Here is a 138416-nt window from a genome sequence, read left to right as displayed (position 1 = left end):
GATATACAAGTGTGGGAACTAGAAAACATGGTAAATCCCAACACAACGCCTAAAGAACGTGTACCATTGATCTTCTCTCAAAATGCTACTATGCAAGAAGTAGTCGCCGTGGTCGACAAGCTGGTCGATCAAATCATACAACTAGAAAGTGACATCATAAGAATGAGAGAACTAGCTGCAATCAACGGGGTTTGGGCCGATGATGATGAGGACGAGTACCTCATTGAAAACTCCGTAGTCAAGGAGATAGTCCAAAATGGCAAAGACCAAGATGTGGATCACCTAACTCGTTCGGGTCGTCCATACCAAAGCACCACTCAAAACGGTCCAACCAATTTCATCACACCAAATGACAACGAAGACGACCCCACTGATCATTTGCTCAAGCAATTACAGAAAACCAAGGCTGATCTTTCGGTCACCGGCAACTAGTGGCAAGCTCATTTCCGCATCGCCAAGCTTTACTGCAAGCTTTGGCCAAACTAAATGTAGCACATAACTCTACTCCCGAAGATGTAGTCAACTTGGTCTTCCAAGAATCACCGAAGCTAAGTAATCCTATTACTTTCTCAGATGAAGACTTGCCACCTTTTGGCGCTAGTCACAATCTTGCTCTATACATCACTGTCATTTGTTTAAAGAAGAATGTGCCAATGACCTTGGTAGATGATGGCTCCGCGGTCAACGTCATACCCCTCAAAACGGCATACAAACTAGGCATGAAAGAGTCGGATTGGACTCCCACCAATCAAGGTGTACGCGCATATGACGGTACACGACGAAAAGTGGTTGGACTTGCTAGCCTAACCATAGCCACGGGACCTATCGAACGAAAAGTCAACTTCCAAATAGTGGACATCGAAGCTTCATTCAACATACTTCTGGGAAGGCCTTGGATTCACGCTTCCAAAGCGGTAACGTCCACCCTTCACCAAAAGATCAAGATCCCACTCAATGGCAAAGTTGTGACGATCACTTCGTCGCCTATCAAGGCAATAATCGAGAAACAATCGAACAATCAAGTCCTTGCGGATCCCATATACGAACTTGGGGGCTTCCAAAGTGTGAACGTCATAGAAAGTGAGTTGGCACCCTTGTACTATAATCCCTACTCCAACTTGGTGGTCAACCACATACTCAAGAACCAAGGATACTTCCCTGGAATGCCTTTAAACCCAGTTCGGAAGAACACCTTTGCACCATACAAGAAAGGCAACTCATCGAGAATACCACTTGGGTTAGGATACAAACCCACAGCTGAAGAAGTTCTCGAAATGCTCGCTCAAGTCCAAAATCGCAAGTATGTAGGAGTCCAAATGAGGCCATATCTCCCCACCTTAAATGGATACTTCGTTCAAGAAGGAAGTTCAGAACTCTTTCACGGGTTTCCCGAACCTTGGCATTATCTTGAGAGGAAGTTAGCCGGAATCGAGATCTTTCACGATTGCTATTTCATCCCTCCAGAAACGGTTCCTACCGTCAAAACCCGTCAAGCACCTTGCTTAGACGAGCAAGCCGTTAGCCTATTATTTGGAGAGGACCGATTCATTAGGGCCGCGCAGGACGAGATCATTACTATGATACTTCAGGACGATCGCTTCAACCCCACCGCTTTGATCACAGAAATCGACAAAGCAAAGCGGCGAGAAAGGATGGAGGAAATCTATCAAATGGACCAACAACCAAGGAAGACTCTTCAAGCTCACTCCTGGAGAAGGAGAGATGTTCAAAGGAGAACCAGAAGACGACGAATTCGAGTCGGAGTCGAGTCGAGTCGAGTCGAGTCTAGAAAAGTCATTAGAGAGTCTACTCCCGTTGTCATCCCCACTCCCTTCGTTTCTCCTAGCCTAGCATCGAGTAGTCACGATAGTTCGGAAATGCCCCAATTCTTGTCCCTTTACCACCACGACCATGGATCGGTTGGCCTCTTTGTTTCAACTTTACTCGAATCTTAATATGAATAAATCGGGTTACGCTTACTCTTTGCGTTATCTTGAGTGCAATTCTGTTTATGATGATACTGAGGATGACCAAGACCCGGACTTGACCGAAATACCTCCCTACGTAGCCAAAGAAATACTACGGGAAGGGGAAGGGGGACCGATGAATGAGGACACCGAACCCATCAACGTAGGAACTGAATTAGAACCCAAAGAACTTAAGATAGGGACTGCCTTGAGCTCTACCGAAAGGACCGATTTCATAGACCTCCTAAATGAATTCAAAGACGTCTTCGCTTGGTCCTACAAAGACATGCCAGGGATCGACAGGGATATCGCCGAACATAGGATTCCGATCAAGCGGGTTTCAAGCACTGTGAAACGAAGCTTGACGAATGAGAACAGAATGGGCTCTAAAGATTAAAGAGGAAGTTGACAAACAATTCAAAGCCGGGTTCATCAAAGTTTCCGAGTATTCTGACTGGGTAGCTAACATAGTACCCGTACCCAAAAAGGATGGGAGAATCCGAGTTTGTGTTGACTTTAGGGATTTGAACAAAGCGAGTCCAAAAGATGACTTCCCTCCGCCTCACATCGACATATTAGTGGACAATCTTTGCGGACCACGCATTACTATCCTTCATGGATGGATATGCGGGTTATAACCAAATCAAAATGGCCATGGAAGACATGCATAAGACCGCGTTCGTTACCCAATGGGGAACCTATTGCTATACAGTAATGCCGTTCGGATTGATCAACGCCGGAGCTACATACCAACGCACCGCAACTACACTCTTACATGACATGATGCACAAAGAAGTTGAGGTATATGTAGATGACATGATCGTCAAATCCAAGGAGAGAGAAGGACATATTGCGAACCTTCGCAAGTTCTTCGCAAGGCTACGGAAGTACAACATGAGACTCAATCCTCAGAAATGCACATTTGGGGTAACATCCGGCAAACTCCTAGGATACGTCGTTAGCCAACGAGGTATAGAAATAGATCCTTCCAAAATCAAAGCTCTGATTGAAATGCCACAACCTCAAACAGAAAAAGAAGTCAGAGGATTCCTGGGAAAAGTACAATACATAAGTCGATTCATATCGAAACTTACGATGATTTGCGAGCCTATCTTCAAGAAACTCAAGAAAACAGACCACACCATGTGGGATGATGATTGTCAAAAGGCGTTCGACCGAATCAAGGAGATATTGGCTAAACCACCAGTGCTCATGCCACCACAACAACAACCTCTTGGTTTGTATCTCACGGTAACCGAAACCGCCATGGGTGCCATGCTAGCTCAAACCGTAGGAAGTGAAAAAAGAGCTATTTACTATCTAAGTAAGAAGTTCTTGGAATACGAGTGCAAATACTCACAACTCGAAAGGACATGCCTCGCTCTTGTGTGGGCAACAAAGAAGCTACGTCACTACATGCTTAGCTACTCCGTCAAGATATTCTCCAAAATGGATCCAGTCAAATACCTCTTCGAGAAACCTGTCCTCAACGGACGCCTGGCAAGATGGACCATGATGCTCTCGGAATTTGACCTCAAATACGTGTCACTGAAAGTAATAAAGGGTCGCGCCGTCGCCGAATTCTTCGCAGAAAATCCCATCAACGACGCACAAACCATAGATACTTGGTCATTTCCCGACGAAGATATACTTCAAACAGATGTAGACTCCTGGGACCTATACTTTGATGGAGCATCAAACCTAAGAGGATTTGGGATAGGAGTGTTGCTCATTTCTCCCGAAGGTGAGCATACACCGATTCTTTGTCAAACTCGACTTCGAGGTGACAAACAACGCTGCAGAGTACGAGGCTTGTCTAATTGGACTACAAGCGGCAGTAAGCTTAGGCATCAAAAACCTCCGAGTGCATGGAGATTCGTCACTAATCATCAACCAAGTTACGGGATCCTGGAAAATCCGAAGTGAAAGCCTAGCGCCCTATCAGGCTAGGATAGACCAAGTCGCTCAATTCTTTGATCACGTAACCTACTTACACCTACCTCGAGAGGAAAATCAATTTGCAGACGCTCTTGCGAAACTTGCATCTTTGATAAACATGCCAGATCATATGATAGAAATGCCTTTGTGTATTGAACGACGGTCGGAGCCGGCTTACGTCCATCAAATTACCGATGAAGAAGAAATCGCACAGGAACCCTGGTTCCAAGCAATCCTGAACTTCAAGCTTAATGGTACCTATCCACCAGGTATGGACAAGAGGGGACAACGAGCCATACGCCTATTATCTTCACAATACGTTCTCATGCAAGGAGAGTTATACAAAAGAACACCTCTTGGTGTAATCCTACGTTGCCTTGATCATTCACAGGCACGAAAGGTGATGGAAGAAGTCCACGACGGAGAATGCGGTCCTCACATGAGTGGACCTATGATGACAAAGAAAATCACACGTCTGGGATACTATTGGACCACAATGGAATCCGATTGCATCAAATATGTGAGACATTGCCACAATTGCCAAATCTTCGGGAATGTACAACATGTCCCTCCTTCGTTGCTCTACACGATGACATCTCCTTGGCCATTCTCCGCATGGGGAATTGACATAATTGGGAAAATAACCCCAGCCGGAACAGGAGGCCACTGTTTCATCCTAGTAGCAATTGACTACTTCACCAAATGGGTAGAGGCGGCTTCCTACACCGCTCTTACGGCCAAAAATGTAGCCAAATTCATACAAAATAACATAATCTGTCGATATGGTTGCCCACATGAAATCATCAGCGATAATGGGTCCCACTTCCAAGCCGAAACCGAACAATTGCTAGCCAAGTACAAGACCAAGCATCACCACTCTTCGCCCTATAGACCACAGACTAACGGCGCGGTAGAGGCGGCTAACAAGAATGTCGTCACAATCCTCAAGAAAATGACTGACAATTATAGAGATTGGCCAAGCAAAATACCCTTCGCTTTGTGGGGGTATCGAACATCCGTCAGGACGCCCACTGGGGCTACTCCTTTCTATTTGACCTACGGCATGGAAGTCGTGCAACCAGTCGAGCTAGAAATACCATCCTTGCGTATTCTACTAGAGAGTCAAATCCCGGAGGCCGATTGGAAGAAGGATAGATACGAAGAACTCATCCTCCTGGATGAACGTAGGCTTCGCGCCTTGCATAATGTCCAAACATATCAAGCACGTATCAAACGAGCTTTCAACAAAAGGGTTAGACCAAGAAACATCAAAGAAGGAGACTTAGTACTCAAATCGGTCAGAGCTCTTTTACCTGTTGACCCAAGGGGAAAATTCAAACCTAATTGGGCCGGACCATATCTAGTCAAATCAATACTCCCAGGGGGTGCGGTTAGAATCACAGACCTAGACGGGAATGAGTTCTCAAACCCCACAAATCTCGACCAACTGAAACGATATTATGCCTAGAACAGGAACAAAAAAAACGCGCCTCGCGTAAACCTACGTGTCGCTCTTGTGGCACTAAATAAACGGCCCTGGCCCATTTGAATGTCACTATGCTCTTGCATCTTGGCAAACTTGTCATCCTCATATCATCAAACAAACTAAATTCGCACCTCCAGAGTAAGCAAAGGCTCATGCTTATTTTCTATGTTCATTACAAGCTCTTGCTTCGAACAATTATTCTTTTACATTTACTCGAACTACGCGCAAGGGTTTGATTTCGCTTTTTTAAGTGAATACGTAGGCAATCCTTCACGGGATTCAACCCACCATTATATTTAAAATGTAAATAGAAGGACACTTGCATTGCATTTGAAATTCGACAAGAATAATTAAAGAAAATCACAACGGTTTCATAACCACTTAACCTTTTTATTTCATTCAATTTCTAATAACAATAATACGGCAAATAATAAAAATAGACTAGGCTAGGATTCTAAAAATCCCTCCTTTCTTATTACAATAATAATAATAATAATCAAATAATAAATAAGACTTGGGCTATTCCTCCATCTTTCCCTTGCCCTTGTCGTTCTTGTCATATTTCTTGTCACGACCTCGAGCCGGGCGCTCTTGCACCACTTCAGACCTAGTCACCAAAGGTCTTTCTCGAGGCCTGACTCTTCCGTTCTTGCCAACCACCATCTCTGCGACAGGAGTAGTTTTCGATTTCTTCGAAGGATGAATGACTTGGAACCCGGCTTCTTCTTCTCCTTCAGTCAGATGCTTCTCCTTCTCTTTCTCTCCCTCGCGCACCTTGTAGTCAACGGCTCGCGCTTCCTCGATCTTTCGCTCTTAAAGTTGCGGCCTTCCTCCACCTCAGATAAGAGTCCGACACCCACAAAGCATTGGCGGAGAAGCTCAAGAACCACATGTTTCTTTGGGCCCACTTCATAGCCCACTCTCTTCGGCTCTCTGTAGTAAGCGCCATAGCAGTCTGCGGAACGGTGTCAAGCCTAGGGATCATCTGCTTCAACCCGACTTGCCTCATCAATCTCTCAGGAAAGATGCAAACCATAAACTCCAATCCAGGAATGCGCACGGACCTAGTAGGATCCAAAGAAGACACTCCGGTGACAGGACTTGAGGTGCCACCACGGAACGACCCACCCGATCGGCGGGCCATCATCATTCTTGACTTGTTCTTCCAATAATCGCAGACCGGGTGAAGTCCACCATGTACAGTAGTGTCCTCATCGAAATCATACGGGCATGATAGGAAAGTGCATGAACTGGGGGCTCGAGCAATCGGAGCCGTTCCATAAGCCAAACCTACCAAAAAACAGGTATTAGACACCCGCAAAAAAAAAAAAAAAAAAAAAAAAAGAAAAGAAAGAAGGTGTCTTTTACCTGTAGGATAACGGGACTCCCCAAAAATGGAAGATCGCGGTTGGATTTCCTGTTGTCCAAACCCAAGATAATCTCCCCTAAGCATAGACAAGCTGGGCTCCTGCGCAGCTCCATTTGCTCAATAAAACCCAATAGACTGGGGTCACCTCTTAAATCTTCATCAACATGTCCCTGAAAGACATAAACATGAAGCAAACAGAAGCCAAATGCTCTCCTCCTAGCAACATAAGAGACAGTAGGGTCGGCCCTGTTGATGAATCGGTCTATAAAATCTAGCATCCTCACGCCCTTCGGAGTAACGAGACGATCTACCTCAAGTCTAGTAAGTCCAAGCAAATCTCTAAACTTGCTCTTATACCCTTGGGCAGTGGAAGGGATGGCAGGTAAATGTTCGGGGTCCCACCCGCCAATAGCAGCAATTTCCTCCGGAAAAGGACAAATATCACCTCCTGGGAACGCAAAAACATGATAATTTGGGTCCCAATAATCAAGGCAAGCATCCAAGAACGGTTTTACAACCTTAATGAGTTTCAAACTCAACAAAGACCCAAGGTTATAAGCACCCATGTCATGTTTCTCAATGTTCGAAAACTCATTAGTCCATTCCTTCAAGCGAATCTCTAAGGTATTCATGATGATAATTTTCTCTTGAAAATTTATTAGGAGTTTTTATGTGTGAATCGACGAAGAAGAGACGGAAGAATTATATGATTTAAAGCTTCGCCGACGCTTCTATTTATACTAATTCTTTGTTTCAAAAATCCGTCGGCAGGCACCTTGGGAACAGTAGCGGCACTGCTGCGCCTCTTCAAAGGGACGCGACTCATGCTGCGCCTCTTCCCCCTCACTTCGTGATTTCCGCGTTTGGATCTTTCCTAATTCTATGAACGAGTAATTTCCTATTCCTACGGGATTTTATTTTGGTAAATCCGAGAAATTTACCATGCTTCAGGTTTCCTTAATCCGCAAACGCGCATTTCGAGGCGACATCGACATTTTCCGCCATTTTTTCTCACACTTTTATATTTAGTTTTCATTTTAATTCCTTTTTAATTTCAACATTTACTTAGTCATTTCATTTTCTTAATTTCTATTTTTTCCATTTTCTAACTTATAGATTTCTCTTTTTCTTTTTTTTTTCGGGGTAACCCTCCCTACCGTCCGGTCATTTCCGACAAAATTTTTGCATTTTCACGTCCTTTCGAGTCTCATTTTGCACTAATTAAAGGCCTTATGTATATAAAAATGTATGTGTTACGTGTTTTTTCTATGTAAATTTCGGCAGCATGACGGTGTAAACCGTTGTCTACCAAACCTGTTCAAAAGCTAACCTGCAGGTACAAATAACACAACCCAGCAGCAAAAAGCACTCAGGCCGTCGTATATACAACAAAGAAGCAAATATACAAGCAAACTGGGGGCTTCGCCCCAAATAAGTCCAAATGTGCAACTGGGGGCTTCGCCCCAAACAAGTCCGAATGTAAACTGGGGGCTTGCGCCCCAAACAAATCCAAAAATGTTCAAAATCGAGTCTACAAAACCACGCAGACTACTGCTGGGCACTCTCCAGCTCGGCAACCCTCGCCATAAGAGCGGCAATCTCGGCGTCCCGAAACTCGAGCTCCCTCGACAAACGAGCCGTCTCCTCCCGAGACTGGGTCAACTCTCGCGCCAGCTCACGATCGGCCTGTGGACAACAAGAAATTGGCTCATGTCAATCAATTCAAACAAAACTGAAAAAACCAAGGATCGAGGAAAAACAAATGAGGTTCATACCTGACGACCTCGACCGCCGACGAGTGCCTCGATGGCCGTAGCTCGTAGCCGGTTGGCCACCCTCCATAGTGTCACAAACCGAGATGGCGCGACCTGCGTTTCAAAAGAGTCCTCGATGGCGAACAAGTTCAATCAAATGTGTTCTTACACGAAAACTATGCAAAATAAGAACTCACCCTCCGAATCAGATGCTGCCAGTCATCTAGGCCAGCATCCGTCACAGCCACGTCAAAGTCACGCAGCTCGGAGATCGTCGTCCTCCCGGTCGCGTCAGTGTACTCGAGGGTCTCGGGGTACGCTGGGGGCTCGATGCCCGCCGCCTCGACCTCCTGCAAAGACAAATAAGCTCTCATTAATCGATGATCTTTCATCATAACCTTCGAAATCAAAACAAGAAACAAAAGATACTCACCACTACCGGCCAATACGCCAACCTCCCGTAAAGGAACGCCGAGTAATCCTCGTCAGGGAGAAGAAGGTCGTCGCCACTGGCACCAGCCAAGTCCGCCTCCCTCTCAGCCTCAGAAGGCTCCCTAAACATCGTCCTAAGAGGATCGACGGGAACCGTCAACGCGCCCCGAAAACACTGACGAGCTAACCGCTCACCCAGATACCACACAGGACCCATCGACGTCCACAACAAAGCGGCCAGGCTCGAGCTCCTAGGTCGAAGAACCTCGGCGACAAAAGGAGGCGCTCCGGCGACTCTCCGCCCAAGGTCCGGCACCCACTGCGCGACAAAGATATAAAGCGGAGATCATTCCTATGATCAATTTAAAACAAAGTATGAGAAGAATAAATGCATACAAATAGGATACTCACGCTGCTCAGCTGAAGAGCGTTCACATCCCGCCGGTAGACATTGTGAGAAGAACGCTTGCTCTTCGTCCGACACATGACCCAATCCCTCACCACGGGGTAGGCCCTCTCCAGCGGCTCCGTCCTCTTGGGCGCGAGGCCCGGAAAGTAAGAGTACACCCACGCCTGCAAAGCATAATAATCAATGACGATCTGTCGGTCGTCGACAAAGAAAGAAATTGACTCTGGGGAAGGTTCATACCTCCAACAAAGAGCCCAGTGTCCGACAGGCGCCGGGAGAAGTCCCCTTCTCCATCAACTCCGGACGAACCATGGCCCTCATAAAGCGGATGAGGACCGCAAAGCCGTGATGACCCGGTCCCAACGCCCTAGGAGCTCGGTCGAAAAGAAAGGGGAGAAGCTTAGTCGACGACCTCTCACCCTTGTCTCCGAGGTAAATCGAAGACAAGAACCACCAAAGCCACGAGACGAGCCCTCTCGCTCACCAGTACAAGGAGGGGGAGCCGTCTCCCTCCCATCGATCACCACCGATCCGGGGTCTTCCCCGCAAAGTAATCTCGAACGTGGTCTTGGGTACCAAACCCGGCACCGCAACAGCCTTCGGCGACAGGTTCCAGCCGATCAACCTCCTCGCCTCGGCCAAATCCGCCCTCATGCCAGTCTCCGGCCACACCATCTCCTCAGTCCCACGCGGCAGACCAGAAATCATGCCGTAGTCCTCCAGAGTGACTCCCACCTCACCAAAAGGCAGGTGAAACGTGGAAGTCGTATCCCAAAATCGATCCAAGAAAGCGCGGACCAGGCTAAGGTTGGCCCGCAACTTCCTCTTCACGATATCCCTCCAGACCTGAACCAGAGGACCAAACGCTCCGCGCTCGATCATGGCTCTCTCCTCCGCCGACAACCGCTCGTAATGCTCCATCGCCGTCGTGTACCCCGAGAACGACCTGATGTTCCCAGCCTCCTATTATGATTTGAAATAAAGCTATCTTTAGTTTTGAGTAAATTTGAAAGGAAATTTGAACAAAAGAATGAAAGGAATAGGTAATGAGTTAGGGAATTCCTATTTACCAAGCTCTTCACCGTCCTGTAGGACAAGTGACCCTCTGCAGCCCACACAAGGTGCCTACTCTCCCAGGTCTCAGCCCACGCGGGAGCTCCTCTCAGCTGACGACCCCCTCGTCCGAGGTGGGCCCGTCTCGGAATCTCCTCCTCATCAGCGGCCTCCTCCTCGGGAACCTCGTCTGCAGCAGCCATCATCGCAGCGGTGAAGGCCTGCTCCAAAGCCTCCTCAACCACACTGGCGTCTACCTCCATGGGAGTCCTCCCAGAAGTAGAAGCATCGTCGCCTGCAACATTGAAGTAAATTTAGGCCGCGTCACATGACGGCGAGCCTTTGTTAAGAAGTTTTCGAGCCTCCGGAGCCCTGAAAACTGTCCTTTCTGGCCATCCTTGGCCATGTTCTCACCAATTCAATCACTCATGTGACAAATTGGATCAAGTCGAGTCCGAGTCAAAGCCTAGTTCCGGGTTCAAGTCGAAAATTCAGCAGCATTTCGCTATAATGGCGGTTATGCCCTAGAAGAGTGTCCTGAAAAAGTTGTCACAAACCGAACTTCCGAGATGACGGGAAGTTTACCCATCATCCAAGGATTCCAAATATCAAATTTCATCGCAAATGGGTAATCCTAAGGCTATTTTCGAAGCAATTTGGGGTTTAGCCGTGAAAAACTTAGTCTCAAAATTCGCTCAAGGGCTCCAAACTCGATGAAAATTCAAAGTAAATACATGGTTATGTTCCTAACATTACCTATTATCCATGCCTAGCATCAATTCGGCAAAGCAAATCCATTTGGGGGAAAAGCCCCAAATTTTCGATCAAATGGGTTGAAAACCCTAGTTCTTGCGGCTCGAAATTCGACAAATACGGATGATTAATGCAAGATTAAGACACATACCTCGATTAGTCATATTTAAAGCAAGCTTTTGAATCCAACCTCAACGGAAATGGTGAAGATTTGAGAGAGAAATTGAAGAAATGTGTTTCGAAAATAATGAAATAAACCTTTTGATTTCGCGTTTTTACGCAGGAATTGCCAAATTGGGGAAAAGACGCAGCAGGCGCTGCGCCTCTTCCAAGAGACGCAGCTCTTGCTGCGCCTCTTCCTGTTGTTTCCCTCCACACGAATTTTCAAAATTCGTTATGAGTTCGTTATTCGTGGGCCCATCTTTGGTGCGCCTCTTCTTCAACGCTATTATATCATTTTGGTCCGTTTCGGCGATTTTCTTCGTTCCGCCCACATTTTATCCAGTAGCGACAATATTTTGCGATGATCGTCCAAACCCATTTTATCCTTGCGCAGCATATTTTTGCGATATTGCTCGATTTGTTTTGCCCAAATAGAGAGTATTTTGCAAGATCTTTCACTCAAGATTTCTCCCATGACGATCAAGATGTTCCTAGTCGTCAATATATTCCCCAACAAGAGTTCGCTTGAGACCAACGCAAGCGATTCAACCTCGAGTTTTGCCGAGTTCGTTTGAGACCGACGCAAGCGGATTCCCACAGCGAGCTTCTACCGACGTCCTGCTTTGCTTTCAATATTTCTTGTTTCCCACGGAGTTCGACGGTGTCGTTCTCCGGTTTCCTATACCCAAACCTTAGTTACCTTTAAGTTGAACTCATATTTGGCCTCCTTCCCGTCAATGCTTTCCTTTAGGGTCCCACACCCTAGCACATTCATATATAACTTTTAGGTCTTAACCTTAGCTCCTATGCACCTCCGAAAAGCATCTCGAAGAAGTCTCGGTATGGTCTCTTCTTATGGTGGCGAGCTTCCTTACGTAGTCTAATGGACTTTAAACGACCCTCCCCGATAGTCGACAGACTCTAAAATGTTCCCGACGACAGGTCCTTGGTTCGGACCCCTTGAGCGCCTCGCGTCGCCATAGTCGTCGAGTTGTAATCCTCGATTGACTGATGGCTATACTTTGACTTTCGCCTTGTCCAAGCCTCGGTCAAAGTGGGGGCTCAGAGACACCTCGTTTCCGCACCCCTCGCAAACCACCCGGTGATGATTGGGCCGCATGTTTGATTCGCGGAACGATTTGTGACAGTTCGTAAGATTATCGTCAAGTGATTGCTCAAATATTAATGTCAACCTCTTAGTTGTCATCTACGTCCCGATACGGTCGTTTTGGCGATAATTAGAGTAAATTCGAGTCCGGTCAAAAACCGTCTCCATTTTCGATAATCTTTGTTAAATCCCGAGTCAGAATGTTCTGGAATGTTCCGGATATTTCTATTCCATATTTCTTAAATTTTATCTTTTGGCAAACAATATCCCGTAATATTCAAAAGATAATCGAATTAATTCCGTCCTACCATAACTTAAACACAGAAATCTTTCTTAAGTAGGAGGAAACCTCCCGGGAAAGACGCCAGTCTTTGCGCCTCTTTCCAAGAGACGCAGCGGCACTGCGCCTCTTCCCAGGCCCTTCTTTGCATGATTTACGTATCTTTTTTATATCTTTCCGAGATTCACTTCCAAAGAGTCTCCGAAACCCTATTCCTCCGTGTGATTAGTATAAATAGGAGCCTCCGTTCCTCATATTTCTCACGCGAGTGTCCGCCCTTCTCTTCTCCCTTTGCATTCTAGACTTTGTTCTTACTAATTGGCGCCTACGTGCTTGAACATTCGACCACGTAAGCTCGGATCCTTCCGGGTACCAGCCTCTCCGTTGCATGACCGACCAATTTGACCACTACACTCAATCAATCTAATTAATCAACTTGTTAAATCGTTTTCCTCTTACGAGGGCACTCTTTCCTTACGTTCGCGTCGAGCATCACTAATCGATCTTCTTAGTTCATCTCGTTCCGTCAACATGTAAGTCTGAGGGTGTATTAATCTCTCTTTTATTTATTGTATTTTATTTATTGAATCATCGTTGTAAGGTTTATGTCGAAAGTACCTCATTAAAACCGATTTCAAAAACCGTCTTTAAAACCTTTTTTGCGGATTTCCGAAATGACGTCGAGAAAAGACGCAGCAACTGCTGCGCCTCTTCGAAGGAGCGCAGCACCTGCTGCGCCTCTTCGTGAGGCTGCCGCAGTTCCTGCTTCTTTTCTTCTTCCTCGTCCTCTGTAATTCGTGTGTTTTCTTATTTGTTTTAATATATTTGTTCCTTAATTCGTTCACATGATAATTCACATGTATATTTAACCGTCATCATTAACATGTTTTAATCGTCATAAATCCGACTTAAATCCCTTATAATTCATATTTGCGGGTTTTCGTCATTAATATTCAATCCGAGTTTTAGAAATTCAATTCGTTCATATTGAGTTTCTGGGATTCATTGTTGATATATTTGCATCCATATTCATTGTTAATCCGTCGTCAATTCATCATGTTTAGTCTAATTAATTCGGTTAGTTTAATTCATTAATCATTTATTAACATCGGCCCTTCACATAATTAATCCGTTTATTTCCGCCTCATCCATGTTTTATTGTTTTTATGACTTTAATCATATGTAATTAATATGCTAATCACTTTCATCCGAGTCAATTAATTTAAACCAATCCATTAATTTACCGATTAACATTAACGGTTTGCGATTCAGCTTCACGCCCGAAACTCACCCTTGAACAGACGCAAAGAATCGCTGCGCCTCTTCCAAAGGGCGCAGTGCCTGCTGCGCCTGTTCCAGGATGACTTCTGTCTCTGAACTCCTTTTCTGCTTTGACCTAGTTTAATTAGTTTACGTATTAACTAACTAATATTCGTATTATCACCTTCTGACCTGTCGTGTTTTATTCTTTTATTCTTTTTTATCAAATTATCCGTTTTAAAGGTATTTTCGACATAAATCGCCTAATCCGTTGTAATTATTGTAATTTTCATTATTGTAATTTATATTTATTGTATTCATTGTATTTCCTATTTCTTGTATGTTTTCACATGTAATTTGACTAAAATCCAACTTCGACCTAATTGTATGCTAACTAATTGTTAACCGACTTAGCCTAATTCTCACATGCTAGGATTAAAACTTGGATGTTGCATTGCATGCATATAGCCGACGATATATCAAGTATAAACAACTTCCCTAATCATTAGTAGAGGCCGCTATCGAGGCGGGCGGGATTAGGTGTTCGATCAAAAGAGCTTCCTAATACGTACCCTCACCCCTTACTCCAGATCTCCGTGAGCACCCGTGTTCATTGGCATCCACGAGAGTCATTCTAGACATAGAATGCTAAGGGTAACGATTGCTTAGTGTTCATGTCACTACTTTATGTCTTGACATGACATGAGGTATTCGAACGGTTCCAATTTCCCATAAAAATTGGTGGCGACTCCATACAAAATGCAAACGCTTGTTTTCGAGCCCCTTCACCAAGCGCCCCCGTGGGCGGCCCGCTGTCCACAAGGTGTTGGAATGCGCGCTGCTGACCTATTAGGACTCATACACACGGATGTATGTGGACCTATGTCAATCACCGCACGAGAAGGCTATAGGTATTTCATCACTTTCACGGACGATTTAAGTAGATATGGCTATGTCTACTTAATGAAGCAAAAAAGTGAATCTTTTGAGAAATTCAAAGAATACCAGAATAGGGTACAGAACCTATCGGGTAGAAAGATTAAAGCACTACGTTCAGATCGTGGTGGCGAGTATCTTTCTCACGAGTTTGATCAACACCTCAAAAACTGTGGGATTGCCTTACAGTTAACTCCACCTGGAACACCTCCGTTGAATGGTGTGTCCGAACGGAGAAATCGAACACTACTTGATATGGTTCGATCCATGATGAGTCACACGGTATTAATTACCTGATTCATTATGGGGTTATGCTCTTTTGTCAGCCGCTCTAATACTCAACCGAAGTCCGTCTAAAGCTGTTGACAAGACTCCATATGAACTATGGAAGGGAACGGTCCCTAACTTGTCCTTTATACGGGTTTGGGGCTGCGAGGCTTATGTCAAGTGGAGACACGAGGATAAGCTCGGCCCGCGATCGGTCAAGACATACTTTATAGGTTATCCTAAAGGAACGCTTGGTCATTACTTTTATTCGCCAACCGAACAACGTGTTTTTGTTGCGGCTAGTGCGACATTCTTAGAGAAGGAATTTCTCGAGAATGCAAAGAATGATAGAACCTTCGAACTGTCGTAGATTCCAGAACCAAGTACCGAGCAACCATTGGAGGAACCAGTTCCTTCAATCCCTACTGCGTTAATATTCTGAGGAACCTAGAAGGTCGGGAAGAGTCTCTATTCCTCCAGACAGATACATTGGTATGGTCGAGGAACATGACATAGATGACATTCTACTCTTAACGAGTAGTGAACCCGCAACCTATAAAGGTGCCATGACTAGTTCTGACTCAAAGCTATGGCTTGAGGCCATGCAATCCGAGATGGACTCCATGTATGAGAACAACGTATGGGATCTTGTTGACTTACCTGCTAAGGTTCGTCCCCTTCAATGCAAATGGCTTTACAAGATAAAGCATTCTGTGGAAGGTCAACAAGATATCTATAAAGCACGACTAGTTGCTAAAGGTTTCACCCAAGTGCCAGGTTTGCACTATGATGAGATCTTTGCACCCGTAGTCATGCTGCGTTCCATTCGGATTATCTTAGCGATTGCCGCTTTTCATGACAATGAAATATGGCAAATGGACGTGAAAACCGCCTTCTTAAACGGCTTTTTGGAGGAAGAGTTGTACATGGTACAACCTGAAGGTTTCATCGATCCAGCACATCCTAAGAAAGTGTGCAAGCTTAAGCGTTCCATTTATGGACTTAAGCAAGCATCAAGGAGTTGGAATCATCGCTTCGACCAAGTGATAAAATAAAATGGATTCATTCGATCAGTCGAGGAACCATGTCTTTATATCAAGTCGAGTGGGAGCAAGATTGTCTTCCTAATATTGTATGTTGACGACATACTCCTGATTGGGAATGACATACCTCTCTTAACCGGTGAAAGTATGGTTGAAGAACCATTTCAGGATGAAAGATCTGGGTGAGGCACAAAGAATTTTGGGCATCCGTATCTATCGAGATAGATCACGTCGGATGTTATCTCTCAGTCAGGAGTCTTACATAGACAAAGTCCTAGAGAGATTCAGCATGACTAACTCCAAGAAGGGGTTTCTTCCTATGGCTCCAGGGGTGCATTTGAGCAAGTCTCAGGCACCATAGACACCGGAAGAGAAAGAGCGCATGGCACGGATCCCTTATGCCTCGGCTATAGGATCAATCATATATGCCATGATATGCACACGTCCGGACGTGGCATATGCATTGAGTATGACAAGTCGATTCCAACAGCATCCAGGTGAATCACATTGGTTGGCTGTCAAGAACATTCTTAAGTACCTACGGAGGACTAAAGATTGGGCATTGACTTATGGAGGCCCTCAAAAGCTATGCGCAACCGGTTACGCAGATGCTAGCTTCCAAACGGATCGAGATGACTCGAAATCTCGATGCGGATTCGTTTTTACTCTCAATGGCGCTGCGATCAGCTGGAAAGAGTTCCAAACAAATCTGTTACAGAGATTCTACGACTGAGTCCGAGTACTATGCCGCGTCTGAAGCTGCAAAGGAAGCGATATGAATGCGTCAATTCTTACAAGGACTATCTGTAGTGCCTAGTTCGAATGACCCTATCACCATCTATTGTGACAATAGTGGTGCCATCTTCCAAGCTAAGGAGCCTAGGTCTAGCAACAAATCTAGACATGTACAACGGAAAGCTCATCTAATCCGAGATTACGTGGAGCAAAAGGAAGTAGTGATAGAAAAGATTGTTACCGATGATAACATAGCAGATCCTCTCACTAAACCATTACGACAAGATAAACATGAAGGGCATGTTAATTCCATGGGAATTAAACATGTTCCTGAGTTGTAGTACTTTTTATGGATTAGATTCATTCTCGTTTGTACTCTATACGACATCATCGTTTTGATATTTATATATTTTGTTTTTCATGTGGAATTGTACGACAATTTTGAACACCACAAAGTGAACTGAACAAACATTATATTTTTAGTCCTTAATTGCCCACATGAGCTGATAACTCTGGCAATTATTTTGTGACGTTGGTTGATGGTGGGTTCAACGAGCCATAAGTCAACCGGTTGACTGGACCAATCACGAGGCGAGTTATACGGATATCTCGTAGGACACCATTGTGACATCGACGTGGAGTCCTAAATGTTTTATAACATTCCGTGCCCGGTCGTGGATAGGACCTCCATGGTGATCCTAAGAGTCGATTTTTTTGACTATCGACTGTCTCTTGAGACTAAGGCATTTTGGGTGACTTTGGTTTCTTTCTCACGGTCATCCGTAATAACGGGGGCCAAGTAGTTTTTTTCTCGGGTCATTTCATGCCGTGCTTAGATCGGAAGGAGTCGAGTTGAAGGAAATATTCAGCCTTTATCGTGTACTCGATATTTCTCGGGGCCACTCGAGGAGTCAGAATCGAAATGCATGGCCATGCTCGGATACGGATTCGTTTTATCAGTTAAGTTACTCTCTAGTCGGGGAAACCACTCTTGATACAGATCGATTGTAAAATACGACCTTTGCGGATCCGGATCTGCAAATTGTTTTACATTGAGTGGGAGAAATTTTAAATGAATATGAGAATCGGTTATCGCACATACACTTGTACGGACAAGTGGGAGTTTGTTGGAGCTGTGTCCTCCAGTTAGTGCGGATAACGTCATTGCACATACACTTGTACGGACAAGTGGGAGCTTGTTGGGGCTGGTGTCCTTAACAATTAGTGCAAGGACTTATAAATCTCTAAAAGGATCAAAGGGCATACTTTTGGTATTATTATCAGTTGATCCACGTTTATCAATAACGGTTGGCTTGCTAGATAAGTTTGACGTTATTGTCATACAGATGACGGTGATCAACTGGTCCCTAAAAGTCACACCTATAGGATACGTTTGAGAGATGTGACAAAATGAAAATACAAATCATGTTGATGCCAAATTTGACTAACCGGTTAGTCCGAGTTATTTGACTAGTAATTAGTCAAAATGTGATGTTGAGATATTATATTTAATACGGATTAAATAAAATGGGCTAAGGCGAATTAAACAGTTAATTCGTAAATTAAATATAAACGATTATATTTAATTAATGTATATTGAATAAATTATACAATATCGTCTTTGTCGGACATGCATTAATACTTCAACTAACCCGTGTTATTAGTTGATGTTTTAATAGCCGATAACCGATGACGATTTATAATAAAAACCGCGTCATATACATTTTAGCGAGTGGAGTCGGATCAGTCGGATCACGAGTTAAATGAGGAGAAAGTGGAAAGCCCACTCCCTCCTCTCATGACCCGCGGACCGAGGCAACAAAAGGAGAGGCTCCCTCTCCTTTTGACTGAGTGATTTTCATTTACAGAAAAACTAGGGTTTTGGAGATCATTTCTCTCTGAAACCTAGATCTCACATCGGAAAAACCTCACAATAGCTCTCTCGATATTGCAAGTCAATTAGAGAGCATTTCTAGCACAAGGGCATAGTCTCAGACAGTCTTGGGTGCAACGATTAGGAGGAAATCTCTGTTGATTTCTGTTCTTTACGCCGCACTACAAAGGACCCGAGGTTGATTCTTTATCTTTGTCGTTTCTATATTGTATTTATGTTTTATGACGATAATCGCATGTTAAATTTACGTTATAATCCTTAAATTTAAAGGGTCTTATACGGATATTACCCCACAAACTCTTCTTCTTCTATTATGTTTTCAAGCAATTTCTTCCTACCCTTTCTCAGATCTACTTTCTTTCCTTTCTTCTTTAGATCTGCTTTCTTCCCCTTCCCAAGATCTACTTCTTTCTTCTGGCCCTTTCTCACAACTATCTTCTTCTCCTCCTTTCTCACAGTTTCTATCTTCTTACCTTTACCTTCCTTTCTCACTTCTATGCCTTCATTCACTTTAGCTTTCCATTTTCTGTCCCTTTTTTTTATGTCTTCCTAGCTCAATAAACCCAGTTACTACACCATTCAAACAACCACTCTCCTACTCAGACTCCACATATGAATCCCTTATAACAATCCCAGGCTGAGCACCAAAGTTTACCCTCCTCCTGAAGGGTAACTTCTCCCTAGCAGTGGCCTCATTTACAATAACAAGGTCAGTTTTTGTGATCTTTTTTGGTGAAGCTTCTGTGGTATTTTTGTGTTGTCGAGGGCTTCTTCTTAAAGTTGGGGTAGGTATTTGTTGGGTGGGTGCTTTGAATTGGATTGGGATGGGACAAAGAAGGCTATTTATGGCCTTTGTTTTTTGTTCTGTAGTGCATAAAGAAGTAGAGGTACTTCCCACCAAAGCATCTTTCCTTAGTGGGACCACTGTTGCACTTTTGGTCTTTTCTGTTTGTACTATAGTTGAAGTAGAAGCAAAAGATTCTACTGTTAAGGGTTCAGTTATCCACACAGTCAATGTATTGGTAGTCTTGCATAGAGTCTTTACTAAATTGATTAAATCAAAACAGGAAACCAATAACCCTTTTCCATTCGCATCCCTAATACTCCTCATTGGTCTTCTATACCAAATTTCTGAGTCATCTCTTCTAGTTAATCTAAGAGCCAATTTCTTAAACATCTCTGCAGTTACATCATCAAACAGAACACCAGTTTGAAGATGCACAAAGACTTCACATAGTCAAACTTCCCTTCGTGAACCTTATATTTACCACCATGATTGACACGCAAAGTCACCCTAGTAGGAGTACTTTTTGAAGCCATTTCCTATAACAAAGGACAAAATCAAAGATTGGAAAACCTAAACTAACAAATACTAAAATTAGAATCATAAACCCAGAAATACAAAACCCCAACACCCTAAACCCAGAAATAGATAACCCAGAAATTAGGATGCTCAAAATTAAGCTTATACAGTTATCGGATTACAAACCCAGAAAATAAAGCTTCTACAATCAACATTATTGAAGACAAAGGTTACAGAAATCAAACAATAACAAACAAAGAAATTCGAAATAAGAGATAGAATGAAAACTTACATAAATCAATCCTGATGAATGAACAATCCCTCGAAAATTAGCGTTTTAAGCGGAAATTTGGGGAAAATTTAGGGGAAATTTTAAACTGGGATTTGGGAAGATTTTTGGGGGAATTTTAACAAGTGTTATGTTGTTCAACAGGTGAAATAAGGGAGGGAAATGAAGAGTCATGGCTTTTTAAACACGCGGGGGCATTTTCGTCATTTCACATGCCTTTTCACCTGAAAACGGTTATGGGTGCAAGTTATAAACGGAGACATTAAAATGGGTGTAAAAAAATAAAAAAATTTGAGGTGGGAGTTATTTTAAAAAAAGTGTATTTGAGGAGGGTGTATTTGATAAATTACTCGATTTTTCAAATTACGCTCACTAGGCTAAAGATAAACAATAAAACAATAATTTATAGTATAGGACTGACCCACTAAAAAATAGGTTAATGGTAAATACAATTTAGTGGGTTGTATTTAAGAAACTAAAAGAGGAAATAAATTCTTGATATATGCATTAATTATATTGGTTAATGTGTAATTTAGTTCTTAATCCCCCCTACTACTAAGAGAATAAAAACTCTTAGTAGTTTTCCCGCCTAAAAAAATAACTCTCAAAACTATATATGGAAACAATATTACATTTATATTTACCTCTTTTACAAAAAACAATTATTATCCCTAATTTATTAGTATACAATCATTTCATCAGTTACACTCTAAAATTACGCAAATCTCTTTTTTATTGAATTATCTTCATCGGTTAGACTCAAAATATGGTTTTCTAAATGTGGTAACAATTTTTTATGTATTTTCTTTATTAAAAATAAAAAATAAAAATAAAAAATATTAGTTAATTATTTGTAAATTGTCTTTTTAAATGCGTAATATACTGTTTTTACCTGTTTTCGTTATAAGGTAATATGTATTTTAATTAGATCTTACATCACTTAATTTTATTTTAGGTCATATCATATAACGATATAACATTATAATGTTATTTTTAACAGTAAAGTAAAAACAGTTTGAAACAAAAATAACTTATAAAGTGTCTTTTGATGGTAGTAAACTTTCGTTTTCTACCTCTTACTAAGATTATATTTTGTATTCCGTAAATTATAACATTAAACTCCAAATATAGTTAATTTATACAATTAATTTAATAAGAAAATTTCTTTATAAAACAAATCTAAAAAATACCGTGCTGTAGCACGGGAACTATACTAGTTCTTAAATTAACAACCCAAATTAGCATTACCCAAAAAAATAACCCACACGGGCATTCACAATAGATGAACCTCTAATGAGGTTTGTTACATGACACATCACCAAATTAACAAACTTCTTCAATAACAAACTCATACATAACAATAGTCAAACCTTTTCAAGGTTCATGTTATAGGATCCACTTCAAAATTATTCATTTTTTTTTATCTCTCATATGGTGAGTACATTTTAGGGACCACCACTTGTCATGTCATCCCACAAACCTGTATACAAATATGCAACCATTCTCGATTTCTCGTCTATGAACATCAACCCTCATTTTCAACAATAAAAAGGTTTGTTGACAAACCTCTAAAAAGTACACAAGTTAACAAACCTTTATTGTGGATGCCCTTAATAATTAACTAGTTTAGATCCCGCGCAATTAATGCGCGTGATTTTTAGAGTGTATATTTTTGTATTGCTTAATCACTAGTGTAGATCCCGCGCAAATACGCGGTATATATAGAGCTTTTAATTTTAACTATAATACTTATAGATTTTAGATTTATATGTCATGAATTTTAAAAACAAAAATTAATCTTAAAATTAATCAAGAGAATTGAGTAATTCATGAAGTGTGTTTTTTATGAAAATATTTTACCTACCGCATATTATTTTAATAAATTCTTTTTTCGTCACGAAATTAATAATAGGGGTAACAATTTATGTATAGATTATAGTTTTATACCAATTTTGTTTTATTTTTATTAAAAGATTATTTTTAAGTTTAATGATGACAGTGTTTTCTCATCGTGTTGAGGTTTCTGCCAAGTGTTGGGTTAGTGTTTGTGTTGCTGATGGATCCATTCTTGGATATAATCATCATATCATATATTATATTAAAGCTCTAACCCGGTTCCTCTTTGATTGCCACGTGTCATGTGCCACATGTCATTTGCAGAAAATAAGTCACACATTTAGTAAGATTCTAACCAAGAGTCACCATAATATAAATTTAAATTTAATTGTGACTCATATTCTATTCTCAATATATTAACTCCTAAAATCTCGGCTATAATATCTGTTTTTTATTATTATTTTTCCAACTCGGTGATCAAAACGGAAATCATTCTCCATAAAATCTCCATCAATAAATGGAAATGATTTTCATTGACCATTTATATAATAATGTCATATATTTAGCAGATTCCATTTATTATTATTTTTTTTCAATTTTGAGGATTTGAACTTTTTTTTTTACGCAATTGCTAAATCCCGCACACCCTTTTACTAAATCCTACACACTTTATCCTACTATTCCATAACTACCCTTTATCATAGAAAAAACCTAAAAAGAGTTATCCCCTTCTGTGTCCCACAAACTTAACCAATTCATTAACAACTCGACATTTATAATTGTAATTCGCAAATCACACATGTAATTTTTCCGTTTTATCAACAATTTTGTTAATATTGTCTTTAATTGATTTAATTAATGTTTTTTTTAAACAAAAAAATGGTTTTTTAACGATTAGGGACTAAATTGATGGATTAATTTGATAGTCAATAGGTGGATTCAAATGAAACGGCAAACCTTTTTGACAATTAAACATGATGCGAATTGCAAGGCTGCAAATATAAACTCATTTGATTAATTTTATTGATGATGGATCAATTAAAGAAGCATTTTCCAGATTTGATTGCTGCAAATATTCATCATTGCCGCCATCGCCGGAGTACGATGTCTTTATTGACGTGGAATTCACCTGTTCGGCCGGTGTAACGGGAGCTCGGCGTTGGGAAGGGTGGCCGGTATATGTAGGGGGCGAGGGAGGGTGGCCGGTGCACGGGGGTGATAGGGGAGGGGGTCGGGTGATTGGAAGGGGACGGGTGAGATGATGTCTATTTTTTGGGGTTTTTTTAGTTTTTTCATTTGGGAGGTCTAAGAAATGGGAGGGTACATTCGGAATAATAAGAGAAAATGTGTGGGATTTAGTAAAATGGTGTGCGGGATTTATTACGTCCCTTTTTTTTATTGTGACACTAATTTTATTTGGTTTAATTTTATTCACATAATCTATCTTTCGTTACTTCTACATATTGGTATCTTTTGCTAAACATAGGTTTCTTAACAAAATTAGACCTTTTACCATGATAAGTTTGATGTATGGTTTGCCTACCAAATTCCAATCCCAATTATCTTTTCTTTTATCTCATTATAAAATGTAGGTTTGAAATTTGTACGTTTAGAATGTAGAATGTGTAACGGCTAAGTCCATGAGCTTGATTATCCCCAAAATCGAGGTAAATCGTGAAGTATTTTTTTTCTTGTATTAGGGTTGGTTTGAAAATTATACAGTTGGGTTTTGGAGTGTAGACGTAGGGAGGTAATTCTTATTTTCTTAATATTTAAAATGGTAAATAATAAAAATGGTCTACATACATACTCTACAAGACTGCAATAATAATTTGATTACTAACATCATTATTTCTGAAGTTACATATACTACGGAGTAATAAGCACCAAAGTCAATATATCGCATGAAACGGTTTCCTTATAAAATTATGATGGGATTACTCATATATACTGTCAAATATTTATTTCATGATAGTCCAGAAATTAAATTTGATTAAATCTTGACGTTTCAAGTTATAAAAACAATAATTATGTGACATCGAGTTGTGAGAGTAATTTTCAAAGAAAAAATACAAGTGCACAAAAAATTGGGAGATTCCACTCATGTTAATTGGAGTTTCCATGTGTTTAATTTAGTTTAGTTTAGAGGTAAGTTGTATATGATTTATTGTTTTTGAATTGTTTACGTATGGGTCTATTCATGGTTATTTTGGGTTTCTATTTTAAGGGTAGTATGCATTATGTCATTCGAAGCATTTCTCGATCAAGACTATTAAGGCTGTTTAAATCTACAAATATACGAGTATCAAAACTTTTAATACAATTTTAAAAATCTTATATGGTATTGAACACAAATGGTATTAGAAATGGTGATAATACATGTGTATACTTTGTAGTTAGACTTAGTTTGGCATGAAGATGAATGGATCAAGTAAAATGGTGGAAACATAATAGCGGAAAATGTTATAGAACTTTTTGGTTGCATGACAAAAATGATGAACAATGTTGAGAGAAAAGTGTCATTTGTTAATATGTCACATAAACAAAGAAAAGAAACAAAACTATTAGTATTTAGCATTTAAAAGCCAAATGAAAGGGTCATGTTGCTAATGGGAGGTCATTGACAAGGAATTGAAGGCGTCGCGATTGGGTGGGGGGGGGGGGGGGGAGTTACGTGTGTGGTGAGATCGGGGGACAACGGTCATGTTGGAGGTACGACATGGGACATAAGAGGTTGTACAAAGGTATGATCAGGGTTGGGAGTCACGTGTGTGGTGGGATCGGGGGATGGGGGTCGTGTTGGAGGTACGACGGGAGACATAAGAGATGGTGGAGGTAAGAGGGGGTAAAGGTGGTTGAAGGAGGTGATACATGGATTGGAGGGTGGTGGTTGGTTGTGGGTGCTGTTGAGATATGGGCTGAGAGGGAGGTCGTGGTCCACTGGTAAATGAGGTGCTTGGTGCAGTGGAGAGTCTGGTGGTGGGCCTCGAGGTAGTCAGTCAGTGGTGGCAAAGGATTCCAAGCTTTCAGGAGATGATGGATGGGGGATGAAATGAGAGAGAAAGTAGAGAATTGAGAAGACGGTAATATGGTTAAAAAACGTAATGTAATGAGTAAAATAATGTGCATTGCGTAAATAAACACGTTGTGATATCTACAATAATCTAAAATCTAATTTTCAGATTTCTGTTGAAATAAAAAAATGGCAGAAGTAGTACTTCAAATTAAATTAAGAAATATAAACTTTTCAAAAAGTATATGAGTAGACGAAATTAAATTTTCCAAAATTTAGTAATTTAATAATTAAAAAAATGTATATTTTACTTTTAATAATACTTTCTATTATCTCCTGCGTAGTACTTGACGAAAAGAAAACAAATCACAAAGTATTTAACTAGATGAAAAAAATATGTATATTTACTAATACTCACATAATTTAAGTATTTAACTAGACGAAAAGAAAACAAATCACAAAGTACTATGAATAAAATTACAAGATATAACTTTACAAATATATGCATAAATAAAAAACTCTCAAAAATTCCATCTAAAACCTACGAATATATTTAAGATCTACTTCGATTAACACTTTACATTACCACCCGTGTAGGGCACGGGTTCAAAAACTAGTTGTTGATCACTTTGATTGATCCCGTCTTGTATCGCATTTTTGGCAAGACCCTATTCCGATCAAAGCTTCTTCTTTGTGAATTCGATTGATTAGTCATTTTTTTCGAAATCACGGTCATAAGATCATTACCAAGTGTAAAAAAAGTTTGGGAAATGTTTGTTCTGTCGATGTATGATGTAATTTAGAACTATGCCATTATCTTACGAAGCGTGGCATTAATCATGATGCAAACTAGAATGTGTTTTTATCAGTTGTAATCTTATTATTCTCTTGGTGAATCAGTGTAAGGGTAGCATGTGGTATTTGTGCTGTGTTTATGGTGAACCCGATCATTCTAAGAGGGGTCCTGTTTGGGAAAATTTTACTCATCATCTTAGTTACCTTGACAAACCCTTCTTGCTTATAGGTGATTTCAACCAAGTTGAGTTCGCTTCTGATAAGTTAGGTGGCAGTGATAAATTGATTAGAGGAGCAAACTTATTCTCATATTGGAAGAATTCTCATTGTCTGATGGATATTCCCTTTAAGGGACCTAGATTCACTTGGTGCAATAATAGGGATGGTCCACATCGAATATACGAAAGAATTGATAAGGGGCTTGCTTCCAGTGATTGGCTTTCTCTTTTCCCAAATACTTTTATCAAACACTTACCTATTCAAATTTCGGATCACGCGCCTTTAATCCTTGATACAAATATGGTTCTGAATACCAAGAAGAAAGTGTATAGGTTAGAGTCTTTGTGCTTTGATCATGCTGAATGCAGTTGTCTGGTTAAAGAAAGTTGGGATATAAAAGCTATGGGTGATGCTTCTCATGTTCTTTTGGCAAAACTTCGTCTTATTAATAATGCTTTCAGAGTTTGGGCCTGTAACAAAAAGGACGAATGGGGACTAAAGTGGAGCGAATTTGATCAGGATCTTGAGTCCTATCTTTTGGATATTGAGAATGGTGGTGATTCTGTTAACTACGAATCATGCCACAAAAAGCTTATGGAATTCTCCCTTGCTGCTGGCACCGTACCTATTGGCGTCAACGTACCAAATTGAAATGGAATTGTGAGGGTGACACGTGCACGAAGTATTTTTTCAATTGGGTTAAAGGACGATCTGGTGCTAATCTTATCTTAGGCATTAAGAAGGAGTCTAATGAATGGACTTTTGATATGAAGGAGATTGGTGGTTTGTTTCATAAACATTTCTCCACTATCTTTAATTCTGACTCGGAACCTGAGTGCTTTGAAGATTAATTAAATAAGTTTGGTTACTTATTTAATAATCTTAAGCACAAAGTGGGTATGGAGGAGAGAGCCAAATTGGGTCGTGTTTTTTCGAAAAATGAAGTCCGTGCGGCTGTGTTCCAATTGGGACCTCTAAAATCTCCGGGTCCTGACGGTATCCCGACAGCTTTTTACCAGAAGTACTGGGCCATTGTGAAGAATGATGTTATTAAAGGAGCTCTCAATATCCTAAATTTTGGTACCGTGCTTAAGGATTTCAATAAAACCTTTATTGTTCTTATTCCGAAAAATGATTGCCCGGAGAGAGTTGGGGATTTTCGGCCGATTAGCCTCTGCAATGTTATTATGAAAGTTGTCACAAAGTGTATTGCTAATAGATTAAAAGGGGTTATGGATGATCTTGTTAGTCCTTTTCAAAGCGCTTTTGTCCCTAATAGAAGTATTGCAGATAATATTGTCATTGCCCAAGAAATTCTTCACGCCATAAATCGTGGGAGATATGGTAAGATGGGTATGATGGCTTTTAAGGCTGATATGAGTAAAGCCTATGATAAATTAAACTGGAATTTCATAAGAGGGGTGCTCTCTTACTTAAATTTGCCAGGCTCTATGGTTCAGCTTATTATGAGTACTATTGAATCTGTTTCTTACGAAATTCTGATAAATGGTGCTCCTATGGAAACAGTTAATCCCGGTTGTGGGATTAGGCAAGGTGATCCTTTATCCCCTTATATTTTCGCGCTTTGCACGGAAGTCCTATCTCAAATGATTCTCTATGCCCAGGATAGCCACCTTATAAAAGGTATCAAAATTTGCAAGACCGGGCCGGAAATCTCCCATTTATTGTTTGCGGATGATTCACTCTTCTTTATCCGTGGTGACTTTGGGAATTTGGATTTTCTTATGAACATTATCGATGAATACTGTGCTGCCTCTGGGCAATGCCTTAATAAAGATAAGTCCTCTATTCTTTTCAGTCCAAATTGCTCACTTATGACGGTCAAGAAGTGCTTGACTGAGTTTAAATTTTCTCCTAAACATGACCTTGGCAACTATCTTGGCCTTCCTACGAGTATTGGGTCTTCTAAAAGGGACTTATTTAAATTCCTTATTGACAAGACTAAACGAAGACTTTCCTCCTGGAATAACATTCTTCTCTCTTCGGCTGGTAAATTGACTCTTATTCGTTCTGTTCTATCTTCACTATCTCTTTTCTCTCTATCGGTATTTCGTATACCGGTAAGTGTAACATCAAAACTTCAGTCCTTGATGGTGCATTTTTGGTGTAGTGGAACCAGAAATAATAAGTCTATTCATTGGTGTAGTAAAGACTTCCTTAGTAGGCCCGTGGGTGAAGGGGGTCTTGGACTTCGAAATATTGGTTGCTTTAACCAAGCTCTTCTCGCCAAATCTGCTTGGAGAATCCTATGTGTTCCAGGAAGTCTTATTAGTAAAGTTATTGGTCATAAGCTTGGTGTTCAAGATGATATTTTATTCCAGAATCGTTGGAAGGCTCCCCAAGCGTCGTCTTGGGCTCTCAAAAGCCTTGTATGGGGATCCGATCTTATCTACAATAATATTGCTTGGACTATTGGATCTTCTTCTCGTCTTAATGCTTGGAAAAGCAAATGGATAGAAGGTTATAGTCTTCTTGATCTTTGTGGAGATTTTATTGATGCTCCTATTGATTCCTCGTTACTGGTTGGTGACCTTCATGATAGTTATAGGAGATGAGACCTCTCTTCTCTTGGTTTCGATCCGGGTGAGGACGTTACAAAGAAAATCTTCGCAACTTATATCCCGTGTCAACCCTCGAATGACTCCTTCTATTGGAAATTCTCTAAACATGGTGCATTCACTGTCAAGTCGGGATACTATGTTGCTGCTATGGCCTTATCTAATGGATCTACCTCGACTGCTGATCTTTCTAGAATTTCTGCAACTATTGTGGCCTTTTGCAGATCTAAACTCTGGAAGTTACCCATCTCTAACAAACTTAAGGTGTTTTTATGGAAATTTATGGCTAATGCCCTACCAGTGGCCAGTGGGCTCTAAATTCCTCAAACGAAAAATGATTTGGCGTTCCTTCTGTACTCTTTGTGATGGCTCATCTCCTTGTGTGGAATCTCTTTCTCATCTTTTCAGAGATTGTAGCTTTGCAAAGGCTCTATGGTTTGGCTGTCCTTTAGGACTTAGAATCACGGGAGGGGTGGACATTGATGTTAGGGTTTGGGTCATTAACTGGGTTAATTATTTCCTAATTATTGGCCCAGATCCTAACTCCCTTCTTTTCCCCCTTATCGCTACCCTCTGGCGAATTTGGTGTTGCAGGAACGAGATGGTCTTCAAAAATCGTCGCCCTTGGCCTATGAATGCTTTACATTCTATTCTTGGTGACATTCAGTGTATGAAGGAGGTTGTGTGCAATAAGGATGCTAGCCTTCTTCGAGCGCCTTTGCTGGACTCTTCCCCAGGTTTTGGCTTAGCTAAGAGGATTAGAAACTCCTTCCCCTTTTGGATCGTTGGTGGACCTGGATGCGGAAATGTTTGTACTGTCAAGTGTGATGCTGCTTGGAGGGCTGATAGAAGCGCTGACATGGGGTGGTGCTTTTTGGATGATAATGGGACCCTAAGGAATTCTGCTTACGCTCGCTCGTTTGCCTCTTCTGGACTGCATGCCGAAGGTCTTGCAGTTTTCATGGCGCTAAAATGGGCCTCGGACGAAGGGTTCCTTCATGTTAGACTTGTTACAGATTGTCTTAACTTGGTTTTGCAGTCATGCGGGAGCGGAGAAGCCGATTGCATCTATCAACTGCATTATCCAAGATATTAAGTCTATTGCGTCTAATTTTCATTGTTGCTCTCTTAGTTTCTGTCCTAGGGGAGTGAATAGGATAGCTCATAACCTTGCTCAGAGAGCTCTTGTATAAGCTATGCTATTTGTTGCCGTCAAAAAAAATCAAAAAAAAAAAAAAAAAAAAAAAAAAAAAAAATCATGATGTATTCAATGTGTGTTACGGAAGAAATTGGAGTCTAGTATTTCGGATCCAATTGGTAAAGATGTTTTTCCAGAGAATTGAGAGAGCAAAATACGGCGATCATACAACTTACAGGTAAAAATTAAAAACATAGCGTTTCATTTCTCGTGTTATAGATAAAGCCTCAAGTCAATTGCTCAAATCGAAATTGATCCTGAGATTTGAACGATTAAAGTTAGTCATTGGAATTATCGTGTACAGTCAGTTACTCGGGTGAGTTCAGGAGACATTGAGCCTAAAAAGGTTCACAGAAACAGCAAATTGTAGATACACAAACATTAAGCGTTCTACATGAGCATTCCGATTTCAGAACACCAACCACTGGATAAAGAAAGTCTGACCTTAGTAACCTGATTACTTCAAGTATACTTTATTGGGCAGAACACAAACTAAGAAAACGCGACAATGATAGGATAGAGATAACACTAGTCCGACAAAGCCGACTCAACAAGCTGATAGGCTCCCAGACGTGGTGAAATCCAGACGTGGTGAAATCCAAACTGACGAAAACAATTTGACAAATAAATGGTGACCCTATTATTACCCCATGGCCCATTCATTCATGCATATGTACCGAATGTATGGACATGTATGTACTTATGGCCATCACTCGGCCCCACTATCCCGACATCTCATCAAGACGACGATCCATGATCTGGGACACGGTTTCCATCAACGTCTCTTCACTCGTGCCTGGGAGGACATCATTCCTTGCCTCTTGAACAATCTCCTCTATTACGGATTCCTTCCTCACAGTCTCACGACACATGATGTTTCCAATTGCATATGGTGTCAGTCCTCTTTCCACCCCTTTCTTAAGCAACATGGTGGAGATACGCAGAGTGCGTGCACTATCAACAGACATGTCCCACCCATAAAACTTGAGAAGTTCTATGTCTGCCTCAGCATCCAGTGATTTGATGTAGTTAACGGTCTCTGGAGAGTATGGTTGCTTAGCTTGCGGCCAGTAGAGCCAGTCAAAAGTGCAATCTTCAAACTATATTTACAAGAGATAACTTGGTTGGATTAATCAATGAATTACACGTGAAACAAGAACATGAAGCTTTTTCTAAGAACATAAAAGAAAATTCAACATCCAAATAAAAAGGGGACTGGATCAGGATTTGAATGGCAAACCATGAGTCCAGGCAATGTTCTTGTCAAGGTGAGTTGAAAAAGACGAGGGTACAGCAAAGAGATTGTAATTCAGCAAGTCTTTTGATAATTCCAGTCACTTTCTAAAGACTGACAAAACTAATGGTAATTCGGCGTGAAGTCAAGAAATACTTATCAAAGATCCGAATCAAGCACAGAGAGACGGACTCAGTAATTTACACACTGTTATGACATAGAAATAAAAACATTGAAGTCATAGCATAATAAGCTCCGAGGCACAAATCACACAATCAGGCAGAAATTTACCAACGATGACACCATGTTACTCGTATATTAATAATAGGGCAAACATTAAGTAAGCTATTCAAGAGAATGGAAACAATCTGAAAGCGGTGACATAGATATATACAATTATACCTAATAGACATACAAAAAACCATTACATATGTCCAAGATCCAAGCAATCGCAGAAACAGAAGTCAATCATTTAGTGGATTATTAGTTTAGTACCTTTATATGTGATTATTCATGTGTACAACTAATACAAGAAAACCCAACAAACAATTAATATATCTATCAGAGCGGAGTACAGAATACAGACCAGTAAACCGAAATAGAATGATTTATTGAATAATTGACAAGGTCCATAACAGTTGGCAAACAGGACTCCCATAGAATCACAGCATTGACTTGTAAACAGGACCAAAAAGACGCTAAATAAAAAGCAGGAAAGGGTACTTACACTCTCCGGCAAGCAGTACCCATGATCAATAGGTATAAGGGTAATTCGCCCAGTTTCACCATCTTTGCTAAACAATATATTTCCAGAGTGCCTATCAGCATTAGCCAACCTCATGTCCAGAACAGAGATTTTGTGTACCTCCTCAACCGGGAAAGCACCAGGACCAATATCCTCACAGCTGCCATTGTTCTTCATGAACTTCTGCAGAGATCCAATCTTGTCCTTTATACCATTAGGATGGTTGAATCCATTATGTAAGCACTTGACCATGCCAGTAGGTGGCACCCCAGAAAACCCAATTGCATCTCTAGAAATGCCACGCCTCCCGCTAATTGGATGATCCAAGAGGTAAGCCGCGACTTCCCTAAATGCTCCTCCCCCGACTCTTGTACCCCTCTTCAACCCCTCGCCACTTGGAGTTGAAGGTAGTCCATGAGGGTTGTTCGTTGCTTTGGGCTCCTCATCGATTGGCTTAAAAACAGAAACATACTCAGATCCAGTCGAGTCACGCATAAGGTAGGCCCCACCTGACCCTTCGGCCGACATGATAGGCGAATGCCCATTAGCTAGCCCATTTTTAGTCATCTCTATTACATCCAATATGGGTTTTGGCAGACCGCTCTTTGGATTCCCAACAACTGGCACCAAAATGTCCTTCTCCAGCCCCTCATGATTTCCATCACATTCATATTCATAATTCTTCTTACCAATCACATCAGATGCATCAATTGACAACTCGAATCCCTTAGACGACTTCCTAACAATCAAAAGAATGACACCATTGTCATTATGCTTGACAATATCATTAAACAATACTTGGTCATCAAGCTCCTCCCCGTCATAAATAAGCTCATGATCCTCCTCATACCCTAACCCCTTAACCTTCTTTGCTATCTCTTTCTTAACAGATGCAACATCCTGAAACCGACTCACATTGAAGCTAAGCTTCTTCCCACACACAGTCCTAATCTCAATCGCCTGTAAATCAGAAACCTTAACCATAATATGAAAAACATCCCCATTCGCAATATCATAATCCCTAACCAGCGAATCACTACGCGACAATTCCCTCCCACCATACACTAATTTCTGGTTCTTGAACACAACCCCAGTGCGATTCTGAATCTTTAGTTTAACCGCCAGAATTGTTTCGTCTTTGAATACCCGTAATGGGGCCGTAGGCATATTCCCCAACCCATTTACTACTATCATAAACGATTCATCCAATCTCAAATCAAGCAAACTACGGTAAATCCGCCACAAATCTACGGGATCCTCCGACCTACTAGGAACAACTAATGCAGCCGACGACATTTTGCTACTAAAGAATCGAACTTTCAATCAAGATCTATATATATTCATTATCACTAACCCTACGAAAAATAACTACAAATTCGACATTATAATTTCTGTACTATTATCTACGATGAACAACAAGGAAACAGTAAATTGAATAAAAATCGGAATTACTCGTATGTTAGTGAAACCCTAAGGCTTCAAAACATCAATGATATCAAAGTAATCGCATACCTCCAATCAAATCCACCCTAAATTGATAGAATTGGCGAATCAATTCGGGGTTGGAATGAACACGAGAAATTTCGCCCAAATTGAGACAATTGAAGGTTCGGAAACCTTAGATTATGAAGTTGATCGAAGAAATTAGGAACAGAATCACTCAATTACTTACTTTAATGGAATTCCGAATTGCTTTTTTTGGTATTTTTTTTTCTAGGGTTTGGAATTAGGGAAGAACAACGAAGGCACAAATATAATCGAGAAGATAGACGACAGAATGAGTTGAAGAGTAGTTCGTTTTATACGGATTTTAGAAAGTGAAGTGTAACAGTGACGCTTTTTGTTAATTATTTATTCCTATTAGTCCTATTAATTATTATTATTATTATTTTTTTTAATGATGTGGAAATCTGCAACGGTTATTATAGTGCGTATTAGATAATTCTGGGCATACGTAATACCTGCAAATCACGTAACAGGTAAAACAAATATTTTTATTGGTCGAAAAATGTCGAGCTATGTGATTTTTGGTGCATTAATTAATTAAGTTGATACGGAGTATGTTACATTTTGCCTTGGGCATAAAGAAAACGATATAATCAAATCAGAATATTTGATTTGATTGTACAGTAATAATTAAGGAAATAAATAGGAGAATAGAAGAAAATTTTCATTGGTTGAAAAATGTGGATTTACGGTTTTTTTGGTGCATTAATTAAGTTGGTGATTACATTTTGCCTTGGGCATTAAGAAAATCGTTAAATAAGAATATTTTGATTTTAATGCTTCTAGAATTTGTACTTTCTTTTAGGATGTTAATCGATGGGAAAAATTTATGCCTTGTTCAATCCGTTATACAAAGGCATATAATCATTTATCATAAAAATATTTTAAAAAAAATGATTTGATGGAACTTAAATTTCTTGGATATATTTTTCCTTATTCCATTGTTTTTTATCCTTTCGATACCATCACCTACATATTTCAGTATACCATTTATTTGCCTTTTAATTATGATAATGTTAATAAGTACTTCGTTGATACTACTGTAATATGTAAGTTCGTTGGTTCATCGACATGGATAATTGACGCAAGATGATCAACCTGTCATCTAATGGCAACAGACACTATTACCATCTTTTTCCTCATTTGCATTGTGCAAAATTGTAAAAATAATGTCATGTAAATGTTCGACAAGCCGATGTACTTTTTAGGTATTTAGGTATTTGGTAATTATCAAAACAAGTATATAGGTATTTGGTAATTATCGAGTAATTGAATATTGAGTTTAGGTTTGTCTCTTAGATTATATTGTATGTTTGTTTTTTTGCTTTAATTATGTTAAAAAAGTTGAATTAATATGTTTTAAATCTATAGGGATTATAATTCTTTGAAAACTACCTTCAACCCGAGTGAGCTATAAACATTTACAAGTAGTAATGTATTGTGGAGAGCCTCTAACTTCCAAAGTCATTTTAAGCTTTTACTTTTCAATCAAGAAATGTTCAATGTATTCATTGTAACATACTTAACCCACCACTCTCTTTGGGGACGTATTTGTTACTATACCCCTTTGAAAGGAACAAGTAATGAACATAATCACTTATGTTGATTTAATCAAATGCTAATAAATTAATAGAAAAAAAAAATGAGACGATGTAATAATATTTGAGATCAACCATACTGTTATATGCGAAAAAAATACGAGACTGTGTAATAATAAATTGTTCTATTCTATTTACAACGACTTTTTATTTAACTTTAGACAGTTTAAGACGACTCTTTTATTGTGTACAAAATTGCAGTCCTCTAAGTCATTGTCTTTCTTTTGGAGTGAATGTAGTCATCGAGCCTTAGATCTCTTAAGAGTTAAAAAATTAAGATATGTTAGCATTTGAAGTATTAAACTATTAGCTCTATTGTTTTGAGGTTTTAGTCAACCTATATACGGAGCATATACTATATTGTTGCCAATTATTATAATTGGGCTCTTTTAGTTCAAAAGTATATCGTTATTTAACACTTACATCGCCTATAGAGAATGGCGTATTGGCTAATCTGTCATATTACATTCGACATTTATAATTCAAGATTAATTTTCTCATATATAAGAAATGAACATATGAAATTTCATTGTGATTAGTACTTTTAGGTCAATATAACTCTACCAACAACTTAACCATGTAACAAGAGCAAGTAGGGCCGGGCACCGGTCCAAAACCGGACCGGACCGGACCGGAACCGGAATCGGCAAAATTCACGGAGCGGGACCGGACCGGACCGATTGGACCGGAATTACCCACTTTTTCAAATTCCGGTCCAAAAATTCCGGTCCATTGGACCGGATCGGACCGGAATAAAAATACAATTTTAAGAAAAAAATGAAAATAACAATAATTCCGGGCATTCCGGTCCAAACCGGTCCGGACCGGAAAATACCGGTCCCGGACCGGACCGGACCGGAAACCGGAATCTTGAAAATTGGTGGACTAGAGACCGGACCGGAATTTTTAATTTCGGTTCCGGTCCACTCGATTCCGGTCCGGACCGGTCCATTTTTCCGGTCCGGACCGAATTATGCCCACCCCTAAAAGCAAGAGGCCGGGTTACATTCGGTATAGTATACATAAAATAAATAATAATGAAGAAGCCATTTTAAACTATGAGAGACGGTCACTAGGACAGTTCAAACCGGACACAATGTCACGCACGTCGTAGATTGACGCAGACCGAAGTTATACATACGGTGACAATCAAAATCAACCGTAAATGGCCGGCTTGAAATATACTTGCATGTCATTTTCTTAATTTATGACTCCGATCCCTCTTAGGCCTTCTAATTATGTACTCCTCCAAAACATTAGGAAAACAGTGATGTAGTGATTTTAAAATTATTTAGAAAAAGGGGCATTTTAAAGAATTTTATATTATGAAAGAATTAAGGGTTTCATTGCCACAAATTCGATATAATTTCACCGAAGATATCTTAGGCCCTGTTCTTTTGGACTTAAAGTCACTTAATTTAAGTTCCCTTCAGATCCTATAAGTTTAGTTTAGTTCAGATCAGATCCTATAAGTTCAGTTCAGATCTTATCCTATAAGTTCAGTTCAGTTCAGATCCTATAAGTTCAGTTCAGATCCTATAAGTTCAGTTCAGTTCAGATTCTATAAGTTCAGTTCAGTTTAAATCCTATAAGTTAAGTTCAAATCCTATAAGTTCAGATCCTATAAATTCAGTTTAGAAAAGTTATATACAGAGTATTATTTTTAAAAACCGACGCAAAAACATTTGACATTATTAATTATTCGTTACATATATATACAATTATTTTTAAAACAAAATTATCACTCTTCTCATTATTTTTTATCGTAAGGTAGCCGTAGTATAATGTATATAAAGCGGAAAAATGTTACTCCCTCCTTTTCTATATTTTATTCCCCTTTCCTTTTTGCATAAAAAATAAGAAGTGAATTTAGACCACACCAAACACACTAACCCACATACCATTGAATTTGGACCACATACATCATCCTAAAAAAGGAAATAGGGAAGAATCCCAAATAACCGAATACAGAAATAAGGAATAAAATATAGAATAGGAGAGAGTATTATCTTACCTTGCGTTTTAGACTATATTTTCTTACCAGTGTTCTCTCTTGGTTGCCCACTAATTTCTTGTAAATTTTTTGTTTAATCTCAATAAAAGTTTGCATTTTAATAATAATAATAATAATAAGTTGTAATTTTATAATAAAATAATAATAATAATAATAATAATAATAATAACATGAACAAGAACAATAATAATAATAATAATAATAATAATAATAATAATAATATTTAAGTTAAATTTATTTAAGTTAATTTAAATTCGGATCGTGTAAGTTCAGTTCAGATCCTATAAGTTTAGTTCAGATCCTATAAGTTCAGTTCAATTCAGATCCTATAAGTTCAGTTCAGTTCAGATGCTATAAGTTCAGTTCAGATCCTATAAGTTCGATTGATTCGATTGACCCTATAAGTTGATTCGAATCCTATAAGTTCGATTCGATTCGATCCTATAAGTTCAGTTCAGTTCAGATCAGGTCCGTTTCAGTCCAAAAGAACAGAGCCTTAGTCTAGTGGTTAAGACGGGGACATTGTGGACAATAGGTCCTAGGTTCAAATCCTCCCAATCCCCTCCCCTCTATTGTTATGCGACTAAGTGCATGCTTTATTAAACCCAAAAAAAAAAAAAATCGATTCGACATAATTCTTACGTGCGGGTGTTTTCATTTTTCAAGCAAAGGGTAAGCTAAATTAAATTTCAATTACTATGGATGCAAATCTTTTGTCCCATTTTATGTCTCATCTCGTATCTCATTACTTCTTCTGAGTCCTGACGACATATAATCATCACTTTTCTTGTCAGAACTCAGAAGTGCCATTAGAAAGCGACTGAACTACGTCGTACATAAATGCCATTGGAATCAATGTGATCATCGAAAATACATTATGATATCAAAATAATCAAAGCGATCAATGGTGCAATCACTATGTTAATAATTCCATAACATATCAGTAAATAATGGCAGACCTTAATGAATACGGAATACATGTTTTGCTTATAGCAGACCTTAATGAATACGGATCAACCTCGCTTTGTGCTCTTATTCCCGGTTATTGTTGTTGCGAAGTAAGCCCTCGCTCATAAGGGCGACAACTGTTTGCGTATAACTGTATAAGATCATTAATTGAGATGGTTTTCTCACATGGTATCAGAGCCGGAGCCAGTGTACAATGATTTGCTGCACTAGACTGACTTGAGCGTGGTAAGAGATTCGACATATTTTGAAATCCGAAGAGACCCCCAAATACCACAATATGTTGAGTCTATCATTCCATAGACACCATGTTTTTCAACACAATGATCGTCATCAATTCTCGCCGATATGAGTTCTCCATTCCAATCATAAAAAAAAGCCCACTCATCACAAGGGATCCCAATAGAAATACAACCAATACCCTCTCGGACTGTGAAAAATTTAGCCCAAGAATTCGCGACACCGTATTCCATCATCATCCATACCTCAGCCTCGTCAATAGAAGGATACTCAGAGTAATAAGTAACAATCCCTGCAATATTGCCTTTGAGTTCCGACACACTCCAGTAAAGTCGCTCATCAGGGAGAAGAGGGCCGTTGATTAGATGACAAACCTGAATTTTTTGGCAAATTGGTGTTTATTAGCAAAATAATTAGGGAGTTGGGGTTGGTTTGAAACTATTTAGACTTATGGTGTCCACGTCATCAATTTTATTTTTTTTCCAATTTTTAGGCAACTTTGTCTCTTTGTCATTTTTTTGATAATAAATGTCATAAGCTTATGAAAAATAGAGAAATAAGGAAGCCGCTAACTTTCTTAGCGGCTTTGGTGGTTATTCATTTCTAAAATAGGCTGTCATCAGTGTTAGAAGGTGACGGTTTTTGAAAAAAAAAAATGAATAGTAAAGCCGCTAGGTTTCTTAGCGGCTTTACTATTCACTTAGCGGCTTACCATAAAAACTGGAAAAAAAATAAAAACTGATGACATGGACACCATAAATCTAAATAGTTTCAAACCAACCCCAACTCCCTAATTATTTTGCTAATAAACACCAATTTGCCAAAAAATTCGACAAACCTCGGTACTCATGTCGAATGTGAGGATGTTATATCCTTCTTCATAATATGTCCTGTTGCAAGCCCAATGAAAAACACCATTAAGCAGGCAATGAGAAATAGCCGGGTCTGAACCGAGTAACGGAAAATGACGATCTAAATGCTTAAATTCCGGATGTGGATCGTCAACACAGTTAAGAGAATAAACAGTTCTCCATGTATCAGAGGCATGATTATAAACCGTGAGTTGCCAATGTTGATTCAGACCGGAATTAGAATCACACCAGTGGTAGATAACCACCACCTTATAAGCATTACTGGTATGATCAAATCCAAACCCGATGTTCAAACTTTCGGGGGTTTGCTGGTGATCGTCGTTAGAAACCAATAAATGGATTGAAAACGGAAAGAACACTTGAGGGCGAATATGTTTGTATTCTCGAGTAGTCGGGTTCCATAGAGTCAGGGTACCCACCCACTTATCGATCAAACTTCTGAATATGCAATAGATTCCGTTTACTGGTCCAAATATTTCGATCTTTCTAAGAAAAGTTGTTTCATCAGGAGGCCAATCTACGTTTTCAACGCCTTCTTCGTCTAAAAACGGAGGCCATTCTAGATCGTCGAGTTTTTTAAGGGTGTGACGATCAAGGATGGAAATGACATGAGTTTTTGTAGTTGGGTCTTTGCGGTAACATAGGAGCTTACTGTTGTTGTTCTCCCTGGTTTCGGAAAGACGACCGTGTTGTTCCACGAACTCACGGCTTTGAATAACGGAAAGCCAATGTTTGCAGACACATTTGAAACGCGAAAGGGATTTTATGGGTAACAGTACCAAAATTAGGATCAACAATTCATCTGGCAAATCCATCTTCTGGAATGTTAAAAATGTAAAAATTAGGATCAACAATTCAAAAGTTTTTTATTTTTTTGGATTCGAGTTAGGATCGTCATTAGGGCGGTAAAATTATGTCTTATGAGTTTTAACACATTTGTATTACAGGGCTAGAATTCAAAATTTCTGGTTAAGCGAAAACAACTCGTACCATTAATCTAAATGCTCATGAATATAATATTCCTACGGTTTCAATCGTATAAGATCATAAAATGAAGCAATATCGAAATACATTATCAATTAATAACATACCAATATGACAAGATATTAGATATTCACTCTTTAAATGTTATCATGATCACCAACGTCGCGGTAGAGATAGCCGTAAATTCAACCTTTTTTCTCTAATCATATCTTCATTTCTCTTTTATTTTTGTTGTTATGATTGCTATCATACTTAGTATTGGAAACAATTTGACGTGTTAAAGTAATTTTCTAAATATAAAGTCATTTTTTTTTTCATTTTTACAAATTCACCAATCATTAACTAGACTAAAAAAAACTCTAGAGTATAGATTTATAGCCACAACTTCTTAAGTGTGAATAAATTTACTTAGTTTGAACCTATTTTTTTTTTTTTGGAAAATGAGTTAGCGTCATGGCGCCGTCATCCGATGGCGCCCAATTTCGGCGTCATCCTCTCACATGCAATAAATGGGGACCACAAAATAATGGATATATATCCCATAAAATAAGTAGGGACCCCAATAATAAGGGATGGATGTGAGAGGGTGGCGCCGAAATTGGGCGCCACCCAGTGGCGCCATATCATTATTCTTTTTTTTTTATATATACTACATACGAAGTATATTTTATTTTTATTTTCATTTTTAGGCTTAATCGTTTACTCAGAAGAATAGGAAGAATATATTTCGTATGAAGTATAATAATATTGTTTTGAGTATAATTTTTGATGAATGATCGAATAAGAAGAAGCTATGTTTAGAATCGTATATGCATAAATCTATATTTATTGCGTGATTCCGAGAAATGTGTAATTAGTTTTGCTCATCTTATATTACTAATAATAATTATAAGAGTTCACCTATAAAGTTTTGATCCTTACTTTACTCTCTTATTTTTTGTCCCAAATCTAATCTTATATATACTACGGAGTATATTATTACAACACATAATGTGATATTTTAAATATATGTTACCTTTCCTTGAAATTATTCGGAGTAGTTGTTAAAGTTGTTCACATAAAAGTTCACAGTCGGTTCTTTGCAAGATAAACATAGGGCCAAGTACTTTAAAATGCACCAAAACGACAATAAAAACAATATCTCCATTCAAGCAATAAAGAGACAAGTTGTAATGTTTGTTGGTGAAGAAAACCATTCATATTCTATAATCTTTAAGCCGGTCAAAGCAATGGTTAAATAATAAAGAGACAATTGAAGAATCACTAATTAAAGAGCAAATTGAAAAACCATTAATTAAACAGGTAATTGAAAAATCATTAGCAACTCAAACGAGAAAATTGAGAGTCATTGATTTTCTTTCTATAAAATCTCATCAAAATACCAATTCATATTGTCTTATTTGATACCAGGTTGTCCAAACCAACATTACTCGTCCTTACAAAAGTCAGTTTTTTTGTTCTCTTTGTAATTTAGAGTATTTTATTTGAATTTTGTGTCTCCTTTTCCCTTTTCTTATTGTTCATGTATTTATATTTAATAGTCTTAATTGGAGGTATCAATTCAATTAATTAACTTGATAATTTAATTAATGATGTTATTGTAGGAGGTATGTATATGTTAATGCGATCCTAAAATGGATGTGCTTTAAACTTCGCGTAATTCTTTTGCATACCCAATAAGAAATATTTTTACGAGACTAGCATAATTATCCATATTGTACGAGTTTTAGGATTTTGACGGGAATATTTATTTAAATTCTATATCTATATGTGTACTTACTATAAGTGAAGTAATAAGAAGGTTATATTTTTGTAGAGAAAGAAAAGATAATGAATGAAAAGTAATCACGCTATATATTTCGAAGTTATGAAGTTTTTAACTGCATATGTAGTAGAAAATAAATTTCAATGCAATTTGTTCATGTATGGAAGGGTGATTTATTTTAATGTTTTGTTTTATTGGTAGAAACTTGTACTCATATTTTTAAATCCTTTTAAAACAAGAGACGACAATGCAATGGAGCGCAAATTCATGTTCCAATACTTCTATAGCGTCAAGGTTGTCCATAAGACCAGAAGTACCCGAAAATTTAGTTTGACGGATTGCGTCCTCGCTTCAAAACAACCAAGTTATTCACATTTTGGTTTGCATATCATCCCAAATCCAAAATTTGGAGTGTATTAAACTTTTGTTTTAAAATACCGCTCCCTCAGTCATGTTCATTTATTTACCTTTTTTTTTTTTAAATTATTTGTGAGTGGTTTTTTAATTAAAACAAAACAAATGATTGAGAGAGGGGGACTACTCCATATAAGTTATTCACAAATTAAACACTTAAACATAATCAATTATTAACGATCCCGTGATTTTCACGGGCTCCAAAACTAGTTACTCTATAGTAGACCAAACTGCACAATTTAGCTCATATTAGATTGAACTGCACAATTTAGTTCGTATTAGATCCATTCATTATTTATTTGGCTCGGTCCACATTTTATCGGTTATGTTGTTTTGATCTTGAATCAAGCCAGATGGATTGTGGACCATGGATCGGAAGAAGAACTAAACTACTTTCTAAAATCTACTGTAATACTCCGTATTTAACTATAATAATAAATACATGTTTTTCTAAATATTTTTACAAAATTGGCTAATTAACTGGGATTTACAATTTAGATGAACTATCTTCGATATCCCATGCACTTATCATAATTATTTAACTAATACTATAACTAGTGTGTATCCTATGTGAATGCACGGTATTTTAGATTGTCATCTATACAGAACTTATAACAATTTGAGCTAATAATATTTAAATACACTTTAAATTAAAATTTTAAAATCTACAATTGTTCGTTTGTAATATTAAGAGTTAAAATACAAAAATTTTGACATATTTACTCTGAATAAACTAACTATGTAAATGAAACTATTTTTATCAAATAAGTTATTTATAAAAAAAAATTCTACTTTTAGTTTAATAACTTATGATTATTTACACTCGTTTAAAGCCTCCGATGTAGCATATGACTATTTTTGTAATTTTGTTATAATATACTCCGTACAAAGTAACAAAGATAAAGGAAAATGTGAAAATACACACTAATTCAATAATATGAGCAAAATTTTTAAAGAAAATTGTGGTTTTTAAATATAATATTTAAAATACATGTATTGGAAAAATGAGATAATAACGAATCAAAAACGTAAGGCCCAATTATGAAAATTTTCGATATTTTATAAGATATTGTGATGGATATTGATTATATACTATATATTTATTATATATTAGGCCTAATATATGTTTAGAATATCCACCAAAAAGTGGACCCAATTTCTAATTAAGGGTGTTTAGGCTGAAAAATTTCTAGTTTTTCTATTCGTTTAGTAGATAGGAGATTCTCACAAAAATAAAAATAAAGCTACACAAAAATGTCAGGGATGGAGGTAGTATTTATCTTCGAATAATAAATTTATAATATCACGTAATTTATCGTTTATTGAAGATGAACATGGCCAATGTAATTACGGTATAGTCTTTGATCAACATAAAAGAAAAGGTTAAAAAAGTAAAGATTGGACACAAATACTTATCTAAGACCCTTTTTACACAATTTATCGTAAAAAGACATTTTTTAGTATCACTTTTCACACAACAATGTAAAATCGTGTTATACAAGACTAGCTTAAGAACCAAATTAAAACAAAGTATTAAGTATTTTTTAAGACAACAATGAATACCAGTTTTGGATCAAGTGGTATTGTGGAACATGGACCTGGGCTAATCATCGATGCGTTGTAGTTATCCCATCCATAAACTGTGAATTGTAAAATTATACCGGATTATCAGACTTGAACATCGGCTAACGGGGTACAATAGGTAGGAGGCCAAGACTGGGCTAAAACCATGTAGCTAAAGGGTTTGGGTTGCGGTTGTGGTTCGGCCTTAACAAACACTTTGCACAGGGACAACATGATAAATAAATTAACAATAATGAGTATTAGTAATGGCTTTATATTGACAATTTTTTTTGTTATCTGTTTAGTTCTCGGAAATCAGAATATGTGTTTATATAAGGTTGTTTGGGTATGAATTATGATGATATAGTTGAATGTGATATTTAACTTCTTTGTATATTTGTGATTATATTATAAAATCACTATCTTTCATCTTATTAGTCGGACGAAAACTTTGGAGTGAATGTTGAAGCTTGATTTTTAGGAGAAGATAAGAGAAGAGAAGCATGGGGTGAATTAGAAGTGTGTATGACTATATGTATATTACAGATGAATCAGGGGAATTAGAAGAGTAACACGTCAGAACACGTGTCAGTAAAAAAAGCATGCAGATTACTTCCTTACTACTATGACGGAGGGGCAAAATAGTCAAACGAGAATAAAGCAAAGCCCTTTTGAGAAGGGCAAATTTGGGATATCCTTAAATTACGCAGTAGACATATTACCTCTTTTTAGGTATTAGGAAATGTAGCTTTTTAAACTTTGTTAATTTCAAAAAGCAACTTTCAACTACATTTGTGGTTATTGCTTTTACATGTAAGAAATTCATTCATGCAAAAGGAAAAGAGATGCATATGTTATTCATCTCGTTAGTCGTAGTGACTAGTGAGCTAGATTCCTCACAATCTTTCATCTCGTTAGTCGTAGTGAACTAGTTTTCCTCACAATCCTTCATTTCTCTTTTATTTTTGTTGTTATGATTGCTATTATACTTATTACTCAGTTAATTTATTATACAACTGATTGTATATACAACTTATTCAATGTAGTTGAGTTCTGTTATAAAATTATCGAACTTTACCAACAAAATTATCGAGCTATGTCGCTATGATACAAAGTTATTGAGCTTAACAGAATAATTATTAAGCTCAATAACTTCGTAAAATAGCTCAATAACTTGTAAAATAGTTCAACAACTTTGTATAAGAGTTCAACAACTTTCAGACGGTTATACAATACTATTATACAACTTGTTGTAGCCTGTAGGAATTAGGATAGTATTTGTGCTTACTATTAGGTTTGGTGCCCGACTACGCTCGGAATACCTTTATTTACCATTTAAATTTTATTTTGTATGAAATCTGTTCGCTAAATTTGATTAACACATACATTTACAATTTATATCTTTAAATTATGATGAGATGTAAAATTAATCAACAAATTATGTGACACGTTCACCACTCCCGCTGTCAATATTATCACTTTCTCTACACCCTTGTTAATACTATTATCTTCACTACTTTTTCGGTTACTGTTGTTTGTTTAACTACTCCTGCTATTTTTACGGTTAACCCGATAGCTTTGTCAAACTCGTATATTTAAATACATTGATATTTTCTTAAAATCGAATTGTTAGTTAATTCTTCATACTCTCTCCATTGTTTCTACTATTATTTTCGTTACATGTTTATGACTACTATAGTACTATTACTTTCACTTCTCCCGCCGTCATAATTTTTTCTTTCACTACTCCCGCATTTATTATTGTTAATTTCATTACTCTCATTGCTGCTAGTATGACTTTCACTACTCCGGTTGTTATTATTGTTGCTTTTACTACTCAGATGAGTGATTACTATCATATCATAGTAGTTGATTATCTAGTTGAATTAGAGTTATATATTTAAATAAATCTGAAATATTAGATTATTAAAATACTTAATATTATTTAAGAAATCATTATTATTACTAATTAAATTACAAATCTAACGAATTATGGAATATTATATTTTTTAAAAATCTAATTAATTTATTTACCTTTTAATAGTTTCAAAAATATAAAATATTTATATTATATTATATTGTATTGTATTGTATTGTATTATATTATATTATATTATATTATATTATATTATATTATATTATATTATATTATATTATATTATATTATATTATATTATATTATATTATATTATATTATATTATATTATATTATATTATATTATATTATATTATATTATATTATATTATATTATATTATATTATATTATATTATATTATATTATATTATATTATATTATATTATATTATATTCGTGTATGTTAAAAACATCTTTATACTAGTTAATATTATAAGTGGCGCATGTTATTTTAAGGAAAATCATCATATTATAGTGTTCTCTAAATTTATACTTTAACAAAAACTATATAATATTTACATTGAAGTCCTTTGGTCGGGTCCATCACACAGTGCCATGATTAAAACTATAGTATAATTAATGTGTATAGATTTATTTAATTACATTGAAATGCCTTATTTTCTGGATTTAATATATAGTATTAATTGATTGATTGGAAACAATTCGACGTGTTAAAATAATTTACTAAATATAGTATTAGTGATTTTTTTTTTCATTTTTACAAAATCAGCAATTGTTATTTTTTTCGTCTTTATGGTAAACTTCATCAACTAGACTAAAAAAAACTAGATTATAAATTTATAGCCCAAGCAAAGTCACCAACAGACCGTGTATAGTAAAATTATCCCAGATTATTGGGCTTGAACATTGGATAACGTGGGTACAAAATGCCGGAGGCCAAGATTGGGCTAAAACCATGTAGCCAAAGGGTTGTGGAGGTGGTTGCGGTTGTGGTGGCGGTGGCGATGGCGGTTGCGGATGGGCCTTAACAAACATTGTGCATAGGAACAAGTCAGATTTGGCTAATTAAATATAAAGAACACACGAGAAACAATTCTGAATTTTTAATAGACAAATAATTATAAAGATGTCGACCAATATGAAGGCGTTAGTGACACTCTTTTCCATGATATTGTTCTTCCCCTTGAACCTAATAGTCGAGGCACAGCCAAAGGCCTTTAACTATATGATTTTTTCCCAAACATGGCCTCCAGCCTTTTGTAACTTTGCTAAATGTTCAAGCCCGATCATACACGACAATTTTACTATACACGGTCTGTGGGATAGTTACATCCCATGGATTTCGAGTCCAGGGCCGTGCTCAAATACACCATTTGACCCAAAGCTGGTATCTTCTGGTTTCTACGGAGTACTTTATCACTGTCATGTTTAATGTTTCATTAAATCTGTTCTAACTTCTAATATGACTTACGTTGCATTAGGTTGCTCCAATAAAGTCCCAGCTGGACAAAAGCTGGCCGAACTTGAAGAATCAAAACCATAATACCATAATTTGGGTGCATGAGTGGACAAAACGTGTGTGACAATCTTAGTGTAGTGGTTAGCGTGTTTATGGGTTAGTCTTGTTTAAGAGAATTTTACACTAAAAAATGTATACATTTGTAAATCAATTCAAAAGAAACTCATTTAAGGTGTGTTTTTATCGTGTGTTGGTATAGATTTGGAATAAAATATTATATCTAGACGGTAGAGGGTTAGAACTTAGAACTTAACTACATTCTTTGTATTTGGTCCAATTTTGGGTACAAGTACAACGCTCTCAAAGTTAAGAATATTTAAAATAATACTACTACTAGGATAGGGAGTAACTTTATCTATAAGTAGATTATACAGTATATCCGATATACTATAACCTAGTTTTTGAAAATTATAATAAAAAAATTAAACTTTAGTTTTAAAAGTTGAGTTTTACTAAAAACTAGTTTTAAACCCGTGCAAAAAATGCACGGGTTGTAACAGGAGGTTTTATCATTGAATATATGAGTAAATTGTACCAAATAGTTCCATATATTTACATCTAATTATTTTACTTTCAATACAAATGTCATATTAGTATATTTATTTTGTTAAATTTGTGATGTTGGAGTATAATAGTCATGCTGATTTTTTTTGTTTGATTTACACAATGAATTTGACTACTAATTCCGGATGATTAATCAATATGCATTGTTCACATTTTATTTGTCCGACTTAGAGATAGGGGACGATTATTTGAAAGTTTTATTACGTTTTTAAATTTTAATTTATTAATGTGTAATCCCCCTTAAACTAAAAGAATAAGAGATCTCTAAGTTTTCCCGCCTAAATGAATTAGGTTATAAATGGAATTCATAACATCATATATACAACTGGGCCAGCCTGATTAATTTTGATCTATGCTATAAATGGGCTTCATAATAGCATATCTACAAGTGCACCATACTGATTAATTTCATACATAAATAATTCTATACCATTTTAAAAAAGGGATAATTTTTTTTAAAATTTGTATAGATATATTAATATGATATTCTTATTTTATTACATACATGAAATTGCACTAATTATACGTACAATGTGGTAGAAATATTTTTACTATTATTATTTTTAAAACTAAACATTACGGCCAAGAACATGTTTTTAAGAAACATTTTTTAATTAATTCTATTTTTCTATCTTTTGATACAAACGTACAGGTTGAGAGTATCAATAAATTGTTATGCCTTCTAAAAAGAAAAACTATTTTTTTTCTTACCCTTTTACTTAATATATATCTTTGCTCCATACTATATGAAAACTTAAATTTTGGTTAATTTTTTTTAATTGTTTATATAATGGTTTTAGTAGATATAATGATATAATTAAAAACAATATTTTTTAAAACAAAGTTAATAAAATAATTTCGATTTCAACAATCTTATACGAAGTAAAAGTGTTGAATAATTTTTTTTCTAGCTCTTAATACAAAATATTATTAATAGTAAATTTTATAATTAAATTTCAAATGCAGTTAAATACCAATAGTATAATTGTTAAATTCTCTAATATTCTTATCTAAAAACCCGCGCATTTGCGCGGGATCTCTACTAGTTGTATAATATATGGTTTTATATTGTTTTGTAAATGTGTAATCTTAATTAAATATGATTAAGAGAGTAATAGGAGTAGTGTAATTAATTGTATAGAGATAATGGGGGGTCCCACTAAAAAAAGAAAAAAAAATGAAGAAAAATTCAGCCAATAGAAATCCTTTAAAAACCCATCTTTTATACTATGTAGATATTTTGAGTTCATCCACTTAAACATTAAGCAAGAAAAAAGCGCAATTGCTAAATCCCGCACACCTCTTTACTTAAATCCCACACATTTTGCCCTAATATTCCATAACTACCCTTCACCATAAAAAAAAAATCTAAAAGGAGTTATTTCCCTTCTCTCTCAAAAAACTAACCAATTCATTAACCAGTCGAGAATTATGAATCGTAATTTGCACATACACAAGTAAATTCTCCATTTTATCAACAATTTTATTAATATGGTCTTTAAATTGATTTAGTTAGTGTATTTTTTTTAAAGGGTTTTTTTTTACAATTAGGGTTTGGATTGATATCCGATTAATTTGATTAAACAGTGTACCACAATTAGTTGGATAGTAATTAGGTAGATTAAATTGAAATGCAAACTCTTTTTGACAAATGATATCACCTGCAATTCTGCAAATATAAGATGTTGCACTTATTCATCGCCATATAAACTCTTTCGTTTTCGTTTTAATTGGTGCTAATCGAAGATGGTGTGTTCTCTTGATTACTTTGCATATTGAAGCATTTGCCAAATTTGGTGGCTGCAAATATTCATGCCGTCAACCATCATCGTCGGAGTACATCGTTAATGAGAGGGGGTGGGTGACTGGGTGACGATGGGGAGGATGAGATGAGTTAATTTTCTGGGTTTTTCTTTTCTTTTGTTTCTCTTTGGTGGGGGTGAGAAATGAGAGGGGTATATACGGAATAATAGGAAAAATGTGCGGGATTTAGTAAAATATTGTGCGGGATTTAGCACGTCCCTAAAAAAGTTATCATAAAACTCAAAAACATTACATATAAACTTAGTTAAATTTATATTTTGACGGAAAAAAATAAAATCTAACTTATAAATTTTAATAAGCTCAGAAAAATATACATATATTCGAAAACAAATAAAGTCGAAGGTAATAAGCTCAGAAAAATACACATATGTTCAAAAACAAATAAAGTCGAAGGTAATAAGCTCAGAAAAATACACATATGTTCAAAAACAAATAAAATCGAAGGTAATAAGCTCAAAAAGAATATACATATACTTTAATGCCAAATCGCTAAAGGGAACTGATGGGGCATATTCTGCACCGCTGACCAAGTCAACGTACTGAGCAAGGTCAAAGATATCCACAGCAAGTCAACGACTTAGACAGCCTAGCCGATGCAGCCCATCGGCTTTGTCGGCCGGTCTCGGCATGGCAACTTGCCACGGGGGGCACATACCCGCGTACTCACATCCAAGACCCCTCGGTGAGTCAACGGGGCCGCCCGACCGCCATAGAAACCTCGGCCGAGGGGTAGATCAGTCTTTCCACCTGCTAGCCACTTGGCCACTTGGCCACTACGTGACAAAAGGTGAAAGCCTATAAATACTCCTCAACCTTCATTGAGGAAAGGATCCCAAAGATACACAACTAAACCTAAATACACTATTCATCTGGTAATATCTTCCTTATCTCTCTACAATACACATTGAGCCAAGTAACAACTTATCCTTTAAGTTTACTGACTTGAGCGTCGGAGTGAGTACGCTTGGCACAAAGCCAAGCCCTCAGTTCGTTCATTGTTGCAGGAGAGGCCGAGAGGAACGATTAAGACCAAAGGAGAATCCAACTCAAGACATCATTCAACAAGCCACGGGTGGTAACTATACTTGCTCTGGAATTACACCCGGAACAATTGGCGCCGTCTGTGGGGAAAGACACTAGAAGCTAGTCACATTCATTCCCAAACAACAAAAAAAAAAAAAACAACAAAAACCCACCCAAAAAGCTAAGATGTCAAAACAACAAGACGCAGTCGTGACCGACGAAACCGCGTTCTACCACGACGATACTTTCAACAATTCTGGAGTCGTGCAGCCCTCCATCGGCGGAGTAATCCAACCAGAGTTCGGGATGCCAATAATGCCGGACACGCCGCTGCCAGCCAACCAGGTCACCATCATGGGACACGTGGTTGACATAGCAAAACTGAAAATGGTCCTGGACCTAATTAGTAATACGCCCGCTCTCACACCGTCACGCCCGACAAGAGCGGCGGAAAACGCCCGAGAGACCGGGGCCCAAAACGTGACTCAGAAATTTGAACGAGCACTGGGAGAAGCTGACCCAGCCAAGTCGCCGGGGGAGCCCAAAGTGGGCGTGGTAGACCTAAGTCCTTCCCGCACTCATGGGAGGACAGCGTCCCCGCAACACGAACGAGGCTTACCCCAAAGGAACCAGAGGAGTCCGACTCAGCAGAGTTGGAGAAGAAGTCCGAGTCGAAGAAGTCCTTCCCGCTACGAGGAGAGGAGCCGGATTAGGAATGCGAGGAGCCGATCGCCGCGTGTCGTTCGACACGTGGTCAGACAGCCCCTCAACGCCTACGTCCTAGAAGTCCAGGTGCCAACTAAGCTCAAGTTGCCACCCCTATCATACAAAGGAGATAGTGATCCAGCCGACCACGCTGAGGCTTTCGAGTCTTACATGTCGGTATGGGAGCAGCCCGATGAGGTCTGGTGCCGAGTTTTCCCAACAACTTTGCATGGGATGGCTCAAAGTTGGTACAAAGGGCTTCCCGACGGCTCGATATACTATTACGCCGACCTAAGGGACGCCTTTCTAGCCCAGTACTCTTGCAACAAGAGAAGGGCCGTGGAGACGTCGGACCTCCTAACTATCAAACAGGAGGGGGGCGAGTCTCTACGAAGTTATGTGAAGAGGTTCGACGGAAAGGTCCAGCAGATTCGGGAAATTAATCCCGAATTGGCGGCCTTCGCGCTGATGAAAGGCCTCCCAAGGGGAGACTTGAAAAATGAGCTCATCAAGTGCGGAGGCCTGAACTTGGATGCCGCCAGGAGGATGGCCGACCAGGCCATCAAGGTAGAGGACTACCACAAGACCTGGGTAGGCCCCAGCGAGGCCGAGCACTCAGAAAAGAAGAGTCACCGGGAGGACAACCCGGATGAGAGACGCCGCGACAACAACGGGTCACGGACCGATGAAAGACGCCGTGAGAATAATAGGTCGCGGTCGGACAAACCTGCCAGGAGACAGGACTCGACAGGCGCCGGGTGGAGTTCGGGAACGTACCACCAGAGGCGGTATAGTGATAAAACCCCTCTCGTCGTATCAGCCGCCGAGGTCTTTGCCCTGAGCAAAATCGAGGGCCAGAAGTGGGAGAGACCCCCCAAGCCAAAAAGTGACGGTGACACGAGCCAGTACTGTGAGTACCACGGCCACACCGGCCACTTAACCAACGACTGCCGGCATCTAAGGAATGCCATTGAAGAGCTGATCCGGAAGGGGAGCCTCGGCAAGTACGTTGCCAAAGGCCAAAAGACTGACGCCGACGGTTCAGGTAAGAAATCCGTCTTCGAACGGATAGGAGTGATCCACGTTGTCATCGGGGGCAACGAGAACGGAGGGTCCACTCACGGGTACAAACGGCACCTGAACGAGCTATATCAGGCCATCAACTTTGTGCCCAACACAGCGATCCCCGCTTCCGATATCCCCGATATAACCATCGGAAGGAAGGACTACGAAGGAGTCATCGCTCCTCACAGCGACCCACTTGTAGTCAATTTGGACATATCCAACCACCTGGTCAAGAGGTGCCTAATTGACACAGGCGCATACACGAACATCATGTTCAGGGAGTGCTTCCTCGGCCTCGGCCGAAAGTCGAGGACTTGAGCCCCGCACCAACCCACTATACGGCTTCTCCGGGGCCGGCCTGGTACCACTGGGGTCGATCAGACTCCCGGTGACGTTCGGCGAAAAGAATGCGGCTAAGAATGTCCTGGCTGAGTTCGTGGTCATCGACGGCTCGTCCGCCTACAACGTTCTCATAGGCCGAGTCACCCTGAGCGAGGCTGACGCAGTGATGTCCATCCGAGCCCTAACACTGATGTACGTCTCGGACCGGGGGGAAGCGCATAAGCTCGTCTCCAGAGACGAGAATGACGAGGTGGTCAACGTCCAGATAGCCGCCAGAGGATGCAACATGCAATCCCTCAAAGTGGCAAAGAAATCAGAGAAAGGGAAAAGTCTATCCTTACAACAGGAGGGCGACCTCATGGATGTAACTAGCGGCTGACTAGGACGTTGTGCCTTTGATAGGCCATTAGGACGCTGGTAATCTCGGGAATACTCTATGTAGCGGCGGAGGTGTCCAAAACAAATGGGCACCCCGACGCGTGTTTTTACCTAAATGAAAAATCATCCAAGTCTTCCATCAAAATGTTCATTCTTCCCATAGTAACTAGGAAGCAGCAGACGCCGACTCACACTTTCGTCATACCGACAAGAGCGGCGGTCTTTATCGATAAGAGATGTCGGCTCACACTGTCATACCGACAAGAGCGGCGATCTCATGAAGAAATAGGCGTCGTCGCAGTCACCCCAAGTAGTAGACGCCACGGCGATCCACCCCAAGAGGTTGGACGCCGTCGCAGTCACTCCAAGTGGTAGACGCCACGGCGAGCTCATGAAGAAATAGGCGCCGTCGCAGTCACCCCAAGTAGTAGACGCCACGGCGATCACCCCAAGAGGGTTGGACGCCGTCGCGATCCTCCAAGTGGTAGACGCCACGGCAGCCTCATGAAGAAATAGGCGCCGTCGCAGTCACCCCAAGTAGTAGACGCCACGGCGATCCACCCCAAGAGGTTGGACGCCGTCGCAGTCACTCCAAGTGGTAGACGCCACGGCAGTCTCATGAAGAAATAGGCGCCGTCGCAGTCACCCCAAGTAGTAGACGCCACGGCAGTCACCCCAAGAGGTTGGACGCCGTCGCAGTCACTCCAAGTGGTAGACGCCACGGCAGTCTCATAAAGAAATAGGCGCCGTCGCAGTCACCCCAAGTAGTAGACGCCACGGCAGTCACCCCAAGAGTTTGGACGCCGTCGCAGTCACTCCAAGTGATAGACGCCACGGCAGTCTCATGAAGAAATATGCGTCGTCGCAGTCACCCCAAGTAGTAGACGCCACGGCAGTCACCCCAAGAGGTTGGACGCCGTCGCAGTCACTCCAAGTGGTAGACGCCACGGCAGACTCATGAAGAAGCGAATCTTTCTCACACTGTCACACCGACAAGAGCGGCAATCACGACCATCGCAGTTGATACTCGCAAAGCAATCAAAATGCCTTAGAAGCGTTAACACGATTGAGATACGCGCTCTAGACTGCCTCGGCCAAGCCGAGGCGGAAACAAAAGAGACACTCAATTAATAACGTAAGGAGACAACCCAGACGAAGACAGAGACGCTAAAAGTACAGTTGAGGCTCAAATACTAGCGCAAGAAAAAGAAGTAAGATAAAAACCTCGGCCAGGCCGGAGGCAGAGGAAACGAGCTCTTATTAAAAAATGTTCAACGAATTACAAGAAATTACAAGGACAAACCAAAAGACAAAAGGCTACGGATATCATCTCCCTATGTCTGCCGTTGCTCGCCATCAGCAGCGGTAGCAGCACTTTCTTCGAGGGGCAACCCAGTAGCTCCCTCAGCAGCCTCAGCTTCAGCAGCCCCAGCCTTAGCCTCGGCAGCCTCAACTGCCCTTGCCCAATCGGCTTCCTTCTTGGCCGCTTTAGCCTTCTCAGCGATAGCTGCCGCCTTCTCGGCCGCTTTTTGCTCTATCTTCACTCTCGCCGCCTCCTTGACCCTCTCCTCCACGGCTTTCTCCTTAGCTTCGAGCTTATCGTCAAACAGCTCGTCATATTTGTCCCACGGAAAGGAACCTTCAAGAGGAAAAAGCTCCTCAATTACTTCCCCGGCAAATGCCTTCGGCGGATCCGGAATCGGAACACAGGTCAGGGAGCATTTTGGTTTGGAGCATCTCAATGTCGTCCTCCTTTTGCCTGATGATGGCCTCCTTGCTCCGGATCACCTTCCCCTGGATCTGAAATTTGCCCCTAAATTCATTCCTCTGCTGGAGATAAAGGTCGGCATGCCTCTGAACAAGGTCACACTTCTCCAAAGAACTTTGCAACTTCGGCCGCAGCAGCCTCGACCTTGGCTCTCTCAGCAAAGACCTCCTTTTCAGCGTCCTCCCTAAGCTTTCTCTCAGCCAAGAGCGCTTTCTCGACATCTCCCCTAAGCCTTTGCTCATTGAGGAGATCCAGCCTCGCCTTCGCGGCCACCTTCTTAGTGACATCAAGCTCAAGAGCGGACTGAGCCACGGCCTTCTCTTGCTCTATAATGCGAGCACCGGCCAGCTCGTTCCACCTCGCCAGCTCCTCGACCAACCTCGCACCTCCCGCCACGAGCCGGAGGGGAAACCTTCTGGGATGAAGGGTCAACAGTGACATTTCGATCACTAGTCTGCGGTCGGGAAAGGGAAACCTTCTGGGATGAAGACCCAATGGCGACGTCATGATCATCAGCCTGCGCGGGTTTCTCTTCCACTTGCTGCTCAATAGGAGCGGCGACTGACAGCGGCTGATCTACAAAATTTAAAGAAAGCATCAGTATCAACATACATCGACATGCCGAAGAGCCTGTCATCGGCAGCGCCTGATGAACCGGCTAAATCTGAGCCACCGGATAGATCAGTACCGTGCTTGGCCTTCTTGGCCGAAGGGCGCATCTCCTCGTCAGCAGCAGAAGCAACGGCAGCGGTAAAGGTTGTCTGCTTTCTCTTACGGACAAGGGGAGACCCCTCCTCCTCGTCAGAATCATCCCCATTAGAGATGTAAACGATCTCCACCGTCTCCTTCTGAACAGGGGGGATGGAAGGTGGAGCCGATGTCGACGCCATCACCGCCGAAGGCTTTGTTTTTCGAGTATGGCGCGGCATGTTACTAACAACCTTCGCCTGAGCCTCCACCGCATTCAAGCTTTTCAGCCGCTGGTCCATAAGATCATTCGGCGACGTCCTACGGTCATGGGCCAGAGCCTTGGGGTGCAGGTTAGCAACGGTTTTGTCTTTGTGCAGCCCCATTCTCCGGAGGATATCCTCAGACAAGTCCCGTCCAAAGTGGTCTGCGAAAAAAAAAAAGCAAGAATTAAGTAGAAGAAATAAATCGAAGTTCGAAAAACAGAACATTAAGAGCGGTGATGGGCCTCACACCGACCCCCTACTCACTCCCCGTGCTAGGGCGGTATGAGGCCGACATGGCAAAGCGGCTCATCTCGAAGAATGATCTCGTTGGGGGAATCCATTTTTTCGACACCCCACCCTTGTCCGCCTCAAAAAGCCTCATCGCGCTTCTCATCCTCGAAAGAAGGACCTTGCGGCATCCATCTTGAGCTTCTTCCGGTGACCCATCCGTCATGCTCCGCCTTAGTCTCACACCGCAAATTCACTTGGTGTTGAAAGGAGAGGGCGGGGATAGTCATCCGGCACCTTAACATACACCCACCGATCTCTCCAGTCTTTACAAGAAGTAAGTTTGTCAACAGAAACATAACCTTTCTCCGTGTGCACACTGTACCAACCGACGCGGCCAGCGATTGACGGCTGGAGATAATGAAGCCGGCGGAATAAATTCACCGTCGGGGCCTCCCCCTTGAAGAGACAAAGCCACACAAAGCCGACTATCGTCCTCATGGCCAACGGATGCAGTTGGGCCACGGCGACGTTCATAGCCTTAATGATGGCCATCACGTACTCATTCAGCCGGAAACCGAGCCCGAACTCCAAGTGTCGCATGTATACGCCGGTATGGCCCGGCGGAGGGCAACAGACGGCTGACCCTCCTCGGGGATAACAATCTTGTACCCCCTGCCAAAAAAGAAATGGCCCTCGAAAAATTCCTCACCAGAACAACTGGCCAACTTATGGGTCCAAGTTCGGTCAACGCGCACCTTGCAGACATCACCGTGATCCATAACGTACCCCCTCACCTCTTTGGGACGAGCCTCTTCAGCATCATCACCAAAATCGTCTGCGTCATCATCGACATCAGAGTCATCCTCCCATTCCTCCAAAATTCGAGGATCGACTTCAGGAGAAGGAGACCTGGGGGCCCCAGGCCTTATCAGAAGGGCGTCCAACTTCTCCCCCTCATCAAGACGCGACGGGGAACCCCCCGGCGCCGGCCTACTAGGACCGGCATCAGCAGAAGACATGTTTACCATAAAGACTTACAAAATTAAGAAATTGAAAGTTTGTTTGTTTACCTTGAAGAAAAACAATCGCCGGAGTAACAATTCTGAAAAATCGAAGACAAAGAAAACCCTTGAAAATTTAGAGAGAAGAAAATTTTGGAGAATGAAATTGGTGGCCAATTTCACGGGATAACTGCCCTATTTATAGGGAAAAGCCCATGAAGAAGGACCAATCAGAAAACAGCCCATGAAGCGTCAACCAATCAGCGTGCAGACACGTGTCGGACATGCAACCACGGGATGTCAATCGTCGCAACAGTTAGACATCAATCAATGCAACAGTGACCAAGCGTCTTCAGCACGCCCATTCATATCTCTCCGCCTATTCACCTTCCTCAACAAATTCCCAAGCATCGTCCCTCCGCCGGCCACATGGTCAACCAAGCTAAGTAGCGCCGGCCGGGGGCAATCAAAAACAACCGGCACACCCAATCCTAGTATCGGCCAACGTCACTTTCTTTTCCACATCGGATGCCCTTTACACATCCATGTGGAGGGGGGATATGGTACGGCCTAAGAAAGACCAGGCCGAGGTAAGAGAAGCCGCCGCAGAAGAAGCCGATGCAGAAATTTTCCGCAAGTTACTTACGCAGAATATACGCTCAAACGTACATCGGAGCCCATACCACGGCATAGACTACGGCGGGGCAAATTGATGGGGCATATTCGCACCGCCGACCAAGTCAACGTGCGAGCAAGGTCAAAGATATCCACAAAGAAGTCAACGACTTAGACAACCCTAGCCGATGCCCATCGGCCCATCGGCCTGTCGGCTGGTCTCGGCATGCCAACTTGCCAGCCGGGGCACATACCCGCGTACTCACATCCAAGACCCCTCGGCGGTGAGTCAACAGGGCCCGCCGGCCTGCCATAGAAACCTCGGCCGAGGGGTAGATCAGTCTTTCCACCTGCTAGCCACTTGGCCACTACGTGACAAAAGGTGAAAGCCTATAAATACTAGGCAACCTTCATTGAGGAAAGGATCCCAAAGATACACAACTAAACCTAAATACACTATTCATCTGGTAATATCTTCCTTATCTCTCTACAATACACATTGAGCCAAGTAACAACTTATCCTTTAAGTTTACTGACTTGAGCGTCGGAGTGAGTACGCTTGGCACAAAGCCAAGCCCTCAGTTCGTTCATTGTTGAAGGAGAGGCCGAGAGGAACGATTAAGACCAAAGGAGAATCCAACTCAAGACATCATTCAACAAGCCACGGGTGGTAACTATACTTGCTCTGGAATTACACCCGGAACAGGAACTTAGGCCGTATCTTTGCACAGCCATGGGTCTTGCCAAACAAAGGGCAATGTGACCCAGCAAAAGAGATTATTATTTTTGGTGTTGACGATGAGTATTCCCTAGAGATTATTATAAGCGCACGGAATAGTGCAATCTATTTGTTCCATTTACTATTTACTACTGTAGCAATTCCATACTGCTCTGCTAGAGTGCTAGTCCCATAAATTTTAAATCAGAGTTTAGGATACGTATTCTAAATCATGATTATATGTCTCTAGACTCCGTGGATAGGACTGTAAGAGTGTGCACAAACCGAATATGACTCGTTTCTAATCCAAACCTGCATTTCATATGACTCCATGGATAGGCTTCATATTTGCTTCTATTTTAATCTCGGATGTTTAATTATCAACACAAGTGTCTCTTTATATAGCGATTGTATGAATATAATTGATTGGGACGTCTAACGTACCATGCAAATTAGTGAGTGTATGCTATGCTAGACGTCATGTTGGTTATATATCGTTTTCATAGGCAACGTTGCAAGCACACTAATTTGATATTGTATGTGACGTCACCGTTTATCGTTAGGGGAGCGAATTTCCTCGTCATGCCATTGGCAAATCACCGCCACCTTATAGTCATTAGTTGTATTATCAAAACCAAACCCGATGTTCAAACATACAGGCTCTTGCTGATGAAATTGCATTAAAGCGTAATCTTTAAAACCCAACAAATGCATTGGAAAAGGAAAAGAGATTTGGGGGTGAATGTGTTTATACTCTCGAGTTGCCGGGTTCCACAGAGTCAAGGTGCCAACCCACCTATCAATCAAACTTCTGAATATGCAATAAATTCCATTAACAGGTCCAAATATTTTGATTCGCCTAAGAAAACTTGTAGGACCCGTATAACCTTCTTCCACCACCAAAGGGGGCCATTCTACATCTTCATCGAACCCTTCTTCCTCCAAAAATGGGGGCCATTCTAGATCTTCAAGTTTTTCAAGGGTGTGACGATCAACAACGGATATGACATAAGTTTCAGTGACGGGGTCTTTGCGGTAACACAAGAGTTTACCACTTCTCCTGGTTTCACCAAGACGACAGTGGTACTCTACGAATTGAGGGCTTTGAATGACAGAAAGCCAATGCTTGCACACACATTTGAATCGCAAAAGAGATTTTACGGGTAATAATACAAAAATTAGGATCAACAATTCATCCGGCAACTCCATATTCTGAAATATTAAAATGAGTAAGCAACATAACCTGAAATTAAATATCCCGTACAACTCTACTGCCAAGTGTTCAGGGCTCTCGCAAAGTGCGGGGTAAGGGCCGAAGGGGGTTGGTTATACATAGCCATAATTCTTAGTTTCGCTAAATAAGAAAGGTAATACACAAATTCTCAGTTGTGACGGTCTATATCTGTCACAAGTGAGACCTATTGAGGTAATATTATACTCCCTCCGTCCCGGTCATTTGTTATCGTTTTGTTTTGGCACAAAGACCAAGGAAAGAGGAAATGACCAATTGCTAAATGACATGTGGATGAAATTGAGTATGAATGATCAAATTGTTCATCAAATGCAATCCTAAAATAGAAATGACAACAAATGATTGAGACACCCAAAAATGAAAAAGGACAACAAATGACCGGGACAGAGGGAGTATTTAATACTCCTATTAGATAAATAAATTAAGCCTTGATTGGATACCAAAAAAGGAGGGAAAGGGAGGGGAGGGGGAAGGAGGAAAAAGAAAGGGAGGGAAGGTAAAGGGAGGGAGAATGGAGTTGGGTTATTTTCCCTCCAAATCTTTCATTTGTTGGAGGGAAAGGGAAAAGAATTTGGCTTGGAGGAGGTAAATGGAGGGATCCATTTTCCCTTCCTCTAAATCACTCCACCTCCATTTTGCTAACCAAATAATGAATTTCTCATCCTTCTAAATCATTTTTATATGAATGACACTTTCAGACAGCAATAGACAAGTGCATTGTATTCAAAACCGATTAATAATAACAAACGAATACGATGATAAATCTCCGTCCCGATCAATTGTTTAACTTTGATTAAAATATACCAATTACAAAAAATATAAAAGGTAAACAAATGATTGAGACGGACAGAGTAGCATATAACAATGGCATAATTCAAGAGATTATTAGATCAAAACACACATACCAATTCCAGGATTTAGAAGAAATGGATTATACTGGCACAATTACGATATCATTCCTTTGTTCGCCAACCCCTCATTTTATCATGCTTCTTGTTAGTATTCGGGTATTAATGCCGGTGGAATGGGAGTAAGAATACACTGTATTTTGTACGATTTTCTTTCTATTTACTTCCATTTTTTCTTGCAAAATAACCGAGGGAGGGGTTTTTAGTTCCACAAATTTATGGTAAGACGGATTCTTTTAATTGGGGCTGAACATCGGCCCAAGATCAGGGCAAAAATCGAAAAAATAGATTTAGTGGACCGAAAACCAGGCCTACAAGTTTTGGTCCTGGATTGGAGTAATTCCGAATTTTTTGGTTCGGTCCTGTTTTTAACTAAAAGGGATCAAAAGTACAATTTGTTGCTATTTAATACTCCTTTCATACCAGAGCAATGGTAACATTGACTGTTTTACCACTATTTATGGTCGTTGAGAATTTTCGATATTATTCTTAATCTATAAGACAAAATATAGTCATGTGAGATCTTGTTTGATTTATCGTCATAAATGCTATAAGAATATCAAATTTTTATAATTTTTAATAATACGTAACAAAAGATATTTACGTTGCAAAATGTGTCTCGACAAGTGTGAAAAAGTCAATGTTACCATTGGTGTGGTATGGAGGGAGTATAGGCTTATTGAATTTAAATTCATCAAATCAAATCAAATAGGTATTTGAATTATTGTTTAATTTAAATAATTATTATAATTATAATTGAGTTTATACTGAGATTCTAGCATAAATAATTTGATACATTTGATTCGAACCTAAAATAATCGGTTTTGGACCGTACCAAACTGAAAACCGTAACTTCAAATAATAAGGACTGTGGACCGAGCCTAAAAGAATTTAGTCTGGGTTCAGTTTAGACCAAATGTTTAACACCCAATGAGGTTATAAGATTGATTTGTTCCCCATCAAGAAAATAAGAGACTTGTGATATGTTTATAGGAAATATTGACAAAAATAATCTCACCTTTCACCTATTTTTCTCAAATAATCTCACATTTGGTTAATCCCATAATAATCCCCCATTGTACTCTATCTTCACAAAACAAGCCATACAAAAACATACCTGCAATAACAGGTCATGTGACCATTTCTCGCCCTTCACTCTTTTAATTTCCTTCAAGTACCTCATCTTTAACCTCCGGTCTCCATTCATTCATTACATAATAACAAGGCCTTTGTGTGTGAGACATTCATATAAGCTCACACACTTATAAGACGTTCTAGAAGTAATTCGTCCCCCTAACGATAAATCGTGACATCACACACAATATCAAATTTGTGTGCGTGCAACGTTGCCTATGAAAACGATATATAACAAACATGACGTCTACTAATACGCACAAAATTTGCATGGGACGTTAGACGTCCCAATCACTTATATTCATACAATCACTATATAAAGACACTTGTGCTGTTCATTAAACATCCGAGCCAATATGAAGCCATTATTAATACACATTTATATTATTATAATTATTATCATTTTTGTCCCGATTATTTGTTTACCTTTGATAAAATCTCTTTCTAAAAATGAAAAAAAAGATGATTATCCCTTGCTAAGAACGAAACACAGATAATTAAGACACAACCAAAACCCTACTTTAGCAGCATGGTTTTGGTTCAATCTAGGCCTCCAAACTTATGTTAATCCCGGTTCGAGCCAAATAATTTGCGACAACGATACAGGATCGTACGTCCAAGTCCATGCTCCAAAAATCCATTTGGATCGGCCAACATACTTTAAGACGGTTCTTCACTGGAAGAATGAATTTGACATTCTAGTTAGAAATCTTTTTTTTTCCGGCAATTGGTAAGCAAGAACGTCTTACATATTAACCGCTCTTCTAGCTAACTTATGAGCTACTTTATTACAATTTCTAGATATCATGAAATCTTACCCGTGCGAAACTAATAGCATGATTTAAAATTTAAATTACTCGGCAAAATGACATATTTATTTATGTTTTAAAATTTAAATTACAAAAATGAACTGCTTCCTGACTTTGTTTAACCTGGCTACGAAAAGATCGCGACGTACTTTGTACAACGAGAGCAAAAAAGATTCAAAACCCAAAACTAACGATTCTTTGGCTTCATTGAAAGCGAGAAGTTTCATGATTAAAAGTAAAAGAAGAAAAACGGAGGCTGCAATATAAACCTAAGAATCTAGACAACAGCAGCATTTCTACAGTTCTACCTGCACCAATGCAGGTCAGACCAGACAGCCTATGTAATATTTTCCTGAAATAGGCAACTGATTTGCTACATTACACTGGCTTTAATGGCGTAAGTGTTTCCACGTATTTCAAAATCCCAAGAGACCCGCAAATGCCATGAGACGTTGAGCCTCTCATTCCATACATACGATGTTTTTTCATACAATAATCGTCATCCATTCCCAATGAGACGAGTTGTCCATTCTGATCATCAAAGAAAACCCGGTCATCACAAGGAATCCCTACAGGACTCCAACCATTAACCCCTCGGAATTTAAACATTTTGGCCCAAGAATTCTCAACACCATATTCCATCATCATCCATACCTCGACATCTTCAGAAGAAGGATAGTCCAAGTAATGACTAGAAATCCCGGCTATAGTGTCTCTGAGCTCCCACACACTCCAGTAAAGCGGGAAATTTGACGGGAGAGGAGGTCCCTTCATTAGTTGCAAAGCTTCACTTGTCATGTCGAATGTAAGGATGTTATAGCAATCATTCGACTTGCAGCAAGCCCAATGAAAAACACCATTGCGCAGGCAATGAGAAACAGGTGGGTCTGATATGAGTAACGGAAAAGGGGGGTCTAAACCTTCGAAAGCTGGATGTGGATCGTCAACACAGTTAAGAGAATAAACAGTTCTCCAAGTATCAGAGGCATGATTATAAACCCTGAGATGCCAATGTTGATCTTCACCCGTATCGAAGTCCGCCCATTGGCAGATAACAACCACCTTATAGTCATTAGTTGTATGATCAAAACCAAACCCAATGTTGAAACTTTCGGGAAAGCAAACTTGGGGGTGAATGTGTTTGTACTCTCTAGTTGCCGGGTTCCATAGAGTCAAGGTACCAACCCACTTATCAATCAAACTCCGGAATATGCAATAAATTCCGTTCACAGGGCCGAATATCTTGATTCGCCTATGAGAAATTTCATTAAGCTCAATACCTTCTTCCTCCCAAAATGGCGGCCATTTTGGATTTTCATCAAGACAAGGCCATTCTGGATATTCAACACCTTCTTCTTGGAAAAATGGGGGCCATTCAAGATCTTCAAGTTCTTCAAAGGTGTGACGGTCAACGACAGATATGACATAAGTTTTGGTAACAGGGTGTTTGCTGTAACACAGGAACCTATCCCTCCTGGTGTCGGAGAGACGATAGTGGCTTTCTATGAAGTGACGGCTTTGTATGACAGAAAGCCAATGTTTGCAGACACATTTTAAACGCAGAAGGGATTTTACTGGTAATAGTACCAAAATCAGAATCAACAATTCTTCCGGCAACTTCATCTTCTGGAATTTCAGACAGAGTAAACAACATAATCAGGTCTCGCATGATATAAACACAATAGATTCTTATTTGTGAGAGTCACAAGTTTTTTAAATATTGTTAAAAGGAAAGGGGCCGCGCGACATCACAAGGTTCTAACCGTCACACTATGTCACTATACCATTACCACCACACAAAATTCAACAATTGTAGTTAACATAAATGACGTAAGAATCACACTCCCTCTGCCTCAAACCCTTTAATTAAAATACGCTCTCACAAAAAAAAAAGAAAAAAAAAAGATTGGGACAAGGAGAGTACTCAAAAATATAATTGAGGAAGCTATCTACAATAGATGGGTAGCAATTCAGCATTTCAAAAAACATAGTCGAAGATTCTAAACTCAACATAGGTATAGCAAATTTCAGAAATTAATCAAAATCACATAACATCGTAAAATGTCGATACTATCAAATACTCTGTAATAAACAACATACGAATTTCACGAGGAATTATAATTCAAATCCGCAAGGTATTATTATCGTGATCATCAACGCCGGGATAGCCAGATTTTTTATTTTATTTTATAGAATAATAAGAGTGTAATTATTTATTTATTTTTTCTAAATTGAAAGTGAAAATTTCCCTGATCTGAGTTTGTATTTCATTCTCAATTTATACAAATCCTAGAAGTATGAATACAATAAATACTATAACTCTGGGAAATTACAAAATTACACTATGCACAATACTAACTACACTATATACAATGCAATGGGAATTGGGCAAGGACTATGGGGAATAGCATATAATCCGGATAGCTTGAACGAAATTTTAATAGTTAAACGAATGCCAATGAAGTTCAATTCAAATACGTATTTGATTTATACTCAGCCGATTAGAATGATCTGCAAACTACATCAATCGGCCATGTTGTGCCAGGAGTCCCAACAGACATTACTCTCATTTACGAGAAAGTCGTCTATGCAGTATGCCCCCAACTGAACTGCTTCAAACTTTAGCTTAACTCTTACCTAGAACTCAGTTTCAGTTGATCAATCGAAACTGACACTTAACTTTGAATTATAAGCGACTTAATCATCTTCCCCTATCATATAACGTATATACAGAACAACAGAATATGTTTTATACTAACTCTGAGGGCAAAGTTTCAAGATAAGAAAAACAAGATAAATAAACTTACCACTAACACTCCGCGTCTCCGCCACTGCTCTTCATACAGCTTTGATAGCATTGTCTTCAATCACTATAAAATCTTGTGACCATAACCAACTACAACTCATAACAACTCGGAGCCAGATATCTATTCAATCAACTTAACCTGTTTGTGTACGACATGACAGAGGAGTTTAAAAAGTTTTCACGTGTGAAACTAACTCATTAATATCCCTAAAATTAACTCAGTTAACATACGGAGTATAAGACTGTCTTACATAAGATCGTCTCATACAAGACTAGTTAAAGGATGACATAACAGGATGGTAGAAATTTGCCTGCTAAACTGACTTGAGCGTGGTAAGGGTTTCGACGTAGTCCAAAATCCCAAGAGTCCCACGAATGCCTTCACTCGTTGAGTAAGTCGTTCCATAGACATCATGTTTTTGAACTTGACGATGCTTATCAGAGCCAACTGAGAGGAGCTGTCCATTCCAATCATCAAAAAAAAATCCTCTCATCGCAAAGGGTCCCAATAGGAGACCAACCATTAACCCCTTCGAATCTATATAGAATGGCCCAAGAAGTTTCGACACCATATTCCATCATCATCCATACCACAACATCATTCCGATCATGGGAAGTACCCACACCACATGAAACCGCTGCAATAGTCTCTTTGAGCACCCACACACTAAAATGCCGTCTGAGATGTGTTGGGAGTGGTGGTCCCTTCATTAATCACACCCTATGTTTACGCTCCTATAACAATGGTTTTTATATGTGAATTCCATGTCCAGGTCTTAACCCTGGAGGAAGTTACCAGGAAAACGCTATCAAAACGGCCATTGAAAGCCAAGTTTAATCGGACATAGTACTCGTGTGTGCAAGCAAGACGCCTAACCCTAAACAACAATACCTGGTGGAAGTTCAAATCTGTGTTGATCGTCTGGGAACTCAGGTTACGTCTTGCGCAGCAATGGGTCTCACGGGAGGAAAGCAATGTGACACTAACATTCTGATTACAATAGCTGCATAATAATCTCAGTAAAACAGTAAGTAATGGAGAAATAGTATCAGTTGATAAGCTGCCTAGTACAGAGTGATAAATAATGGTGTAATAATTTCAGTAAATGATCAACTTTCTATGTGAAAACAAAAACCGTGAGGTTCCGACTTTGAATCAGTTGAGGCCATTGCAAACCAAGTGGTTCTGACTTTGAAACCAGTTGATCCGAGTCATTCGTGGCTTAATAAATCATAAACCAAGACTAGAGAGTTAGTAAATCCTTAACTCACTGAAAAACAAAGAGTTTCAGTACAAAGTGTAAAAGAAAAAAATAAAGACTGCATAAACCTACGTCGCAATTCAACATTGTCCTCAACTGATTTGCTACACTACACAGGCTCTATGGTAGCCCGAATGAGATAAAAGAACTCCAATGTTAGACTCACATTCCCAATATCTATGCAATCATCAACCCTATGAATAAATAAGGAATTCATAAAGGTCTACGTTGATCTCATAATATAAGACCGTCTAACACAGGACTCACTCACTGATATGACACCACATGAAGATAGGATATGCGGCTTGTAGCTGACTACACTGGCTTAAGTAGTTAAGACTTAAGTGTAGTAAGGGTCTCCACGTAATCCAAAATCCCAAGAGTCCCACGGATGCCGTTATGCGTTGAGTAAGTCATTCCATAGACATCATGTTCTTTAACTTGATGATCTTCATCAACGCCCAGCGAGATGAGATGACCACTCTCATCATCAAAGAAAACCCGGTCATCAAAAGGGATCCCAACAGGAGTCCAATTGCTAACTCCATTAAATTTAAAAAGCATGACCCAAGAATCATCTACGCCATATTCCATCATCATCCATACCTTAATATCTCTCAGAGGATCATTCAAAGAATCATTCAAAGGATCATATGTAGAAATAACCGCAGCAATAGTGTCTTTGAGCACCCATACACTCGAGTGCACTACGAGATGACACGGGATAGGTGGTCCTTTCATTAATCGCAAAACATCACTAGTCATGTCAAATGCAAGGACAGCATTGAAACTATCATTACCAAGGCCAACAGAACAAGCCCAGTGAAACACTCCATTGAGCAGGCAGTGAGAAATAGGCGGATCGTAATTCATTTGTGGAAAAGGGGGGAATGAACCTTCAAATAACGGATGTGGATCGACTAAGCGGTTGAGAGAATAAACAGTTCTCCAAGTATCCGAGGCATGGTTATATACCCTGAGATGCCAGCGTACATCCTCGCCCATTTCCTCATCATGCCATTGGCAGATCACCACCACCTTATAGTCATTAGTTGTATGATCAAAACCAAACCCGATGTTCAAACATACAGGCTCTTGCTGATGAAATTGCATTAAAGCATAATCTTTAAAACCCAACAAATGCATTGGAAATGGAAAAGAGATTTGGGGGTGAATGTGTTTATACTCTCGAGTTGCCGGGTTCCACAGAGTCAAGGTTCCAACCCACCTATCAATCAAACTTCTGAATATGCAATAAATTCCATTAACTGGTCCAAATATTTTGATTCGCCTAAGAAAACTTGTAGGACCGGTATAACCCTCTTCCACCTCGAAAGGGGGCCATTCTACATCTTCATCGAAACCTTCTTCCTCCAAAAATGGGGGCCATTCTAGATCTTCAAGTTTTTCAAGGGTGTGACGATCAACGATGGATATGACATAAGTTTCAGTGACGGGGTCTTTGCGGTAACACAAGAGTTTACGACTCCTCCTGGTTTCAGAAAGACGACAGTGGTACTTTACGAATTGAGGGCTTTGAATGAGAGTAAGCCAATGTTTGCAGACACATTTGAAACGCAAAAGGGATTTTACGGGTAATAATACAAAAATTAGGATCAACAATTCATCCGGCAACTCCATATTCTGGAATATCAAAATCAGCAAGTAAGCAACATAACCTGAAATTAAATATTCCGTACAGCTCTATTGCCAAGTGTCCAGGGCTCTCGCAAATTGCAGGGTAAGGGCCGAAGGGGGTCGGTTATACATAGACATAATCTTCGGAGTTGTTTGATTGCCTTTTAAAATTATGGAACTCCAATCCCTAGGTAAGTGAGAGTACCGACATGAATTGAAGTTCCCACGTTCAACCAAACAACATTTATACAATTACGTGATTTTCAAGTTCATATGAATTTAATCTTCCCGGGAATTCTATCTTACTACGGCGAACAAAACGATTCCTTAGTTTCGCTACATAGAGAGACTGTTACTGTATGAACCAAAATGAAAATTGGGTTGAGTATTACATCGAATACATCAAACATTACCACCACAAAATTTACAGCAATCATTTTTATATGAATGACACTTTCAGACAGCAATAGATAAGTGCATTGTATCCCAAAACCATGAATATGTAAATCTTCATCCCGATCATTTGTTTAACTTTGATTAAAATATCACATATAAATATGTAATATAAAAGGTAAACAAATGATTGAGACGGACGGGTAGGCCGGTAGCATATAAACAATAGCATAATTGAAGAGATTATTAGATCAAAACACACATACCAATTTCAGGAATTGAAGAAATGGATTATACTGCCACAATTATGATATCATTCCTTTGTTCGCCAACCCCTCATTTTATCATGCTTCTTGTAACTTGTTAGTTTTCGGGTATTAATGCCTTAATAGGGTGGAATGGGACTATGGGGGTAAGAATCCACTCTATTTTCTAGAGAAAAATGATCATACATCGGATGTACTACATCCAACTTTTTTATTTTTTGAGCATATAAGTATATTTTTTTGAGCTTATTACCTCAAACTTTATTTGTTTTCGAGCATATGTGTATTTTTTTGAGCATATTAAAGTTTATATGTTAGATTTTAATATTTTTTCCGTCAAAACTAAAATTTAACTATATTTATATGTAATATTTTTGAGTTTTATTGTAATTTTTTAGAGCTTAATATTTAAGTGAATAAATTCAGAAACTTCATAGTGAAACTCAAAAACTTTAAAACAAAACTCAAAAACTTTATTATAATGCTCAAAAACTATAGAACTGGAGGTAGTACATCAGATGTATAATCCTCTTATTGCTATTTTCTACCATTTTCTTTCTATTTACTTCCATTTTTTCTTGCAAAATAACCGAGTGAGGGGTTTTTAGTTACACAAATTTATAGTAAAACGGATTTTTTTAATTGGGCCGCTCCAAACCAGATCGGCGCAAAAATCGAGAAAAATAGATTTACTGGACCGAAAACCAGGCCTACAAGTTTTGGTCCTGGATCGGACCAATTCCGAATTTTTTGGTTCGGTCCTGTTTTTAACTTTTTTTTTTTTTTTGGTGCAATAGAGGGGCGAACCCCGAAAACTAGTTATTAACTATTACACGGGGAATAGCAACCCCAAAAATTTCCTCTCGAAGGATAGGACGAAGAGCGATAGGTGGAGAGTCTAAATAAGTAACAGAAGTACTAGATGTGATGCCCTGATTTGCAAGCCAGTCGCTTGCTCTATTCGTTTCTTTCTGTTTTTAACTAAAAGGGATCAAAAGTACAATTTGTTGCTATTTATTATAGGATTATTGAATTTAAATTCATCAAATCAAATAAAATAGGTATTTGAATTATTGGTATAATTATAATTGAGTTTATAGTGAGATTCTAGCATAAAATATTTGATTCATTTGATTCAGACCTAAAATGATCGGTCTTGAATCGGACCAAACCGAAAACCGTAACTTCAAATAATAAGGACTATGGAGCGGGTCTAAAAGAATTCAGTCCGGGTTCATTCTAGACCAAATGTTTAACACTCAATGAGGTTATAAGATTGATTTGTGTAACATCGAGAAAATAAAGGACCCTTGGATCCCGAGAACACAGTCTAGGCGAGTTATTTCGCCAAGAGGGGATCTTGACCGGATATATGTTGTTGCGGTGTTCGATAATGGAGGACAAGGTTGGAATACACATTTGATTAGGAAATATTTTGTACCGTTTGAACAAGAGCGTATTTTGGGTATTCGCATTAGTGACTTGCGCCCCAGGATACTTGGTGTTGGGATTTCGAGAAGGACGGCTGCTACTCTGTAAGGTCCGCGTATCGACTCCTCGCAGGGGATGGCTTTGATGTGGCTTCGTCTTCGTCTAGGGCAGAGGAGAGAAGGGTATGGAATAGGATTTGGGGTATGAAAATGCTTTAGGGTCAAGGTCTTCATCCTGCAGTGCAGAATGAAGCTCTTGCTACGAAGAGTAATATAATGAAGCGCATACAAGGTACGGATGGAAGGTGCCCGGTTTGTAATATGGAGGTGGAGACTCATCTCCATCTTGTTAAATGATTTGCAACGGCTTGAGGGGTTTGTGGAATAGGTTGGGGATTGGATGGGTAATGGAGGGGGTTTTGCGAATGCGAGGACCGGTTTTATGATATAGTCAAGGAATTGCAGGCTACGGATGTATGCACATTAATGTTGGGATGTTGGGTGCTCTGGGATCGACGAAATAAGTGGGTTTTTGAGCGGCGGTTTCGGATATAGATAAGGTTATACGGAGAGTCGAAGGGTTGAGGGAGGAAATGACGGAGGGACGACCTAGGAGAAAGGAGGAGGAACGTGGGACAGAGTGGTGGGGAAGTGCGGCAGAATGGGTGGCTTAAACCGAGAAGTGGGAAGGTGAAAATCAATGTCGATGCGAGTGTCCAGGAAAATGTGGGTGTTGGGTTGGGGTGTGTATGCCGTGATGAGGAGGGAGGGTTGTTGTGGGGGATGACTGTGCAAAAGCGGGAGTTGGCGGACCCAAGAGATGCGGAAGCAGAAGCTTTGCTAGTGGGACTAAAGGAGGCGATAAGACGAGGTCATCGAGATGTAATAATGGAGAGTGATTGCCAATGTCTGATTGATACAGTGAAGCGAAGGTCACAGGGTCGGAGTAATTTTAATCTTATTATTGACGATATTATAGCTTGTAGTGTTTCTTTTAATTACATTTGTGTGGTCTTTCGTTAGGAGAGACTTTAATAAGGTGGCTAATGAGCTGGCTCGTTTGGCTCCATGGCACATAGGTAGGCGAGTTTGGTCGAATGACTTTCCGATGATTGTTGTAACCTTTGCTTCGAATGATCTAATAGTTAATTCTTAACCTCGTTCGGAGGTTTGATTCAAAAAAAAAAAAAAAAAAAGACTTGTGATATGTTTATAGGAAATATTAACAAGAATAATCCCACATTTCACCTATCTTCTCCAAATAATCCCAACTTTGGTTAATCCCATAATAATTCACCATTATACTCTATCTTCTCAAAACAAGCCATACAAAAATTTACTAGCAATAACAGGTCATGTGACCATTTCTCGCCCTTCACTCTTTTAATTTCCTTTAAGTACCTCATCTTTAACCTCCCGTCTCCCTTAATTCATTACATAATAACAAGGTCTTCGTGTGTGAGACAATCTTATAAGCTCACACACTTATAAGACGTTCTAGAAGTAATTCGCCCTCGTGACATCACATACAATACCAAATTAATGTGCTTGCAAGTTGCAACGTTGCCTATGAAAACGATATATAACAAACATGACATCTACTAATACGCACAAAATTTGCATGGGACGTTAGACGTCCCAATCACTTATATTCATACAATCACTATATAAAGACACTTGTGCTGTTCATTAAACATCCGAGCCAATATGAAGCCATTAGTAATACACATTTATATTATAATTATTATTATTATTATGATATCTGTCCCGATTATTTGTTTACCTTTGATTAAATCTCTTTCTAAAATTGAAAAAAAGATGATTACCCTTACTAAGAACCACAAACACAGATGATTAAGACACAACCAAAACCCTACTTTAGCAGCATGGTTTTGGTTCAATCTAGCCCTCCAAACTTATGTTAATCCCGGTTCGAGCCCAATAATTTGCGACAACGATACAGGATCGTACGTCCAAGTCCATGCTCCAAAAATCCATTTGGATCGGCCAACATACTTTAAGACGGATCTTCATTGGAAGAATGAATTTGACATTCTAGATAGAAATCTTTTTTTTTTTTTCCGGCAATTGGTAAGCAAGAACGTCTTACATATTAACCGCTCTTCTAGCTAACTTATGAGCTACTTTATTACAATTTCTAGATATCATGAAATCTTACCCGTGCGAAACTAATAGCATGCTTTAAAATTTAAATTACTCGGCAAACTGACATGTTTATTTATGTTTTAATGGGAGTAATATTTCTATGTGAATTTTATGTCGGAAGTTTGAATCCTGGTGGAAAATACACAGAAAGCGCGATCAAAAGCGACCTTGAAAGTCGAAAGACAAGTTAAATTCGACATAGTACTCAAGTTCTTAAACAAGAAGCCTCTACATACCGGATGAAGCCAAATTCTGCTCCGGAAAGTCAGTAATTCACGCTATATCTTACGCCGCAGTGAGGCAGCAAGGCGGAAACTAAATATTCTGTTTATCCTGTTATTAACAGAATGCCTCAAATTCCACAGTTTACATGGAACTGAATATTCTGTTTATCATAAGTCAGAAGAGTAAATACATACCAGAAAATTTAAAAGAAAAATCGACTTCAAATTCGGTTATAGTGCAGTTTGCACATAAACATTCGAGTATTGCAAAAATGAATTGCTTCCCGACTTTGTTTAACCTTGGCTACGAACAGTTCACGACATACGAAAGCACAAAAGTTGTTCCTAACAAGCACACTCAATATAATCATGATTCAAAACCCAAAAGCTGACACTGAACTTTGTGTTTGCATAAAATCGTCTAACAAGCACGCACACTCAATTCGGTTATAGTGCAATTTGCATATACATGCCACTCTCACTATAGGACAGTCTTACATAAAGTCGTCTCCTACACTGACTTATAAGAGTAATAAAGGTTTCGACGTAATCCGAAATCCCAAGAGTCCCACGAACTCCTTCAAATGTTGAGTCAGTCATTCCATAGACATCAACGTCCTTCTGATCATGGAAAGTACCCACAGCACATGAAACCGCTGCAATAGTGTCTTTGCGCACCCATACACACCCCAATACAGTCTAGCATAAATTTGGATCAACAATTCTTCCAGCTACTCCATGTCTATCATGTAGGTCTATAACACGATTTTTTTTCAAAAATGGGGTCAAACACAAACAAATTAACGAAATGAGTTGAGTTTGAAAGTATTTACCCAAAATGGGTCCACGTCATCACCGAAAATTTAGCTCGGATTCAAGTCGCTTTCCCGCTCAACGACCTTACCCAAAGTGTCACTTAAATTCCACCCAAACCTTAGTATGCTACTTCAAGGCAAGTCGCTTAGGGATTGAGCGATTTCAGCTCAAATCGCCCTCCCCACAGCGACTTGGGTCTGTGCAAAAAAAAAAAAAAAAAAAAAAAAAAAAGTTGTTAAGGGGAATCGAACCCATAATCTTCAACAAAACAAACACTTATCTTGTAGAAGCTAACCACTAGTACAAACAAATTAACATGGTAAAGTTCAGTGCTTAAACTTTATAATTAGTAATAATTATTCAAATCCCAAACAGCTATTAAATACTCTTAGCATTAAATATGTAGTTTAATTACCATAATGAGTAAGCATTAAATATGTATTTTAATTACCATAACGAATCAATACATTATGCTGGGCATTATGGTTAGGGGTGTGAAGTATCTGAATTCAGATTGCGGGTTCGATTCCTATCAACTTCTCCTCCTGTAATTTTTTTTTTCCTGCTAAGTCGCTCAGCCGCACGGCGGTTTGGCCTCAAGTCGCTCTCCCGCTGAGCGACCTTAATCCCGACCCTAACATCGCCAAAACCAAGCCTACGTGGACCCATTTTTGGTAATTAGTTTCAAAGTTGCCCCATTTCGTTAAATTGTTTATTATTAACCCCCATTTTGGAAAAAAATTCCTATAACACCCACAAGTTTGTGATAATTGTAACAGATACAAATGACAATATGTATATTGGGAGAGATAGTCACACACATCAATCGCAAATTCACAATCCCCAAAACCTTCCCTAGCAAGTATCCGAGAGACCGTTTCACACTAAGACAAAAACAAAAGATAAACTAAATTAATAACTACCCATCATGCGAGCGGTCTTTCATAAGAAATATTGGGAGAGATAGTCACACACATAAAAAAAAAAAAAAAAATAAAGAATCATTTGAGATCTAAATCACACAGGCTCATAAAATCAAGATAATTCTAGCAAATAATAATCCAGTTTAATAAAAAAAAAAAACTTCTCATCATCCTTCTTCTTTCACACCAGTTGCATTGACTGAAATTCCTTGTCCACAATAGCTTCCTTCTCAGCATCAACAATTTCTTCCTCGCCTACCGCTGCATTCTCAGCTGCAACATTCACCTCATTTTCTGCAACATGCTCCTCAATAGCTCTAGTCAGAATACCTGCTCTAACTGGATTCTGGCTCTCTAGAGTCGGGATCAGCCTATGAATTTCAAGGCGCTTCAAACCCGTCCACCTTCGCAACATATACGGCAAGAAATTGTATATAGCGTTTCCCTCCAACCAACAAGTCAATCTGTCCCACTCTTCTTCAGAGTCCATATAATAATCAGGATTTTCCTTCACATCATCATAACAATTTTGGTGCTCAGCTTCAAAAAAACGTAAATAATAATCAACATAGTCATCTCCATCTCCATGCTTTTTGATAGCCGCTTCACGAACGAACAACTCAACTTCTAACATTGTCTCCTCAATTTCTTCCTCGGTGCAAGACTTGCGAGCGAAGTCTTCAAGCCTTATATATGCTGCTAGCTTGTGACCGACCAAAGCAAAAACATCAAGCAATAACGACAACTCGTCTTTGACACGTGTCTTAAGCTCGAACAAATTCAATTTATTATTTAATTTATTCAACAAAGGAAAAAATAGCTCGGGAGCAGCCAAAAACAGTGCAGCTAACTTACGCAGTTCCCCCTTTTGCGCAAAGTTGAGAAACGCTTCCCTGGCCCACGTATGTTGGTCAGTTTGGATAAACAGTCTTATAATTTCAATACGAGCTCTCTCATGATAGCAAAGCCACCAAAGCAAGTTAAAAGGTGTGTGTATTTTACTAGGTTTAATGAGATTAGTGCTGCAGTTTAAAGGGGTGGCATCTTTGTGTTTAAAGATTTTGTTATTAGACACAGCATCAACTACACCACCATTCTCAAGAAAATACTTGGTCAACCTCGGAGCATCACAGATAACGGCAAGATGCAGAGGGGTCATTCCATCCTTTAGTAAGTCTTCCGTGTCAATACACGGAGTTTCGCCGTTAAGGACTGCCTTTGCAATTTCCAAAGGGTCGAAATTAAATATGTTATCAATTGTAAGAGAACTAGGCACTCCTCCTAATCCAGGGTCGGAGATGAGACTCATAAAGGCAGGTTTATCGTCATTTGAGAGGGCAATACAGAACCTTTGAACCAGGGTTAACTTGTCAATGCCGCCGCTGAAATCCTTCTTCGTATAAGGAGTATAGATGATAGGCTCGTCCATGCCGTAGCGGCGTAGATAGATTATATGAGACGGGAAACCAGATGTGTAAGATGAAACTCAAAAACCTAGGGTTAGGGTTTTACTCTATATATTTTGTATATTGTATTTTGTATTTTGTATTTTGTGTGTCTTTCTCATATGACGATACAATGTATATATACTATTACAGACTCGACGACATTAGGAAACCGAATAATAACCAAATAAGTACAAGATCCGAAACTACCATAAACAATATACACCTAAATATGGAAATAACACCATATTTCCATAACATCTATAAGAAAATCGTCTTCCCCTTTTCAATTATCAAGAGGCGTCACCAAAGTTGGCTGGTGTGAGTGGTAAGGGCTCTCATCTCTTAAACAAGTGGTCAGGGGTTCGATTCCTGACTCTTGCGAATGAAAAAGCCAAACTTAGGAGGGGTCAACCCATTAAATTGCCTTCAGTACCCGCTGTCGGTAGGGGATACTCCTGGTGGTCAACACCAAAAAAAATTATCAAGAGGCGTCATTCTTCACCTATATCTTCCGTTAAAAAGTATTTGACTGCAACCGGTAATAGAATTTATCAAAGATGAAAATAATTAAAGGAAACATGGAGTATTTGTTTTTAAGGTTTTTATGTTGAAAACATACTGAGTGTGTGTAATTGCTTTAGTAAGGACATTTTTAATTGTGTGATTTGTGAATTTGTTTTACTCACCTATTCCCATATGTAAAGGTGGACCAAAAATTTCTAATCTCTTTTTCGTTGATGATATGGTCCTTTTCGCTGAAGTCAGAGCCGATCAAGCACATGTTATTAAATATGTCCTTGACAATTTTTGCCTTGCCTCAGGGGAGAAAGTAAGCATTAATAAATCAAAAATTTTGTTCTCGGGTAATACTCAAGAGACCGAGCGTGAGGCTATTACAGCTATTCTGGGGTTCGAAGCTACACCCGACTTGGGTGTATATTTGGGCATGCCTACCATTAATGGTCGAGTCACAAAAGAAACCTTTGCCCATCTCGAGGAAAAATTCAACAAAAGACTGTCGGGATGGCAAACAAAGCACTTGTCCTTGGCTGGAAGAAGTACCTTAGTCGAATCTACGCTCTCAACCTTGGCTAATTATAGTATGCAGACGGCAAAAATCCCGAAATCTATTTGTGATACTCTAGACAAAAAGACGCGAAAATTCATTTGGGGTGGCAATGACGAACAAAGGAAAATTCACCTCATTTCATGGGAGAATATTCAAAAACCAAAATCCATTGGAGGTCTTGGAATTCGGTCTACCCGTCAATCCAACGCAGCTTTTCTCACAAAATGGGGATATCGTCTTCTAGCTGAACCTTCTCGGTTATGGGCACGGGTCTTAAGAAGCAAGTATTGTAATGGACGGTGTGACGTTGATATGTTTGTCCCTAAAGCAAACATGTCGAATGTTTGGGCGGGCATTTCGTCTCAAGCGAAGACAATTAATTACGGGACTTCAGTAGCTATTGGTAACGGTCGGAGAACCCTTTTTTGGGATCATTCTTGGGTCGATAAGGGCTGCCTGTCTGATAAGGCAATAGCTCCAATTCCAGAATCCATTCTCGGGGCAACAGTGGCTGAGATGTGGGAAGAAGGGTCGGGATGGAAATGGGATGTCTTTTCGAAATTCTTACCACAGGAAGAGCTACAAAAAATTGCAGCTTATACGCTATCTCCGGAGCCTTATATGGAAGACACTCTCCATTGGAACGGTACCACTCATGGGCGTTTCTCGATAAAGTCAGCCCTTGCAATTATACGGTCTCATGATGATATTCCGGTTACCAATTTTACAGCTTGGCACCTAATTTGGAAATTACCGGTACAACAACGCATTCGATTTTTTTATATGGTTATCAGCTCATGATCGGGTTATGACAAACTACAATCGAGTTCGTCGAGGACTTTCAGACGACCCAATATGCCCAAGGTGTAATGAAGAAGATGAAGCAATTGAGCACCTCCTCCGCAATTGCCGGTATCAATCGATATATGGAATTTACTCGGAGATGGCGCATCTTCTAACGAGTTTTATACCGACCAATTCCACCATTGGGTTGCCAAAAACGCCAGCAATGGCTCTTCAATTTCATCTTCGACTTGGTCAATGAAGTTCGCTATTACCTGTTGGTGGTTATGGCGTTGGAGGAACAACTTGGTTTTGGGAGAGCTAGTGAAAATCCAATTGACCCACCGGGATTCCTAAACCAACAATTCGAAACTTCTTTAAAAGCTTTCGACCCTCACTCTCTATTTTTACCAACGCCTGGTACGTCTCGAATCGAAAGGTTTATTAGGTGGTCACCACCTCCTTTTGGTTGGTTTTTGCTTAGCACTGATGGAGCTTCACAAGGCAATCCAGGCCCGGCTGGTTGTGGCGGTATAATTCGAGACGATACCGGTAATTTTATTGCTGCCTTTGCCTTTTCATGTGGAATTTGTACTTCGATGCGGGCCGAAATGCGTGCGGTAGTGGAAGGTCTGACTCGGGCTCGAAGTTTAGGCTTCACCAAAGTCCTTGTCAATATGGACAATTTGCCATGTACCAAGCTTATTAATGAAGATGGTCTTATCAGTGGAAGCCTACGCCCGCTGGTTTTAAGGTGCAAGGAGCTGGTAAGTTTGTCGGGTTGGATCACAAAGTCGAGCATGTGTTCGAGAAGCCAATCGCGCGGCAGTTGGCTCGCTAATCTTTGGGGTGCACTCTTCGACTTCCTCTACGGTGTTTGATTCACCGCCCTCTGAGCTCCGTACAATTCTTCGTGAAGATGTGCTAGGAGTAGCCTTTCCTCGTCTAGTTTTGTCCTAGTTTTCTTTTGTTTCTTCGGGGCCTAGCTCCTCATATGTACCAAAAAACTTTGATCATGTCATAACTCATAACCTTATGGACTAATCTACTCGAGGAACAATGTTGTGCTTCTTTGATCTGTCTATTGTGTTATTTGTGTTTGATTAGTATCGTCACTTTTTTTTTCTTTTTTTTTTCTTTTTTTTTTCTTTTTTTTTTTTTAGGTTCTATATAACGCATTCAGTCTGTTGGTTATATTCCTCACATATATTGCCGAAACACTCGACGTTTGTGTACTCTGTGTTTAAGATATACTCTCTTCCGTCTCGGTCAATTTTTATCCTTTGGTTTTGGCACAAAGACTAAGGAAAGAGGAGAGGGCCAATAATTAAATGACAAGTGGAACAAATTGAATGAGAATGATCAAATTACTCATCAAGTTCATTCTTAAATAAAGGACAACAAATGATCGAGACAAAATTAAAATGGAAAAGGACAACAAATGACCGGACAGAGGAGTATTTGAATATTACTCACTCCGTCTCATTCATTAGTTTACCTTTTTTTATTCTTTGTGAGAAATATTTTAATCAACGGTAACACATGAGATTACCCAACGCTACTCTTAATTTTATTTAGTATGCGGTTCTTGACTCTTCAGATTAATTAGGATTTCTGAAGAGGATTGTTTTGCCTAATTAATTAAACATTAGGCCACAAATTTCAATATTTTATATGTAATCTAAGAACTTGGGAATGTAGTTTCTTGATGATTCTTAAATCTTAATTGAGGGCACATATTAGGTTGCTTGCTAAGGAGATTTTTTGCAATTTTATTGAGTACAAGTTGATTGTCCAATATTATACAAGTAGTAAAAGTACTGTAGTAATTTAACCTCGCATTTGTTTTCTGCATTGGTATTTTATATGGGGTTATGAAGATTTTTAGCTCTAACCATGATAAAGGCAATGGAAGTACTCTATCGTTTGAATTCAAGAAAGAAAATACTCTGTCCAACTTTAAACATTACTCCCTCCATTCAACTCCACTTTACATGTTTGCTTTATCACGTTTGCCAACGCGACTTTTACGCGGTAAATATCATTAGCTACGTTTTTGCAAAAATTATAAAAGTTAGATATTTTTAATGTACTCTTAAAGACGAATCAAATAAGATCTCACACGAATATATTTTAACTTATGTATCGAGAGAAAATTAAAGTTGAATGTCTGCCTGAGCATTGCAATATTTTGTGGTTTATTTACTTTCCCCTGTGAAATAAAAATCTATATGACCAACAAGTTCCGTAACACGTATGTCTCATTTAAGACGGGTATATTCATGTGGGATGAATAAGATAAAATCATAATATATAGGCAAAAGTAAAAAATTTGTCTATATCCACATATGTGAGATGATATTTGACCCGTTATAATATTAAGACGGATACCTCCGCCTTAACGAATATTAGCTTAATGTGTATAAACGACCTTACATTCGAGGGAGTTAAGGTGGGCTAGGTGGCTACTTGAGTAAAATAGATGAAACAGAAATACGGTGTTGGTATATTTCTGTTGTCCAGATTTTTTACTTCGTTTCGGCACCAAATTACAAATGTTGCAAGGTCATCAACTAAGTCAAAAACAATTTGCAATTCTGTCGTTTGCATTACATATTCTTTGAGTTGACGTATTGTTAAAAAAAGGGTTGTCGTATTACCACTAGGCATTCCTTTAATGCAAAAGAATACTGTGAGACAATGTGCAAGTTCAGAAACTCATACTTACCCAGTTAGTTTCGTGGCATGAGAGAAATGATATGTGGAATTATCACTCCCCTAAAAAAACTTTTATCTTTCAAAGGACAACAAATAACTGAGACACCCCAAAATGCAAAATGACAACAAATGACCGGGACGAGAGGAGTAGTTATTAAAAGTTTGATTCCTAAAGGAGATGAGTTGGGAAATTGCTAAACAAATTGAACGGTGCCGCAAAGAGAATGGATGGTGGATGTAGAGATCATGGTTGAGGATGGTCGGATGAAATAGTCATGATGGAGGAGTGATAAGTTCCGTCATCGGGCCTGGGTTGTACCCACATGAAGAAGAGAGAGTCCGACTAATAAGTTCAAGGAGGGTCTAATCCAAAACCAATTGGCAATGGGTGGAGTAAATCCTTGGATTATATAATAAACAATTCTCTCCTCTTTTTCCAAGGTGGGATACTCACATGTGCCTTTATTTTGAGCTGTATCTTGACACTCCCCCTCACATGTGAGGTCCCTGTTCAGGCAGATTGGATTTTTTAAGTCTTGCAATTTTTGGCCCAGTTTTTCTTTTCTACTAGTTTTAAACCCGTGCAAAAAAAATGCACGGGTCGAAAACGCACGGCTTAAACCCGTGCAACCAAAAAATGCAGGGGTCGAAAACGCACGGCTTAAACCTCATTTTATCATAAGATGATAATTTTGCCAAAAACTTCACACAACAACAATAAATTTTAACCCTCTATTTCAACCTTGAACCTTCCTTCTCATAATAAAAATAATAATATAACCAATAAAAGCAATTATTCTCATTGTGACTCTCATCATATTTGATTATTTAGATGAGTTTCACAAAAAATCATAAGATAAAAACTTGTTGTTGTTGTTATTGTTCTTCTTCTTCTTCTTCTTCTTCTTCTTCTTCTTCTTGGGGGAGGGAGTGAAAATATTAACTTTAGAAGGGAATCTCTTTGTTGTTGTGGATGGTCTAAAACCAGCGTAATTATGTTCAATGCTGTTACAATATAAAAAGTCTACAACTGAAAAATCGACACATAATTAAAGTTATTAATCACTACCACTGATTCGGTACAAATTATATTAAAAAGTCTACGATTATTGAGATTGAATAATGGAGGACAATTGCTTGTACATGCATCTAAAAGTATACCGTTTATAAACAATGTGGTTGTTAGATTAATAATTTAAAACATATTTTTCAAAACATTATACACTCACATTTAAGTATTAATGTCATGTGTGGTGAAATGTTAGTACTAATATATACTTCCCTTCATTTTCATATTATGTACTCATTTTATTAAAATGCTCCACTCATATATTCAAAAAATGGGTGTATCGTATAAAAACGGAGGAAGTATTAGACAGGGGATTATATATAATCAAAATATATCATCATAATATGAATCGGGTTACATAACTTACATTATCGAATTTTCATGAATGCTCAACACATGGGCCATTGCCCATAACATAACATAGCACAATTAACAACATTACCCATTTTCCCATATAAATAATCCATCAACAAACCCTACCCCTCCATTTTATAAAAACTCTCGTCTGACCTCCCTCCCTCCCTTCCTTCTCAATTGAGTTTTCTAATTGACAACACTACTGCCGACACCGCATCTCCTCTTATTTCATTCATAATAAACTCAAATCATCCGCTTCTCTCATTTATAATCTCGTCTAACTTCGCTCCCTCTTATCGATTTAACTCTCCTAAATCTTCAATCTTCATCACCATCCCATGCGAGATTTGTGCCTCTCGGCTCTCACGATCCTAGCTTTGTTTCTTAGTTAGATCCTCATCAAAGATGGCACTATTGATTGATAGCTTTTAGAGGTTTGATTTCTTTCATTTTTTTTTACTCGCATGCAGCATAATTATCACAATTCGAGTTTAATTATTTTAAACTTGTTAAATTATTTTTACACTTCTTAAATTATTAACTTTCTCGTTTTATTCGTTTAGTTCAATTATTTTTAATTCTCTATAAATTTTTAAGTAAATGCGGAGTATCATTTACCTGATTATTATTTATTTTTTAAAAGTTGATTTCTTTATAAAATTATTAGTGAATTCTTAGTTAATATCATAGATCTCTTAATTTTAAATTTTCATTTTTATTATTATGTTTATTATAGTAATTTCACATATCTAATGATTTTTTTAATTTCTATAAAATTATTTCCTGATTTAAAATTTGGCGATTTTTTTATATATGTATCGTAGATATTGTGGAAATTGTTGCTTATTTTTATAAACTATGAATAAGAATATTCATAAATCTGATGAGTTTTGTTGTTTTTTAATAAAATGTGTAAATGTACAAATTTTATTATAAATATTTGAATAAAACTAAATATTTGTATATTAAGATATGTATTTTTGTGTTCTGTATTTTGGAATGGATAACTTATAGGGAGAAGGTGGGGAAGAAGCTTGAAGTTAAATTCTGGAATATACATAAGTTTGATGAGAAATTTGTAATTATGTTTTGAAATGATTATTTGTAATATTTTGTAATTTTTGTATGTGCATAATGTATTAGGAATTTGTAATTTTTGGATGTTCGTATTGTATTATAATGTATGGTTTCATGTAAAAGCTCTAATTAAATAAGAGCAAGAGTTGAGATGTTAAATATCATATGTTATAATAATAACATATAATACCATATCATCCCCCTAAAACTAAAAGAATAAGAAAACATCAATTTTTTCCCGCTCAAATGCTCATACCTATAAGTGGGCCTTTTTTTACATATTACTATGTTGGGCTTAGTATACGCTGTCAAATAATCTATAACATATACAAGTCTACTAAAATCTACTCCCTCCTATTCTTCTTTTTCTTCCTCTTTGGTTGGGGCACAAATATTAAGGAGGATAATAAAATATGAATTGTGAGTTGGGTGGGGTTTGATGATAGGAGAGAAGAATGAATAAAATAAGGAATTGTGAGTTGGGTGGGGTTTGGTGATAGGAGAGAGAAATGAATAATTAGGAATTAAATAAAGAATTGTGAGTTGGGTGGGGTTTGGTGATAGGAGAGTGGAATGAATAAAATAAGATTAAAAAGTTTCCAAAAAAGGAAAGGGGAAGAAAACCTGAATAATCCGTTTTAGGAAATAGGGAAGAAAATAGAGAATAGGAGGGAGTATAACATTAGTACGCTGTCAAATAATCCTAAATTGAGTAATATATTATAGAGAAATGTATATGCAGCAAATAAGTATAACAATATCAATTAAAATATGCACTAAAAATATCAAAATTTTACATACCTTTGTAATAAAAATATACAGCAAAACTATTCCTAATTATACAGCAAAATGATTCCTAATTATACTACTCAATAAAATTTTACATATCTTTGTAAAAATACATTCCTAATAATTATAATACTTAATAAAATTTTTCAATATACCCCTAACAACCTCTCCATAGTTAAGATCTTTTGATGAATCAGAGATGGTAGCATAAACATGTCGTACAAAATATATTGAGATGGTAGCTTATACTTATTTATGAATATGGAGAAAATAGTAGTTTTAATTGTTTATGAATCGTCCGTTTAGATGTGTCGTATTATTTATAATTTGTTTCCGTTTATAAAGTTAATATGCGATTTACTTCCATTTTGTTTTTAACTCAATGATCATATCCCTCTATTAGCAGTGACCCTATATTAGAGTATGTTTTTGAATAATAATCGGTTTTCATTATATGTAATAATAAAAAAAAGCTTGCACAAAAATAATTTAATCTAAAAGTCTTTTAAATAGTACACTTTTTTTTAAATATATCACTAACATTATAACGTACATTAGAACTTATAATAAGTACAGTTCATTTATACAAATATCTTAAATGACCACTATATAAGCAACTCACAAATATCGTTCTTTAGCTCTCAAATACCGTGCTTTAGCACGGGATCTCAACTAGTATAATATAATACACCATATAATATAACTTTCAATTAAAAGTATTGAGTATATTAAAAAGTAAGAAAGAGTATAATTAATTGTGTTGAAGAACGTGGACGAGTAATTTTAGGGAAATTTTTTTTGTAGTGGACCCCAGCTAAAAAATTAAGAACCAATCACAATCCTTTAAAAAACCTAGCTTTTATACTAGGTAGATTTTTCATGCCCAGGTCTTTATTTTAGTTTTTTCAACCATAGGCTCTGATACCATCATAAGTTCCGTCATCGGGCCTAGGTCGCACCCGCATGGAGAAAAGAGAGAACCCAACTTATAAGTCCAAGGAGAGTCCAATCCAAACCAATTGGCAATGGGTGGAGTAACTCCTTGGTTTATATGATCGACAACTTTCTCCTCTTTCTCTTTTTCCAATATGAGATATTCACATGTGCCATTATCTTGGGCGAGTTGTATCTTGACAAGGAGACAGAGTTGACGTTGGTTAGCGACTGATTTCAGTCGCTATTTTCCCTCTTCAGTCGCCAAATTGGCGACCATGAACAGTCGCTCGTCCGACGCTAATTGGCGACTGAATAAGCCGTTGCCAATTTGGCGACTGAAATCCGTCGCTCGAGTTATTTAGGCGACTAAGCGTTGCGACTATAGATGGGCAACCATTATCGGTCAGCAATTTCATTTTAGCGACACTAATCCTTCGCCTATTTTAGTCGTCCGAGAATTGAATTCTTGTAGTGTTCAATTGGTTGTTATGCTCCGAAATTAGGAATGAATAACTTTAGTTTGGGGACTACCAGTTAATTATTTAATTATTTAACACGGCTTTATAAGCACAAATAGAATTATACATCCAGTTGTACCATAAGCATGGTACAACCAAGTATAAGAATCCGAGCTTACGTGTATTTTTTCTGAGCTAATTTAAATTTCATGTTTTTAATGTGTAAATGGATGAATTCAATACTTTCTAATAAAGCTCATATTCTTTAATATAAAGCTCGGATACTTTGACACAAAGCTCAGGTTCTACACCGTACAACATATACAACTGGTTGTATAGTCCATGAATTGCTTTATAAGAACACAGTTTTACATTTGTGACAGACAATATTCCTCACAAGCGTGTGACAGATCAAATAAAATTCACATGGGTAGATAAAAACAAATGATTTGTGACTTTCTAGACACCACTCTAGTTTTGTCTTATCTACCAATGTGAGTTATGTATAATCCGTCGCAAATTTATGAGAGATATATGATATATCCGTCATATCTCATATGAGAGACTCACCGCTGAAAAAAATGGTAGGAAATAGGGAGAAAATGGAAGAAAATTAGGTGGATTATTTATTGCTCACATGTCATAACCCACCCCAAATAAGGCATTAAAAACCAGAACACAAAAAGACCAGCAATCCAGCATGATATAATGATATCATAATCTTGCGAGTTTAAACCATTAATTTCTTCTAAATTCAAATATTGGTATGTGTATTTTACTCTAATAATCTCTTCAATTATGCTATTCTTATGTGGTACTTGATTTATCATCCTACGTTTTTTTGATCGCAAACCCCACTTAATTTTTTTGATTTCTCAATTTTTTTCTTAAACCATGCATTATTCTTTGATTTTTTTTTTTTGGGTTTGTTATTATTACTCCTCCTTTATAGATATATGATAAATATTTGCTTTAAATTTTGTGGTATGTAATGTGGCATAGTCTATTGTGATTTTGGCAGCAGAATGTACTGAACACGATAATCTCAAATTGAGTGCCACCATTTTCCAACATATGATGTTACAAAGACTTGGCAATGGGTCAACGGCCTTGGGGTTTTTTTTGGGTCGGGTCATTTTCGGGTTTAACAAAAGTTGGGTCGGATCAGGTCAATTCGGGCTTGGGTCAAGTTCCGTGTCCTGAGTTTGGGTATCGGGTTGGGTCCATTTTGCCATGTCTAGTGTTACATATGGGAGGGAGATGATAGGGAGCGAGACCAATTGAGCTACACTCACTCAGTGAATACTTGAGCCTTGCTGTTGTGCCATGTATAAGCAATGATCAGTGACAGAGCTCCCCACTCATTTTCTTAGACAATTATAGATAATCAATGGCTAGATACTTCTACGATTACACAATCTTGATTATAACTTTAACATAGTCATGTATTTTCAGGTTATGTTGTTCAGTTGTTGCTTACTTACTCATTTTAATATTCCAGAATATGGAGTTGCCGGATGAATTGCTGATCCTAATTTTTGTATTATTACCCGTAAAATCCCTTTTGCTTTTCAAATGTGTCTGCAAACATTGGCTTTCTGTCATTCAAAGCCCTCAATTCGTAGAGTACCACTGTCGTCTTTCTGAAACCAGGAGCGGTGCTAAACTCCTGTGTTACCGCAAAGACCCCGTCACTGAAACTTATGTCATATCCATCGTTGATCGTCACACCCTTGGCAAACTTGAAGATCTAGAATGGCCCCCATTTTTGGAGGAAGAAGGTTTAGATGAAGACGTAGAATGGCCCCCTTTGGTGGTGGAAGAAGGTTATACGGGTCCTACAAGTTTTCTTAGGCGAATCAAAATATTTGGACCGGTTAATGGAATTTATTGCATATTCAGAAGTTTAATTGATAGGTGGGTTGGCACCTTGACTCTGTGGAACCCGGCAACTCGAGAGTATAAACACATTCACCCCCAAATCTCGTTTCCTTTTCCAATGCATTTGTTGGGTTTTAAAGATTACGCTTTAATGCAATTTCATCAGCAAGAGCCTGTATGTTTGAACATCGGGTTTGGTTTTGATCATACAACTAATGACTATAAGGTGGTGGTGATTTGCCAATGGCATGATGAGGAAATGGGCGAGGATGTACGCTGGCATCTCAGGGTATATAACCATGCCTCGGATACTTGGAGAACTGTTTATTCTCTCAACCGCTTAGTCGATCCACATCCGTTATTTGAAGGTTCAGACCTCCCTTTTCCACAAATTGAATACGATCCGCCTATTTCTCACTGCCTGCTCAATGGAGTGTTTCACTGGGCTTGTTCTGTTGGCCTTGGTAATGATAGTTTCAATGTTGTCCTTGCATTTGACATGACTAGTGATGTTTTGCGATTAATGAAAGGACCTCCTATCCCGTGTCATCTCATAGTGTACTCGAGTGTATGGGTGCTCAAAGACACTATTGCTGCGGTTATTTCTACATATGATCCTTTGAATGATTCTTTGAATGATCCTCTGAGAGATATTAAGGTATGGATGATGATGGAATATGGCGTAGATGATTCTTGGGTCATGCTTTTTAAATTTAATGGAGTTAGCAATTGGGCTCCTGTTGGGATCCCTTATAATGACCGGGTTTTCTTTGATGACGAGAGTGGTCATCTCATCTCGTCTGACATCGATGAAGATCATCAAGTTAAAGAACATGATGTCTATGGAATGACTTACCCAACGCTTAACGGCATCCGTGGGACTCTTGGGATTTTGGATTATGTCGAGACCCTTACTACACTTAAGCCGGTGTAGCCGGCTATTTTGCTCTAATACAAAGTTAGTTGCTATCTAGCAACTAATTAAATCATTAGTTGCTAAGTACTCTAATACTAAAATTTATAAATTATATAATATGACTTTTTTTTTTTTTTTTTTTTTTTTTTTTTTTTTTTTTTTTGAAAGAGCGTTCCTCAATTGACAATGGCACACATGAGCCACCTGAAATAAGACGGTCATATTATTTTTATAAAAGGTAATTCATTTAATGCTAAAAAGAGGTAATTCATCTTTGGATTGAAGCCTCCTACTTTGAAGTGAAGGAGGTTAGGCTTGCCGGAAAAAAGGTTAGGTTACGGCCATGACACCATGATCTCATCTCCGTACTACACTAGTGCTACGCAACTCAAGCCCGTGTACGTAACAAGCTACCAGCCGAAGAACCTATGTTCATGTTCTGTCATCCTAGGGAGTCGTGTGTGAGACAATCTTACAAGCTCACAGACTTATAAGACGTTCTAGAAGTAATTCGTCCCCCTAACGATAAATCGTGACATCACACACAATATCAAATTAGTGTGCTTGCAACGTTGCCTATGAAAATGATATATAACAAACATGACGTCTACTAATACGCACAAAATTTGCATGGGACGTTAGACGTCCCAATCACTTATATGCATACAATCATTATATAAAGACGCTTGTGCTGATCATTAAACATCCGAGCCAATATAAAGCCATTAGTAATACACATTTATATTATATTTATAATTATTATTATTATGATATCTGTCCCGATTATTTGTTTACCTTTGATTAAATCTCTTTCTAAAAATGAAAAAAAGATGATTATCCTTGCTAAGAACGAAACACAGATGATTCAGACACGACCAAAACCCTCCTTTAGCTGCATGATTTTGGTCCAATCTAGGCCTCCAAACTTATGTTAATCCCAGTTCGAGCCCAATAATTTGCGACAACGATACAGGATCGTACGTCCAAGTCCATGCTCCAAAAATCCATTTGGATCGGCCAACATACTTTAAGACGGATCTTCATTGGAAGAATGAATTTGACATTCTAGATAGAAATCTTTTTTTTTTTCCGGCAATTGGTAAGCAAGAACGTCTTACATATTAACCGCTCTTCTAGCTAACTTATGAGCTACTTTATTACAATTTCTAGATATCATGAAATCTTACCCGTGCGAAACTAATAGCATGCTTTAAAATTTAAACTACTCGGCAAACTGACATGTTTATTTATGTTTTAATCGGAGTAATATTTCTATGTGAACTCTATGTCGAAGATCAGTCTATATGTTTACGTATTTATGTTGATGACGCGATTAGCGATTAAATGATAAATTCTCTTTGGCCTTTATCCTGTATCAATAAATTCCACAGTTTACATGAACTGAATATTCTGTTTATCAAAAGTCAGTACAGTAAACACTGAACTTTGTGTTTGCAAATTGCAATATAGCCATTGATAAAAATTGAAGTTACTCGATCGGAAGAAAAATTGAGCAATGCATGCAGAAGAGAAATTGTAGCAAGTCAGACATAAGATTTGAGAACATCAGGGCAAAGTTAAAAAAAAAATAGAGTATACACACACCACTCTCAATATACATGCCACTCTCACTATAAGACTGTCTTACATAAAATCGTCTCGTACAAGACTAGTTACAGGAATTACATAACATGAAGGTAGAAATTTGCAGCTGGAAGCCTGCTACACTGACTTGACTCGCTTGAGCGTGGTAAAGGTTTCGACATAGTCCAAAATCCCAAGAGTCCCACGAATGCCTTCAAATGTTAAGTCAGTCATTCCATAGATATCATGATTTTGAACATGACGAATATGACGATGTTTATCAACGCCAACTGAGAGGAGTTGTCCCTTCCAATCATCAAAAAAAATCCGGTCATCGTAAGGGGTCCCAACAGGAGCCCAACCATTGACCCCTTGGAATCTATATAGTTTGACCCAAGAATTTTCGACACCATATTCCGTCATCATCCAAACTTCAACATCATTCCCATCAAAAGTACCCACAGCACACGAAACGGCTGCAATAGTGTCTTTGAGCACCCACACACTCCAATACAGTCTGAGATGTGTCCGGAGTGGTGGTCCCTTCATTAATCGCAAAACATCAGTACTCGTGTCAAATGCCAGGACAAAATAGCAACCATCATCCCTATGCCGCAGAGAGCAAGCCCAGTGAAAGACTCCATTGAGCAGGCAATGAGAAATAGGCGGGTCGCATTCCATTAGCGGAAAAGGGGGGAATGCACCTTCAAATAATGGATGCGGATTGTCATGGCAGTTGAGAAAACAAACAGTTATCCAAGTATTGGAGGCATGATTATACACCCTGAGATGCCAACGTCGATCAAAGCCCGTATACCCATCTTCCCATTGGCAGATAACAACCACCTTATAGTCACTAGTTGCATGATCAAAACCAAATCCAATGTTCAAACTTTTAGGTTGTTGCTCGTGATATTGCATTAAAGAATAATCTTTGAAACCCGAAAAATGCATTGGAAAAGGAAAGGAAATTTGAGGGTAAATGTGTTTGTACTCTCTAGTTGCCGGGTTCCACAGTGTCAAGGTGCCAACCCACTTATCAACCAAACTTCTGTATATGCAATAAATTCCATTAATCGGTCCAAATATTTTGATCCGCCTAAGAAAACTTTTAGGACCAACACCACCGTTTTCCTCTACATCTTCATCAACACCTTCTTCCTCAAAAAATGGCGGCCATTCAAGATCTTCTTGTTTTTCAAGGGTGTGACTATCAAGGACAGATATGACATGAGTTTTGGTAGTTGGATCTTTGCGGTAACAAAGGAGTTTACTGCTCCTCCTAGTTTCGGAAAGATGACGGTGGTCGTCCACAAATTGAGGGTTTTGAATGACAGAACGCCAATGTTTGCAAACACATTTGAAACGCAAAAGAGATTTTACCGGTAATTGTACCAAAATTTGGATCACCAATTCTTCCGGCAACTCCATGTCTAGCATATTGGTCTATAACACCCACAAGCTTGAGATAATTGTAATAGACACAAAATAAATTGTCTCACAAATTCAAAATCCCCAAAACCTTCCTCAGCAAGTATCCTAAGAGACCGTTTCGCACTAAGGCAAAAAGAATAGATAAACTAAATTAATAAGCACAAATCATGTGAGAAGTCTTTCATAAGCAATACTGGAAGAGATCGTCAAACAGATAACGAAACTCAAGGAAAGGGAAGGGTATAATTAAAACATGGGTATGTCAATGTTCAGAAATCATAAAAAAAATGAAAGAATACTTTGCCATCTAAATCACATAAAATCATAAAATCAAGATATTCTAACAAATAATAATCACATACCAATATGAAGAGAAATGATACGAGTATTCAAAACCGCGAGTTCATGGTGTCATGGCTGTAAGTCTGCAACCCAACTTTTTTCCAGCAAGCATAATCTTCCTCCCTACTGTAATTATGATAATTTCTAACTTTGATTGATGGGTTTTTACGTTTTCATTTCAATCCATTTCCATGACTTTTTTTTTTAAAAGAATGTATGATGCTTTCAAAGAATATGTATAATTTCACGGGTAAATCAAGGATCTTAAACTTTAATATGACAACTTGACTAACGTTTTTTCGCTATTTTCACACTCTTTGAAGGGATAAGGATCCTTTACTCATTCAAAGTAAGGAAAAAGTGATTTCTTGCCTCCAAAGATGGTTGACGAGAACAAATCATTGATGAAATGGTCATGTCTATCTTACCAATTCAATAGAAGTATAAAACAAAGAGATAAAAAAGGCAGGAGGACAGAAAAAAAAAAAAAAACCGAAAAGAAGGATTGAGAAACAAAAATTGTCAAATTAAAAAGTTTCATATAAAAATTAAAAAGTGAAGCAATCTCGGGCGTATCATATTTGTCGATGGTCTAATGAGATTAAAGAACTGAATCATCATCCATACCTCAACATCATTTTGATTATCGAAAGTACCTGGAGCACACGAAACCGCTGCAATAGTGTCTTTGAGCACCCACACACTCCAATGTAGTCTGGGATGTGTTGGGATTGGTGGTCTCTTCATTAATTGCAGAACATCAGTACTCATGTCAAATGCCGGGACAGTATAGCAACTACCACTGAAATACTGTAGAAATAAGCGGGTCGTCTTCCATCAGTGGAAAAGGCGGAAATGAACCTTCAAATAACGGATGTGGATCATCAATGCAGTTGAGAAAATAAACAGTTCTCCAAGTATCAGAGGCATTATTATATACCCTGAGAAGCCAACGGCGATCATCGCCCGTATCTTTATCTTCCCATTGGGAGATAACCACCACCTTATAGGCATTAGCTGCATGATCAAAACCAAACCCAATGTTCCAACTTTGAGGTCGTTGCTCGTGAAATTTTATTAAAGAGTAATCTTTGAAACCCAACAAATGCATTGGAAAAGGAAACGCAATTTGGGGGTGAATGTGTTTGTACTCTCGAGTTGCCGGGTTCCACAGGGTCAAGGTGCCAACCCACTTATTAATCAAACTTCTGAATATGCAGTAAATTCCATTAACAGGTCCAAATATTTTGATTCGCCTAAGAAAACTTTCAGGACCATCATAACCTTCTTCCACTACATCTTCACCTTCCTCCTCAATAAATGGCGGCCATTCAAGATCTTCTTGTGTTTCAAGGGTGTGACGATCAAGTGCAGATATGACATGAATTTCAGTAGTTGGGTCTTTGCGGTAACACAGGAGTTTACTGCTCCTCCTGGTTTCGGAAAGATGACGGTGGTTGTCCACAAAATGAGGGCTTTGAATGACAGAAAACCAATGTTTGCAGATACATTTGAAACGCAAAAGGGATTTTACCGGTAATAGTACCAAAATTTGGATCAACAATTCTTCGTGCAACTCCATGTCTAGCATATAGGTCTAAAAATGACAGTCTGTATTGCTACAGATGAGCAAGAAATCAATCGTCTCACAAATTCACAATCCCCCAAACTTTTCCCAGTAAGTATCCTTACTGAGAGACCGTTTCACACTAAGACAAAAACAAAAGATAAACTAAATTAATAACTACCCATCATGTGAGAGGTCTTTCATAAGCAGTACTGGGAGAGATCGTCGCACAGATAATGAAATTCAAGGAAGGGGAAGGGTATAAGTGTATAACTAAGAGAAACATGGCTATGTTGGACCAAACGGCGTATTTCACGAGGTCGCTACATTGGAAGAATGAATTTGACATTCTCACCATAATGAACAAGTCTGGTACGCATCTTGCAAACTACGAGTAATATGTTTACGCTCCTATAACAATGGTTTTTATATGTGAATTCCATGTCCAGGTCTTAACCCTGGAGGAAGTTACCAGGAAAACGCTATCGAAACGGCCATTGAAAGCCAAGTTAAATCGGACATAGTACTCGTGTGTGCAAGCAAGACGCCTAACCCTAAACAACAATACCTGGTGGAAGTTCAAATCTGTGTTGATCGTCTGGGAACCCAGGCTGCGCCAGCAATGGGTCTCACGGGCGGAAAGCAATGTGACACCAACATTCTGATTACAATAGCTGCATAATAATCTCAGTAAAACAGTAAGTAATGGAGAAATAGTCAGTTGATAAGCTGCCTAGTACAGAGTGATAAATAATGGTGTAATAATTTCAGTAAATGAACAACTTTCTATGTGAAAACAAAAACCGAGAGGTTCCGACTTTGAATCAGTTGAGGCCATTGCAAACCAAGTGGTTCTGACTTTGAAACCAGTTGATCCGAGTCATTCGTGGCTTAATAAATCATAAACCAAGACTAGAGAGTCAGTAAATCCTTAACTCATTGAAAAAGAAAGTTTCAGTACAAAGAGTAAAAGAAAAAAATAAAGACTGCATAAACCTACGCCGCAACATTGTCCTCAACTGATTTGCTACACTACACATGCTCTATGGTAGCCCGAATGAGATAAAAGAACTCCAATGTTAGACTCACATTCCCAATATCTATGCAATCATTAACCCTATGAATAAATAAGGAATTCATAAAGGTTTACGTTGATCTCATTACATAAGACCGTCTAACACAGGACTCACTCACTGATATGACACCACATGAAGATAGGATATGCGGCTTGTAGTTGACTACACTGGCTTAAGTAGTTAAGACTTAAGTGTAGTAAGGGTCTCCACGTAATCCAAAATCCCAAGAGTCCCACGGATGCCGTTAGGCGTTGGGTAAGTCATTCCATAGACATCATGTTCTTTAACTTGATGATCTTCATCAACTCCCGACGAGATGAGATGACCACTCTCATCATCAAAGAAAACCCGGTGATCAAAAGGGATCCCAACAGGAGTCCAATTGCTAACTCCATTAAATTTAAAAAGCATGACCCAAGAATCGTCTACGCCATATTCCATCATCCTCTATTCCTCCATACCTTAATATCTCTCAGAGGATCATTCAAAGAATCATTCAAAGGATCATATGTAGAAATAATCGCAGCAATAGTGTCTTTGAGCACCCATACACTCGAGTACACTACGAGATGACACGGGATAGGTGGTCCTTTCATTAATCGCAAAACATCACTAGTCATGTCAAATGCAAGGACAGCATTGAAACTATCATTACCAAGGCCAACTTTACAAGCTCAGTGAAACACTCCATTGAGCAGGCAATGAGAAATAGGGGGATCGTATTTCATTTGTGGAAAAGGGGGGAATGAACCTTCAAATAACGGATGTGGATCGACTAAGCGGTTGAGACTATAAACAGTTCTCCAAGTATCCGAGGCATGGTCATATACCCTGAGATGCCAACACCTTATAGTCATTAGTTGTATGATCAAACCCAAATCCGATGTTCAGACATACAGGCTCTTGCTGATGAAATTGCATTAAAGCGTAATCTTTAAAACCCAACAAATGCATTGGAAAAGGAAACGAGATTTGGGGATGAATGTGTTTATACTCTCGAGTTGCCGGGTTCCACAGAGTCAAGGTGCCAACCCACCTATCAATCAAACTTCTGAATATGCAATAAATTCCATTAACAGGTCCAAATATTTTGATTCGCCTAAGAAAACTTGTAGGACCGGTATAACCTTCTTCCACCACCAAAGGGGGCCATTCTACATCTTCATCGAACCCTTCTTCCTCCAAAAATGGGGGCCATTCTAGATCTTCAAGTTTTTCAAGGGTGTGACGATCAACAACGGATATGACATAAGTTTCAGTGACGGGGTCTTTGCGGTAACACAACAGTTTACCACTCCTCCTGGTTTCAGAAAGACGACAGTGGTACTCTACGAATTGAGGGCTTTGAATGACAGAAAGCCAATGCTTGCACACACATTTGAAACGCAAAAGGGATTTTACGGGTAATAATACAAAAATTAGGATCAGCAATTCATCCGGCAACTCCATATTCTGGAATATCAAAATGAGTAAGTAAGCAACATAACCTGAAATTAAATATTTCGTACAACACTACTGCCAAGTGTCCAGGGCTCTGGCAAATTGCAGGGTAAGGGCCGAAGGGGGTCGGTTATACATAGACATAATCTTCGGAGTTGTTTGATTGCCTTTTAAAATTATGGAACTCCAATCCCTAGGTAAGTGAGAGTACCGACATGAATTGAAGTTCCCACGTTCAACCAAACAACATTTATACAATTACGTGATTTTCAAGTTCATATGAATTTAATCTTCCCGGGAATTCTATCTTACTACGGCGAACAAAACGATTCCTTAGTTTCGCTACATAGAGAGACTGTTACTATATGAACCAAAATGAAAATTGGGTTGAGTATTACATCGAATACATCAAACATTACCACCACAAAATTTACAGCAATCATTTTTCATATGAATGACACTATCAGACAGCAATGGACAGGTGAATTGTATCCCAAAACCATGATTAATAACAAACGAATACGATGATAAATCTCCGTCCCGATCAATTGTTTAACTTTGATTAAAAAATCACTTATAAATAATATAAAAGGCAAACAAATAATTGAGACCGACCGAGTAGCATATAACAATAGCATGATTGAAGAGATTATTAGATAAAAACACACATACCAATTTCAGGAATTGAAGAAATGGATTATACTGGCACAATTATGATATCATTCCTTTGTTCGCCAACCCCTCATTTTATCATGCTTCTTGTTAGTAATTTAGTATTCGGGTATTAATGTGCCTTAATAGGGTGGGATGGGAGTAAGAATCCACTCTATTTTCTACCATTTTCTTTCTATTTACTTCCATTTTTTCTTGCAAAATAACCGAGTGAGGAGTTTTTAGTTGCACAAATTTATCGTAAGACGGATTCTTTTAATTGGGCTGAGCATCGGCCCCAAACCAGATCGGCGCAAAAATCGAAGAACACTAATTGTTTAATAAGGCGGTCTTATAGTATAAGACCAGCCCATTCCTGGATAGTGATAGGGCGCCACCGGGTGACGCCCAAATTGGGTGCCACCCTCTCACAACAATTCTTTATTGAAGGGGTCCCCACTCACCCCATGTGAGAGGGTGGCGCCCAAATTGGGTGTCACCCGGTGGCGCCCTTTCATTTTCCTTAACTATAAGCCCCAACTATTATGTTAAGATTAATTTAAGCCCATAAACCCCCTGCACTTCTCATACCTTCATCACTCCTTCATCTCCCTCATGGCCTCATCCCACGTTCCTCTTAAGGCCTTTAATGCTTTAAGTCAATCTGAACCTTACCTCGGAATCATCATCCTCAACTAACGCTCGGAAAGTCGTAATCATCATAGCCAACCTTGTTTCCGTGCAAACCCCCTAAATATACATCTTAAAGTCGTGAGTTTTTAACGTAAGACTCTAAGTAGTCAAAGTACCGGTTATTATATTGAAATCCTACTTTGTAAAAACTGAAGCAAACCTCTTAAAACACTGAGTATTCAAATTAAAATTAGTAGTCACTAGACTAAAAACCTTAAGTATTTAAAAGAACAAGAACTCTGACAACAAAGTCTGAAAACTTTAAAAACTTGAAAACTAAAATTACAGGCTTTGAAATCAAAACTCTTAGTTATTAAATTAAGTTTTCGGGTCAATAAAATAAACATTTGTTGGAAATATAAATTAGTATTTGAGCTAATTTAAAAACCATCATCTTTGCTTAAAATCTCAATGCTCACACTTAAAAACCATGAATTTTCAACTTAAAACACCTGGTTGTCAAAAGTTGAAGCATCAAGTTTTCTTCTTAAGATCTTGTACTTTCTTTCATCAAATTCTGAACCTTGATACTTGGTGATCGGTAGCATCGTTGTTGCTGACATTTTTTTTGTGTTAATTAATTGCTATGTGGAGAGAGAGATTGGGTATTTAGAGGGCGGTAAAGGTGGTGGAATGGTGGTTGCAGATGAGATAGGGCGGAATGGCGGATAGGATACATAACGCGTGGCGGTATCGATGGACGATGATGATGTTTAACGGTGAGGTTGCTTGGAACTGGCCATGGCCCATGAGTTCTCAAATTATTTTCCCTGATTATAACTTTTTTATTGGGTTATTTCTCTTATTGGGTCCATCCTATGCTATAGGACGGTCCTATAGGAGAGTTGCTAATCGAAGAAATAGATTTAGTGGACCGAAAACCAGGCCTACAAGTTTTGGTCCTGGATCGGACCAATTCCGAATTTTTTGGTTCGGTCCGGTTATTAACTTTTTTTTTTTTTGTTTTTTTTGGTGTAAAAGAGGGGCGAACCCCGAAAACTAGTTATTAACTATTACACGGGGAATAGCAACCGCAAAAATGTCTTCTCAAAGGATAGGACGAAGAGCGATAGGTGGAGAGTCTAAATAAGTAACAGAAGTACTAGATGTGAATATGTGATGCCCTGATTTGCAAGCCAGTCGCTTGCTCTATTCGCTTCTTCCTGTTTTTAACTAAAAGGGATCAAAAGTACAATTTGTTGCTATTTAGTATAGGATTATTGAATTTAAATTCATCAAATAAAATAAAATAGGTATTTGAATTTTTGTTATTGTTCCGGGTGTAATTCCAGAGCAGATGTTTGTTACCACTCGTAGCTAGTAGAATGATGTCCTTGCTTGAATCCTCCTTGCAGTCTCCTGAAACGATGAACAAACTGAGGGCTCGACTTTGGCCGAGCGTACTCACTCCGACGCTCAAGTCAGTGAACTTAGAGAGAGGTGGTTATAACTTGGCTAAGAGTATTTTGTAGAGAGATAAGGAAGATATTACCAGATGAATAGTGGTTATTAGGTCAATTTGTGGATCCTTTCCTCAATGAAGGTTGAGGAGTATTTATAGGCATTCACCTTTTGTCACGTAGTGGCCAAATGGCTGTCAGGTGAAAAGACCGTTATACCCTCGGCCGATGGACCTGTGGCAGGCTCGCCGAGGGTCTTGGATATGAGTACGCAGATTTGTGTCCCGGCTGGCGAGTTGTCTGGCCGAGACCCGGGTGACTGGCCGATGGGCTTCACCGGCTAGACTGTCTAAGTCGCTGACTTTGCTGTGGATACCCTTGACCTTGCTCAATATGTTGACTTGGTCATCGGTGCAGAATATGCCCCATCAGTTATAATTATAATTGAGTTTATAGTGAGATTCTAGCATAAAATATTTGATTCATTTGATTCAGACCTAAAATGATCGATCTTGAATCGGACCAAATCGAAAACCGTAACTTCAAATAATAAGGACTATAGACCGGGTCTAAAAGAATTCAGTCCGGGTTTAGTCTAGAGTCTAGACCAAATGTTTAACACCAAATGAGGTTATAAGATTGATTTGTCCCATATCGAGAAAATACGAGACTTGTGATATGTTTATGGAAATATTGACAAGAATAATCTCATCTTTCACCTATCTTCTCCAAATAATCCCACCTTTAGTTAATCCCATAATAATCCAGCATTGTACTCTATCCTCTCAAAACAAGCCATACAAAAACTTACCTGCAATAATAGGTCATGTGACCATTTCTCGCCCTTCACTCTTTTAATTTCCTTTAAGTACCTCATCTTTAACCTCCTCCGTCTCCCTTCATTCATTACATAATAACAAGGTCTTTGTGTGTGAGACACTCTTATAAGCTCACACACTTACAAGACGTTCTAGAAGTAATTCGCCCCCCTAACGATAAATTGTGACATCACACACAATATCAAATTAGTGTGCTTGCAACGTTGCCTATGAAAACGATATATAACAAACATGACGTCTACTAATACGCACAAAATTTGTCCCGATTCATACAATCACTATATAAAGACGCTTGTGCTGATCACTAAACATCCGAGCCAATATGAAGCCATTAGTAATACACATTTATATTATAATTATTATTATTATTATTATGATATCTGTCCCGATTATTTGTTTACCTTTGATAAAATCTCTTTCTAAAAATGAAAAAAAGATGATTATCCCTTGCTAAGAACGAAACACAGATAATTAAGACACAACCAAAACCCTACTTTAGCAGCATGGTTTTGGTTCAATCTAGGCCTCCAAACTTATGTTAATCCCGGTTCGAGCCAAATAATTTGCGACAACGATACAGGATCGTACGTCCAAGTCCATGCTCCAAAAATCCATTTGGATCGGCCAACATACTTTAAGACGGATCTTCACTGGAAAAATAAATTTGACATTCCAGTTAGAAATCTTTTTTTTTTTCAGCAATTGGTAAGCAAGAACGTCTTACATATTAACCGCTCTTATGAGCTACTTTATTACAATTTCTAGATATCATGAAATCGAATGGTTTGCAAATCTTACCCTGGTGAAACTAATAGCATGCTTTAAAATTTAAATTACTTGGCAAACTGACATGTTTATTTATGTTTTAATGGGAGTAATATTTCTATGTGAATTTTATGTCGAAGTTTGAATCCTGGTGGAAACTACACAGAAAGTGCAATCAAAAGTGACCATGAAAGTCGAAAGACAAGTTAAATTCGACATAGTATTCAAGTTCTTAAGCAAGAAGCCTCTACATACGGGATGGCGGATGAAGCCAAATTCTGATCGAGAAGTCAGTAACTCGCGCTATATCTTGCGCTGCAGAGGGGCACCAAGGCGGAAACTAATGTAGTAACTTTTAATTCCGCTTTCCGTGTAGTTTCCACCAGGCAAACATATTAGTACTCCAAGATCATCAATCTATATGTTTATGTATTAATGTTGACACAATGCCTCAAATTACACAGTTTAGATGAACTTTGAATATACCAGAAATTTTGAAAAGAAAAATCGACTTCAAATTCAGTTATATTTGCAATTTGCACAAAATTATCCGAGTATTACAAAAATGAACTGCTTCCTGACTTTGTTTAACCTGGCTACGAACAGATCGCGACATACTTTCTACAGTTCTACCTGCACCAATGCAGGTCAGACCAGACAGCCTAGGTAACATTATCCTGAACAAGACAACTGATTTGCTACACTACACTGGTTTTAACGTCGTAAGTGTTTCCACGTATTTCAAAATCCCAAGAGACCCGCAAATGCCATGAGAGGTTGAGCCTCTCATTCCATACATACGATGTTTTTTCACACAATAATCGTCATCCATTCCCAATGAAACGAGTTGTCCATTCTGATCATCAAAGAAAACCCGGTCATCATAAGGAATCCCTACAGGACTCCAACCATTAATCCCTCGGAATTTAAACATTTTGGCCCAAGAATTCTCAACACCGTATTCCATCATCATCCATACCTCGACATCTTCAGAAGAAGGATAGTCCAAGTAATGACTAGAAATCCCGGCTATAGTGTCTTTGAGCTCCCACACACTCCAGTAAAGCGGGAAATTTGTCGGGAGAGGAGGTCCCTTCATTAGATGCAAAGCCTCACTTGTCATGTCGAATGCAAGGATGTTATAGCAATCATTCGACTTGCAGCAAGCCCAATGAAAAACACCATTGCGCAGACAATGAGAAACAGGTGGGTCTGATATGAGTAACGGAAAAGGGGGGTCTAAACCTTCGAATGCTGGATGTGGATCGTCAACAGAGTTAAGAAAATAAACAATTCTCCAAGTATCAGAGGCATGATTATAAACCCTGAGATGCCAATGTTGATCTTCACCCGTATCGAAGTCCCCCCATTGGCAGATCACCACCACCTTATAGTCATTAGTTGTATGATCAAAACCAAACCCAATGTTGAAACTTTCGGGAAAGCAAACTTGGGGGTGAATGTGTTTGTACTCTCTAGTTGCCGGGTTCCATAGAGTCAAGGTGCCAACCCACTTATCAATCAAACTCCGGAATATGCAATAAATTCCGTTCACCGGGCCGAATATCTTGATTCGCCTATGAGAAATTTCGTTAAGCTCAATACCTTCTTCCTTCCAAAATGGCGGCCATTTTGGATTTTCATCAAGACAAGGCCATTCTGGATATTCAACACCTTCTTCTTGGAAAAATGGGGGCCATTCAAGATCTTCAAGTTCTTCAAAGGTGTGACGGTCAACGACAGATATGACATAAGTTTTGGTAACAGGGTGTTTGCTGTAACACAGGAACCTATCCCTCCTGGTGTCGGAGAGACGATAGTGGCTTTCTATGAAGTGACGGCTTTGTATGACAGAAAGCCAATGTTTGCAGACACATTTTAAACGCAGAAGGGATTTTACTGGTAATAGTACCAAAATCAGAATCACCAATTCTTCCGGCAACTTCATCTTCTGGAATTTCAGACAGAGTAAACAACATAATCAGGTCTCGCATGATATAAACACAATAGATTCTTATTTGTGAGAGTCACAAGTTTTTTAAATATTGTTAAAAGGAAAGGGGCCGCGCGACATCACAAGGTTCTAACCGTCACACTATGTCACTATACCATTACCACCACACAAAATTCAACAATTGTAGTTAACATAAATGACGTAAGAATCACACTCCCTCTGCCTCAAACCCTTTAATTAAAATACGCTCTCACAAAAAAAAAAAAAAAAAAAAAAAAGATTGGGACAAGGAGAGTACTCAAAAATATAATTGAGGAAGCTATCTACAATAGATGGGTAGCAATTCAGCATTTCAAAAAACATAGTCGAAGATTCTAAACTCAACATAGGTATAGCAAATTTCAGAAATTAATCAAAATCACATAACATCGTAAAATGTCGATACTATCAAATACTCTGTAATAAACAACATACGAATTTCACGAGGAATTATAATTCAAATCCGCAAGGTATTATTATCGTGATCATCAACGCCGGGAAAGCCAGATTTTTTATTTTATTTTATAGAATAATAAGAGTGTAATTATTTATTTATTTTTTCTAAATTGAAAGTGAAAATTTCCCTGATCTGAGTTTGTATTTCATTCTCAATTTATACAAATCCTAGAAGTATGAATACAATAAATACTATAACTCTGGGAAATTACAAAATTACACTATGCACAATACTAACTACACTATATACAATGCAATGGGAATTGGGCAAGGACTATGGGGAATAGCATATAATCCGGATAGCTTGAACGAAATTTTAATAGTTAAACGAATGCCAATGAAGTTCAATTCAAATACGTATTTGATTTATACTCAGCCGATTAGAATGATCTGCAAACTACATCAATCGGCCATGTTGTGCCAGGAGTCCCAACAGACATTACTCTCATTTACGAGAAAGTCGTCTATGCAGTATGCCCCCAACTGAACTGCTTCAAACTTTAGCTTAACTCTTACCTAGAACTCAGTTTCAGTTGATCAATCGAAACTGACACTTAACTTTGAATTCGCAAGCGACTTAATCATCTTCCCCTATCATATAACGTATATACAGAACAACAGAATATGTTTTATACTAACTCTGAGGGCAAAGTTTCAAGATAAGAAAAACAAGATAAATAAACTTACCACTAACACTCCGCGTCTCCGCCACTGCTCTTCATACAGCTTTGATAGCATTGTCTTCAATCACTATAAAATCTTGTGACCATAACCAACTACAACTCATAACAACTCGGAGCCAGATATCTATTCAATCAACTTAACCTGTTTGTGTACGACATGACAGAGGAGTTTAAAAAGTTTTCACGTGTGAAACTAACTCATTAATATCCCTAAAATTAACTCAGTTAACATACGGAGTATAAGACTGTCTTACATAAGATCGTCTCATACAAGACTAGTTAAAGGATGACATAACAGGATGGTAGAAATTTGCCTGCTAAACTGACTTGAGCGTGGTAAGGGTTTCGACGTAGTCCAAAATCCCAAGAGTCCCACGAATGCCTTCACTCGTTGAGTAAGTCGTTCCATAGACATCATGTTTTTGAACTTGACGATGCTTATCAGAGCCAACTGAGAGGAGCTGTCCATTCCAATCATCAAAAAAAAATCCTCTCATCGCAAAGGGTCCCAATAGGAGACCAACCATTAACCCCTTCGAATCTATATAGAATGGCCCAAGAAGTTTCGACACCATATTCCATCATCATCCATACCACAACATCATTCCGATCATGGGAAGTACCCACACCACATGAAACCGCTGCAATAGTCTCTTTGAGCACCCACACACTACAATGCCGTCTGAGATGTGTTGGGAGTGGTGGTCCCTTCATTAATCACACCCTATGTTTACGCTCCTATAACAATGGTTTTTATATGTGAATTCCATGTCCAGGTCTTAACCCTGGAGGAAGTTACCAGGAAAACGCTATCAAAACGGCCATTGAAAGCCAAGTTTAATCGGACATAGTACTCGTGTGTGCAAGCAAGACGCCTAACCCTAAACAACAATACCTGGTGGAAGTTCAAATCTGTGTTGATCGTCTGGGAACTCAGGTTACGTCTTGCGCAGCAATGGGTCTCACGGGAGGAAAGCAATGTGACACTAACATTCTGATTACAATAGCTGCATAATAATCTCAGTAAAACAGTAAGTAATGGAGAAATAGTATCAGTTGATAAGCTGCCTAGTACAGAGTGATAAATAATGGTGTAATAATTTCAGTAAATGATCAACTTTCTATGTGAAAACAAAAACCGTGAGGTTCCGACTTTGAATCAGTTGAGGCCATTGCAAACCAAGTGGTTCTGACTTTGAAACCAGTTGATCCGAGTCATTCGTGGCTTAATAAATCATAAACCAAGACTAGAGAGTTAGTAAATCCTTAACTCACTGAAAAACAAAGAGTTTCAGTACAAAGTGTAAAAGAAAAAAATAAAGACTGCATAAACCTACGTCGCAATTCAACATTGTCCTCAACTGATTTGCTACACTACACAGGCTCTATGGTAGCCCGAATGAGATAAAAGAACTCCAATGTTAGACTCACATTCCCAATATCTATGCAATCATCAACCCTATGAATAAATAAGGAATTCATAAAGGTCTACGTTGATCTCATAATATAAGACCGTCTAACACAGGACTCACTCACTGATATGACACCACATGAAGATAGGATATGCGGCTTGTAGCTGACTACACTGGCTTAAGTAGTTAAGACTTAAGTGTAGTAAGGGTCTCCACGTAATCCAAAATCCCAAGAGTCCCACGGATGCCGTTATGCGTTGAGTAAGTCATTCCATAGACATCATGTTCTTTAACTTGATGATCTTCATCAACGCCCAGCGAGATGAGATGACCACTCTCATCATCAAAGAAAACCCGGTCATCAAAAGGGATCCCAACAGGAGTCCAATTGCTAACTCCATTAAATTTAAAAAGCATGACCCAAGAATCATCTACGCCATATTCCATCATCATCCATACCTTAATATCTCTCAGAGGATCATTCAAAGAATCATTCAAAGGATCATATGTAGAAATAACCGCAGCAATAGTGTCTTTGAGCACCCATACACTCGAGTGCACTACGAGATGACACGGGATAGGTGGTCCTTTCATTAATCGCAAAACATCACTAGTCATGTCAAATGCAAGGACAGCATTGAAACTATCATTACCAAGGCCAACAGAACAAGCCCAGTGAAACACTCCATTGAGCAGGCAGTGAGAAATAGGCGGATCGTAATTCATTTGTGGAAAAGGGGGGAATGAACCTTCAAATAACGGATGTGGATCGACTAAGCGGTTGAGAGAATAAACAGTTCTCCAAGTATCCGAGGCATGGTTATATACCCTGAGATGCCAGCGTACATCCTCGCCCATTTCCTCATCATGCCATTGGCAGATCACCACCACCTTATAGTCATTAGTTGTATGATCAAAACCAAACCCGATGTTCAAACATACAGGCTCTTGCTGATGAAATTGCATTAAAGCATAATCTTTAAAACCCAACAAATGCATTGGAAATGGAAAAGAGATTTGGGGGTGAATGTGTTTATACTCTCGAGTTGCCGGGTTCCACAGAGTCAAGGTTCCAACCCACCTATCAATCAAACTTCTGAATATGCAATAAATTCCATTAACTGGTCCAAATATTTTGATTCGCCTAAGAAAACTTGTAGGACCGGTATAACCCTCTTCCACCTCGAAAGGGGGCCATTCTACATCTTCATCGAAACCTTCTTCCTCCAAAAATGGGGGCCATTCTAGATCTTCAAGTTTTTCAAGGGTGTGACGATCAACGATGGATATGACATAAGTTTCAGTGACGGGGTCTTTGCGGTAACACAAGAGTTTACCACTCCTCCTGGTTTCAGAAAGACGACAGTGGTACTTTACGAATTGAGGGCTTTGAATGAGAGTAAGCCAATGTTTGCAGACACATTTGAAACGCAAAAGGGATTTTACGGGTAATAATACAAAAATTAGGATCAACAATTCATCCGGCAACTCCATATTCTGGAATATCAAAATCAGCAAGTAAGCAACATAACCTGAAATTAAATATTCCGTACAGCTCTATTGCCAAGTGTCCAGGGCTCTCGCAAATTGCAGGGTAAGGGCCGAAGGGGGTCGGTTATACATAGACATAATCTTCGGAGTTGTTTGATTGCCTTTTAAAATTATGGAACTCCAATCCCTAGGTAAGTGAGAGTACCGACATGAATTGAAGTTCCCACGTTCAACCAAACAACATTTATACAATTACGTGATTTTCAAGTTCATATGAATTTAATCTTCCCGGGAATTCTATCTTACTACGGCGAACAAAACGATTCCTTAGTTTCGCTACATAGAGAGACTGTTACTGTATGAACCAAAATGAAAATTGGGTTGAGTATTACATCGAATACATCAAACATTACCACCACAAAATTTACAGCAATCATTTTTATATGAATGACACTTTCAGACAGCAATAGATAAGTGCATTGTATCCCAAAACCATGAATATGTAAATCTTCATCCCGATCATTTGTTTAACTTTGATTAAAATATCACATATAAATATGTAATATAAAAGGTAAACAAATGATTGAAACAGACGGGTAGGCGGTAGCATATAAACAATAGCATAATTGAAGAGATTATTAGATCAAAACACACATACCAATTTCAGGAATTGAAGAAATGGATTATACTGCCACAATTATGATATCATTCCTTTGTTCGCCAACCCCTCATTTTATCATGCTTCTTGTAACTTGTTAGTTTTCGGGTATTAATGCCTTAATAGGGTGGAATGGGACTATGGGGGTAAGAATCCACTCTATTTTCTAGAGAAAAATGATCATACATCGGATGTACTACATCCAACTTTTTTATTTTTTGAGCATATAAGTATATTTTTTTGAGCTTATTACCTCAAACTTTATTTGTTTTCGAGCATATGTGTATTTTTTTGAGCATATTAAAGTTTATATGTTAGATTTTAATATTTTTTCCGTCAAAACTAAAATTTAACTATATTTATATGTAATATTTTTGAGTTTTATTGTAATTTTTTAGAGCTTAATATTTAAGTGAATAAATTCAGAAACTTCATAGTGAAACTCAAAAACTTTAAAACAAAACTCAAAAACTTTATTATAATGCTCAAAAACTATAGAACTGGAGGTAGTACATCAGATGTATAATCCTCTTATTGCTATTTTCTACCATTTTCTTTCTATTTACTTCCATTTTTTCTTGCAAAATAACCGAGTGAGGGGTTTTTAGTTACACAAATTTATAGTAAAACGGATTTTTTTAATTGGGCCGCTCCAAACCAGATCGGCGCAAAAATCGAGAAAAATAGATTTACTGGACCGAAAACCAGGCCTACAAGTTTTGGTCCTGGATCGGACCAATTCCGAATTTTTTGGTTCGGTCCTGTTTTTAACTTTTTTTTTTTTTTTTTTTTTTTTGGTGCAATAGAGGGGCGAACCCCGAAAACTAGTTATTAACTATTACACGGGGAATAGCAACCCCAAAAATTTCCTCTCGAAGGATAGGACGAAGAGCGATAGGTGGAGAGTCTAAATAAGTAACAGAAGTACTAGATGTGATGCCCTGATTTGCAAGCCAGTCGCTTGCTCTATTCGTTTCTTTCTGTTTTTAACTAAAAGGGATCAAAAGTACAATTTGTTGCTATTTATTATAGGATTATTGAATTTAAATTCATCAAATCAAATAAAATAGGTATTTGAATTATTGGTATAATTATAATTGAGTTTATAGTGAGATTCTAGCATAAAATATTTGATTCATTTGATTCAGACCTAAAATGATCGGTCTTGAATCGGACCAAACCGAAAACCGTAACTTCAAATAATAAGGACTATGGAGCGGGTCTAAAAGAATTCAGTCCGGGTTCATTCTAGACCAAATGTTTAACACTCAATGAGGTTATAAGATTGATTTGTGTAACATCGAGAAAATAAAGGACCCTTGGATCCCGAGAACACAGTCTAGGCGAGTTATTTCGCCAAGAGGGGATGCTGACCCGGATATGGTTGTTGCAGAATTGTTCGATAATGGAGGACAAGGTTGGAATACACATTTGATTAGGAAATATTTTGTACCGTTTGAACAAGAGCGTATTTTGGGTATTCGCATTAGTGACTTGCGCCCCAGGATACTTGGTGTTGGGATTTCGAGAAGGACGGCTGCTACTCTGTAAGGTCCGCGTATCGACTCCTCGCAGGGGATGGCTTTGATGTGGCTTCGTCTTCGTCTAGGGCAGAGGAGAGAAGGGTATGGAATAGGATTTGGGGTATGAAAATGCTGCCTAGGGTCAAGGTCTTCATCTGGCAATTCTGTAATGAAGCTCTTGCTACGAAGAGTAATATAATGAAGCGCATACAAGGTACGGATGGAAGGTGCCCGGTTTGTAATATGGAGGTGGAGACTCATCTCCATCTTGTTCGTGACTGCAACGGCTTGAGGGGTTTGTGGAATAGGTTGGGGATTGGATGGGTAATGGAGGGGGGTTTTGCGAATGCGAGGGACTGGTTTTATGATATAGTCAAGGAATTGCAGGCTACGGATGTATGCACATTAATGTTGGGATGTTGGGTGCTCTGGGATCGACGAAATAAGTGGGTTTTTGAGCGGCGCTTTGGATATAGATAAGGTTATACGGAGAGTCGAAGGGTTGAGGGAGGAAATGACGGAGGACAGCCTAGGAGAAAGGAGGAGGAACGTGGGACAGAGTGGTGGGGAAGTGCGGCAGAATGGGTGGCTTAAACCGAGAAGTGGGAAGGTGAAAATCAATGTCGATGCGAGTGTCCAGGAAAATGTGGGTGTTGGGTTGGGGTGTGTATGCCGTGATGAGGAGGGAGGGTTGTTGTGGGGATGATCGTGTGCAAAAGCGGGAGTTGGCGGACCCAAGAGATGCGGAAGCAGAAGCTTTGCTAGTGGGACTAAAGGAGGCGATAAGACGAGGTCATCGAGATGTAATAATGGAGAGTGATTGCCAATGTCTGATTGATACAGTGAAGCGAAGGTCACAGGGTCGGAGTAATTTTAATCTTATTATTGACGATATTATAGCTTGTAGTGTTTCTTTTAATTCTCATTTGTGTGGTCTTTCGTTAGGAGAGACTTTAATAAGGTGGCTAATGAGCTGGCTCGTTTGGCTCCATGGCACATAGGTAGGCGAGTTTGGTCGAATGACTTTCCGATGATTGTTGTAACCTTTGCTTCGAATGATCTAATAGTTAATTCTTAACCTCGTTCGGAGGTTTGATTCAAAAAAAAAAAAAAAAAGACTTGTGATATGTTTATAGGAAATATTAACAAGAATAATCCCACATTTCACCTATCTTCTCCAAATAATCCCAACTTTGGTTAATCCCATAATAATTCACCATTATACTCTATCTTCTCAAAACAAGCCATACAAAAATTTACAAGCAATAACAGGTCATGTGACCATTTCTCGCCCTTCACTCTTTTAATTTCCTTTAAGTACCTCATCTTTAACCTCCCGTCTCCCTTAATTCATTACATAATAACAAGGTCTTCGTGTGTGAGACAATCTTATAAGCTCACACACTTATAAGACGTTCTAGAAGTAATTCGCCCTCGTGACATCACATACAATACCAAATTAATGTGCTTGCAAGTTGCAACGTTGCCTATGAAAACGATATATAACAAACATGACATCTACTAATACGCACAAAATTTGCATGGGACGTTAGACGTCCCAATCACTTATATTCATACAATCACTATATAAAGACACTTGTGCTGTTCATTAAACATCCGAGCCAATATGAAGCCATTAGTAATACACATTTATATTATAATTATTATTATTATTATTATTATTATGATATCTGTCCCGATTATTTGTTTACCTTTGATAAAATCTCTTTCTAAAAATGAAAAAAAGATGATTATCCCTTGCTAAGAACGAAACACAGATAATTAAGACACAACCAAAACCCTCCCTTAGCAGCATGGTTTTGGTTCAATCTAGGCCTCCAAACTTATGTTAATCCCGGTTCGAGCCCAATAATTTGCGACAACGATACAGGATCGTACGTCCAAGTCCATGCTCCAAAAATCCATTTGGATCGGCCAACATACTTTAAGACGGATCTTCATTGGAAGAATGAATTTGACATTCTAGATAGAAATCTTTTTTTTTTTTCTGGCAATTGGTAAGCAAGAACGTCTTACATATTAACCGCTCTTCTAGCTAACTTATGAGCTACTTTATTACAATTTCTAGATATCATGAAATCTTACCCGTGCGAAACTAATAGCATGCTTTAAAATTTAAATTACTCGGCAAACTGACATGTTTATTTATGTTTTAATGGGAGTAATATTTCTATGTGAATTTTATGTCGAAGTTTGAATCCCAGTGGAAACTACACAGGAAGCGCGATCAAAAGCGACCTTGAAAGTCGAAAGACAAGTTAAATTCGACATAGTACTCAAGTTCTTAAACAAGAAGCCTCTACATACCGGATGAAGCCAAATTCTGCTCCGGAAAGTCAGTAATTGACGCTATATCTTACGCCGCAGTGAGGCAGCAAGGCGGAAACTAATGTAGTAACTTTTAATTCCGCTTTCGGTGTAAGTTCCACCAGGCAACCCTAGCCAAGTTCACATATAAAAATCACACCTATTATATGTTTACGTATTAATTAATGTTGATGACGCGATTAGCGATTAAATGATAAATTCTCTTTGGCCTTTATCCTGTATCAATGAATCCAAATCTGTTTATCCTGTTATTAACAGAATGCCTCAAATTCCACAGTTTACATGGAACTGAATATTCTGTTTATCATAAGTCAGAAGAGTAAATACATACCAGAAATTTTAAAAGAAAAATCGACTTCAAATTCGGTTATAGTGCAGTTTGCACATAAACATTCGAGTATTGCAAAAATGAATTGCTTCCCGACTTTGTTTAACCTTGGCTACGAACAGTTCACGACATACGAAAGCACAAAAGTTGTTCCTAACAAGCACACTCAATATAATCATGATTCAAAACCCAAAAGCTGACACTGAACTTTGTGTTTGCATAAAATCGTCTAACAAGCACACTCAATTCGGTTATAGTGCAATTTGCATATACATGCCACTCTCACTATAGGACTGTCTTACATAAAGTCGTCTCCTACACTGACTTATAAGAGTAATAAAGGTTTCGACGTAATCCGAAATCCCAAGAGTCCCACGAACTCCTTCAAATGTTGAGTCAGTCATTCCATAGACATCAACGTCCTTCTGATCATGGAAAGTACCCACAGCACATGAAACCGCTGCAATAGTGTCTTTGCGCACCCATACACACCCCAATACAGTCTAGCATAAATTTGGATCAACAATTCTTCCAGCTACTCCATGTCTATCATGTAGGTCTATAACACGATTTTTTTTCAAAAATGGGGTCAAACACAAACAAATTAACGAAATGAGTTGAGTTTGAAAGTATTTACCCAAAATGGGTCCACGTCATCACCGAAGCTAGGCTCGGATTCAAGTCGCTTTCCCGCTCAACGACCTTACCCAAAGTGTCACTTAAATTCCACCCAAACCTTAGTATGCTACTTCAAGGCAAGTCGCTTAGGGATTGAGCGATTTCAGCTCAAATCGCCCTCCCCCACAGCGACTTGGGTCTGTGCAAAAAAAAAAAATAAAAAAAAAAAAAGTTGTTAAGGGGAATCGAACCCATAATCTTCAACAAAACAAACACTTATCTTGTAGAAGCTAACCACTAGTACAAACAAATTAACATGGTAAAGTTCAGTGCTTAAACTTTATAATTAGTAATAATTATTCAAATCCCAAACAGCTATTAAATACTCTTAGCATTAAATATGTAGTTTAATTACCATAATGAGTAAGCATTAAATATGTATTTTAATTACCATAACGAATCAATACATTATGCTGGGCATTATGGTTAGGGGTGTGAAGTATCTGAATTCAGATTGCGGGTTCGATTCCTATCAACTTCTCCTCCTGTAATTTTTTTTTTCCTGCTAAGTCGCTCAGCCGCACGGCGGTTTGGCCTCAAGTCGCTCTCCCGCTGAGCGACCTTAATCCCGACCCTAACATCGCCAAAACCAAGCCTACGTGGACCCATTTTTGGTAATTAGTTTCAAAGTTGCCCCATTTCGTTAAATTGTTTATTATTAACCCCCATTTTGGAAAAAAAATTCCTATAACACCCACAAGTTTGTGATAATTGTAACAGATACAAATGACAATATGTATATTGGGAGAGATAGTCACACACATCAATCGCAAATTCACAATCCCCAAAACCTTCCCTAGCAAGTATCCGAGAGACCGTTTCACACTAAGACAAAAACAAAAGATAAACTAAATTAATAACTACCCATCATGCGAGCGGTCTTTCATAAGAAATATTGGGAGAGATAGTCACACACATAAAAAAATAAAAAAAAATAAAGAATCATTTGAGATCTAAATCACACAGGCTCATAAAATCAAGATAATTCTAGCAAATAATAATCCAGTTTAATAAAAAAAAAAAACTTCTCATCATCCTTCTTCTTTCACACCAGTTGCATTGACTGAAATTCCTTGTCCACAATAGCTTCCTTCTCAGCATCAACAATTTCTTCCTCGCCTACCGCTGCATTCTCAGCTGCAACATTCACCTCATTTTCTGCAACATGCTCCTCAATAGCTCTAGTCAGAATACCTGCTCTAACTGGATTCTGGCTCTCTAGAGTCGGGATCAGCCTATGAATTTCAAGGCGCTTCAAACCCGTCCACCTTCGCAACATATACGGCAAGAAATTGTATATAGCGTTTCCCTTCAACCAACAAGTCAATCTGTCCCACTCTTCTTCAGAGTCCATATAATGATCAGGATTTTCCTTCACATCATCATAACAATTTTGGTGCTCAGCTTCAAAAAAACGTAAATAATAATCAACATAGTCATCTCCATCTCCATGCTTTTTGATAGCCGCTTCACGAACGAACAACTCAACTTCTAACATTGTCTCCTCAATTTCTTCCTCGGTGCAAGACTTGCGAGCGAAGTCTTCAAGCCTTATATATGCTGCTAGCTTGTGACCGACCAAAGCAAAAACATCAAGCAATAACGACAACTCGTCTTTGACACGTGTCTTAAGCTCGAACAAATTCAATTTATTATTTAATTTATTCAACAAAGGAAAAAATAGCTCGGGAGCAGCCAAAAACAGTGCAGCTAACTTACGCAGTTCCCCCTTTTGCGCAAAGTTGAGAAACGCTTCCCTGGCCCACGTATGTTGGTCAGTTTGGATAAACAGTCTTATAATTTCAATACGAGCTCTCTCATGATAGCAAAGCCACCAAAGCAAGTTAAAAGGTGTGTGTATTTTACTAGGTTTAATGAGATTAGTGCTGCAGTTTAAAGGGGTGGCATCTTTGTGTTTAAAGATTTTGTTATTAGACACAGCATCAACTACACCACCATTCTCAAGAAAATACTTGGTCAACCTCGGAGCATCACAGATAACGGCAAGATGCAGAGGGGTCATTCCATCCTTTAGTAAGTCTTCCGTGTCAATACACGGAGTTTCGCCGTTAAGGACTGCCTTTGCAATTTCCAAAGGGTCGAAATTAAATATGTTATCAATTGTAAGAGAACTAGGCACTCCTCCTAATCCAGGGTCGGAGATGAGACTCATAAAGGCAGGTTTATCGTCATTTGAGAGGGCAATACAGAACCTTTGAACCAGGGTTAACTTGTCAATGCCGCCGCTGAAATCCTTCTTCGTATAAGGAGTATAGATGATAGGCTCGTCCATGCCGTAGCGGCGTAGATAGATTATATGAGACGGGAAACCAGATGTGTAAGATGAAACTCAAAAACCTAGGGTTAGGGTTTTACTCTATATATTTTGTATTTTGTATTTTGTATTTTGTATTTTGTGTGTCTTTCTCATATGACGATACAATGTATATATACTATTACAGACTCGACGACATTAGGAAACCGAATAATAACCAAATAAGTACAAGATCCGAAACTACCATAAACAATATACACCTAAATATGGAAATAACACCATATTTCCATAACATCTATAAGAAAATCGTCTTCCCCTTTTCAATTATCAAGAGGCGTCACCAAAGTTGGCTGGTGTGAGTGGTAAGGGCTCTCATCTCTTAAACAAGTGGTCAGGGGTTCGATTCCTGACTCTTGCGAATGAAAAAGCCAAACTTAGGAGGGGTCAACCCATTAAATTGCCTTCAGTACCCGCTGTCGGTAGGGGATACTCCTGGTGGTCAACACCAAAAAAAATTATCAAGAGGCGTCATTCTTCACCTATATCTTCCGTTAAAAAGTATTTGACTCGCAACCGTAATAGAATTTATCAAAGATGAAAATAATTAAAGGAAACATGGAGTATTTGTTTTTAAGGTTTTTATGTTGAAAACATACTGAGTGTGTGTAATTGCTTTAGTAAGGACATTTTTAATTGTGTGATTTGTGAATTTGTTTTACTCACCTATTCCCATATGTAAAGGTGGACCAAAAATTTCTAATCTCTTTTTCGTTGATGATATGGTCCTTTTCGCTGAAGTCAGAGCCGATCAAGCACATGTTATTAAATATGTCCTTGACAATTTTTGCCTTGCCTCAGGGGAGAAAGTAAGCATTAATAAATCAAAAATTTTGTTCTCGGGTAATACTCAAGAGACCGAGCGTGAGGCTATTACAGCTATTCTGGGGTTCGAAGCTACACCCGACTTGGGTGTATATTTGGGCATGCCTACCATTAATGGTCGAGTCACAAAAGAAACCTTTGCCCATCTCGAGGAAAAATTCAACAAAAGACTGTCGGGATGGCAAACAAAGCACTTGTCCTTGGCTGGAAGAAGTACCTTAGTCGAATCTACGCTCTCAACCTTGGCTAATTATAGTATGCAGACGGCAAAAATCCCGAAATCTATTTGTGATACTCTAGACAAAAAGACGCGAAAATTCATTTGGGGTGGCAATGACGAACAAAGGAAAATTCACCTCATTTCATGGGAGAATATTCAAAAACCAAAATCCATTGGAGGTCTTGGAATTCGGTCTACCCGTCAATCCAACGCAGCTTTTCTCACAAAATGGGGATATCGTCTTCTAGCTGAACCTTCTCGGTTATGGGCACGGGTCTTAAGAAGCAAGTATTGTAATGGACGGTGTGACGTTGATATGTTTGTCCCTAAAGCAAACATGTCGAATGTTTGGGCGGGCATTTCGTCTCAAGCGAAGACAATTAATTACGGGACTTCAGTAGCTATTGGTAACGGTCGAGAACCCTTTTTGGGATCATTCTTGGGTCGATAAGGGCTGCCTGTCTGATAAGGCAATAGCTCCAATTCCGAATCCATTCTCGGGCAACAAAGTGGAGATGTGGGAAGAAGGGTCGGGATGGAAATGGGATGTCTTTTCGAAATTCTTACCACAGGAAGAGCTACAAAAAATTGCAGCTTATACGCTATCTCCGGAGCCTTATATGGAAGACACTCTCCATTGGAACGGTACCACTCATGGGCGTTTCTCGATAAAGTCAGCCCTTGCAATTATACGGTCTCATGATGATATTCCGGTTACCAATTTTACAGCTTGGCACCTAATTTGGAAATTACCGGTACAACAACGCATTCGATTTTTTATATGGTTATCAGCTCATGATCGGGTTATGACAAACTACAATCGAGTTCGTCGAGGACTTTCAGACGACCCAATATGCCCAAGGTGTAATGAAGAAGATGAAGCAATTGAGCACCTCCTCCGCAATTGCCCGGTATCAACTGATATATGGAATTTACTCGGAGATGGCGCATCTTCTAACGAGTTTTATACCGACCAATTCCACCATTGGGTTGCCAAAAACGCCAGCAATGGCTCTTCAATTTCATCTTCGACTTGGTCAATGAAGTTCGCTATTACCTGTTGGTGGTTATGGCGTTGGAGGAACAACTTGGTTTTTGGGAGAGCTAGTGAAAATCCAATTGACCCGCTGGGATTCCTAAACCAACAATTCGAAACTTCTTTAAAAGCTTTCGACCCTCACTCTCTATTTTTACCAACGCCTGGTACGTCTCGAATCGAAAGGTTTATTAGGTGGTCACCACCTCCTTTTGGTTGGTTTTTGCTTAGCACTGATGGAGCTTCACAAGGCAATCCAGGCCCGGCTGGTTGTGGCGGTATAATTCGAGACGATACCGGTAATTTTATTGCTGCCTTTGCCTTTTCATGTGGAATTTGTACTTCGATGCGGGCCGAAATGCGTGCGGTAGTGGAAGGTCTGACTCGGGCTCGAAGTTTAGGCTTCACCAAAGTCCTTGTCAATATGGACAATTTGCCATGTACCAAGCTTATTAATGAAGATGGTCTTATCAGTGGAAGCCTACGCCCGCTGGTTTTAAGGTGCAAGGAGCTGGTAAGTTTGTCGGGTTGGACTGTCAAAGTCGAGCATGTGTTCCGAGAAGCCAATCGCGCGGCAGATTGGCTCGCTAATGCTGGGGTGCACTCTTCGACTTCCTCTACGGTGTTTGATTCACCGCCCTCTGAGCTCCGTACAATTCTTCGTGAAGATGTGCTAGGAGTAGCCTTTCCTCGTCTAGTTTTGTCCTAGTTTTCTTTTGTTTCTTCGGGGCCTAGCTCCTCATATGTACCAAAAAACTTTGATCATGTCATAACTCATAACCTTATGGACTAATCTACTCGAGGAACAATGTTGTGCTTCTTTGATCTGTCTATTGTGTTATTTGTGTTTGATTAGTATCGTCACTTTTTTTTTTTTTTTTTTTTTTTTTTTTTTTTTTAGGTTCTATATAACGCATTCAGTCTGTTGGTTATATTCCTCACATATATTGCCGAAACACTCGACGTTTGTGTACTCTGTGTTTAAGATATACTCTCTTCCGTCTCGGTCAATTTTTATCCTTTGGTTTTGGCACAAAGACTAAGGAAAGAGGAGAGGGCCAATAATTAAATGACAAGTGGAACAAATTGAATGAGAATGATCAAATTACTCATCAAGTTCATTTTTAAATAAAGGACAACAAATGACCGAGACAAATTAAAATGGAAAAGGACAACAAATGACCGGACAGAGGAGTATTTGAATATTACTCACTCCGTCTCATTCATTAGTTTACCTTTTTTTATTCTTTGTGAGAAATATTTTAATCAACGGTAACACATGAGATTACCCAACGCTACTCTTAATTTTATTTAGTATGCGGTTCTTGACTCTTCAGATTAATTAGGATTTCTGAAGAGGATTGTTTTGCCTAATTAATTAAACATTAGGCCACAAATTTCAATATTTTATATGTAATCTAAGAACTTGGGAATGTAGTTTCTTGATGATTCTTAAATCTTAATTGAGGGCACATATTAGGTTGCTTGCTAAGGAGATTTTTTGCAATTTTATTGAGTACAAGTTGATTGTCCAATATTATACAAGTAGTAAAAGTACTGTAGTAATTTAACCTCGCATTTGTTTTCTGCATTGGTATTTTATATGGGGTTATGAAGATTTTTAGCTCTAACCATGATAAAGGCAATGGAAGTACTCTATCGTTTGAATTCAAGAAAGAAAATACTCTGTCCAACTTTAAACATTACTCCCTCCATTCAACTCCACTTTACATGTTTGCTTTATCACGTTTGCCAACGCGACTTTTACGCGGTAAATATCATTAGCTACGTTTTTGCAAAAATTATAAAAGTTAGATATTTTTAATGTACTCTTAAAGACGAATCAAATAAGATCTCACACGAATATATTTTAACTTATGTATCGAGAGAAAATTAAAGTTGAATGTCTCATTTCTGAGCATTGCAATATTTTGTGGTTTATTTACTTTCCCCTGTGAAATAAAAATCTATATGACCAACAAGTTCCGTAACACGTATGTCTCATTTAAGACGGGTATATTCATGTGGGATGAATAAGATAAAATCATAATATATAGGCAAAAGTAAAAAATTTGTCTATATCCACATATGTGAGATGATATTTGACCCGTTATAATATTAAGACGGATACCTCCGCCTTAACGAATATTAGCTTAATGTGTATAAACGACCTTACATTCGAGGGAGTTAAGGTGGGCTAGGTGGCTACTTGAGTAAAATAGATGAAACAGAAATACGGTGTTGGTATATTTCTGTTGTCCAGATTTTTTACTTCGTTTCGGCACCAAATTACAAATGTTGCAAGGTCATCAACTAAGTCAAAAACAATTTGCAATTCTGTCGTTTGCATTACATATTCTTTGAGTTGACGTATTGTTAAAAAAAGGGTTGTCGTATTACCACTAGGCATTCCTTTAATGCAAAAGAATACTGTGAGACAATGTGCAAGTTCAGAAACTCATACTTACCCAGTTAGTTTCGTGGCATGAGAGAAATGATATGTGGAATTATCACTCCCCTAAAAAAACTTTTATCTTTCAAAGACAACAAATAACCGGAGACACCCCAAAAATGCAAAATGACAACAAAAATGACCGGACAGAGGGAGTAGTTATTAAAAGTTTGATTCCTAAAGGAGATGAGTTGGGAAATTGCTAAACAAATTGAACGGTGCCGCAAAGAGAATGGATGGTGGATGTAGAGATCATGGTTGAGGATGGTCGGATGAAATAGTCATGATGGAGGAGTGATAAGTTCCGTCATCGGGCCTGGGTTGTACCCACATGAAGAAGAGAGAGTCCGACTAATAAGTTCAAGGAGGGTCTAATCCAAAACCAATTGGCAATGGGTGGAGTAAATCCTTGGATTATATAATAAACAATTCTCTCCTCTTTTTCCAAGGTGGGATACTCACATGTGCCTTTATCTTGAGCTGTATCTTGACACTCCCCCTCACATGTGAGGTCCCTGTTCAGGCAGATTGGATTTTTTAAGTCTTGCAATTTTTGGCCCAGTTTTTCTTTTCTACTAGTTTTAAACCCGTGCAAAAAAAATGCACGGGTCGAAAACGCACGGCTTAAACCCGTGCAACCAAAAAATGCAGGGGTCAAAAACGCACGGCTTAAACCTCATTTTATCATAAGATGATAATTTTGCCAAAAACTTCACACAACAACAATAAATTTTAACCCTCTATTTCAACCTTGAACCTTCCTTCTCATAATAAAAATAATCAAACCAAGTGATGCGAGTCTAGTGGCATCGGGTTTAACCTTCAAAGCTTGCCAATGGGCAGGAGTTGAGAGGTCCCGTGTTCGAACCCTAGGCTGCGCAAATCATGCGGTTATCGGTCCACCGGGGACTTTAAAAATGCCGGTCCTTCGTACACCAAAAAAAAAAAAAAAAAAAATAATAAAAATAATCAATAAAAATAATAATATAACCAATAAAAGCAATTATTCTCATTGTGACTCTCATCATATTTGATTATTTAGATGAGTTTCACAAAAAATCATAAGATAAAAACTTGTTGTTGTTGTTATTGTTCTTCTTCTTCTTCTTCTTCTTCTTCTTCTTCTTCTTGGGGGAGGGAGTGAAAATATTAACTTTAGAAGGGAATCTCTTTGTTGTTGTGGATGGTCTAAAACCAGCGTAATTATGTTCAATGCTGTTACAATATAAAAAGTCTACAACTGAAAAATCGACACATAATTAAAGTTATTAATCACTACCACTGATTCGGTACAAATTATATTAAAAAGTCTACGATTATTGAGATTGAATAATGGAGGACAATTGCTTGTACATGCATCTAAAAGTATACCGTTTATAAACAATGTGGTTGTTAGATTAATAATTTAAAACATATTTTTCAAAACATTATACACTCACATTTAAGTATTAATGTCATGTGTGGTGAAATGTTAGTACTAATATATACTTCCCTTCATTTTCATATTATGTACTCATTTTATTAAAATGCTCCACTCATATATTCAAAAAATGGGTGTATCGTATAAAAACGGAGGAAGTATTAGACAGGGGATTATATATAATCAAAATATATCATCATAATATGAATCGGGTTACATAACTTACATTATCGAATTTTCATGAATGCTCAACACATGGGCCATTGCCCATAACATAACATAGCACAATTAACAACATTACCCATTTTCCCATATAAATAATCCATCAACAAACCCTACCCCTCCATTTTATAAAAACTCTCGTCTGACCTCCCTCCCTCCCTTCCTTCTCAATTGAGTTTTCTAATTGACAACACTACTGCCGACACCGCATCTCCTCTTATTTCATTCATAATAAACTCAAATCATCCGCTTCTCTCATTTATAATCTCGTCTAACTTCGCTCCCTCTTATCAGCATTTAACTCTCCTAAATCTTCAATCTTCATCACCATCCCATGCGAGATTTGTGCCTCTCGGCTCTCACGATCCTAGCTTTGTTTCTTAGTTAGATCCTCATCAAAGATGGCACTATTGATTGATAGCTTTTAGAGGTTTGATTTCTTTCATTTTTTTTTACTCGCATGCAAAAGATAATTATCACAATTCGAGTTTAATTATTTTAAACTTGTTAAATTATTTTTACACTTCTTAAATTATTAACTTTCTCGTTTTATTCGTTTAGTTCAATTATTTTTAATTCTCTATAAATTTTTAAGTAAATGCGGAGTATCATTTACCTGATTATTATTTATTTTTTAAAAGTTGATTTCTTTATAAAATTATTAGTGAATTCTTAGTTAATATCATAGATCTCTTAATTTTAAATTTTCATTTTTATTATTATGTTTATTATAGTAATTTCACATATCTAATGATTTTTTTAATTTCTATAAAATTATTTCCTGATTTAAAATTTGGCGATTTTTTTATATATGTATCGTAGATATTGTGGAAATTGTTGCTTATTTTTATAAACTATGAATAAGAATATTCATAAATCTGATGAGTTTTGTTGTTTTTTAATAAAATGTGTAAATGTACAAATTTTATTATAAATATTTGAATAAAACTAAATATTTGTATATTAAGATATGTATTTTTGTGTTCTGTATTTTGGAATGGATAACTTATAGGGAGAAGGTGGGGAAGAAGCTTGAAGTTAAATTCTGGAATATACATAAGTTTGATGAGAAATTTGTAATTATGTTTTGAAATGATTATTTGTAATATTTTGTAATTTTTGTATGTGCATAATGTATTAGGAATTTGTAATTTTTGGATGTTCGTATTGTATTATAATGTATGGTTTCATGTAAAAGCTCTAATTAAATAAGAGCAAGAGTTGAGATGTTAAATATCATATGTTATAATAATAACATATAATACCATATCATATAATATAATACACCATATAATATAACTTTCAATTAAAAGTATTGAGTATATTAAAAAGTAAGAAAGAGTATAATTAATTGTGTTGAAGAACGTGGACGAGTAATTTTAGGGAAATTTTTTTTGTAGTGGACCCCAGCTAAAAAATTAAGAACCAATCACAATCCTTTAAAAAACCTAGCTTTTATACTAGGTAGATTTTTCATGCCCAGGTCTTTATTTTAGTTTTTTCAACCATAGGCTCTGATACCATCATAAGTTCCGTCATCGGGCCTAGGTCGCACCCGCATGGAGAAAAGAGAGAACCCAACTTATAAGTCCAAGGAGAGTCCAATCCAAACCAATTGGCAATGGGTGGAGTAACTCCTTGGTTTATATGATCGACAACTTTCTCCTCTTTCTCTTTTTCCAATATGAGATATTCACATGTGCCATTATCTTGGGCGAGTTGTATCTTGACAAGAAGACAGAGTTGACGTTGGTTAGCGACTGATTTCAGTCGCTATTTTCCCTCTTCAGTCGCCAAATTGGCGACCATGAACAGTCGCTCGTCCGACGCTAATTGGCGACTGAATAAGCCGTTGCCAATTTGGCGACTGAAATCCGTCGCTCGAGTTATTTAGGCGACTAAGCGTTGCGACTATAGATGGGCAACCATTATCGGTCAGCAATTTCATTTTAGCGACACTAATCCTTCGCCTATTTTAGTCGTCCGAGAATTGAATTCTTGTAGTGTTCAATTGGTTGTTATGCTCCAAAATTAGGAATGAATAACTTTAGTTTGGGGACTACCAGTTAATTATTTAATTATTTAACACGGCTTTATAAGCACAAATAGGATTATACATCCAGTTGTACCATAAGCATGGTACAACCAAGTATAAGAATCCGAGCTTACGTGTATTTTTTCTGAGCTAATTTAAATTTCATGTTTTTAATGTGTAAATGGATGAATTCAATACTTTCTAATAAAGCTCATATTCTTTAATATAAAGCTCGATACTTTGACACAAAGCTCGTGTTCTACACTCGTACAACATATACAAACCTGGTTGTATAGTCCATGAATTGCTTTATAAGAACACGCTTTTACATTTGTGACAGACAATATTCCTCACAAGCGTGTGACAGATCAAATAAAATTCACATGGGTAGATAAAAACAAATGATTTGTGACTTTCTAGACACCACTCTGGGTTTTGTCTTATCTACCAATGTGAGTTATGTATAATCCGTCGCAAATTTATGAGAGATATATGATATATCCGTCATATCTCATATGAGAGACTCACCGCTGAAAAAAATGGTAGGAAATAGGGAGAAAATGGAAGAAAATTAGGTGGATTATTTATTGCTCACATGTCATAACCCACCCCAAATAAGGCATTAAAAACCAGAACACAAAAAGACCAGCAATCCAGCATGATATAATGATATCATAATCTTGCGAGTTTAAACCATTAATTTCTTCTAAATTCAAATATTGGTATGTGTATTTTACTCTAATAATCTCTTCAATTATGCTATTCTTATGTGGTACTTGATTTATCATCCTACGTTTTTTTGATCGCAAACCCCACTTAATTTTTTTGATTTCTCAATTTTTTTCTTAAACCATGCATTATTCTTTGATTTTTTTTTTTTGGGTTTGTTATTATTACTCCTCCTTTATAGATATATGATAAATATTTGCTTTAAATTTTGTGGTATGTAATGTGGCATAGTCTATTGTGATTTTGGCAGCAGAATGTACTGAACACGATAATCTCAAATTGAGTGCCACCATTTTCCAACATATGATGTTACATAGACTTGGCAATGGGTCAACGGCCTTGGGGTTTTTTTTGGGTCGGGTCATTTTCGGGTTTAACAAAAGTTGGGTCGGATCAGGTCAATTCGGGCTTGGGTCAAGTTCCGTGTCCTGAGTTTGGGTATCGGGTTGGGTCCATTTTGCCATGTCTAGTGTTACATATGGGAGGGAGATGATAGGGAGCGAGACCAATTGAGCTACACTCACTCAGTGAATACTTGAGCCTTGCTGTTGTGCCATGTATAAGCAATGATCAGTGACAGAGCTCCCCACTCATTTTCTTAGACAATTATAGATAATCAATGGCTAGATACTTCTACGATTACACAATCTTGATTATAACTTTAACATAGTCATGTATTTTCAGGTTATGTTGTTCAGTTGTTGCTTACTTACTCATTTTAATATTCCAGAATATGGAGTTGCCGGATGAATTGCTGATCCTAATTTTTGTATTATTACCCGTAAAATCCCTTTTGCTTTTCAAATGTGTCTGCAAACATTGGCTTTCTGTCATTCAAAGCCCTCAATTCGTAGAGTACCACTGTCGTCTTTCTGAAACCAGGAGCGGTGCTAAACTCCTGTGTTACCGCAAAGACCCCGTCACTGAAACTTATGTCATATCCATCGTTGATCGTCACACCCTTGGCAAACTTGAAGATCTAGAATGGCCCCCATTTTTGGAGGAAGAAGGTTTAGATGAAGACGTAGAATGGCCCCCTTTGGTGGTGGAAGAAGGTTATACGGGTCCTACAAGTTTTCTTAGGCGAATCAAAATATTTGGACCGGTTAATGGAATTTATTGCATATTCAGAAGTTTAATTGATAGGTGGGTTGGCACCTTGACTCTGTGGAACCCGGCAACTCGAGAGTATAAACACATTCACCCCCAAATCTCGTTTCCTTTTCCAATGCATTTGTTGGGTTTTAAAGATTACGCTTTAATGCAATTTCATCAGCAAGAGCCTGTATGTTTGAACATCGGGTTTGGTTTTGATCATACAACTAATGACTATAAGGTGGTGGTGATTTGCCAATGGCATGATGAGGAAATGGGCGAGGATGTACGCTGGCATCTCAGGGTATATAACCATGCCTCGGATACTTGGAGAACTGTTTATTCTCTCAACCGCTTAGTCGATCCACATCCGTTATTTGAAGGTTCAGACCTCCCTTTTCCACAAATTGAATACGATCCGCCTATTTCTCACTGCCTGCTCAATGGAGTGTTTCACTGGGCTTGTTCTGTTGGCCTTGGTAATGATAGTTTCAATGCTGTCCTTGCATTTGACATGACTAGTGATGTTTTGCGATTAATGAAAGGACCTCCTATCCCGTGTCATCTCATAGTGTACTCGAGTGTATGGGTGCTCAAAGACACTATTGCTGCGGTTATTTCTACATATGATCCTTTGAATGATTCTTTGAATGATCCTCTGAGAGATATTAAGGTATGGATGATGATGGAATATGGCGTAGATGATTCTTGGGTCATGCTTTTTAAATTTAATGGAGTTAGCAATTGGGCTCCTGTTGGGATCCCTTATAATGACCGGGTTTTCTTTGATGACGAGAGTGGTCATCTCATCTCGTCTGACATCGATGAAGATCATCAAGTTAAAGAACATGATGTCTATGGAATGACTTACCCAACGCTTAACGGCATCCGTGGGACTCTTGGGATTTTGGATTATGTCGAGACCCTTACTACACTTAAGCCAGTGTAGCCAGCTATTTTGCTCTAATACAAAGTTAGTTGCTATCTAGCAACTAATTAAATCATTAGTTGCTAAGTACTCTAATACTAAAATTTCGCAAATTATATAATATGACTTTTTTTTTTTTTTTTTTTTTTTTTTTTTTGAAAGAGCGTTCCTCAATTGACAATGGCACACATGAGCCACCTGAAATAAGACGGTCATATTATTTTTATAAAAGGTAATTCATTTAATGCTAAAAAGAGGTAATTCATCTTTGGATTGAAGCCTCCTACTTTGAAGTGAAGGAGGTTAGGCTTGCCGGAAAAAAGGTTAGGTTACGGCCATGACACCATGATCTCATCTCCGTACTACACTAGTGCTACGCAACTCAAGCCCGTGTACGTAACAAGCTACCAGCCGAAGAACCTATGTTCATGTTCTGTCATCCTAGGGAGTCGTGTGTGAGACAATCTTACAAGCTCACAGACTTATAAGACGTTCTAGAAGTAATTCGTCCCCCTAACGATAAATCGTGACATCACACACAATATCAAATTAGTGTGCTTGCAACGTTGCCTATGAAAATGATATATAACAAACATGACGTCTACTAATACGCACAAAATTTGCATGGGACGTTAGACGTCCCAATCACTTATATGCATACAATCATTATATAAAGACGCTTGTGCTGATCATTAAACATCCGAGCCAATATAAAGCCATTAGTAATACACATTTATATTATATTTATAATTATTATTATTATGATATCTGTCCCGATTATTTGTTTACCTTTGATTAAATCTCTTTCTAAAAATGAAAAAAAGATGATTATCCTTGCTAAGAACGAAACACAGATGATTGATACCCACACCAAAACCCTCCTTTAGCTGCATGATTTTGGTCCAATCTAGGCCTCCAAACTTATGTTAATCCCAGTTCGAGCCCAATAATTTGCGACAACGATACAGGATCGTACGTCCAAGTCCATGCTCCAAAAATCCATTTGGATCGGCCAACATACTTTAAGACGGATCTTCATTGGAAGAATGAATTTGACATTCTAGATAGAAATCTTTTTTTTTTTCCGGCAATTGGTAAGCAAGAACGTCTTACATATTAACCGCTCTTCTAGCTAACTTATGAGCTACTTTATTACAATTTCTAGATATCATGAAATCTTACCCGTGCGAAACTAATAGCATGCTTTAAAATTTAAACTACTCGGCAAACTGACATGTTTATTTATGTTTTAATCGGAGTAATATTTCTATGTGAACTCTATGTCGAAGATCAGTCTATATGTTTACGTATTTATGTTGATGACGCGATTAGCGATTAAATGATAAATTCTCTTTGGCCTTTATCCTGTATCAATAAATTCCACAGTTTACATGAACTGAATATTCTGTTTATCAAAAGTCAGTACAGTAAACACTGAACTTTGTGTTTGCAAATTGCAATATAGCCATTGATAAAAATTGAAGTTACTCGATCGGAAGAAAAATTGAGCAATGCATGCAGAAGAGAAATTGTAGCAAGTCAGACATAAGATTTGAGAACATCAGGGCAAAGTTAAAAAAAAAATAGAGTATACACACACCACTCTCAATATACATGCCACTCTCACTATAAGACTGTCTTACATAAAATCGTCTCGTACAAGACTAGTTACAGGAATTACATAACATGAAGGTAGAAATTTGCAGCTGGAAGCCTGCTACACTGACTTGACTCGCTTGAGCGTGGTAAAGGTTTCGACATAGTCCAAAATCCCAAGAGTCCCACGAATGCCTTCAAATGTTAAGTCAGTCATTCCATAGATATCATGATTTTGAACATGACGAATATGACGATGTTTATCAACGCCAACTGAGAGGAGTTGTCCCTTCCAATCATCAAAAAAAATCCGGTCATCGTAAGGGGTCCCAACAGGAGCCCAACCATTGACCCCTTGGAATCTATATAGTTTGACCCAAGAATTTTCGACACCATATTCCGTCATCATCCAAACTTCAACATCATTCCCATCAAAAGTACCCACAGCACACGAAACGGCTGCAATAGTGTCTTTGAGCACCCACACACTCCAATACAGTCTGAGATGTGTCCGGAGTGGTGGTCCCTTCATTAATCGCAAAACATCAGTACTCGTGTCAAATGCCAGGACAAAATAGCAACCATCATCCCTATGCCGCAGAGAGCAAGCCCAGTGAAAGACTCCATTGAGCAGGCAATGAGAAATAGGCGGGTCGCATTCCATTAGCGGAAAAGGGGGGAATGCACCTTCAAATAATGGATGCGGATTGTCATGGCAGTTGAGAAAACAAACAGTTATCCAAGTATTGGAGGCATGATTATACACCCTGAGATGCCAACGTCGATCAAAGCCCGTATACCCATCTTCCCATTGGCAGATAACAACCACCTTATAGTCACTAGTTGCATGATCAAAACCAAATCCAATGTTCAAACTTTTAGGTTGTTGCTCGTGATATTGCATTAAAGAATAATCTTTGAAACCCGAAAAATGCATTGGAAAAGGAAAGGAAATTTGAGGGTAAATGTGTTTGTACTCTCTAGTTGCCGGGTTCCACAGTGTCAAGGTGCCAACCCACTTATCAACCAAACTTCTGTATATGCAATAAATTCCATTAATCGGTCCAAATATTTTGATCCGCCTAAGAAAACTTTTAGGACCAACACCACCGTTTTCCTCTACATCTTCATCAACACCTTCTTCCTCAAAAAATGGCGGCCATTCAAGATCTTCTTGTTTTTCAAGGGTGTGACTATCAAGGACAGATATGACATGAGTTTTGGTAGTTGGATCTTTGCGGTAACAAAGGAGTTTACTGCTCCTCCTAGTTTCGGAAAGATGACGGTGGTCGTCCACAAATTGAGGGTTTTGAATGACAGAACGCCAATGTTTGCAAACACATTTGAAACGCAAAAGAGATTTTACCGGTAATTGTACCAAAATTTGGATCACCAATTCTTCCGGCAACTCCATGTCTAGCATATTGGTCTATAACACCCACAAGCTTGAGATAATTGTAATAGACACAAAATAAATTGTCTCACAAATTCAAAATCCCCAAAACCTTCCTCAGCAAGTATCCTAAGAGACCGTTTCACACTAAGGCAAAAAGAATAGATAAACTAAATTAATAACCACAAATCATGTGAGAAGTCTTTCATAAGCAATACTGGAAGAGATGTCAAACAGATAACGAAACTCAAGGAAAGGGAAGGGTATAATTAAAACATGGGTATGTCAATGTTCAGAAATCATAAAAAAATGAAAGAATACTTTGCCATCTAAATCACATACAAATATACAATCATAAAATTAAGATATTTTAACAAATAATAATCACATACCAATATGAAGAGAAATAGTACGAGTATTCAAAACCGCGAGTTCATGGTGTCATGGCTGTAACCCGACTTTTTTCCAGCTAGCATAATCTTTCGCTCTACTGTAATTATGATAATTTGTAACTTTGATTGATGGGGTTTTACTTTTTCATTTCAGCCGTTTCCATGGCTTTTTATAAAGAAGATATGATGCTTTCAAAGAATATGTATAATTTCACGGGTAAAATCAAGGATCTTAAACTTTAATATGACAACTTGAATAACGTTTTTTCGCTATTTTCACACTCTTTGAAGGGATAAGGATCCTTTACTCATTCAAAGTAAGGAAATAGTGATTTCTTGCCTCCAAAAATGGTTGACGAGAACAAATCATTGATGAAATGGTCATGTCTATCATACCAATTCAATAAAAAAGAATTAAACAAAAGAAGGATTGAGAAACAAAAATTGTCAAATTAAAAAGTTTCATAATTAAAATTAAAAAGTGAAGCAATCTCGGGCTTACCATATTTGTCAATGGTCTAATGAGATTAACGAACTGCAAATGAAGACAGGATCTGCGGCTAGTAGCAGGCTACACTGACTTGAGTGTGGTAAGGGTTTCAACATAGTCCAAAATCCCAAGAGTCCCACGAAGGCCTTGAAATGTTGAGTAAATCATTCCGTAGACATCATGTTTTTGAAGTTGACGATCTTCATCAATGCCTAACGACAGGAGTTGTTCATTCCAATCATCAAAAAAGATCTGGTCATTGTAAGGGGTCCCAACGGGTGTCCAACCATTAACCCCTTGGAATCTATATAGAATGGCCCAAGAATTTTCGACACCATACTCCATCATCATCCATACCTCAACATCATTTTGATTATCGAAAGTACCTGAAGCACATGAAACCGCTGCAATAGTGTCTTTGAGCACCCACACACTCCAATGCAGTCTGGGATGTGTTGGGATTGGTGGTCCCTTCATTAATCGCAAAACATCAGTCTGGGATGTCAAATGCCAGGACAGTATAGCAACTACCACTGAAATAAAAGATAAACTAAATTAATAACTACCCATCATGTGAGTGGTCTTTCATAAGCACAGATAATGAAATACAAGGAAGGGGAAGGGTATGTTAATGTTCAGAAAATCATCAAAAAAAAAAAAAAAAAAAAATTGAGATCTAAATCACATAAGATCATAAAATCAAGATATTCTAACAAATAATCCCATACCAATATGATGAGAATTTGATACGGAGTATTCAAAACCGCAAGTTCATGGTGTCGTGGCTGTAAACCAACTTTTTCCCGGCAAGCCTATATCTCCCTCCCTCCTGTAACTAAGAAAAACTGCAATCGCGTTTTAATTGAAAGGTTTGACTTATTCATTTCAATCCAATTCCTTTGACTTTTTTTTTTAAAAAGAATATATGATGCTTTCAAAGAATATGTATAATTTCACCGGTAAAATTAAGGATCTTAAACTTGGATGAATTGGTCATGTGCAGCAGCAACAACATTACTTCAATAGTTTCCGCAAGTTGTGGGGTAGGAAAAAAAACATAAAAGGACTGATAAAATCGATTGAAGGATTCAAACAAACATCGCCAGAATAGTCTTTTTTAAACTGACTAATGAAGTTTTCTATCAAAAATTGAAAAGTGAAACAACATCAGGCTTGCCACATTTGTCAATGATACCTCATATGAGATTAAAAAGCTGTAATGTTATACTCACATTCTTAATATTTATGCAATCATCTTCACTTGTCCCTGAGATGGTTTGAAAATAATTCACTAACCCGATAACTAAATAAGGAATTCACAAGGGTTTACGTTGATCACATAAATTCGACTGTCTTATACAAGACCTTTTCACACACCACTCACAGAAATGACATCAAATGATAACAGGATCTGCGGCTGATAGCTGGCTACACTGGCTTGAGCGTGGTAAGGGTTTCCACGTAGTCCAAAATCCCAAAATCCCCACGAATGCCCCTAAATCTTGGGCAAGTCATTCCATAGACATCATGTTTTTGAACTTGATTATCAATGCCAACTGAGAGGAGTTGTCCATTCCAATCATCAAAAAACATCCGATCATCGTAAGGGATCCCCATGGGAGCCCTACGGCCCTACCCTCAACCCATTGGAATTTGTATAGAATGGCCCAAGAATTTTCGACACCATATTCCATCATCATCCATACCTCAACATCAGTCACAGGACACGAAACTACCGCTGCAATAGTGTCTTTGAGCACCCACACACTCCAATACAGTCTGAAATATGTCGGGAGTGGTGGTCCCTTCACTAATCGCAGAACATCAGTATTCATGCCAAATGCCAGGACAAAATAGGAACCATCATCCCTATCCGGCAGATAGCAGGCCCAGTGAAACACTCCATTGAGCAGGCAGTCAGAATTAGGCGAGTCATATTCCATCAGTGGAAAAGGGGGAAATGAACCTTCAAATAATGGATGTGGATCGTCAAAACAGTTGAGAAAATAAACAGTTCTCCAAGTATCGGAGGCATGATTATATACCCTAAGATGCCAACGTTTATTAAATCTGTTCTAACTTCTAATATGACTTACGTTGCATTAGGTTGCTCCAATAAAGTCCCAGCTGGACAAAAGCTGGCCGAACTTGAAGAATCAAAACCAGAATACCATAATTTGGGCGCATGAGTGGACGAAACATGGTACATGCCTAGCTAGCGTGTTGGACCAAACTGCGTATTTCACGAGGTCGCTACATTGGAAAAATGAATTTGACATTCTCGCCATAATGAAGAAGTCTGGTACGCATCTTGCAAACTACGAGTAATATGTTTACGCTCCGCTCCTATAACAATGGTTTTTATATGTGAATTCCATGTCCAGGTCTTAACCCTGGAGGAAGTTACCAGGAAAACGCTATCAAAACGGCCATTGAAAGCCAAGTTAAATCGGACAATAGTACTCGTGTGTGCAAGCAAGACGCCTAACCCTAAACAACTATACCTGGTGGAAGTTCAAATCTGTGTTGATCGTCTGGGAACTCGGGTTACGTCTTGCGCAGCAATGGGTCTCACGGGCGGAAAGCAATGTGACACCAACATTCTGATTACAATAGCTGCATAATAATATCAGTAAAACAGTAAGTAATGGAGAAATAGTATCAGTTGATAAGCTGCCTAGTACAGAGTGATAAATAATGGTGTAATAATTTCAGTAAATGATGAACTTTCTATGTGAAAACAAAAACCGAGAGGTTCCGACTTTGAATCAGTTGAGGCCATTGCAAACCAAGTGGTTCTGACTTTGAAACCAGTTGATCCGAGTCATTCGTGGCTTAATAAATCATAAACCAAGACTAGAGAGTTAGTAAATCCTTAACTCATTGAAAAAGAAAGAGTTCCAGTACAAAGAGTAAAAGAAAAAAATAAAGGCTGCATAAACCTACGTCGCAACATTGTCCTCAACTGATTTGCGAATGAGATAAAAGAACTCCAATGATAGATTCCCAATATCTATGCAATCATCAACCCTATGAATAAATAAGGAATTCATAAAGGTTTACGTTGATCTCGTAATATAAGACCGTCTAACACAGGACTCACTCACTGATATGACATCACATGAAGATAGGATCTGCGGCTGGTAGCTGACTACACTGGCTTAATTAGTTAAGACTTAAGTGTAGTAAGGGTCTCCACGTAATCCAAAATCCCAAGAGTCCCACGGATGCCGTTATGCGTTGGGTAAGTCATTCCATAGACATCATGTTCTTTAACTTGATGATCTTCATCAACGCCCGACGAGATGAGATGACCACTCTCGTCATCAAAGAAAACCCGGTCATCATAAGGGATCCCAACAGGAGCCCAATTGCTAACTCCAATAAATTTAAAAAGCATGACCCAAGAATCATCTACGCCATATTCCATCATCATCCATACCTTAATATCTCTCAGAGGATCATTCAAAGAATCATTCAAAGGATCATATGTAGAAATAATCGCAGCAATAGTGTCTTTGAGCACCCATACACTCGAGTACACTACGAGATGACACGGGATAGGTGGTCCTTTCATTAATCGCAAAACATCACTAGTCATGTCAAATGCAAGGACAGCATTGAAACTATCATTACCAAGCCCAACAGAACAAGCCCAGTGAAACACTCCATTGAGCAGGCAGTGAGAAATAGGCGGATCGTATTTCATTTGTGGAAAAGGGGGGAATGAACCTTCAAATAACGGATGTGGATCGACTAAGCGGTTGAGAGAATAAACAGTTCTCCAAGTATCCGAGGCATGGTTATATACCCTGAGATGCCAGCGTACATCCTCGCCCATTTCCTCATCATGCCATTGGCAGATCACCACCACCTTATAGTCATTAGTTGTATGATCAAAACCAAACCCGATGTTCAAACATACAGGCTCTTGCTGATGAAATTGCATTAAAGCATAATCTTTAAAACCCAACAAATGCATTGGAAATGGAAAAGAGATTTGGGGGTGAATGTGTTTATACTCTCGAGTTGCCGGGTTCCACAGAGTCAAGGTTCCAACCCACCTATCAATCAAACTTCTGAATATGCAATAAATTCCATTAACTGGTCCAAATATTTTGATTCGCCTAAGAAAACTTGTAGGACCGGTATAACCCTCTTCCACCTCGAAAGGGGGCCATTCTACATCTTCATCGAAACCTTCTTCCTCCAAAAATGGGGGCCATTCTAGATCTTCAAGTTTTTCAAGGGTGTGACGATCAACGATGGATATGACATAAGTTTCAGTGACGGGGTCTTTGCGGTAACACAAGAGTTTACCACTCCTCCTGGTTTCAGAAGGCGACAGTGGTACTTTACGAATTGAGGGCTTTGAATGAGAGTAAGCCAATGTTTGCAGACACATTTGAAACGCAAAAGGGATTTTACGGGTAATAATACAAAAATTAGGATCAACAATTCATCCGGCAACTCCATATTCTGGAATATCAAAATCAGCAAGTAAGCAACATAACCTGAAATTAAATATTCCGTACAGCTCTATTGCCAAGTGTCCAGGGCTCTCGCAAATTGCAGGGTAAGGGCCGAAGGGGGTCGGTTATACATAGACATAATCTTCGGAGTTGTTTGATTGCCTTTTAAAATTATGGAACTCCAATCCCTAGGTAAGTGAGAGTACCGACATGAATTGAAGTTCCCACGTTCAACCAAACAACATTTATACAATTACGTGATTTTCAAGTTCATATGAATTTAATCTTCCCGGGAATTCTATCTTACTACGGCGAACAAAACGATTCCTTAGTTTCGCTACATAGAGAGACTGTTACTGTATGAACCAAAATGAAAATTGGGTTGAGTATTACATCGAATACATCAAACATTACCACCACAAAATTTACAGCAATCATTTTTATATGAATGACACTTTCAGACAGCAATAGATAAGTGCATTGTATCCCAAAACCATGAATATGTAAATCTTCATCCCGATCATTTGTTTAACTTTGATTAAAATATCACATATAAATATGTAATATAAAAGGTAAACAAATGATTGAGACGGACGGGTAGGCCGGTAGCATATAAACAATAGCATAATTGAAGAGATTATTAGATCAAAACACACATACCAATTTCAGGAATTGAAGAAATGGATTATACTGCCACAATTATGATATCATTCCTTTGTTCGCCAACCCCTCATTTTATCATGCTTCTTGTAACTTGTTAGTTTTCGGGTATTAATGCCTTAATAGGGTGGAATGGGACTATGGGGGTAAGAATCCACTCTATTTTCTAGAGAAAAATGATCATACATCGGATGTACTACATCCAACTTTTTTATTTTTTGAGCATATAAGTATATTTTTTTGAGCTTATTACCTCAAACTTTATTTGTTTTCTTTGAAGATATGTGTATTTTTTTGAGCATATTAAAGTTTATATGTTAGATTTTAATATTTTTTCCGTCAAAACTAAAATTTAACTATATTTATATGTAATATTTTTGAGTTTTATTGTAATTTTTTAGAGCTTAATATTTAAGTGAATAAATTCAGAAACTTCATAGTGAAACTCAAAAACTTTAAAACAAAACTCAAAAACTTTATTATAATGCTCAAAAACTATAGAACTGGAGGTAGTACATCAGATGTATAATCCTCTTATTGCTATTTTCTACCATTTTCTTTCTATTTACTTCCATTTTTTCTTGCAAAATAACCGAGTGAGGGGTTTTTAGTTACACAAATTTATAGTAAAACGGATTTTTTTAATTGGGCCGCTCCAAACCGATCGGCGCAAAATCGAAAAAATAGATTTATCGGACCGAAAACCAGGCCTACAAGTTTTGGTCCTGGATCGGACCAATTCCGAATTTTTTGGTTCGGTCCTGTTTTTAACTTTTTTTTTTTTTTTTTTTTTTTTGGTGCAATAGAGGGGCGAACCCCGAAAACTAGTTATTAACTATTACACGGGGAATAGCAACCCCAAAAATTTCCTCTCGAAGGATAGGACGAAGAGCGATAGGTGGAGAGTCTAAATAAGTAATGTATACTAGATGTGATGCCCTAATTTGCAAGCCGCCGCTTGCTCTATTCGTTTCTTTCTGTTTTTAACTAAAAGGGATCAAAAGTACAATTTGTTGCTATTTATTATAGGATTATTGAATTTAAATTCATCAAATCAAATAAAATAGGTATTTGAATTATTGGTATAATTATAATTGAGTTTATAGTGAGATTCTAGCATAAAATATTTGATTCATTTGATTCAGACCTAAAATGATCGGTCTTGAATCGGACCAAACCGAAAACCGTAACTTCAAATAATAAGGACTATGGAGCGGGTCTAAAAGAATTCAGTCCGGGTTCATTCTAGACCAAATGTTTAACACTCAATGAGGTTATAAGATTGATTTGTGTAACATCGAGAAAATAAAGGACCCTTGGATCCCGAGAACACAGTCTAGGCGAGTTATTTCGCCAAGAGGGGATGCTGACCCGGATATGGTTGTTGCGGTTGTTCGATAATGGAGGACAAGGTTGGAATACACATTTGATTAGGAAATATTTTGTACCGTTTGAACAAGAGCGTATTTTGGGTATTCGCATTAGTGACTTGCGCCCCAGGATACTTGGTGTTGGGATTTCGAGAAGGACGGCTGCTACTCTGTAAGGTCCGCGTATCGACTCCTCGCAGGGGATGGCTTTGATGTGGCTTCGTCTTCGTCTAGGGCAGAGGAGAGAAGGGTATGGAATAGGATTTGGGGTATGAAAATGCTGCCTAGGGTCAAGGTCTTCATCTGGCAATTCTGTAATGAAGCTCTTGCTACGAAGAGTAATATAATGAAGCGCATACAAGGTACGGATGGAAGGTGCCCGGTTTGTAATATGGAGGTGGAGACTCATCTCCATCTTGTTCGTGACTGCAACGGCTTGAGGGGTTTGTGGAATAGGTTGGGGATTGGATGGGTAATGGAGGGGGGTTTTGCGAATGCGAGGGACTGGTTTTATGATATAGTCAAGGAATTGCAGTCTACGGATGTATGCACATTAATGTTGGGATGTTGGGTGCTCTGGGATCGACGAAATAAGTGGGTTTTTGAGCAGCAGTTTCTGGATATAGATAAGGTTATACGGAGAGTCGAAGGGTTGAGGGAGGAAATGACGGAGGACAGCCTAGGAGAAAGGAGGAGGAACGTGGGACAGAGTGGTGGGGAAGTGCGGCAGAATGGGTGGCTTAAACCGAGAAGTGGGAAGGTGAAAATCAATGTCGATGCGAGTGTCCAGGAAAATGTGGGTGTTGGGTTGGGGTGTGTATGCCGTGATGAGGAGGGAGGGTTGTTGTGGGGGATGACTGTGCAAAAGCGGGAGTTGGCGGACCCAAGAGATGCGGAAGCGTGCTTTGCTAGTGGGACTAAAGGAGGCGATAAGACGAGGTCATCGAGATGTAATAATGGAGAGTGATTGCCAATGTCTGATTGATACAGTGAAGCGAAGGTCACAGGGTCGGAGTAATTTTAATCTTATTATTGACGATATTATAGCTTGTAGTGTTTCTTTTAATTCTGTTGTGTGGTCTTTCGTTAGGAGAGACTTTAATAAGGTGGCTAATGAGCTGGCTCGTTTGGCTCCATGGCACATAGGTAGGCGAGTTTGGTCGAATGACTTTCCGATGATTGTTGTAACCTTTGCTTCGAATGATCTAATAGTTAATTCTTAACCTCGTTCGGAGGTTTGATTCAAAAAAAAAAAAAAAAAAAGACTTGTGATATGTTTATAGGAAATATTAACAAGAATAATCCCACATTTCACCTATCTTCTCCAAATAATCCCAACTTTGGTTAATCCCATAATAATTCACCATTATACTCTATCTTCTCAAAACAAGCCATACAAAAATTTACTAGCAATAACAGGTCATGTGACCATTTCTCGCCCTTCACTCTTTTAATTTCCTTTAAGTACCTCATCTTTAACCTCCCGTCTCCCTTAATTCATTACATAATAACAAGGTCTTCGTGTGTGAGACAATCTTATAAGCTCACACACTTATAAGACGTTCTAGAAGTAATTCGCCCTCGTGACATCACATACAATACCAAATTAATGTGCTTGCAAGTTGCAACGTTGCCTATGAAAACGATATATAACAAACATGACATCTACTAATACGCACAAAATTTGCATGGGACGTTAGACGTCCCAATCACTTATATTCATACAATCACTATATAAAGACACTTGTGCTGTTCATTAAACATCCGAGCCAATATGAAGCCATTAGTAATACACATTTATATTATAATTATTATTATTATTATTATTATGATATCTGTCCCGATTATTTGTTTACCTTTGATAAAATCTCTTTCTAAAAATGAAAAAAAGATGATTATCCCTTGCTAAGAACGAAACACAGATAATTAAGACACAACCAAAACCCTCCCTTAGCAGCATGGTTTTGGTTCAATCTAGGCCTCCAAACTTATGTTAATCCCGGTTCGAGCCAAATAATTTGCGACAACGATACAGGATCGTACGTCCAAGTCCATGCTCCAAAAATCCATTTGGATCGGCCAACATACTTTAAGACGGATCTTCATTGGAAGAATGAATTTGACATTCTAGATAGAAATCTTTTTTTTTTCCCGGCAATTGGTAAGCAAGAACGTCTTACATATTAACCGCTCTTCTAGCTAACTTATGAGCTACTTTATTACAATTTCTAGATATCATGAAATCTTACCCGTGCGAAACTAATAGCATGCTTTAAAATTTAAATTACTCGGCAAACTGACATGTTTATTTATGTTTTAATGGGAGTAATATTTCTATGTGAATTTTATGTCGAAGTTTGAATCCCAGTGGAAACTACACAGGAAGCGCGATCAAAAGCGACCTTGAAAGTCGAAAGACAAGTTAAATTCGACATAGTACTCAAGTTCTTAAACAAGAAGCCTCTACATACCGGATGAAGCCAAATTCTGCTCCGGAAAGTCAGTAATTGACGCTATATCTTACGCCGCAGTGAGGCAGCAAGGCGGAAACTAATGTAGTAACTTTTAATTCCGCTTTCGGTGTAAGTTCCACCAGGCAACCCTAGCCAAGTTCACATATAAAAATCACACCTATTATATGTTTACGTATTAATTAATGTTGATGACGCGATTAGCGATTAAATGATAAATTCTCTTTGGCCTTTATCCTGTATCAATGAATCCAAATCTGTTTATCCTGTTATTAACAGAATGCCTCAAATTCCACAGTTTACATGGAACTGAATATTCTGTTTATCATAAGTCAGAAGAGTAAATACATACCAGAAATTTTAAAAGAAAAATCGACTTCAAATTCGGTTATAGTGCAGTTTGCACATAAACATTCGAGTATTGCAAAAATGAATTGCTTCCCGACTTTGTTTAACCTTGGCTACGAACAGTTCACGACATACGAAAGCACAAAAGTTGTTCCTAACAAGCACACTCAATATAATCATGATTCAAAACCCAAAAGCTGACACTGAACTTTGTGTTTGCATAAAATCGTCTAACAAGCACGCACACTCAATTCGGTTATAGTGCAATTTGCATATACATGCCACTCTCACTATAGGACAGTCTTACATAAAGTCGTCTCCTACACTGACTTATAAGAGTAATAAAGGTTTCGACGTAATCCGAAATCCCAAGAGTCCCACGAACTCCTTCAAATGTTGAGTCAGTCATTCCATAGACATCAACGTCCTTCTGATCATGGAAAGTACCCACAGCACATGAAACCGCTGCAATAGTGTCT

At 38.5% G+C, this 138416-nt stretch overlaps 9 protein-coding genes across 17 annotated transcripts; 3 read left to right on the top strand and 6 right to left on the bottom strand.

Moving 5' to 3' along the window:
- Positions 1-30423: 30423 nt before the first annotated feature.
- On the bottom strand, positions 30424-33883 carry LOC141586166 (phosphatidylinositol 4-kinase gamma 4-like). Its single transcript, XM_074407302.1, has 2 exons — positions 32040-33883; positions 30424-31178 (listed from the first exon to the last, which is right to left on the bottom strand). The coding sequence occupies exons 1-2, from the start codon at positions 33351-33353 to the stop codon at positions 30801-30803; spliced, it is 1692 nt and encodes a 563-aa protein (XP_074263403.1). The 5' UTR covers positions 33354-33883; the 3' UTR covers positions 30424-30800.
- A 4197-nt stretch (positions 33884-38080) lies between these two features.
- LOC141658505 (F-box/kelch-repeat protein At3g23880-like) lies at positions 38081-40487 on the bottom strand. Its single transcript, XM_074465442.1, has 3 exons — positions 40345-40487; positions 39220-40071; positions 38081-38755 (listed from the first exon to the last, which is right to left on the bottom strand). Exons 2-3 carry the CDS (start codon positions 40066-40068, stop codon positions 38351-38353), a joined length of 1254 nt encoding a protein of 417 aa, XP_074321543.1. The 5' UTR covers positions 40069-40071; positions 40345-40487; the 3' UTR covers positions 38081-38350.
- Positions 40488-46920: 6433 nt separating this feature from the next.
- Positions 46921-131363, top strand: LOC141586182 (ribonuclease 1-like). Of its 2 annotated transcripts, none has more exons than XR_012519477.1 (3): positions 46921-47242; positions 47337-47430; positions 93295-93843. XR_012519477.1 is itself a non-coding variant. In XM_074407328.1 (3 exons), the coding sequence occupies exons 1-3, from the start codon at positions 46982-46984 to the stop codon at positions 131102-131104; spliced, it is 561 nt and encodes a 186-aa protein (XP_074263429.1). In that variant the 5' UTR covers positions 46927-46981; the 3' UTR covers positions 131105-131363. The 2 variants fall into 2 exon arrangements, 1 of the variants encoding a protein (XP_074263429.1); XM_074407328.1 differs by lacking the exons at positions 47337-47430; positions 93295-93843 and adding exons at positions 130723-130918; positions 131001-131363 and having other exon boundaries at positions 46927-47242.
- Positions 62404-69240, bottom strand: LOC141586179 (F-box/kelch-repeat protein At3g23880-like). Of its 3 annotated transcripts, XM_074407324.1 has the most exons (3): positions 69030-69240; positions 65472-68376; positions 62404-64290 (listed from the first exon to the last, which is right to left on the bottom strand). In XM_074407324.1, exons 2-3 carry the CDS (start codon positions 65520-65522, stop codon positions 63043-63045), a joined length of 1299 nt encoding a protein of 432 aa, XP_074263425.1. In that variant the 5' UTR covers positions 65523-68376; positions 69030-69240; the 3' UTR covers positions 62404-63042. The 3 variants fall into 3 exon arrangements, with proteins under 3 accessions (XP_074263425.1, XP_074263424.1, XP_074263423.1); XM_074407323.1 differs by lacking the exon at positions 62404-64290 and having other exon boundaries at positions 66726-68557; positions 69030-69213; XM_074407322.1 differs by lacking the exon at positions 62404-64290 and having other exon boundaries at positions 66726-68376; positions 69030-69208.
- Positions 85866-88107, top strand: LOC141586247 (F-box/kelch-repeat protein At3g23880-like). The gene is made up of 2 exons (XM_074407418.1): positions 85866-86056; positions 86794-88107. The coding sequence occupies exon 2, from the start codon at positions 86797-86799 to the stop codon at positions 88105-88107; it is 1311 nt and encodes a 436-aa protein (XP_074263519.1). The 5' UTR covers positions 85866-86056; positions 86794-86796.
- Positions 89569-96401, bottom strand: LOC141586181 (F-box/kelch-repeat protein At3g23880-like). Its single transcript, XM_074407327.1, has 3 exons — positions 96205-96401; positions 92012-95544; positions 89569-91447 (listed from the first exon to the last, which is right to left on the bottom strand). The coding sequence occupies exon 3, from the start codon at positions 91111-91113 to the stop codon at positions 89812-89814; it is 1302 nt and encodes a 433-aa protein (XP_074263428.1). The 5' UTR covers positions 91114-91447; positions 92012-95544; positions 96205-96401; the 3' UTR covers positions 89569-89811.
- LOC141586178 (F-box/kelch-repeat protein At3g23880-like) lies at positions 99638-106810 on the bottom strand. Of its 4 annotated transcripts, none has more exons than XM_074407321.1 (3): positions 106574-106810; positions 103017-105769; positions 99638-101831 (listed from the first exon to the last, which is right to left on the bottom strand). In XM_074407321.1, the coding sequence occupies exons 2-3, from the start codon at positions 103065-103067 to the stop codon at positions 100584-100586; spliced, it is 1299 nt and encodes a 432-aa protein (XP_074263422.1). In that variant the 5' UTR covers positions 103068-105769; positions 106574-106810; the 3' UTR covers positions 99638-100583. The 4 variants fall into 4 exon arrangements, with proteins under 4 accessions (XP_074263422.1, XP_074263421.1, XP_074263420.1 ...); XM_074407320.1 differs by having other exon boundaries at positions 103017-105921; positions 106574-106790; XM_074407319.1 differs by lacking the exon at positions 99638-101831 and having other exon boundaries at positions 104268-106102; positions 106574-106756.
- Positions 122521-124884, top strand: LOC141586177 (F-box/kelch-repeat protein At3g23880-like). 2 transcript variants are annotated; one of them, XM_074407316.1, is made up of 2 exons: positions 122521-122715; positions 123453-124884. In XM_074407316.1, the coding sequence occupies exon 2, from the start codon at positions 123456-123458 to the stop codon at positions 124764-124766; it is 1311 nt and encodes a 436-aa protein (XP_074263417.1). In that variant the 5' UTR covers positions 122521-122715; positions 123453-123455; the 3' UTR covers positions 124767-124884. The 2 variants fall into 2 exon arrangements, with proteins under 2 accessions (XP_074263417.1, XP_074263418.1); XM_074407317.1 differs by having other exon boundaries at positions 123407-124884.
- Positions 126189-133933, bottom strand: LOC141586180 (F-box/kelch-repeat protein At3g23880-like). 2 transcript variants are annotated; one of them, XM_074407325.1, is made up of 5 exons: positions 133749-133914; positions 131116-133095; positions 130495-130632; positions 128629-129166; positions 126189-127881 (listed from the first exon to the last, which is right to left on the bottom strand). In XM_074407325.1, the coding sequence occupies exon 5, from the start codon at positions 127762-127764 to the stop codon at positions 126463-126465; it is 1302 nt and encodes a 433-aa protein (XP_074263426.1). In that variant the 5' UTR covers positions 127765-127881; positions 128629-129166; positions 130495-130632; positions 131116-133095; positions 133749-133914; the 3' UTR covers positions 126189-126462. The 2 variants fall into 2 exon arrangements, with proteins under 2 accessions (XP_074263426.1, XP_074263427.1); XM_074407326.1 differs by lacking the exons at positions 126189-127881; positions 128629-129166; positions 130495-130632 and having other exon boundaries at positions 131481-133095; positions 133749-133933.
- Positions 133934-138416: the final 4483 nt, after the last annotated feature.

Source organism: Silene latifolia, chromosome 6 (assembly GCF_048544455.1).
Source record: "Silene latifolia isolate original U9 population chromosome 6, ASM4854445v1, whole genome shotgun sequence".
NCBI lineage: Eukaryota > Viridiplantae > Streptophyta > Magnoliopsida > Caryophyllales > Caryophyllaceae > Silene > Silene latifolia.
The sequence above is the reverse complement of the archived record's forward strand: the minus strand, read 5'-3'. Positions and strand labels throughout refer to the sequence as shown.

Bases quoted from the DNA above. Each gene is read 5' to 3' on its own strand.
- LOC141586179 (XM_074407323.1), bottom strand. From the start codon at position 68,373: ATGGAGTTGCCGGATGAATTGTTGATCCTAATTTTTGTATTATTACCC.
- LOC141658505 (XM_074465442.1), bottom strand. From the start codon at position 40,068: ATGGATTTGCCAGATGAATTGTTGATCCTAATTTTGGTACTGTTACCC. The intron at 38,756-39,219 runs GTTTGTCGAATT...CAAAAAATTCAG, and splicing joins CATTCGACATGAGTACCGAG to GTTTGTCATCTAATCAACGG.
- LOC141586180 (XM_074407325.1), bottom strand. From the start codon at position 127,764: ATGCTAGACATGGAGTTGCCGGAAGAATTGGTGATCCAAATTTTGGTA.
- LOC141586177 (XM_074407316.1), top strand. From the start codon at position 123,456: ATGGAGTTGCCGGATGAATTGCTGATCCTAATTTTTGTATTATTACCC.
- LOC141586182 (XM_074407328.1), top strand. From the start codon at position 46,982: ATGTCGACCAATATGAAGGCGTTAGTGACACTCTTTTCCATGATATTG. The intron at 47,243-130,722 runs GTATCTTCTGGT...ACGTTGCATTAG, and splicing joins CACCATTTGACCCAAAGCTG to GTTGCTCCAATAAAGTCCCA. The intron at 130,919-131,000 runs GTACGCATCTTG...TTCCATGTCCAG, and splicing joins CGCCATAATGAAGAAGTCTG to GTCTTAACCCTGGAGGAAGT.
- LOC141586166 (XM_074407302.1), bottom strand. From the start codon at position 33,353: ATGTCGTCGGCTGCATTAGTTGTTCCTAGTAGGTCGGAGGATCCCGTA. The intron at 31,179-32,039 runs GTAAGTACCCTT...TTGTAAATATAG, and splicing joins GGTACTGCTTGCCGGAGAGT to TTTGAAGATTGCACTTTTGA.
- LOC141586247 (XM_074407418.1), top strand. From the start codon at position 86,797: ATGGAGTTGCCGGATGAATTGCTGATCCTAATTTTTGTATTATTACCC.
- LOC141586181 (XM_074407327.1), bottom strand. From the start codon at position 91,113: ATGCTAGACATGGAGTTGCCGGAAGAATTGGTGATCCAAATTTTGGTA.
- LOC141586178 (XM_074407319.1), bottom strand. From the start codon at position 105,918: ATGGAGTTGCCGGATGAATTGTTGATCCTAATTTTTGTATTATTACCC.